The sequence below is a fragment of the Moschus berezovskii genome, chromosome 7 (genome assembly GCF_049115385.1).
Source record: "Moschus berezovskii isolate FMDL1 chromosome 7, NW_MosBer_1.0, whole genome shotgun sequence".
Classification (NCBI taxonomy): domain Eukaryota; kingdom Metazoa; phylum Chordata; class Mammalia; order Artiodactyla; family Moschidae; genus Moschus; species Moschus berezovskii.
Window position 1 is genome coordinate 76,661,158 of NC_142466.1, and position 108,341 is coordinate 76,769,498.

Sequence of the window (108,341 nt, forward strand, 5' to 3'; positions counted from 1 at the left end):
CACTGTGCCATGTGAACTGATGTTTGTTAAATGAGTGGCCCTCGTAGTCACTGTGCCCCATGGTGTATTGCTCACCAGCTGCGTCTGCTGTCCCCTTCCTCATTCCCACTCCTTCCTGGCCATGGGAGAAGTGAGCCTTTTGGTCTTTGGGGACCACAGCCCTGGGGCTCCGGCCATCTGGGCCTGGGGAGAGGCCCACACTTGGCGTGGAGGGAAAGGAAACAAACAAACAAAAAAGGCAAAGGAAGGGCGGACAAGGCTTTGCTTCCTACCGGGTGGCAAAGCGTCTCCACGGAGGGCGCGGGCGGGCTCCCGCAGCAGGCCGCAGTCACTCCCCGTTAGTCAGGGCCGCGGTTCTCACGGTGTGGTCCTAGACCCGCAGCGTCCACCTCACCTGGGCACCTGTTTAGAAATGCTGGTTTTCAGGATCCCTCCGTAGGAAACGGTGGAGGTAGGGCCTAGCGCTTGTTATTTTAACAAGCTCTCCAGGTGCTTCTGAGGCGCCAAGGGGAGGAACGAGTGGAAGAACGGGATGGGGGCTGATTAGACCCCTCCCGTGGGCCTCTTCCCAGGCTTCATAACGAGCCGCTGTGGGCGGCCGGGCCCGCAGGTAAGGCCGGAGTAAGGAAGCCCGAGAGGGAAGCGATCCGAGGAGGAGCCGATGAAGTGAGCGGACTTAGGGACGGTGAGGTGGAGAGGGTGCGAGAGGGCTGGTTCCCGGGGTAGGGTGGACCGGAGGCCGGGCACCGAGCCGCTGTCCCGCGGGTGCCGGGCGCTGCACCTCGGGGTGCTGGGAGGCCCGGCGGGGCAACCTTTCCGCTCGCGGCGCTCCGCGCTGGGGTCTCCAGCCAGGGGATTGTAATGGGCCTTTCCTCGGCAGCTGCTCGGACCCCGCCCGCATCATGAATCGCAGTTCCATTAGTAGCACCTCCGAAAAGGAGACACTAAGCCTGCTCTGGGGTGAGTGAGGCCCCAGGGTATCCTCGGAGTGGCGGGAGTCCTGGTGGCGGGGAACGTCTAGGGGGGAAGAGAGGGCTGGAGGGAGAGAGAGGACGCCTCTCTGGAGCCCGCCCTCCGCCGTCTGTCTCCGTCCCCCTTCGCAGGCTGTGAGCTAAACCAGGAGAGGCCTACTTGGACCTTCAAACCCCAAAAGGTGGGGAAGCAGGACTGTGTGCTGTTGCTCAGTACGGTGGGTACCGCTCTTCCGAGGAGGGGAGAAAGGATGGGGCAGGGAGGAACTTGGCAGACACGCAGGAGCCGGTGGCATTGCCAGGTCCCCACAGCTGGAGCCAGGCTTCCCTCCTCCGCCCTCGCCCTGGGGGTGAGGAGGTGCCCTGCCCCTTTTTCCACCCCCCTCAGATTTCCCTGGGGGAGAAAGCCAAAGAGGAGGTGAATGTCGTGGAGATCCTGCCCTCGGCAAGCCAGGACGACAGGAAGAGGAGGCCCCTCACCCTGGCCTCGCTTCGGGCCTCGGTCCTCCCCATGGTGAGCTTCCCCGAGGACCTAGGAAACCCTGGCTCCAGCCCCCGGAGGCCCTGCTCAGGCCTCACCCCTTGTGTGCAGACGGACACAAAGGTGGGGTGCAGGCTCCTGCGGACGTCCAGCCGGTGCCGGAGACAAATATTTTTTGTTGTTTAGTCGCTAAATCGTGTCCCACTCTGTGACCCCATGGACTGACTGTATGTAGCCCACCAGGATCCTTTGTCCAGGGAATTCCCAGGCAAGAATACTGGAGTGGTTGCCATTTCCTTCTCCAGGGCATCTTCCCAACCCAGGGAATCAAACCTGTGTCTCCTGCATTGGCAGGTGAATTCTATACCGATGAGCCACCTGGAAAGCCCTAGAAAGGCACATAGACCAGAATTAAAGCCTGGACTCAGGAGCAGGGAGCCAGGTTTCCATCCCAGTCCACTCCCTTTTTGGGGGGGAGAGGGGGGCGGTGCGCATTGAGTCCTAACCACTGGACAGCCAGGGAACACTAGTCCACTCTTCACTAGTTGTGTGACTTTGAGCAAGTTAAATAACTTTTCTTCAAATCCCATTTTTCAGCTGTTTACTGCTGGTGACCGTATACTGTTGGTAATTTACACACTGCTTGTGTATCCAGACTGTGTATCCAGAAATCCTCACTTCTAGTCATTTGAGTTTTCTGTGTAGATCTTTGTGAATAATGGCAGTTTTTGTATTTGTTTTTTCTTTTAAGCCGGTACACTGCCTAGGACCTCCAGTATAATAATGGATAAAATGATAATGGTAGATATCCTTGTTTCATTCCTTTAAAAAGGAATGCTTCTAACATTTCTCCATTCAGTATCAAGTATGTGGTAGATACCCTTTGTCAGGTTAAGGAAGTCTCCATCTAATCCTACTCTATTTTGAAAAATTGACTTTTCCTCTTTTTAATCATGATTGGTTATCGGAAGTGTTTCTATTCATATGATCAGGGGCACTCTCTCCTTTAATCTGTTAATGTGGTGAATTATAGTAATAGAATAATATTAAACCAACTTTGCATTCCTGAGATAAACATTACTGATTGTATTATAAACTTCTAGATTTGCTGTGTTAAGAAGAGTCTTTTTTAAAACTTACATACTCATAAGTGAGCTTGGCATGTAATAAATTATCTTATTTGGATGTCAAAGCATATTAGCCTTATGAACCAAGGCATGAAGTGTTCCCTTCTCCTCTGTGGACAAAAGTGATTTGAAGACCAGGATTATCTGCCCGTAAAGATCTGGGAGGCTGATGTGTAAAACTGCCCTTAAACCTATTTTTTTCTCTATCAACAAGATCTCCCTAGATCTATCCATTCCCATGGTTTTACAGACCACCTATACAAATGAAAACTTGGAAATTTATCCTGTAAACCCAACCTCTCTTGTGCTCAAGATACTGTGTCCCACTCAGTACCTTAATAGTTATCTAATAGTTATCCCTGGTGGCTCAACCGGTAAAGAATCTGCCTGCAATGCAGGAGACCCGGGTTCGATTCCTGAGTCAGGAAGATCCCCTCGAGAAGGAAATAGCCACCCACTCCAGTATGCTCTGCAGCATGTGGGATCTTCCTGGACCAGGGATCAAACCTGTGTCTCCTGCATTGTCAGGAAGGACTCTTTACCACTAAGCCCCCAGGGAAGCCCTCACCTAAGTTTTATAGTCACTATCCTAGCCAAGATACAGATATCATAGCCAAGTTTCAACAGCCCAGAGATCCCTCATGTTTTCCTTTTATAACCACACTCACCTGTCTCCTGTTTCCTCACCCACCCTCAATCCTGGCAACCACCAGTCTGTCTTCCATTTCTAAAATATGGTCATTGAAATATAATCAGACATATGTAACTTCTTTGGCACTGGGTTTGGTTCCCCCCCGCACCAGCATATTCCCTGGAGATTCATCCAAGTTGTGTGTGTATTTTTTCATTGCTGACTGGTATTCCATGGTACGGAAGTACCACAGCTCAAGCAGTTATCTGTGGAAAAAATAGTTTGATTCCAGTTTGGGGCTCTTAAAAATAAGCTTCTATGAACATTTGTGTATAGGTTCTTGTATAAGCCTAAGTTTCGATTTTTCCTGGGATAAATGTCCAGGAGTGCAGTTGCTGGGTCATATGGGGTGGTTGCACATTTAGTTTCTTAAAACTGCCTAACTGTTTTATAAAGTGACTGTGCCATTTTGCATTTCTACCAGCAGTGCACGAGTGACTGAGTGTCTCTGCATCCTTACTGACATTCGTGTTGTCACTATCTCTTATTTTACCTTCCAATATGTGGGCTTCCCAGGGGGCACTAGTGGTAAAGAACCTGCCTGCCAAAGCAGGAGACATAAGAGACGTGGGTTCAGATCCCTGGGTTGGGAAGATCCCCAGGAGGAGGGCATGGCAATCCACTTCAGTATTTTTGCCTGGAGAATCTCATGAATGGAGGAGCTTGGTGGGCTACAGTCCATAAGCTTGCACAGAGTCAGATACAACTGAAGCGACTTAACATGTGTGTAGTTATGTCTCATTGTGCTTTTTCCCTGATGGCTAATGACGTTGAACATCTTTTCATGCAGTTTTTGCCATCTGTATGTTCAGTTAAGTGTTCATGTCTTTTGTTCACTTTCTAATTGTATTGTTTTGTTACTGTTGAGTTTTGCTAATTCTTTACATATTGTAGACCCTAATCATTTGTCAAATACATGGCTTGGAAATATTTTCTCCCCAAGTTAGAACTTGTCTTTTCATCCTCTTCACGTGAACTTTTACAGGACAAAAGTTTTTAATTTTGATAGGGTCCGTTGTATTAATTTTTCCTTTTATGACATTTGACGTTAAGTCTAAGACTGCTTTACCTAGTTTGAGATCATGAAGGTTTTCTATGCTTTTTGTCCAAAAGTCTTACAGTTTTATGTTTTACACTAAAGTCCATGATCACTGTCACATGTGCCATGAGGTTTAGGTGAAAGTTTATTTCTTTGCCTGTGGGCGTTCAATTGCTCCAGCTCCATTTGTTGGAAAAGCTTCCTCCATTTCATTGATTTTGCACTTTTGTCAAAAAGGCTGCAAGTGTTTGTGTGGATCTGTTTCTAGGTCTTGTGCTCTCCTGCTCTGTGTCTGACTCTCTAATATCGCACTGTCTTCATTACTGTACTGTGGTTTTATGTGTGTCCAGACTATGTTGATGCATATAACTCACAGGTTTATCTTTCTTGTAAAATTGTTGCCTTCCTAGTATAATTGTAAATATCTTCCTTATCTAATTCTTTTATTTTTGTGGTGATCTTCTTTATACCTAAAATGCTTATTGAATTAAAGCCTGTATTGTTGTTCAGTTGCAAAATCATGTCCAATTCTGCCACTTCATGGACTTCCTTCACTATCTTCCTGACTCTGCTCAAACTCACGTCCATTGAGTCAGTGATGTTATCTAATCATCTCATCCTCTGCCGCCCCTTCTCCTCTTGTCCTGAATCTTTCCCAGCATCAAGGTCTTCTCCAAAGAGTCGGCTCTTTGCATCAGGTGGTCAAAGTATTGGAGTTTCAGTATCAGTCCTTCCAATCAATATTCAGGGTTGGTTTCCTTTAGGATTGACTGGTTTAATCTCCGTGCTGTGCACGGGAGTCTCAAGAGTCTCCTCCAACACCACAAAGTCTGTATTGTCTGATGATTATTTTGCTTCCCAGGTAGCATTAAAACATTGACAATGTTATTCCATTCTGATTTCTGATGTTGCTGTTGAAATCCTCAGTCTGTCTGATTGTTGTTTCTTTTTTGAAGATGTATCCTCTCTAGTTGATGTTAAGATCATCTCCTTTTTCTTGTCTGTCATGTCGCCATGGTATGTTCAGGTGTGGATTCATTTTTATTTGCCTGCTCATGGCTGAGGATCTGTCTTGGGTTGTTTCTGGAGAACTCTTGGCTGTCTTTCTTGGAACACTGCCTCCATCCTCTCCAGTCTCTAACTCTGATTGGATGTACAGTGGACCCTCTCATGTGTCCGTCATGTCCGGTTCTTCATATTTTATTCATCTCTCTCTCTCTGCTGCATACTGGGTAGCTTCAGCTTGTCAGTTCTTTCAGCTGGTTCACTCTGCTTTTTAACCATTTGTTCACTTGATTCCAGTGCCTATGTTTATTTAAATGTATTTTTAATTGGAGGATAATGACGTTATAGTATTGTGTTGGTTTCTGCCATACATTAACATGAATCAGCCATAGGTATACTTATGTCCCCTCCCTCTTGAACTTCCCTCCCACCTCCCTCCCATCCTAACCCTCTCAGTTGTCACAGAGCACCAGATTTGAGCTCCCTGTGTCATCCAGCAAATTCCCACTGGCTGTCTGTTTTGCATATGGTAACGTATTTGTGTCAACACTACTCTCTCAGTGCGCCCCACCCTCTCCTTCCCCCACTGTGTCCTCAAGTCTGTTCTCTACGTCTGCATCTGCACTGCTGCCCGGCAGTATTTCAGTGCTTATGTTTTTGATGTCTAGAAGCTGCTTTTGGTTCTTTTTATTTGTGTTAATATCTTGTTCTTATGGTTCTGATTCCTATTTTATATTTATAGGTTTTCATCAGACTTATTTCGTGTTGCTTAGGTTGTTATTCTCTTTTCTCAGATTCATGATTGTACTCGGCTGCATCATTTTGTTTCCGTCTGGTACCTTGAGCAGTGTTGTTCCTCGTGTGTTTTGTAATTTTAGATGGTGGACTCATCTCCCGGTTGGGTTTGGTTCTGTTTTCTGAAAGAATTCTGCATGAAAAGAACTCAGTCTCCCAAGAGACTGGTTTCATTTGCATCTGCCATTTGGCCCAGATATATCACAAGCCTGGGGTTTTTATAAAACTCTCTTAACTTGGCAGTCACCACCAAGTAAATTCAGACTTGCTGTAAGTGAGAGGTACACCCGCAGCTCTTAGCTTCTCACAAGAGACGCTGTTATCTCACACGGGAGTTCTCGCTTCCCTCCTTTGATGGTGGTCATTCCTGGTTGGATGGGTTGGGATCCTTCAGTCCAATCTCCTCAATCCTTTACTGAGATGTAGCCATTTGAGGGTCCCGGTCTGCATGAGGGGGCTCCATTACAGCTCCCCTCTTGAGCCCAAGCCCCTTGTCTCCTGTCCACATAAGTGTCACAGCCCAAGGACATTTTCTTCTTTTGGGGGACTGGGCTGGGTTATCTTTGCTGAGTGCAGGCTTTCTCTAGTTGTGGTGAATGGAGGCGGCTACTCTTTGCTGTGGCTTCTCTTGTTGCCACTCGTGGCCTCTACAGCGCAGACTCAGCATGGGCTTAGTTGCTCTGTGGCATGTGGGATCTTCCTGGACCAGGGATGGAACCAGTGCCCCTTGCATTGCAAGGTGGATTCTTGACCACTTCACCACCAAGGAAGACCTCTTCCCTTCTGCTGTGGCATCAGCCCCTACAAGGGCTGCTCTTCTTTCTGAGCATGGGGAGCCCCTTTTCTGTCTTATTGTTCAGGCAAGCAGTAAAAATATCAAATTACATTTTGTCCAGCATTTCTAGGTGTTTGTGGCTGCAGAGTTTGTTTTCACTTATCTGCTCCCTGTCTGAAATAGGAACTCTAATTTCTCTAAGCCTCAACTTCCTTCTCAGTAAAAGCACCTCCTTTGTGGGCTCCTTATGAAGGTTTAAATAAGATAAATGAGGTAAAATGCTTAGCACGGGGCCTGGCACATAGTAAGAACTCAAGGAATTTAAGTATCATTATTGTTATTCTAGAAAATTTGCAAAATTTGGAAAAGTAGAAAGAAAATCAATACAGTACTGTGCTGTGCTTAGTCGCTCAGTCGTGTCCGAGTCTTTGTGATCCCATGGACTATATAACCTGCCAGATTCCTCTGTTCATGGAATTCTCCAGACAAAAATACTGGTGGGTAGCCATTCCCTTCTCCAGAGGCTTTTCCCAGCCCAGGGATCGAACCCTGGTCTCCTGGAGGTGGATTCTTTACTGTATGAGCCATCAGGGAAGCCCTTTAAGACAACAGTAAAACTATAACTTAACTTTGCATCTACTTTTCTCATTCGATCAGTGCTTTAGTCAGCTTGGGTACCATCACAAAATACTAGAGTAAGTGGTTTAAACAGCAGACATTTCTTTCTCACATCTCTGGAAACTAGAAGTCTGAGCCTGGGGTGTTCACATGGTTGATTTTTGATCAGGGAACTCCTCCTGGCTTGCAGATAGCTACCTTCTTTCTGTGTCCTCACACAACCTAGGGAGAAAGTAAGCTCTCTGGTCTAGCCTTCTAAGGGCACTAATCTCATGACGAGCGAGGGCCCTGCCCTTATGACCTCATCCAACCTTGATTATGTCTCAAAGGCTTCATCCCCAGTTACCATCACATTGAGGGTTAGGGGGCTTCAGTGGGAGAATTTGAGGGGATGCAGTACAGTCCATGGCTGTAAGATTTCTCTGTTTAACAGCTGCCCTCCAGCTTGGAAGCCCATCTGTGATCTTGGCAGGAATAAAATGATCAGATCCATGTTCTCTGACAGAGTCCACCTCAGCAGGGAAGGCCAGGGGGCTGAGAGTGCAGAAGGGTTCAGGGAACCCCTGAAGTGTGTGGCGGAGGGGAGGGAATAAATTGAGTATTTCTGCCTGAGGCAAGCCCCCGCCCCCTGCCGGTCTCAGGTGCCAGGTCTCAGTGGCTTGTCCTGTCTCCCCCTCCTCCCCTCGCCCTGCCCCTCCTCCTCCCCCTTCTCTGCCTCTCTTTCCCTCCCCGTGCCCCTCCATCTCCCCCTGCAGGTCGTTCTGGGGTTGGAGTTTTCCCCTCCAGTCACGTTCCAGCTCCGGGCTGGCTCTGGACCCGTGTTCCTCTGTGGCCAGGAACATTACAGTAAGTCCAAGCTTGGACCCTAGTAAGGTCTTCGAGTACAGTGCCCAGCACAGGGACAAAGATGTAAGAGGTCCTCAAACACTTGATAGATTCCTGAATGGTTAGAAAAGATCACTAAGGGAACAGAATCACCAGCAGCCTGGACCAAGGCATGGGCACGGGTCCTAGACCCGGCTCTCCGCTTCCCCTCCACCACAGCCTCTGTGGAGCACAGACCCATCAGCTGTGACACCAGGGAGGGTGGGCGTATACTTGGTTTCATCTTCCAAGACTAGTTGTAAGGAATACATGCCGAATTCAGGAAAAGCACTTAACATAATTCCTGGTTCAGTTCAGGTCAGTTGCTTAGTCGTGACCGACTCTTTGAGACCCCATGAATAACAGCACACCAGGCCTCCCTGTCCATCACCAACTCCCGGAGTTCACTCAAACTCATGTCCATCGAGCTGGTGATGCCATCCAGCCATCTCATTCTCTGTCATCCCCTTCTCCTCCTGCCCCCAATCCTTCCCAGCATCAGAGTCTTTTCCAGTGAGTCAACTCTTCGCATGAGGTGACCACAGTATTGGAGTTTTAGCTTTAGCATCAGACCAGCACACATTTAAACATTACCTGCTATGAAGTATTGTTGTTTAGTCCCTGAGTCACGTCTGACTCTTGGTGACCCCATGGACAAAGTCTACCAGGCTCCTCTGTCCATGAGATTCTCCAGGCAAGAATACTGGAGTGGGTTGCCATTTCCTTCTCCAGGGGATCTTCCTGACCCAGGGAGCAAACTCACCTCTCCTGCATTGGCAGGCAGATTCTTTACCACTGAGCCACCTGGCAAGTACTGGATTGGCCAAAAGTTCCTTCAGGTTTTCTGTATGCTGTTATGGAAAAACCCAAACGAACATTTTGGCCAACGCAATATGGAGCAGCAGCAGTAACATGGGCCCTGGCAGATCGCTGTGCTTGTCACATCCCTTTAACTGCCTTCTTCTCTGTCCTGTGGTGCCTCTTTCATCAGGGTTCTCTCCTGCTCCAAATGCCAGGCAGGTTCCGCCTCCCCCAGGATGGGGCCTGAGCTCCTTGGCTGCTGTGTCCCCACCCTCCCCCTCTCACTTGCTCCTTCCCAGCATGCGGCCCCTTCCTGCCACCAGAGCTATACCTCACCCCGTTCCCCCACCCTCCTGCCACGGCCCCAGCCCTCACCCACTTGAGCTGCACTTTGTCAAGGAGGCCAGAGAGTGTCTACGGGAGGTGGGCAGGCAAACGCTTCCCACTCCAAACTGGGAGATATGGGAAGGGGAGCTGGGCAGAGGTCCCAGGGCCCCGAGTCTCTGCGCCATCTCCTATGCCATCGCTGACATTTCAGATCGACCCTGGGAGGAACTGGAAGAGGAGGAGGATGACCTGGAAGAGGAGGAAGATAATGATGATGACGACGACGATGAAGATGTTGATATGTTCCTGGAGGAGACGCCCGTCAAACAAGTGAAGAGGCTGGTGCCCCAGAAGCAGACAAGTGCTGCCAAGGTGAGGGAGGGGTGTCCCAGGGCTCCCCACAAACCTGGGCAGAGGCTCCAGGCAACCCCTACCAGGTGCTCAGCCCAAGTCTTCTCTGGCCCTGGCCCTGCCCAGACTCCCCCTAATGCTCGTGTTGGTTTCCAGGAAAAAAAGATGGAAAACAAAGAGGAGGCAGTAAGGTAACTCTTTCCATCTATTAAATTAGTGTCTCTTTTAACTGAGATACATAGTGCTTGAAAGAGAATGCTACACGTGTGTGCAGGTGTGTGGTACGTGGGGTACAGAGCCTTTTTGAGAAAGATTAAGCAGCTCTTCTTTTCTGATTTCATTCCACTTATGGCAGTTCCTTCCAAAGAACCCCATCTGAAATATGGGGGAAATTACTCCTGCCAATGCAGGAGGTGTGAGTTCGATCCTTGGCTCAGGAAGATCCCCTGGAGAAGGAAATAGCAATCCACTCCAGTATCCTTGCCTGGGAAATCTCATGGACAGAGGAGTCTGGAAGTCTACAGTCTATGGGGTCACAAAGAGTCCAACACGACTTAGCAACTAAACAACATATGCACTAAGAAACTTATCACTTCATTATTCTAATAATAGTATAAAATGGAACCATTCTAACATCCTTCCATGTAACAATTGGTTAAACTGTCACGTCTTCCCAATGGAGTGCAACATAATGCCCATGAAGAATATAGCAACCTGAAAAGTATTTATGGAATTCAGAGAACAGGACATTATTTTCATTTTCACATGTTTTCAGAACAAACAAAGTTCTGAAGGGAAACAAAATGTTAATATTGGTAGGAGGTAAAATTATAGGTAGCTATTCTCATCTCTATTTGCTGTATTTTGTGCAAGGTGGTTAACATCTTTTATGATGAGAAAGAAATATTTGTGTCTTATACACAAATAAAGCAGATAGAAGTTTAAGAAGAAAAAAAAAATCTTGTTTTGAAAAGAGTCAGGAACTTCCACTAGTGGTCCAGTGGTTTAGACTCCATTCTTCCACTGCAGGAAGCACAGGTTTGATCCCTGGTTGGGGAACTAAGATCCTGCATGCTTTGCGGCACAGCTGAGAAATAATTTAAAAAAAAAAATAGAGTTGGTCCCTGGCAGGTGACAGGTGGAAAAGTGAACCTCTCTAAATCACAGTCCCTGCTTCCTGGAAATGTCCAGGGCTCAACTCTGCGGCATGGGCTCTAGTATGAGGGCCTGGGGCTATTAGCATGAAGCTGAGTCTCGCTCTAATCCATATTCCCACTCCTTGTCCAACCCGACCCCATTCCAGACACCATCTTAAAGGGAGCCCTGCTGGAAAGTGAGTACTGCTAAGAGGCTGTCCTCCTGGGGAGGTGGGGATGGTCTCTGGGAAGGCGCTAGGATGGGGAGGGGTGGTACACTGGAGCCCCCCTTCTCTCATATGCCAAATCCACACCCAAATTCACACCCAGACCTAAAAAGCCAGGACGTTAAAAAGAGATGAGGAGCCAGGAGCGCCTGGCTGCTGTGACCGAGGGAGAACCCGTGAGACCGTGCTGAGTCTGAATGTGATGGACATGATGGGGGCAACACAAGAACCTCTCACCCCAACTCTCGGTTGCTGCAGGAAGAGCCCTGACTCACAGTCACAATAAAGTTTGCTTTGCTAGGACCTTGTTTCTGCGGTGTCTCCCTGTCCTAGCCGGCTGCAGTGAGCCCCCAGCTCCAGCAGAGGGAGGCCTTGTGCCAGCACACCCAGGCATGCCCCCACCAGCCAGCTGTGTTCTGCTCTTTACCTTCCTCTTTCCCTGGCATCACCCCCATCCCCACCTTTGGGGGGAAGAACCAAGTGTCTCAGCCCCTCCCCTAGCTTTGGGAGAAGGAGCTAGAGCTGGGGTGGGTCTTCCTGCGTCCACACTTCTGGCAGGGCCTGGCTGTCCAAGATACACAACTGGGGGTGATAGCTGCCCACCAGCCCCCACCAGGAAGGGGCCAGCCTGCATCTCAAGGGCCCGGCCTAGACCTGCTCTCCCAGGTCTGCGTCCTGTTTGCGGGGAGCTGCTCACAGGGTGAAGGTCTGTGTCAGTCTGTACCTTCAAGGGAACCTCCCAAGTGGGGAGACAGGCAGGCTTCCTGAAGCCTATAGAAGGTCTCTTCCAGAATGTGGGCAGTAAACACTTTCAACTCCCAGGCTAGCATTCCCTGAGGGCAGCAGCCAGAGCCACAGGAACAGGGCTCAGTAAATTGCTGGCTTGAGGCCAACAGAGGATTGGAAGGGGTGTGAATGACTCATTGCCTAGCTCTGGGCTTCTGCTCCCAGCAGCCTGCAGAGCCACTTTGAAGCCAGGTTCAACCATGGTGACATGGAGGTGGCTGTCCCATTGGGGTCTACTTGCACAACCTTTCTGAGCTGCTCCTTGCCTCTAATTAGCACTCCACTGGCCAGGCTGAAGTGGACCAATGGGGAACTGGCCCTGCCCTCCCTCCCTAGGACCCCCAAGTATGGGTCCCGGGAGGCTGGAGGTCTCTGAACACCTGCATCAGAAGGGCAGGCTTCAGTCTCCCTATTCGGCTTCTCTTGATGCCAGAAAGAGGTAGAGGTGGGCAGGGCTGGTGTCCTTTTTCCTTTTTTTGGCTGTGCTGGGTGGGTCTTCATTGCTGTACAGACTTTTCTCTGGTTGCCCTGCTCGGGCTTCTCACTGCAGTGGCTTCTCTTGCTGCAGAGCATGGGCTCTAAGGCACGTGTGCTTCAGTAGTTGCAGAGCACAGGCCCTAGAGCACAGGTTCAGTAGCTGTGACACATGGGCTTAGTTGCTCTGCAGCATGTGGGATCTTCCCGGACCAGGAATCAAACCCATGTCCCCTGCATTGGCAAGAAGATTCTTATTCACTGTACCACCAGGGAAGTCCGGGACTGGCGTTCTTGCTTCTGCTTTCTACATCCCATGAGGCAGATGTGAGTTTTGTCCTGCCTTCTAACAAGGGAGAACATGGTACTGACCTCAGTCACCCAGAGTGACAAGGGACATCAGGTCTGGCTTCAGGTAGGCAGCTGGCACTGACTGTGGCCTCATGCCACCAAGATATAGGGCGGGCAGGACAAATGCCTTCAAGTGGCCTAGGGTCCAGTGGAAACAAAGAGCCAACAACGTCATCTCGGTGCCATCAAGCAATGTGGAGGAAGTAGAACGGGCTAATTTCGATGGTCGGGGTGGGCTGTTTAGATCTGAGAAGGTGCCTCAAAGGAGACTGTGGACAGGAAAGGGATGATGGCTACGTGTGGAGCTGGCAGAAGGACATTGCTAGGAGCAGAGGGTGCAGAGGGCCAGCGGCGGAACAGGCACAGAGCTATGGGCAGAAAGAAGGCTGATGAGACTGCGGTGATGGCACTGTTCGCTGGGCACTGCTCCAGGTGCCTTCCGTGGATTCACGCCTTTAATCCTCATGACTCTGCCCAGACGAGGGTATTATTAGCCCCACTTCTCAGATGTGGAAAGTAAGGTACAGAGAGGTTAAGCAACTTGCCCCAAACTCACACTGCCAGGATTCAGGCTCAGATAGTCTGGCCCTGTTTTTAACCACCCTGTGGGTGAGAGGGAGTCATGAAAGTTGGAGGGCATTAGGAAGTCTCAAACTGAGAGCAGGGGTTAGAGTTGAGTCCGTGTGCAACTGGAGCCCAGGATGGGCAGCTCCAGAGCTCAGTTATAGCAAAGCCCATTGTCCCCCTCAGGGCCTTCTACCCTGCTCCAGCCTCAGGCAAGCGCCCCTGTTCTCCTTTCCTCTGACTCAGCCGCAGGCAGTCAACAGCTCGACGGCTGATATTTGATTTCCACGTGCTGGCTGGTGGTGGGGATCAAATAGCAAAGATGGGGGAATCCGCATTGCTGCAGAGGCCTTTGCCCTTCACCCTTCCCCAGCCCAAGCTCTTCTGTTTGTCAACAGGAAAGGGGTGGGCTGAGGTCGAGCAGGTGGTGACAAGTGGCAGGGCTGCAGGTGGCCGCCTGTCTGCACAAGCTGGGCTGCTAGAGGCAGGCGTGAGACGTCCCCGCTGGGGGGGTGTTGAACTTGGCACTAGGGGATGGGATTAACCACCAGGGCCCAGGCTACTTTTCACTCCCCTTAGCACCTCCTGCCACCCCCCATAAATGTTAATGAACTCTACCCTTCTGCCCGCTCCCAGCTCCCTCGCATCAGGGGAGAAAGTCAAAGTTTAGGTAAACTGAGGCTGCACTACATAAGAGGGTCTCTGCCTCTCTCTCCCTCATTCTTGTAGCACTTGACACTTCAGGAAGTGTCCTTCCTCTTAGCTGATGTGATGGATGGTAGTTTTGAGATCATCGCTTGTGGCCATTTCCTTTTGATAAATTAGGAAGCTGAGACCAGAGAGGTGAAGGAACTTGCCACAGGTCACACAGCCTTGAAGGACCTGGGCCAGGGAAGAGGGATAAAGTTCAGAGGCCGGGCCTGGAACGTTCCTCACTTGGGGCCCATCACTAGGGTTCCCACGGGGTGAAGAAGCAAACAGTCAGAAACCAGGCCTGCAGGTGCAGAGTAGGAAGGGACGAAGAGCACAAACAGGCTACCCAGCAGCGCCCGAGTCCCTGGCACCAGCCCCCTGGCTGAGCCCCAAGGCCAAGCTTGACAGCGGGCATTCGTTACCATGGAAACCCAGGCTGGGCTGGGGGCTGGCCAGTTAGAGCAGGCCCTTCCCCCACTGACAGGAACCAGGCTGTCTGGCTCAGAGACCTTGGACCTGGATGGAACTCCTCACACCTGCCTCTCCTCACTGCCTTCCATTCTCCGAGCTTACCCCAGACCCCAAGCTTAAGCCTCTCTTCTCTTACCTGTGAGTCCTAGGGATTGAGGTCAGAAGAAGGTAGCTCTTAATACTCTTCCAGGGAGTGAGAGCAGGTGAAGATGAGGGCGTGGCTTCCATAGAGGGAGCCAGCACCAATCACAGTGAAGAGTTAGAATCAGGATGTTGCCATGGAAGAGACAGAGTTTACATGGGGCCCCCAGTGATGGTGCCAATGTGGAAAATGGAAAAAAACATGGGGACCATTGGTACCTTGTCCCAACTGCGCTGCTAACTAGCTGTGAGACCCTCTCTGGACCTTGCTGGTGAATGAGGAGGTGGGACCAGATGGAGAATCTCTTAAGATCCCTTCCAGTTTTGACATTCTTTCTGATTGCTTCCAGGGCTTCCCAGATGGCACAAGTGGTAAAGAGCCCGCCTCCCAATGCAGGAGACATAAGAGACATGGGTTCCATCCCTGGGTCGGGGGAAGATCCCCTGGAGGAGAAATGGCAACCCTCTCCAGTAACCCTCTTCAGCCTGGAGAATCTCACGAACCGAGAAGATGGGTGGGCTGCAGTCCATATGGTCTCAAAGAGTTGGACACGATTGAGGTGACTGAGCACGCAAGCACACATGCTGACTGGTTCCAACCCGGGACACGTAGTTACAAAGATCAGCGCCAGGGCCAACACTGCACCCCCCCAGGCCAGCTCAGGCTCAACTTACCCTTGAGCCCCCAGCAGGGCGCCTGGGGTGGAGCTGGGAGCGAGCTTGGAGTTGGACCCGGAGGTGCCCCTGCTTGTCGATGGGTGGGGAGGGGTGGCAGACAACTTTGTGGATTGTTCCAGCTCAGGAAGGTGAGAAGGAGGCCTGAAGGTGAGAGTTTCTCCCTCTGCCTCATCTCTTTAGGTAAATAAATCTCCAGCCAGCACTTCCCCTTCTCTTCCCACCCTGGGGGCACTGTGACCTCCAGGGAGCCTAGAGCTGAAGTGTGAGCTTCCCCCAGAGTTGCCCCCTAAGCACTGGCCCCCTCCCACAGTCACCATCAGCCACCTTCTGCAGGGAAGGAACCGTGGTGTAGAGTCTTTGCTCATCAGCTTCCAGGACCGGGGATATTGGATCATCTTGAATGGGTGCTGTGCTGGGCCGGAAGGGTATGGACACAGGAGAAAGAATGCATGTGGAAGAGAAAGAGCAGGGACTTTGGAAACCTGACCACATCATTTGCTAGATGGGTATGTGGATGTGTGTTAGTCCTTCAGTCATGTCTGACTCTGAGACCCCATGACCTGTAGCCCATTGAGCTCCTCTGTCCATGGGATTTCCCAAGCAAGAATACTGGAGTGAGTTGCCATTTCCTTCTTCAGGGGATCTTCCCAACCCAGGGATTGAACATGGGTATCCTGCAGTTCGGGCAGATTCTTCACCGTCTGAGCCACCAGGGACTAGCTGGGTGATCCTGAACAAATGACCTATTGGTGTGCCTCAGTTTTCTCGCCTGCAGAATGGGGTGATACCTGGCATGGTACTGGGCAGTGTGGGACTACTGGGAGATTGCTGGGCACTTTATCCCAGACAGCTGCTGGGGGACAAGAGGAGGAGTCCCCAGGCTCCTCTCAGCTCCCAGAGGAACTAGAGATGGCTGTTGGCCTGGGGGGAATGCCAAGTGGAGCCCAGAAGATATATCTCTGACTTCTGCTTAAGCGTGACCATCTCCTGAGGCATCACTGTGCCCATCTCTCAGAGGAAACCATGGAGACCCAGAGGCAAGCGGCTGATGTCTGCTCTCCTCCAGGGGATCCACCCAGAGCCCCAGCTGCGCAGTCTCCCTGCCCCTGGCTCCCAAGCTGGAGCACCCCCTATTTGCTGCTAGTCGGGAGAGCCTTAACCCCTCCTTCCCAGTGACCAGACAGCAGATAGGGGGAGCAAGGGGCGACAGAGGCAGTGGAAGCGCCTAGCCAAGCCCACCTCCTGCCCCCTGGAGGGAGGTTCCTCCTTTTAAGGCTGCTCCTGGTAATTTCCACCGGGAGAGCCAGAATCAGCGACCCCAGGCCTGGACTAACTGATACCTGCGGCTCACCCTTGGGGAGGTGGACCAGGAGGAGGAGAGAGGAGGAGGGACCCTGCCGTTGAGGTCCTTGAGGGTCTGGAACAACGCAGGAGCCTGTCTTCCTGACCCAGGAGCCCCCAGCAGCTCCATCCTCTGCGCTTGGGTAGCCCCCGACAGAGGCTGGCAGTTCCCCCACCAGTGGCTGCTTTGCAGTCTCACTGGCCGGGAAGGTGGACTCCTCACACCTCAGTCTCCCAGTTATACCCTCCTCCCCCTCCCCCTCAGCCCCTCTCTCCTCCTCCCCCTCTCCTCTTCTCCACTGAAAACCTGTGGCTCGAAGAGACCTTGGCTTCTCTGGGACTCTGCCCCTGGGGACTGCCCACATCTGCTCCTGACTTTGGGGGCAGGAGGGCAAACGGCCCCAAGAAATCTCTCCGGCAATGGGAGCCGCCCGCTTGCTGCCCAACCTAACACTGTAAGTGCACTGCTCTCGGACCCTGCTGTCTTGTTGCCCTTTCCAGCCTCGGGGGCAGACTTAATGGTCCCGGGGCTGCCACAAGGACTGCGGGGCGGGCACCTGGTGGACCCTTGGGCTGGCTGTTTTGGCACCCACAACCAGGTCCACCTTGTCTCCCACACAGGTGCCTGCAGCTGCTGATTCTCTGCTGTCAAACTCAGGTAGGTAGGCATCCCCCCCCACCCCCACCTAGCTTTTCTGCATCTCTCTCACCCTACCAATGCGGGGGGAGGAGTTGCAGTCTCCTTTCAGTGGACAGAGGCATATCCTGGCCTCTTCCCCAGTGCAGAAGACTCTGAAGTTTGGGGGGCTGGGATGGCATGGGGTAGGAGATTTGGGGATTGATAGATGTTTTCATTTCAGCCCAGTTCCCCTGGTATCTCTTCTGCTCCCTCCAGCCCTCCACACTGGGTTCCCCCCAAGGCTAAATGCACAGGGGCAGCCAAGCCTGAGGGATGGAGCCCGGGAGTGGTCGGAAGAGGGCGGAGGTGATGGCTCAGTTGAGGCTTGTATCAATGCTTGCAAGTTCCAGAGAAAGGACAGGTTTCCATGCAAAACCACCTGTGTGTGCCACGCACCCCACCCCATTCCCACGAACACAGATGTCCTGCCAATCATAGTCCTTGGGGGGCATCTCGTGGGCACTCAGAATGCCCAGCCAGGGCGGGTGACTCCTTACCTATAGGGCAATGAGGTCAAGCCCAGAGGTTTGTATGGGACAAGATTCAAGGGTTTGCTTCTCCACACCCCCCAACCCCAAGTCAGCCTCCCCCCAGCCTCAGCCCCCTGTGCGAGGCTCGGTCCCTTTTTGTGATCCTCCATAAAAGTGCAGCTATTAAAATGCACTGGTCCAGAACCGCTCTGGGGAGACATCACTTGGCTTTCCCAGGCCAGAGGCCGGCTTCTCTTCATAGCCAGTGGGGACTTTTTTTGAAGGTAAATGCCTTTTCTCTGAGCGAGGGAAAGGGGCTGCCTTTGAAGCGGTGGGGGGGTGGGAGAGAGAGAGACACCCCCCTTTTCCTTCCCCCTTTTGCTCTAGCCCCCGTTCCAGGCCTTTTGCTTCACACATCCAGGGAGAGCAAGAAGAAAGCCCCCAGCCCGGCCAGGAGGGGGCTGGGGGTGGGCCCAACCTGTTCAGGAGGGGGAATTAGCACAATGGTGCCGCTGGCCAAGGCGTTTATGGCCTGGCTGAGGCCCCATTCAGGACTCCGGGAAGGTGGCAAAGCTGTCCTTTCCCCCTTGAAGTGCCCCCTCGCCCCCCTTGGTGGGGGGGCCAGCAGGCCGGACCACAGCCATGCTTGAGGAGCCGTCTGACAAGCAGCTGTCTGCGGCAGGGGAAGGGGAGGTCCCCCATACCCCCACCCCGCAGCGGGAACATGAAAGGGACAGGCCAGGTCCCGCGGGGAGAGTGACTTGTGGGCTGTGGGCTGTGGGGGGGCGTGGGGCTGCTTTTGTGCAGGGCTAGAAGGGGGATGGGGAGAGGGGGGGGTTTTGGCGAGGGGGCCCCCTCTCTGCTCCTGACCTGGAACAGACAGACAGGAGGAGGCTGCCCGCCAAGAGGGGCGGAGGGTCTGAACCTGGGCCAGGAGGCTGAGGCTGGGGACGGGCCGAACCCCCTCCCCCTGGCACAGAGGCAGGGCCCCCACCCCAAATGCTGGCCTCAGGTTTTCTCAGGGCTGTGGAGAGGTGGGATGGGCAGACCCTGCTCCCACGGGCTGGGGTCGTGGCAACACTCCCGGGCTCTGGGGAGCTGGGGTCCGCCCTGGGCAGTGACACACACAGGAAGGGTTAACCCTGTGCAGGTTCGGCAGGTTCCACAGTCAGCCTGGAGCTGCTCCCTCACCTCCCCCTTCCTCCAAGCTGATACTTCCCACCCCTCCCTCCAGGAGACACAGGCCCGTCACAGATGCTGGGGCTGGGGGGTCAAGCTCTGTCCAGGTGGTTGTGATTGAGCTGGGATCAAGGTGGACTCAGCAATCTGGGGCATGGAAAGGCTGTCCCAGCACAGGCCAGCAGGATCCAGGTGGAGAAACATTTTAGAGCCAGAACCAGAGCTGTCACCAGCAGCTGGGAAATGTCATCCAGGTGTGCACCTTGCCAGAGAGTGAGCAGGCAGGAAGTGGTCTGCTTCTTTCCCACTCAGCGCTGCAGAGGGATAAGGAGAGACCATGCTGGAGAAGGCACTTGTCCTGGCTTTGATGGAGCACAATGCATGGTGGCAACAGCGCCTTTCCCCACTGGGGAAGCAGTGGGAGGCAGCATCGCCCCACTGGCCATGAGCCTCTGTGGCTCGAGCAGACAGCCTCCCAGAACAGCCCCTGGGCCCCCACTGATAGTACCTCTCCATCTTCTTCCATGAAGGAGGCCTCATAACCCTAGAGCAGGGAGGAATGCTGGATGGGGCAGTCGCTTCTCCGAGGGCCCTGAGCACCCAGGGGGAGTGGCAGGGGAGATGGGTGTGAGCTCAGGAGTTCTTGGTTAGCAGTGTAAAGAGGTATAAAGAAATGCTGCCAGCAGCCCTGCAGGAGCTACAGAGAGAAGAGTCTTAGTGCCCCCACAATGGTCCATAGACCAGCTATTGCACGTGCATGCACATATGTGTGAGCGTGCACACATCTATGTGTAGGCATGTGCTGGGCATAGGCTACGCAGAGGACTGGGGAGGCATCTGGTCACCCTGGCTAACAGAACCAAGCCCCTGGCATTTTAGAGAAGGGACAAGCTCCCATCCTAGAGGCAGGGCAGGGGTCTGTCACTAACCAGCTGTGTGGCCCCATGCACCTCCTCCCTCTCCCATGGAGATGATATAGCACCAGCTTGAAGCTTTCTTCCAGCTCCCAGGGTCACCATTCCAGACCTGAACTGTGTCCCCAAGTGTCCCTCGAGCCTGGGCAGCTACTGGTCTTCTGCTCCAGGGCAGACGAGCAGCCAAGAGGTCATGACAACTGGCTCACACACTGGCCTGGGAAGGTCACGGCCAGGTGCCCCCTGCACCCTGCACCTCTACTTCACAGGGCAAATGACCTGCCCCCACCACACTCACCTCCGCACCCCTCCCCCGGATGGACCTGCGGTGGTGTCACCCAAAGCAAATTGACACTATTTTTCCCTTGGTAACCGCAAAGGGGGAGAATCACCCGTCTCCTAATTTTAACCAGTACGTGAGGGACCAGGGTGCCATGACTGACCAGCTGAGCCGGCGGCAGATCCGTGAGTACCAGCTCTACAGCCGGACCAGCGGCAAGCACGTGCAGGTCACCGGGCGTCGCATCTCCGCCACCGCCGAGGATGGCAACAAGTTTGGTGAGACCCAGCCCTCATGGGAGGCCACCCACACCCCTGTCTGGCCTCCTTGGTCCAAGGCCCTCCCCATACCCCTCATCCCCACCCAAATTCAGAGGTCAGGCCCCCTGCTGCACCCCTGGGCCGGCAGCCCCAATGGACGGAGGTTTCTCCCCCCTCCCCACAGCCAAGCTCATAGTGGAGACGGACACGTTCGGAAGTCGGGTGCGCATCAAGGGGGCTGAGAGTGAGAAATACATCTGTATGAATAAGAGGGGCAAGCTCATCGGAAAGGTGAGGCCTGGGGGACAGGGAGTCACAAATAAGTCCGTCTCCCTGGGGTGAGGGCAGGCCGGGTCCTGCAGCATCCCACCACCCTCTGCCGGGCCCCACCCAGGTCTGTGACTTCTGCTCTCACCCCACCATTCAGCCTCTCTCTCTCTGATCCCTTTAGTCCCTGTGGGTCTAGAAGCCCTCTGAGAACACTGGCTGATCCATAAGGATCCTTGGCTCTGGTTTATGGGGTAATTTCTCAGTATAGTGAGGAAGAATTTTAGTACCTACATCATGTGCCAACCCTCATGTTGAGGGCTAAGGGCTGATCAGTATTAAGAAGGCCAGAAGTTCCCCTCTTAACCCCCACCCAAGGTAAGTGGAGTCCACAGGCTCCAAGTGGCAAAATTCATACTAACCACCTACTAGTGTAACCGCTAGTCACTCTCTCTGCAATGGTGGGTCCAGGGTTGTGCAGGGAGAATTCCATTTCCTTTTGCATCAGCCCATCCTGCATTCTGATTCTGGCTGTTCTCAAATATTTGCTTATTTTTGTCAAGTCTCAGTCTTCTCATCTGTAAAATGGGCATAGTGTCAAGATTATCTACAGAGCCAGATGGGTGGATACCTGGTTCTTGACATGGTTGGTGTTCTACACACATTTACCCCTTCTTTCCATCACACTGTTGCTTACCCTCCCTCCACCCAGCAACACCATTCACCCAGATCGAGGACTGTTCTGCTTTATGAGTGCCCACTGGGTATGCACTGAACTGCATAGTTACCTTGATCATTACACCCAGCTGGATAAACCAAGGCTCAGTCTGGCTACATACTTTGCTCAAGGTGTGCAACTTAAAGGACAAGGTTGTATTTAAGTTCAGATCCAACTTCAGCAGTTTGTTCCTCCCTCAACCTTTGCCTCTCCATCAAGGGTGCCCACCTCACCAGGCAGACATTCTTGGGCTCGCAGTCTCTGTGGTTCCCTCCTTGGTCCTATAACACAGGCCCGTAAGGCAGACACGCCAGCCAGGGTGGGCAGACAAACTCCCCTTCTCTTCTTCCTCCCCACGGCAGCCCAGCGGGACGAGCAAAGATTGCGTGTTCACTGAGATCGTGCTGGAGAACAATTACACGGCCTTCCAGAATGCCCGGCACGAGGGCTGGTTCATGGCCTTCACGCGGCAGGGTCGGCCCCGTCAGGCCTCCCGCAGCCGCCAGAACCAGCGGGAAGCTCACTTCATCAAGCGCCTCTACCAGGGCCAGCTGCCCTTCCCCAACCACGCCGAGAGGCAGAAGCAGTTCGAGTTCGTGGGCTCGGCCCCCACCCGCCGGACCAAGCGCACGCGGAGGCCACAGCCCCTGACGTAGTCGGGGACCCGGGGGCCGCCGCCCCTCACTCTCGGGCTTTCCCATTCCCCTCCCTTCCTAATCCAAAGACTGGGCTCGGGGTGGGGGCCGGGGAGCCCGAGCCCCCAGCGGGGATGAGGAGGACCACCAAGCATCACAGCCACACCCCCCACCCCACCCCCCGCTGGAAAGGGGCAGGGCTGCCACTAACTAGGGCGGCTCCCCGGGGCCCCACGCTGGAGTCTCCCCTGAGGGTGGGGCGGGCCCCGGGCCCCGGGCGGGCCCCCAGGAAGGAAGGTAGAAAAGTCAGGCTTCCTGAACCGAATGGGAAAGTCAGCGGATTCAAGGCTCCTCAAATTCTCCTCCCCGCGTCTCCCTCAGTCTGTCCCCAGCCTCCGAATTCCTCCTGGCCAGACGGTAGGAAGGGACTTTTGTTTTGGTTTCAGAAAAAAAAAAAAGAGGGAGGAAAAAAAAAAAAAGAGGGCTGGCCATTCTTCACATTCCAGTACCCAGGCCTGCACCCCCTTCCCTCAACTCCCAGACCCGGAATAAAACCATTTTCTTGCAAACAGGTTATCTGAAGGGGCGCGGGGGGAACTGCAAAACTGAACTGGGGACAAACTGGGACAAACTCTCCGAGAGGAGAGGAGGCGAGCGCACAGGCCCGGGCGTGGCGCGACAGGTGGAGGCCAGGCTGGGCCCCGCACATCCCCGCAGGGGCAGGGGACACGGACAGGGGCAGCCAGGAGGGCGGGATGGCCCGGCAGGCCCCGCACCTCCACCCCGCGGGAGGCTGGCGGCCCACGGCGCGCCCCTCCTCCGCGGGCTCGGGTTTCCTGGCTGGCACCGCGCGTCCCGTGCGACCTGCTGGGGCGCAGAAGCCCCAATCCTGGGGCCGGCCGGAGCCACCGGGGCCAGGGCCGCTGGCCGGGCAGCCGCGGGCCCTGCAGCCTCCTCGCCGGGAGCCAGATTGCTTTTTTCCGGTGAGGAGGTGGCGGGGGGAGGGAGGGCGAGCCCGCGTCCCGAGCGCCCGGGTCCCCGCGGGGGGCGGGGCGGGGGCCACACCCGGGGGGAAACGTGATTAGAGGCCTCGGCGAGAGAAGGCGGGGTGTGCCGGACGGCAGGGGCAACCTCCCCCGCCTTCGTCCCAGCCCCGAGCGCCTCTGGTGGGCTTTCCAGACGCCTCCAGGTGTGCATTTGGGGAGTGGAACTAAGAGGCCATAAAACCCGCCCCTTTCCTCTTCTGCCACGGCTTTTAATCTTGTCAAGGGGGGAGGCCCTACCTAGCAATGGACCCTTCTCTGCTCTTCTCTCGGAACACTTCCCTGAGCCCTCTCTTCTGCTGATGGACTCCCCCGCTCAGTCCCCCCGCCCAGCCTCAATTTCCCTTCCCTTTCTAAGAAAATGTTAAGGGGAGGGGGGTGTGGATTTTGGAGAGAAAAGAAAAGATGAAAGACATCCCTTTTTCCCCTCGTCTCCCAACAGTGGCCTAAAAATAAGGAAAGAATGAAAAGTGCGGGGAGTGGGGGTGGGTGGGGGCTGGTTTAGTCAAAAGGGGAGGTGAGTGGAGTGTGGTCCAAGTAGATGGGGGTGGCGGGATCAGTCACCTCTCCCTGGGTGAGGACTGGAGCCCAGGCTGACACCCCCAACTCCTGCGGAATTTAGCTGGCCATAGCCAAGAAGGAGGTACCCAAGCCATTCTCCCTCCAGCTTGTCATAATTGCTTTTCACTAGGTTGCTTTTTCCTCTTCCCCCCAATCACAAAGAGTCTTAATCCTGGCGGGGACTGCGGGAAACGTGTAGGGGTCGTTTTCCGCGGGGGAGAGTAGGGAGGGTGGTCTGGAACCACTGCACATAACAGGCGAGTTCAATGGGATTTTCAGGGAAGGGGCAACGCCCCACAATTACCTGAGGACAAAGGGTTGGGGCCCCAGGTGTGGAAGACTGGACTTGGGCGGCTGAGGGAGGGGGCTGAAAAGGAGGTGTGCTGGGGAGGGGGAGTTCTTACAATCCCTCTGATTTCCGCAGGAATTTGAGACATTCTTTAAAACTCTGGACCATTTCCCCCCAGCTGGGCTCTCAGGCCCACCCCCACCCCTCCCTGGCTGGGGTTAGAGAGAGCTTCAAAGGTGCACGGGGCCCTTTGTCTTGCCTCCCCTTTCTTCTCTGCCTTTCTCCGGCCCCTCCCTCCCTCTCTGTGACCTCCCCAGCTCAGACAGGCCTCTGGGGGCCAGCTCCAGAAAGCCCTTACTGTTTCCTTTCTTGCTTTTTGAGGTGGTGAGACCTGGCGGGGAGGGACAGGGAACCGGGAAGGGTGAGAGAGGAAGGCAGCTGGGGAGGCCTGTGCCACCTCAGACAGTGCCCTAGCCCCACTCCCACCTCGAGCCTGGCAGGTCTCATGTCCCCACTTGTGGTCGTGGGTCCCCGGCTGGGCCCTCGGAGCCATCTCACCCCACCTTTTCGTGCCTCTGCGGAGTGCAGGCTCCGCACCTGGGGTGCCTCTTCATGCTCTGCGGAGACATGTGTAAGGCGAGTGCGGAGAAAAATAGAGTGTGCTCAGCTCACTCCCTCCTACCTGGGGGTGATTTCCAAGATGCTAAATGGAAGAAAGCAAAGGAATGGGTCTCTAATAATGGGACCTGGTGTGGGGGTTGCAGCGGTGGGATTGAAAGTATCTGTGACCGTGGCAGGAATTTGAAGGAGAATTCCCACAGACCTCCGATGGCTGCAGCAGCTCTGGTTGCTTCTGGGCACCCTAAGTCTCCAAGCCAGTGTGAGGGTTGGGAAGACACTTAGGGTGAGTTGAACACATCCGCTTCAGGGAGGGTGTGGCAGGAGAGGGGCGGTGGCTGCTGCTGCTAAGTCGCCTCAAATCCTGTGCTCCGTTTCAGATGCCCCAGAACTCTGGCTGAGAATAGCCTACCTATTGATCTCACCTTTTCTGTCCTGTCCTCCAAACAGCCGGCTGAGGCAAGAGGGCAGCGGAGGCAGGAAGTCGGGGCAGAGATCCTCTCAAGCTTCAGCCTCCGAGCTGGCTTCTAATTAACGTCTCTCTGTTCAGTCCCTCTGACTTCCCTGGCTGTGCCTTCCCTGTCACCCAGCCGCAGTCTCACTACCCTGGACACTTGGAAGGACCACCTGCCCTGGAAGCTCTTTCCTCCCTGGCCCACCCTAGACCGTGCTTTCTTCCTTCTCTCCGTCTCAGACTGTTTCTTTCCCCCTGCTTCGTAGAAACGTGCCCTGAGATTTGTGCCACTCTCTTATTACCCGGTCTCTTTCTGAGAAAACCAGCGTGTCAGCCTTGCCCCCAACTGCTTTCTCCACCAAACTCTGCACCTTGGCTGGACTTCCCAAGGTGCAGAGACACTGAGTTCTGTCTCAGTGACTGCAGTGGCTTTCCACATGGTCTGTCTCCTACACACTCACTCCTCAGGACATCACATAGTTTGTTCAACTCGCCTTGCTTTCTCTTAAACCACAGCTCTGCCTCTATCACACTATCTCTAGCAGACTCAGCATGGCTGGCAAGCCCCTGCCCAGTCCTGCCCAGGCCCCCCTTCAACCCTATCCTTCCAGCTTCCCTTCAAGAATGCTGGCAAAACTACAATCCTTGCCATCCAACAGGCACACTGGGCCCTTTTTTTTTGGCCATGCCACGCAGCTTGTGGGATCTTAGTTCTTTGACCAGGGATCAAACCCTTTCCCTCTGCAGTAGAAGCGCAGAGTCCCAACCACTGAATTGTCCAAGAATTCCCGCTGGACCCATCTTTGCTCATGAGTTTCCCATGCCAGCATGCTGGCATGGCCAGACCACAGCCATCTCCTCAGTTCCACAGATGCCCTTCACTCCCCCAGGGACAGTGGCCATCTCTGCTGGCCCTGGTTCCTCTGGTCATAAACTTGCCCTGGCTTTAGGGCACATATCACAGCTTTTCCAGAACTGTACTTACTTTGCTCTTGTCATGGTTCTGTGGGACAACGAGGGACTCCGATGTAGATTTAGTCAGTCTTTGGCTCCCCTGTAATACCTGGCACGGTATGTTACACAGAGTATTTATTGAAGAAATAAACCAACTGGAAACCCAGAAAGAAGTCCAGCACATTGTGCTCCCTAAAGGTGGCGGTAGGATGAAAAGTCAGAATCCTACTCTAAGCTCCATCCTTAGGTGGACTTGAGCAGGAGGGGTTCTAAGCAGGTAATCCAAATATTTATGTATTTCCTACAACATACAACCACTGTGCTAGTCCTTCAGTTACTAAAAAAGATGGACAGGATAGTGTGTCATCCTCTGTCAAACTCAAGATGCTTGAAATTTAATTGAGGCTGGGGTGGATAAACCTATGGGGCTTCCCAGGTGGCCGGAGTGGTAAAGAACCCACCTACCAATGCAGGAGATGCGGGTTCGATTCCCGGGTTGGAAACATCCCCTAGAGGAGGTCATGGCAACCCACTCCAGTATTCTTGCCTGAGAAATCCATGGACAGAGGAGGCTGGCGGGCTACAGTCTACAAGGTCATAGAGTCGGACTCAACTGAAACAACTTAGCACATAGGCTATACCTATAAAAAAGCAGTTCTTTTAAGGACTGTGGGAATCTGTCTCTTACCCCTAATGGATATACCAAAGACTGCAAAGCGGCACTTGGTACATTCATGGGAATTCCCTAATGGTTTAGTGATTAAGGATTCGGGCTTCCACTGCAGGGGCGTGGGTTTGATCCCTGGTCAGGGTACTAAGATCTCATATGCCACAGTGTGGCAAAAAAAAAAAGGTGGTACATCGCCAAAGAATGAAAGGGGAGGAAGTAAAGACCCTGATGTGTACTGAAGTCCAGAGATGTGCCGGGCAGCACACAAGGAGAGCTCAAACGGAGCCCCTCATTTGGTGGGTGAGAGTGTTCCCATGTCATGTGTGGGTGGGCTCAGACTCCGAGATGTCACCCACGCCCACGGCCAGGGAGGAGGACAGTCCAGATTCTCCCCTGTCTGTGACACCTGGAGTGTGATGTCCTCCACTCCTGAGCCAGGCACAGTGGGGCCTGGGATGTATACAGCAGGGTGGTGCTGGGAAGGGCTGGGGTTTGCACGATCTTGAAGAATGAACAGGATCTCTGTTAGCAAAGAAGACCCGCAAGGGGGAAATGTTGAGAGTGAAAACAGTAGAGGAAGAAGGGCTTCGAGACAGGGAAATGTTGAGATCTGTTACAGGGCAAGGAGGAGCTGTGAGCAGTGAATGGGTTTGGCTGGCACTGGAAGTTTGCATTCAGGAAGTGGCAGGAAAGGATTGAGCCACATTATGGCGATTAGGTCTCTGCTGCTGCGGCAGGAGAAAATGGTGAGGGGCTTTGAGAAGGGAGGTGCAATTGTGGGGTAAGGGACTGGAGGAGAGGGGCTGGTCTGGGGCAGCCACTGGGACTAAGGTTCTGGGGTCTGACAGTCAGAGAGTCCAGTGCTCAGAGACAGGGGATGTGTCTTCCAAACTGATAAGAAAGGCTCACTCGGAGGCCCTTGTCTTTCTTTTTGTTCCGCTGGCCCAGTTCTCTGGCACTGCCCCTTAGCCGCCCAGGGGCCCAGCCAGCCTCTCCAGGAGTTAATGTTTAGAACTCCTCGGGCAGGTCACGCAGGGGGCGGGGCAAGGGGTACTGGAGTGAGACCGGAGGAGGGCACAGGCCTCAGGGAGGGGTCAGGCTGCAGGGCCGGCATCCAGTCAGGACAGCTGGCACCAGTGACCTTGCTGGGGAAAGAACCAAGAACTAGGTATCTCGGGCCTGGGACGACCCTCCTGAGAGGGGCAGGAGCCCCGCCCCCTCCTGTGGACTCCAGCCCCTCCTCAAGGCCTCGAGGCGCTGCTGAGCCTAAAGGTAAGCGCTCTCCTCTTGTCAGCAGCCCAGCGGTGCCCAGGAAGCCTGCCCAGACCCAGCTCACAGGTAACCTGGTGTTCAGGGGTGCTTGCTTCTGGGATTGAAGCTTTTGCCTCCAGTCTCCTCCCAGCCTGATGGGGTGACCGGCAAGCAAGGGGAGAGACCTGGACCATTCCACTGGCCTTGAGGAGTCTGGGGCCTCCCCAAGGGGAGAGGGCTACAGGCAGAGCAAGTCTCCCCATAGGACAAGACCAGAGATGAAGGGAGGCAGGTGAGGGAAGGGCCTCTGGCCTGGCTGTGCCCTCCCAACACACACACACACACACACACACACACACATCAGGATCCCTCAGCAAGGAATGACCTTGACAGCTACCAAGCCTCAGGTCGACAGAGGGAGCCCTAACTCCGCAGTCCCCTCGGCTCCAGGGCTGGCTCTCGGGAGAGTTTCACCCAAGGTATTGGCCTGCCCTTGGACAGACATTCCTATGGACTGAGGGACAGTGGGAATGGGCCCTTCGGGAATGAAAGAGCTCTCTTCCGAGCTCCGTCCTTCCTCTCAGTCAGGGGAATGAGAGGGTCTGCGGCTGGGAGGAGGTGCTCAGAGACAGTGGAGGGGTGGCACCGGGAGACTTCTGAGCCCCGTGGCCTGAATGCCCAACCCCAGCCACACCCAGGGCTTCTCCATCCTGCCAGAAGCCGCCCTCTGACCCTTCAACGGAAGCCATCCCTCGCTTGTTCCTACCGTTCTGCCCAACTCCACACTGAGCTTTCTCCACTGGGGGATGTTGCCCAGTGTCATCTCCCTCCCCAAGACAGGCCTGTTATCTGGCCCTGAATTAAGGTTCCCCTGAGTCCGCCCCGAGCCAATCCCAGAGCCTTATGGAAGCAGAGGGAAGGAGAGAGTGGTGGGGCTCCTGAAGCTCCCCCACCCCCACCCCAGCACTGAGGCCCCCTCCCTCTATCACCGAAGAGGAGGCAATAGGAGTCACAGCCGCCTCCTCCCCCCTCCCTGCTGCCGCTGCCTCCTCGGCTGAGCTGGCAGGTTGTCTTGGCAACGGGAGGCGGAGAGGAGATGCGCCGAGGGATGGAGGTGTATGTCACCGAGGAAGCCGCTGTGCTCCTGCCCCACGCCCCAGGCCCTTGAAGGTACCAGAGACCCCCCATCCCTTCCCCCTCCCCCTGCCCTTTCCCCTCGGCCCGACTCTCTATCCAGCGTGCTCGTTTCCCTGGGGAATGCTCCACTCCTATCCATTCCTCCTGAGCCACCTCATTCCAGGCCGCTGTCCCCAGCTGTCTTTGCTGGCGACAGCTCATTCCAGCCCTACCTCTGGGGACCCTGGCACTGGAAGGCGGATCTCCTGGAATGGGGTCTGGGGGAGGGGGTGGCAAATGAAAACAGAGAAGGAGCCAAAGTAGTGGGCAAAAATGAGGAATTCCCAAGGGCTATCTGGCGTTTGGTCTCCTGGAGTGGGAGATGGAGGCTGTGCAGGACTAGGGTGGGGCCAGGGCAGTAAGGGTGGGGTTGCAGGGTCTGAAGGCTGAGAGGCCAGGCTGGCTATCTAGAAAGGCCTGGTTCCGCTCTTCTGGGTGTGTGGCCCGCTCCTGCCACGTCACGGGTACACCTCTTCCTGCAGCATCTCCTGGCCTTTTTCTCATGGTTCCATGGATTCTGTGTTTCTCCCTGTCTCCCCGTTCTGTGGTACATCCAACAGCTAAGCCCAGATTGCTTGCACTCTTCCTCAGCCGCTCAGCGACCTGTCCTGTTAATTTCTCTTTCTGGAGCCCATCCTTCAGGGGTCTCTCTCCTCTGTCTCCCACTAACCCAGACACATCTCTCCTTTCCCGTCCCTACCTGTCCTGTCCTGCCCTTCTCTCTCTGAGAAAGAAGTCCCAGAGCACACTCTCACCTGTCCCCTCAAGACCCTCCCCCTGTGATTTTTCCTTTCTGTTACCCCAGAGCCCCCTCCCCAGATTCTAGATTTCCCCAACGACTGCTGATAGCATCAGCTGAACGGCTGTGGGCACTGGTTACCGGGGCAACAGTAAGGACTGCCTAGGCAGGCAAGTGCACAGAGGTGGAGAGGGGGCAGGGCTGGGGCCAGGGTCAGCTGCTTCCGGGTGTCACACATGAACCAGACTCTGCGCTGAGCCCAGAGGGATCCAAAAGGCCAATGAGAGGGTCCTGGAGTGGGGGGTAGTTTTCCCAGTGTCTCTGTTCCCACAGTTCTACGCAGGGGCCTGGGCATGCCCTGGCAAGAACTTCTCTTTTGAAGACCCTGCCCTGGAAAGAGAATTGCGTCCTTCCCTTTAACCACCGCTGTGTTCTGTCCCCCAGAGATTTGGGTTACAGAAGGGCCAACCTGATCTCTTGTCCTGAGGACCTGGTCTCCTGAATCCTCCCATTCTGTCCTCCTCAGGAGAGGGTTAATCCTTGGGTAACCAATTCTGGCATCCAGCCCACACACCCCTCCCCTTTGCCATCTATGGGCTTTCACACCCTGGGGGGTGGGGGCGTGGAGGAGGAGGCAGGGACCCCAGAGGCCTGGCTGGTGGTGGGTGATGAGTGGGAGAGACAGGTGCTTGGAGAAACCAAGTGTTGTCACCCCTTCTGTGATCAGCAGAGCCCCCTCCCCCATCCCCCACGCAAACGCTGGCTGTTGGCTGTTTAGGAGGCTCGAGGGGCTGTGTGTGTGAGCATGAGTGTTTCTGGGCAGGGGGAAAGGGAAAAAGGCCAGCGGCTGGCCGAGTCTGCTTCCGATTCTGCTTCATCATGATGCCCGGTTAATGCTCCTCTTGTTTGAAATGGATTGAGCTGCAGCAAGCAAGCGAGGTGGAAGAGCCGACACACAAACACACACCCGCAGGCCAGCGGCCACACGCTATCAGCTGGAGGTGGGGAGGGTGCAGGAGTGCGGAGCTGCGGCCCGCCCTGCCGCTGCCGTCTGCCTGGCCTGCCCACCCGCGAACACACCCTCCCGCCTGGCCAGGGATCGAGATCCGGGATCAGAGGAGGAGTAGGGTGGGGGCGAGGGAGTGGGGGCCCAGAGGGTAGGTCCCCTCCTTCGCCAGCTCCCCACCCACTCGCCCACCCCAAGCTGGCTTTTATCTGGTTATTTGTGCTCCGGGAAAGCACGCTGGGTTTCTGGAAGAGTCTCCTACTACCTGGACTCTGAGCAAAAGCTGCAGCCCGGATCTGCGTCTGCCCCTGCCGGCTTGGGGCCTCAGAGCATCTGGGCCTCAGTGTCTGGGAAGAGGTAGGTGGCAGGACCCCCAACACCCCCGCTCCATTTCCCTCCCCGCCTCTCTGTGGGCATTTTGGCCACAGCACCTGCCTGGAAGTGAGGTTCTGAGTCGGGGCAGGAGTCCCTGGGGAGGGGTCAGCTGTGGCCCCTTGTTCAATGGGAGAATGGGCTGGACCCTGAGGCTAGCGGGGTTTGGTCTGATCCACCTCCTTCTGATTTGGGGGCTGGGGTGAGCCACGGTATCACCGAGTAGCCCCCTTCCCCTAGCTATGCTGGCCAGAAGTCCCAGTGATGGTGGGTTGTAGGGGGTGGGATGAGTCGCCTGGGTGGGTTGGAGAGCTTTCTGTCTTTGCTGAATGACGGGCAGGGAGTGGGGGCTGCCGGTCTGCCAGTCTCCTGCCACCTTGCCACAGATGCTCTTGAGAGAGGAGTAGTTCACTTGGAGGCCTGAGTGCCATTGGTGTAGGGCCTGCTCCTTGGGGGAGGGGCCCAAGGAGCCCCCTTCCAGCCCTGAGCTGGCCAGGCTAGGTGGCAGGGCGTGGCCCCAGGCCTGACTGTGGTTTTCTCCCGGTGTGGGCCATAGAAATGCTGGAAGGGGCAGTATGAGGGGAGCTGAGCAGATGCAAAGGCACCCAAGGAGGATCAGAAGTACCCCCTTGCTAGCTCTGCCCCTCCCTCTGCCTGGCAGACCAGGCTCCCTGCCCTTTGGGGGGCAGAGTGTTTCCTTCCCGGGGGACTGGGTTGCCAGGATTCGAGAGTCAGGGGAGCAAGGACAGGTATGGGAAAGGGCGGGCAGTCTTGCTTTGGGAAGGAGGGGACACGGGGAGTGCCCACGGGATGGGTGAGTGGGGGCTCTGTGTGCCTTGCCATGCACGTGCTTGGGGAGGGGGTGTCAACCCATGGGGCAGGGGGCTGTGATCGTGGAGAACAGGAGACAAGGTGGGGGTGTGAATGGGTGTCAGAGGCATCACATGGCAGCGTAGGGGGGCCTTGCTGGGAAAGTGGGGGCGTGATCTTGCAAGCACCGTGCAACTGTGTTTCAGCGGGGGCTGCCTGTGTAGGTGAAGTGCCTGTGCCCCTAAGGGGGAGTCTGCCCTCCGTGCTGCCAGCCTTGCCAAGGCCACACGTCCAACACCTGAGCCAAACTGTCCACCTGGGGGTTTGGGTCTGAGGAATTCCTCCTTCGGAGCTTATGCGTGTATGTAAAGACCAGAATAGGGATGCCCCCAGGATTCAGGAAACTCAATTTGGTAGGCCGTCCCCCTTGCATCTCCCCCAGCCCTATCCATCCAGCTGGTTAAAGTGACACCACCACCTGCCAACAGGACCAGCTATAAATAGAGGCCAGAGCAGGAACAAGCTGAGGACCAAGCAAACCTGAGGGGCTGGGGGACGTAGAAAAAGGAGCCTCTTCAGAGCTGGGGGTGTACATTGAGGATACAGAAACCCCAGAGAGAGCTAAAAGAACCCGGAAGTTGAGATACACGTTTAGGGGAGCGGGGAGGAAGCCGGAGCCTAGGGCCGGGCCTTGCTGTCATCAGAAGTAAGCAGGACCTTGAGCAGGTGGGTTCCCAAGAAGGCTGGGCCCTCCTGCCCCTGAGTGATGATGCTTTGCCAGAGTGTGAGAGGGTGCTGTTGGGGGTTGGCTTTAGAGGAACCTCAACCCTATTCCTCAGGGATAGAGCAGGCCTCGAAACGGGGGTGGGGAAGAAGGATAAAATGAGCGGAGGGGAGTGGGTACTCCAACAGTCTTAAAAAGGTGCAGGCGCAGGCTTGGCACAGGACATTCCCATGAGCCACCAGTCCAGGGTAGGGGGATCAGAGGAGTGACCGTGGGTGTCCCCCCACTACCCAAACACAGACACAGACCCCACCCTCAGGGCCTCCCCTGTAGGGCCAGGCTGCTCTGGCCCACTCTTCCCCTCTCCACCCTGGGATGCTGTTTTGGAAACTGGTGACCTAGCTGGATCCTGCCTTTATTTCTGGCATTGAGTTGTTGCCACAGTAACTGCGGGGGTGGGGCCAGGAGGGGGAGAGGGTGAAAGGGAAACAGAGCCAAGGGAAGAAAGATGAAGAAAGGAAAGAAAAAGGGGATGGAAAGCAGAAAGTGCAGGATGGGACTCAGAGATGGGGTGAAGCAGGTAGGAACACCGTAAATGAAACTGGCAAAGGAGAGGAGTAGAATCGTGCCCACCTGACCCCCAACCTACGGGGACAGCCTGCCCATTGCGTAACCCGTTTACTGTCTGCACAGCCAGCCTCCAGCCTGGCTTGTCCCTGCCCCAGGGCACAGAGCCCGTATGCCACCCCCCCCAACCCCCAGCCTCTCTGCTCCTTGTCCACAGGCCAGTTCAGCGAGCAGGATTTTGGTGGCTCTGCAGTATAAGGTTAGCGCACGGGACCCCAAATCCCAAGTCCATTTTAAAGTGGGATCTTTGGGGACCCGCGGAAAAGAACATTCATTGACTTTGATCCGAGATAGACCTGGGTAGAAATTCCAGCTTGACTTGGGGGGAGGGGCGGGGGGAGTTGGCAAGTCAATCTCTCAAGCCATGTATACTCATCGCCTAATGGGGAGACGTAAGCTTGTGTGTAGCTAGAGAGGATGCGTGCAAGTCCCCGGCCCAGAGCAAGTGGTGGTTGGTTTAGGACGCGGGCGGGGGAAAGCTTACTAGAGGATCCAGACCGCGTATCTGTCGCTCGAGCCTCCATTTCTCAAAGTCCAGGGAGCCGAGGCAGGTTCAGCTCCTACCTGGAACCGGGGGGATGGGTGGGCGGGCCTTATCGCCCAGGCCAAGCGGCTCTAGTTGCTATGGAGACGGGGCGGGCGGCGTGAGTTGGGGCAGGGCTGGGGGCTCAGATAAGGCGCAGCTGCACAGCTGGGTCAGGGTGGGGCGGAGATGGAAGGACTGGGAGGCGCGGCGCAGCTGAGATGGCCCTTCCGCCACCTGAGCTGGCCTTCCTCCGCGGCGCTTTCCCTTTCCTCCCATTGCGCCCTCCCTTCCTGCTGCAGCCTGCCCTCTTGGTCTGTACACCGGGGGCAGCCGGGACCTGGGAGTGCACGTCCAGAGGCGAGGGGTGTGCACGGGTTGGGAGCAGGCGCGGACCGAGGAGGGGCAGCTAGTGCGGACGCACGAGGAAACTGGCTTTGGGAGGGGCTTCGCGTGGGTGGAGTAAGCGGTTCGCGGGCGTAAGACGTGATTTGAGAGAAGCTACGAAAACACTCCCTCGGTCCCTCCCTTCCCCTTCGTCCTTCCCTCCCCCCACGCCCCTACTCCACCCCGAAACATTTTCTCTGCTGGCTTAATATTTCACTAGTAAGACCTTCACTCTTTAAGGTTAGTCCCGAATTAACATGCCAGGTCCCCGAAAGGGTAAGATATTAACAATTGCAGCAGGGCGCTTTCCAACACGCCAGGCGCTGTAGAGAAAGAAGGTGGCTCAGGGCAGAAGGCGAGGAGACCCAACCCAAGGGATGAGCCCGGCGCTGTGGAGAAGGGGCCGGGGCCAGAGTGGGGACATCGTTATTCTGAATCATTTGAGTGGCTGCGCCTGTAGGACCGTGTTCGTGCAGGGGAGAGTGGGAGGGGTCTCAGTTCAAGACCTTATAACCTGTGACCTGGTTCACGGTGGCCCCCTCCCCTCCCTCTCTGGGCAATGACCACTCTGATGGGCAGTCACTGCCCCACGCTGTAGCCACCTGCAAATGGTGTTCAAGGGAAGGTTGCCTGGGCCACCCCCAGGTTCAGCCTGAGGCTCCAGGACACGTAGAAGCTCTGTTCTTCCAGCTGCTCAGCTGTCCACAGGCCTCACCATGACCCTTACAGTCCTTTCTACTCTCTTCAGCCTCTGCCTAACCCACCTGGGCTTCCCCGATGGCTCAGATGGTAAAGAATTTTCCTGCAGTGCAGGAGCCCAGGGTTGCATCCCTGGGTGGGGAAGATCCCCTGGAGGAGGAAATGACAACCTACTCCAGTATTCTTGCCTGGAGAATCCCACAGAGAAGCCTGGCAGGCTACTGTCCATGGGGTCACAAAGAGTATGACACAACTGAGAGACTATCCCTTTTCACTTTCAAACCACGTGTTGGGTCTGCATATGCCCTTTTCTCTCAATTTTCCTGCGAAAATAGAAGCCTCCTGATTGAGAGCGGCTCCCTCTAAATGCCCCTAGGTTGCAGTTACCAACTTCCCTTTCTTCTCCTTTCAGAGGAGCCATAATTTCTTTCTCTGTACTCTTCACTCTCCACTGAGAGCCTTTACTCCTCACTCCCCACTGCTTACAAACCTGTTCGAGTCTCCCTTTTCCTGAAAAACCTTCAGCCAGGCTCAGCTCCTCCATAGTTACTCTCCTGCCTCCTGCCTGCCTATCACACTTCTCAGAACTGCCCCTCCCTGGCCTATGCATCCTGGCCACCTGCACCCCTCCACCCTGAAGCCCATTCCTAACAAGGGGGCTTCACGCTTCCTTTGCAGATGCTCTCAGAGGCTGCCAGGCCTTGAGAGCCAAACTGGTGAGCTGTCTCTCCTGTACACACATCTTCCCTTCTCTGGGCAATGGACTCTGGGCTTCTTGACATTCTCTCTCTCTCTTTAAAAAAAAAAAAAAAAATATATATATATATGGCTGCACTAGGTTTTAGTTGCAGCATGCAGGATCTTTAGCTGTGGAATGTTCTCTGACCAGGAACCCAGCTTTGGGAATGTAGAGTCTTAGCCACCAGACCACTTGGGAAGTTCCTTCATGACGTTCTTTCTCAACCCCTCTTACCCTCCCCAAATGCCCATCTTTCCAGGTGGCACAGTGATAAAGCATCAGTCGGCAATTCAGGCAACTTGGGAGTCAGGGCTTCCATCCCTGGGTCGGGAAGATCCCCTGGAAAAGGAAATGGCAACCCACTCCAGTATTCTTGCCTGGAAAATTCCACGGACAGAGGAGCCTGTTGGGCTACAGCCCATGGGGTTGGACACGAATGAGCATGAGCACGCACCACCCTTTCTCTCAGTATTTATTGCACCTTCACTGTTTATTAGGTCCTTTACTGAAAATACAAAGAATCACTAGGTATACCCCCAGCCCTCAGGGAGCTGGTTGTCCAGTCTTTGCCCTCCCTTTCAGGCCATCTCCAGCTCCTTTTTTATTCTAGTCCTCTAGGTACTTCCCAGAATGCTATTTTTTATCTTCTTTCTCCATTGGCAACCTCATGTGCAGTCTACCACCTCTAGCTCAAATGGCTCCCAAATTTGTGTTTCCCGCTACGGCCCCCACCTCCATATCAGCCTGGCAAGAAGTGAACTCATTGCCTCCCCTTCTCCTGTCACTACCTGCTCCCAGATCAAGTTCTGTTTTGCACATTCTGCCTCTTCAGCCCCAGGCCCAAGTCTAGCGCCTCACCATCCTCTGCCTGGACTACTGCCATAACTTCCTGGCTGGTCTCTCTGTGGACCTGTCTAATCCATCTCCCAGTCTGCAGCCAGATTCATTTCCCCAAAGCCCTGCTTAGATTTATCACTTCTTCATTTTGAAAAAAGCTCCTAAGCATTCCATAGCCCCAGATGCCCACAGAATATATTCGGAATCCTCTAGTCTAAACTCGAGGAATCTACAATCTGGTCCCCAGCCTTCTGCCCTAAAACTGTCTCAAACTCTTGAGCTCCACAGTTCAGCCATGTTTGCTGTCCCCAGACAGACATAGTGCTTCCCCGTGTCTCCAGTTTCCATCATGCTGCTATCTCTTCCAAAGATCCCTCTTTAGTTTTTGCAGGATCTCCAATTAGGCACCTTTCAAGGCCTGCCTTAAATATCTCCTCTTCAAAGAAAGCATTTTCTTTGCAACTCAGTCAGCAAAGAATCTGCCTGCAATGTATGAGATGCAGGTTCGATCCCTGGGGAAGGAAGATCCCCTGGAGAAGGAAATGGCAACTGACTCCAGTATTCTTGCCTGGAAAATCCCATGGACAGAGGAGCCTGGTGGGCTCCAGTCCATGGGGTAGCAAGAGTCAGACTTGACTTAGCAACTAAAACCAACAACACCTCTAAGAAATTTTTTTTATCCCCCGCTCTTGAAACTCCATTAGGAGTGATTCCTCTCTCCTGTGACCTCTCACAGCTCCCTATACCATCTTTTTTTTGTTTTGGCTGCACCCCATAGTTTGTGGGATCCTAGTCCCTCAACCAGGGATTGAACCCTGGCCCTCAGCAGTGGGAGTGCAGAACTCTAACCACTGCATCACCCCTTATACTATCTTATCTGGCATATGTAACTGCTTGTTTGCATGGGTGTTTTCTACACACATGGCCTCATTTCTGGAGGGGCAGCTTAGCTTCTTTGACTCATCGTTCTGTTCTCCATAAGACCACAATGGTCTGTGGTCATTGCAGAATAGGTGCTCAGAAAGTATTTGGTGAATGGATGGATAAAACAATACACAACCGGGTGGGTAGGTGGATGTATGTATGTATGGGTAGGTGGATGGATGGATGGATGGATGGGTAGGTGGATGGGTGGATGGATGAGTGCTTGCCTCTAGGACTAAGTCAAGTGTATGGCTATTTTGATACTGACAGTTAACAAGGTAAAGATGAAGAGGAGTGAAAGGGAGCTAATAGCTCTTTGAATATATACTAGAGTTTATTCTGGTCCTCAGACACCTAGTTTAAAGCATTACAAAGTAAGTGTTAAGAAAGCTAGAGAAAGATGAAGCTCTGGAATGGAGTCTTTCCATGGGCACCAAATACCTAGTGTAACCTTGATGGTCAGAGTCTCATCTTAGAAATGCTTTACTCTAAAATTCCAAAAAGACTTAGGAAATGTGGCAAATGCTAGTCTGTCCACACCGTGAACCTGACACAGTCCTGGGAAGGCACTATGAATCATGCCTGTGCTGAAGACACAGTCATTTTCACCTCCATGATTTTCTCACCTGTAAAACAGGTCTACCTTATAGGGTTGTTAGGGGGATGAAACGAAATAATCCTTGTAAAGCGCTTGTCAAAATACCCAGCTTGATTATTCAAAAAAATAATAGCTATTATTATTGTATAAATTAGCAGTCATTCTAGTTAGCAAAAATACATGTCAGGCAACATATAATCGAGGACTGAGTTACATGGTCTCTTTTTAAGTTCCACTGGAATTCAGAGTAGAGTTTATCAGTGAGGACTAGAATAACTGGGAAGGTCTCCTAGAGGAGAAGTGTTAAGGATGACCCTTGAAGGATGGGTGGGATCTGGGAGAGGAGAATAGTTCAAGTGCAAGCAGGGGAGTGGGAGTGAGCTGCCTATGCTCAAGTAGGCAGTTTGGTGGTGGAGAGACAGTGAGAAATGCAATGGCCTGATATAGAGTAACAGATAAAGACTGGGAGCACCAATGACCTGTCTTTCCTGACCTTCTGTGCCAGAGTGGCTATGAGAAAGCCATCTAAATTCATCAGTCCTCAGGGAGACAGACATCATAATAGTTAACTTTACATAGAATTTATATTTCAAACACTTCACATGTTATAACTTGCCTAATAATCAGAACAACCCTGCTGCTGCTGCTAAGTCACTTCAGCCGTGTCCGACTCTGTGCGACCCTACAGACGGCAGCCCATCAGGCTCTGCCATCCCTGGGATTCTCCAGGCAAGAACACTGGAGTGGGTTGCCATTTCCTTCTCCGACGTGTGAAAGTGAAGTTTCTCAGTCGTGTCCTACTAGTAGCGACCCCATGGACTGTAGCCCACCAGGCTCTTCTGTCCGTGGGATTTTCTAGGCAAGAGTACTGGAGTGGCTTGCCATTGCCTTCTCCGAGAACAACCCTATAACACAGATATTGTGATCATCTTCCAGTTTACAGATGAGAATGTGAGTCACCACGAGGGTAAGTAACTTGCTCAAGGTCACACAGCTTCTGAGTAGCCGAGTCTCCTCTCCCCAGGCACTCCAGTCCAGAGCCCACACTCTTAACCACTACATGATTGCTGCCTCTTCCCTGTACATCAGCTTTCTTCATTCTGTGGCTTACTGCCAGCAGCTGGAAGACAGTCCCACTGTCACCATCACATTGGAAACTCAGCCAGGCATTAAATGAATGGTTATTATGTGTTCGGGCCAGGGGTGTGTGGGGAGGATGGGAGGATTGCTAAGGGAGTTTACTGAGGAAGCAGACCTGGGCTGTGCCCCTAAGGGAACTCCTAATTTTTGCAGCAGACAGGACCCAGCTCCCCAGGATCTAGCCTGGAGGCATTCCTGCTGAACCAGGGGGCTCTGGCTTGCAGCAAAGTAGTACCTCAGAGGGCAGCCTCAGCTCAGGCATTCAAAGATGGTAGGGAACTGGGATGTGGCCTTGGTCCCCAGGGCGCTTTACCAAATGCCTGCAAGTGAGATTGCCTGCTGTACGGGGACAGGCACGGGGGCAGGCACGGGGGCTGTGGCTCCCCTCCCTTCTCCACTGGGCAGGGATCCTACTCAGGGCAGAGAGACAGTTCCCAGTCAGTGACCTGACTGTTTCCCACCAAGTTGCCTTTGCTCTATCCTTCCCTCCTGCTGTAGCCACCTCATAGTATTGCTAAGATCTGTGTTAAAGCTTTCTGGGGTGGCAGGGGACTTCCCTGCCAGTCCAGGGAAAGTTAAGCCTCTATGCTTCCAATGCCCAGGGCATGGGTTCCATCCCCTGGTGGGGGAACTAAGATATTATATGCCATAATGTGGGGCAAAAAAATAAAAACAAACAAAAAAACCACCACAACTTTCCGGGCTATGAGAGGGTGTGGTACCTTGGACAGTAGGTTAAGCGGGAGAGGGGTGACGGCCCAAGAACAGAGCCAAGAAAAGGCCACGGCAAGGGAGTGAGAACCTTGGCCTGAAACTGACCACTGGCCGGGCAGGGCAGGTGTGAGGAAGCAGGGATGTGGAGACTGCCTTGGGAACGGCTGACCCCTGCCGTCATTTCCTTTCCAACCAGAGAACAATGGCTTAAAAACAAGTGCAGCCCGTCAGCTTTCCCGTCTCGCCGAGGGCCACAGGCGGCTCGCGGGGAGCGGGCTGAGCAAATGAGAAAGCCGAAGCCCTGCTCCCCGGAGACACGCTGGGCCAGAGGGGGCTGTCCTCGCCCCCGCCCTCGGCTGGCACGTTCTCCCTCCCCTTCCAGGCCCTGCACTCGGCCAGCAGCCTGGACAGTCACCGAGGGATGAGGGCGCCACAGCCTGGGGGAGCGCCCTCTCTGCTCTCGCGGCCCCGAGCGCGCAGCGCCCAGGAGCCGGACAGAGCCTGACGCCCGCGTCGTCTCCCCTCGCGCACAGGATCCCGAGAGTGATCCGACCGTCCACATCCTTGCTGCATGGAACGGCTGCCGAAGGTGCGCGGGGCTGCACCCACGCCGGGGAAGTGGGATGCTGGAGACAGAGGGGCACGCGGTGGGGGCCCGGCTCCCTGCAGAGGGTCAGGTCCGGGAGTCAAGGGTGCCACCTCGTGGTTGCCCGTGGCACCGCACCCCGGGGCCCCGGAGGCCTAGGGAAGCCCTCCCCTACCCCAACCCGCTTGCTCCAGCCCGGCCCTGGCACCCACGCACATTCCCACCTGCCTGCCTTCTCGCTCTCCCCAGCAACCACTTACCTCCCCTGGGAGCGTCAGCTCCTCCCGAGACTCCAGTGTTCCCGGCTCTCCCTCCAGCATCGTGGTGAGTACCCGTTGGCCACCAGAGTCCTCAGGCTGGGAGGAGGGAGGAGTCGGAGACAGGCTGTGTGCTGGGCAGCTTCACTCAGACGACGATGGTCCTGCAAGGGCTGGCAAGCAGAGAAAGCCCCAGATTCAGAGAAGATTCCGTGTACCCCCTCCTACTGGTCTGGTCCTGTCTCCTTGTACCCAAAGTGCTAGGTGAAGGACTATTATTGTTTTAAGATCACTCTAGCATCACCAACTGAATGGACATGAGTTTGAGTAAACTCTGGGAGCTGGTGATGGACCGGGAGGCCTGTCGTGCTGCAGTCCATGGAGTCGCAAAGAGTCCGACACGACTGAGCGACTGAACTGACTGAACTGAAAACCCCTTAGGGGCTGCCCTTGTGGCCCAGTCGGTAAAGAATTCGCCTGCAATGCAGGAGACCCAGGTTTGATTCTTGGGTTAGGAAGATCCCCTGGAGAAGGGAATAGCAACTCACTCCAGTATTCTTGCCTGGAGAATCCGGCAGACAGAGGAGCCTGAAGGGCTTCAATCCATGGGATCACAAAGAGTCGGACACGATTGAGTGACTAACACTTTCGCTTTAAACCCTTGGAATGAAAACAATAGAAATGTTAACTTATAGGAGCTGATCTCTATCATGGCTGCCCATGTTCTTTCTAATAAATTGCAAATCAGGTTCGTAAGGTCAGTATTCTAGATGAGGCTTTTGGCCCCTCTGTTCCATGGGTACCATTTCCCTTCAGGCCAAGATGGACAATCAAGTGCTGGGCTATAAGGACTTGGCTGCCATCCCCAAGGACAAGGCCATCCTGGACATCGAGAGGCCTGACCTCATGATCTACGAGCCCCACTTTACCTATTCTCTGCTGGAACATGTGGAGCTGCCCAGAAGCCGGGAGGTAAAGGGTGGGAGGGTCCTCTTGGACGGGACCTGGGGCAAGGGCTCCCCCAGCCGCACTGGGTGGGGGACAGAATCCCTCTCACACTTTCTTTCCTGGAGGCCAGATGCCAAAACAAGAAAGAGAACCTGTGCACGGGAATCACCAGTCAGCTGGTGACTGAGTGTTTGTACTACAGAGCAGTCAGAGATAGACTGGCCTCCGGCCGGTTCCAGGTGGAGAGCAGGAGAGGCCATGTTTGAGTGGTAGCAGTACAGAGTGGGGTCATGTAGGAGTGGGGTGTGAGTGGGCAGAAAGTGAGCAAATTTGTGGAAAGCATGCAGAAGCCAGCAGCTCAGAGGCCGAATTTAGCAGCCTGAATTCGGAGGTCGGAAGTCCTAGCTGAGTGTGACCTGTGTGATGGTGTGGTGTCAGTTTCCCCTCCTCCAAAATAGAAGTGATACCCTTGCCGGTCCACCTCACCAGGTAGTCAAATGCACAAGATAACTCGGGACAGGTACTTACTTTGTAAACTGTATTGGAGAAGGGGGCCGTGTCATGGCTGAGCGGAGAGAGAGGGCCAGGCTATGGGGAGACTTAAATGCCTGGTGAGGGGCCCCGACTCTATCCTGGATACTGAGGGTCTTGTCCCTTCCCGTCGTTGCTCGGCTCTGGGATCAGGGCCAGAGCTACCTTCATCTGGCCTTCAGAGCACACGGACACTGCTTCAGAATCCTCAGCTTCTTCCGCTTCTTCGTGGATCCTCGGGAAAGTTTCGGAACCCTCTTCAGGAAAGAGAGGGTGGAGGGCCAGCCCTGAGAGCTGGCAAGGACTGAGAGAAGAGGTGGCCCAGAAAGCAGCTGAGCAATTGCAGGATTGGGCGCGGGGGAAGAAGTGGCCCACCTGGGGTCCTAGGGACGAGGGTTTAATCCCACCCTTGTGGCTCTGACCAGCCTCCTCTCCATTCACAGCGCTCGCTGTCACCCAAATCCACATCCCCCCCACCATCCCCAGAGGTGAGTCTGCCCCGCACCTGACACTGGTCCAGCCCTGCTCTGATGGGGCTAACCCCTGCCCCACACACATCCAGGCTGGGCTCGGCAGAACCTAGGGGGTGATGGAATCAGTGGACCTTGTCCTGTCACTGGCCAGCTCTGGGTCCTTCTGTGTCTGACCCAACATCTCACTTAATCATTTCTTCTGGATCAGGCATCATTAGTAGATCAAGTCCTTGGACAGCCCTCCTCTGCCCAGGGGTTGGGGGCTTGTGGGCTGCTAGGGTGGGAGCACCAAGATAGTGGAAGGGTTGGGGTGGGGGACCTGGGAGCTGCAGTGAACTACACTCTGCTCTGCAGGTGTGGGCAGACAGCCGGTCTCCTGGAACCATCTCTCAGGCTTCAGCCCCCAGAACTGCTGGGACCCCCCGGACCAGCCTGCCCCATTTCCACCATCCTGGTAGGTTTTACTGTCAGCATGGCTACATCCTTGCCCTAAGACCTCTTTTTTTCCTTCAGGAACCCAACTGCCTTACTCTCAGTCCCCTATTCTCTGGAGTATATGCACACCACCAGAACTGGCTAGTGCTGGAACCTGGGCAGAGCTCCCAGAGTGGGTGGACCTGTTGCATTTTCCCTCCCACCTGGACAGAAAAGTGTAAAACGTCCCAGTCCCTGAGGGAGGGACAGTTCTAGGATCTCCAGTTCTGTCTGGGCTCTTGGCAGGCCCCTGAGAACTTCCTGCCTCCTCCCGATCTATGTCTCCATTCCCTTCTCTGACCCAGCCTTCCTGTCATCATAACTGTCATCCCTCCCCATCATCATCACCTCCTTTTCATCCACTGTTGCTCCCTCTCCGCAGAGACCACTCGCCCAGATTCCAATATCTACAAGAAGCCCCCCATCTACAAGCAGAGAGGTGAGGGTTCCCCTGACAGACCAGAACCCCCTTTCCCACCACCTGCTGGGAGGCTGCTCTGAGGGTGGGAGGGCCATGGGAGCAGAGATGCTCATGACGTGCCCCGTGCTCTTCCTCATGTATTGCTGTTGTATCCACGAGCTTACCGGTGTGAAGAGGGAGACGTGAGCGAGTGGGGAGCTGGGGTGGGAGGTGGCCTGCTGGGCGGGGTATGCCTGGGCTGACCTTGACTCCCCCCCCACCCCTGCAGAGTCCACGGGAGGCAGCCCTCAGAGCAAGCACCCCATTGAGGACCTCATCATCGAGTCCTCCAAGTTCCCCGCAGCCCAGCCTCCCGACCCCAACCAGCCAGCCAAGATCGAAACGGACTACTGGCCATGCCCCCCATCATTGGCTGTTGTGGGTAGGAGAAACTGCTGGAGAGGGGAGAGGGAGGCCCGGACACTGCCTTGTAGGCCTGGTTGAAGCCCCAGGAACCCACCCCTGCATGAACCCTCCAGGCTCCTGCTCCCCGATCCCCAGCATTCCCATCCCTCTTGGTGTAAATGACCCTGCTTGTTAGTCATTCATTCACTTTCCATTCGTTTCTTTCACTGCTTAACAGACATTTGTTGAATTTCTACTGCATCCCAGGCTCTGTGATGAGAGCTCTGGAAAAAGAAAGAGAAATGAGACGAGGTCTTGGTCCCCAGTGACTTTAAGTCTTGTGAGCATGTGTGGCCTACCCAGCTTCACTGCAAGACTAGAAAACACTGCTTTTATTTTAATGATTTGCAGTGTTCCCTTCAAGGCGCAGCCCTAGAGAGATGCGAGTTGAGCGCATGGTTGGTTGACTGGTGTGCCCGCTTTTGCCTGTGTTCCCCAGAGACGGAATGGAGGAAGCGGAAAGCATCGAGGAGGGCTGCCGAGGAGGAGGAGGAGGAGGAGGATGACGACTCCGGGGAGGAGATGAAGGCTCTCAGGGAGCGGCAGAGAGAGGAACTCAGTAAGGTAGTGTCTGGAGGCCCCCAGCGGCCTCCCTGTGTCACCTTGGGCTTCCTTCCAACATGGCAGCTGGAGGGGAGCGAGGCAATCTGAGAACCCCAAACTGGAAGCTACCAGCCCTCTCAGAGCCTGGCCTCAGAAGCCAGAGGGCATCCTTTCAGTGTCTACCATTCTGATCTGAGTGACTTCATGTCTGAAGAGCATGCTGCTCAGAACATGTGAGGAATTCCCCTTCTCTGCCAGGATGTCAGGCTATGCTTTGCAAGGGACATGGGGATTGCATGTCACTGTGGTGGACACCACTTATGATTAGGATCAAAAGCACAGAAAAGGGTGACGTGGACAGTGCTAGGCTTCAGCAGCCACAGTAGCTCATGGGACGAGGAGAAAGGAGTGAACAGACCGCTGGCCTCCAAGCAAAGAGAGGGCATCCAGGGAGTCACAGAAAGGCCACTGTTGCTGACATGGGCTTGTGCTCTGGGCATTGTGGCCTGGGATGCAGAGGCCCCTGGGGCAGAGTTAACACCAAGCAGCTCTGACTCCTTGCTCTCAAGGGTGATCAGACCCAATGTGGCAGAGCTTCCCACAAGAAGGACAGGCTCCGTGGGCTCCGGGCTACCACCCAGCCCCTCAGGAACTCTATCCCCACTCCTGCCTATGCTATACCCAACTCCAAACCTTTTGGAGATGAGAAACAAGTATCAGGACTTCCCTGGCAGTCCGTTGGTTAAGACTCCATGCTTCCAATGCAGGGAACACGGGTTCAATCCTTGGTCAGTGAACTAAGATCCCAGATGCCATGCAATGCAGTCATAAAAGTTAAAAACAAAAAGAAACAAGTACTGATGCTGCCTTGGATCCATCTTCCTTTCTCCTTCCCCAGGTTACTTCCAACTTGGGAAAGATGATCTTGAAAGAAGAGATGGAAAAGTCATTGCCTATTCGGAGGAAAACCCGCTCTCTGCCCGACCGGACACCCTTCCAAACCTGTGAGTGTCACCGAGGGGGCTCAGAATCGCCTGGCTAGACCCTGAATCAAATGCTCTGCTGAGTTTGTCACATGCCCAGCCCTGTGCTGCTGTGGGTGTACGAGATGGAGAAGATTCCGGTGCTGGCCCGGGTGCTCACACTCTCCTTAGGGCAAGAGCACCAGCTGTGGAACAAAATGAGATGACAAAAAATGGCATCAGTTAAAACAGAATTAGCACATTTTATTTAATTCAATGAGCATTTATTGGGTGTCTACCATGTTCTTAGGGCTTCCCTGGTGGCTCAGAATGTAACGAATCTGCTTGTAATACAGGAGACGCAGGAGATGCAGGTTCTCTCTTGGGGTTGGGAAGATCCCCTGGAGAAAGGAATGGCAACCCACTCCAGTATTCTTGCCTGGGAAGTCCCATGGACAGAGGAGCCTTGTAGTCCATGGGGTCACAAAGCATTGGACATGACTGAGTGAGCAACTCACACTTCACCATATTCTTGATCCCCGGGGATATAAAGAGTAAAACACTGTAGTGCAGCCTTCTGGTAACTTCAGGGCATGGGGAGAAGTGACAGGGAAACTGGGGTTTTAGCACAGCATAGCAGGTGCTGGGAGATGACAGCTACATTTGGAGTGCTTTGAAGGGATGCTGACAGGGCCTGGGTTCCATAGTTGGAGTCTTGCAGAATGAGACCCAGTGAGTGGGGGAGAAGGGCAGTGACGATCCCAGGGGTGGTGTGGGAGCACAGGCCAGGAGCAGCGAACATCCAGCCAGCGGAGAGGGCCTCTGGAAATCTGGAATTACAGAACGCAGAGCCTGTGGTAGAGTGGCCAGGGCTTTGGTGCCACAGTGCTCATCACCAAGGCCAGCCCGGGCTTCCTTCCAACATGGTGGCTGAAGAGGAGGGCAGATCTGAGAACCCCAGACTGGAAGCTTGAGGCCTCTCACTGCCTGGCCTTGGAAGCTGTAGGGCGTCCTTCCAGTGCCTTCTTCTGGTCAGAGCAGGTCATCAGCCCCCAGACACAAGGGAGAGGAGAGAGATTCTGCTTCTTGATGAGAGGAGCCACCCAAAGGCACACAGGCTCAGAGATGATGTTGCAAGCGATCTTTGGAGACAGTCTGCCACCCTTTTCAGTTGTCTGGGTAAAGGCTAAGATATTCATAGGCCAGGGAAGGGGGAATGAGTTTGAGAATTATACAGACACAGTCGTATAGTAATAACCCAGAACTTAAATTTTTTCACTTTTACAATGGTGCGAAAGAAATATGCATTCAGGACGTTCAGTTTTGAATGTTGACTTTTTCCCAGGCTAGCGATGTGCAGTATGATGCTCTCTTGACTTTATTTTTGACCACATTGTGTGGCATAGGAGATCAAACCCCTGCCCGCGCCCTCAGAAGCCCAGAATCTTAGCCACTGGACCACCAGGGAAGTCCCACTGTGCTTTCCTGAGATGCTGGGCAGCATCAGTGAGCCATAGCTCCAGTCAGCCACACCATCAAGACAGCAAACAACCCGCACACTTAACAACTATTCTGGACCCAGACAGCTGTTCTGCTTCTCACTTTCAGTACAGGATACAGTAAACTACATGAGAGATTCAACAGTTTATTGTCAAATAGACTTTGTGTTAGAGGATTTTGCCCAGCAGTAGGCTCCTGTAAGTGTTCTGAGCACGTTTAAGGTTGACTGGGCTAAGCTCTGATGTTCGGTGGGTTCAGTGTATTAAATGCATTTTTAAAAATGTTATTTAATTTACCTTTGACTGTGATGGGTCTTCATTGCCATGCAGGCTTTCTCTAGTTGCAACGAGCTTGGGCTAATCTACTTGCAGTGGAAGGGCCTCTCATTGCAGTGGTTTTTCTTACTGTGGAGCACAGGCTCTAAGGTGTGCGGGCTTCAGTAGTTGAGGCTCACGGGCTCATTAGTTGTGGCCCATGAGCTCAGTTGCCCCATAGCATGTGGGAATCTTCCCGGACCAGGGATCGAACCGGAATACCTTGCATTGCAAAGTGTATTCCTAACCACTGGCCCGCCAGTGAAGCCCTGTTAAATGCATTTTGACTTACGATGGTTTATGGGCTCGTGACTCCATCATAAGCCGAGGAAGATCTGTAGAGGAGTTGGAATCAACAGGATTGAGTGGCGGATTGGATTTGGGCAGTGAGGGAGAGGGCGGGGTTTTGCCTTGGGTTCTGGGTAACGCCAGACCTGGGGCAGGTGTCGGGGAAAGGTGGAGACACTGTTTGGGATATGTTGGGTCTTAAGTGCATGTAGGTGGGATGCTAAGTTTGACTGAGTTGGAAGGTTGAGGGGTGAGTCAGGGCTCAGGTAGAATCTTCAGCTTATATGTGGTAATGGGACCATGAGAAAAAATCCCATTGTGTAGAGAGCGGAGAGAGGGACAAGGTTCACCGAGGGCTTAAGGGCTTGTGGAGCACTTAACTATGATCCCCTGGGGGCACTGGCTGGGAGGAAGTGGGGAGAGAGACCCAGTCTTGGGATGCGGGAGGCTGACCTTGAAAGCGTCTGGGACTTGGACCTGGGAACAGGCCACATGAGAAACTGGGCAAAGAATCCACCTGCAATGTGGAAGACCCAGGTTTGATCCCTGGGTTGGGAAGATCCCCTGGAGAAAGGAATGGCAGACCACTCCGGTGTTCCTGCCTGGAGAATCCCCATGGACTGAGGAGCCTGGCAGGCTGCGGTCCATTGGGTCACAAAGAGTCAGACACGACTGACACGACTTAGCCCACATGCACGCTGAGCTCAGGGTGAGGCTCAGTGAGAGTGGTGAAGGTTCAGAACAGTTTCTGCTGGGAATGGGGACTGGGTAGAGGGTTTGGGGTCTGTAGTGATACTCATCCGCACGGGGTGGTCTTCCCTGATGGCTCTGAGCGCCACACAGGGTGGTGCTTCCCATAGCCTGTGGGCTGAAGGGGAGCGCAAGGTTGTTACAGATTAGAGTTTTTTGTTTGTTTGTGTTTTAACAGGAGGAGTTTTTTCTTCATATTAAATGTTTAAAGTATTTATTTATTTGGCTGTGCTGGGTTTTAGCAGCAGCAGGCAGGATCTTCAATTTTCATTGTGGCATGCAGGATCCTTAGTTGCAGCATGTGGGATCTAGTTCCTTGACCAGGGATTGAACCCAGGACCCCTGCATTCAGAGCATGAAGTCTTAGCCACTGGGCCACCAGGGAAGTCCCAGGGTTAGAGTTTTGTAAGGCAGGTGCTGAGGGACTAAGTGGCCAGATGAGCTGCTAAGTGTGGATGGAAGTGTGAAAGTAAAAGTGTTAGTCGCTCAAAAAGTGTTAGTCGCTCAATCGTATCCGACTCTTTGGGACCCCATGCACTGTAGTCTACCAGGCTCCTCTGTCCATGGGATTCTTTAAGCAAGAATACTGGAGTGGGTTGCCATTCCCTTCTATAGGGGATCTTCCCAACCCAGGGATCGAACCTGGGTCTCCTGCATTGCAGGCAGAGTCTCTACCGTCTGAGCCAGCAGGGAAATCCAAAATACTCAAGGTTATATGTCCAGTCACAGGTTGAAGGTCAGGGGAAAGTGGGGGATACAGATGCTGGAGGCCCCTGAGACTGACCAGCAGATGTGCCAGGAATGTGGCTGATGGAAAACTTCAAAGAAGGGTGCTGTGACCCCAAAGTGGGATAGCCAGGCTTCAGTGTCAAGGTGAAGCCACTGTGGACAACAGGATCCAGGAGCTGACCATTGGAAGAGGTTGCCTGCTGTGGAGCAGAAGTGAAGGTCACTGGGTTGGGGGACTCAAGGAACTGTTAAGGCTCATATATGGCTGGGACATCCACCTGGTCATCAAAGTGATATTTCAACCGGATGATATTTCAGTGTGGGTGGGAAGAGTTATGGTAGGCTTTTTTAGAGAATGTAGAATAAATAGTTAAGGCCTGAAGAATGAAGCAGAAAGAGAGAAATGTCCCGGAGGTTGGATTCAGCCCTCATGCTCCACCAGGATTAACTAGTCAGGCAAAATTAGCTCTTTAATGTGCATTTGGCCTTGCAGAGTTGAGTAGCGAAACGCCTGTGTCAGCATCATTGTTGGCATCCCTGAACTTGTATGGGACCAATGGTCACATGATCCAGTAGGTTACGAGCATAGCTGATCAGCCTTGACAATTGCAGAATTACGAACAGGCTTGTCATTCTGATTTAATGGTGACATTGAAATTAATGGTCACTTTCAAACATAAATAATCTATCTAGAAGTAATTAGGAGTGAAAATCTTATAGTTGAAATTCTACTAGTCCGTTGAAGGAGAAGTGCATACTTATTATCACAAAGGTGAAGTACTTCAGTAATGAATGAAGGACTTCTCTGGTGGTCCCTGGCTAGGACTCCACACTCCCAATATAGGGGCCCCAGGTTCTATCGCTGCTCAGGGAACCAGATCCCACAGGCCATAACTAAAGCCTGGCACAGCTAAATAAATAAATATTATTTTAAAATAATTAATGAGGGTTGTGAAAACAGACAATTCTCTATATAAAAGTAAGAAGTATCAAGAGGAAAAAAACCAGGTTGCCCTAAATGCGTTTTATTCTCACAAATTTCCAAATAACATATCCTATAAGAATGTTTGAAGAAAACAATTATTCCTCACAGTTTTGAGTCTATCCAGGCTAAACTTTCACACACAAAAAAAAATGCTGGTCAAAACAATTGCTATAGAATGCCAGCAATGTCTAGCCTCTGGAGATGAAGGAATTTTGAGATTAGCCCAAACAAAGAAGCTTTCTAGGAGACCGGTTACTGAAAACCAATTTTTCTGAATTATAAGCTGTAGTTCTTGAAAGCTTAGTGATATTGAAAGTGAAAGTTGCTCAGTCATGTCCCACTCTTTGTGACCCCATAGACTGTAGCCTGCCAGGCTTCTCTGTCCATAGCATTTTCCAGGCAAGAATACTGGAGTGGGTAGCCGTTCCCTTCTTCAGGGCATCTTCCCAACCCAGGGATCAAACCCAGGTCTCTGGCATTGCAGGCGGATTCTTTACCATTTGAACCAACAGGAAAGCCCTTAGTGATATTAGAGGTCTAATTGCAAGTGACATCTGATCTGGGAATGTCAAGTCTAAGCGACTGTGATGCCATCTAGCAGCTGACAGTGCTGGGAAAATGACTGCTTCTGTTTTATGACATCAGGCATTTGAAATTTGATTACTAACATTGCTAAACATAAAACTGTAATAATTTGATTCTTTTGACTTATTTTAGACTTATTTTTGTATCCCAGAGGTTCATTGTATGATGGTGAGCCTTATCACCTGGGGCTTACCTGGTGGCACTAGTGGTAAAGAACCTGTCTGCCAATGCAGGAGAGATATGGGTTTGATCCCAGAATTGGGAAAATCCCCTGGAGAAGGGAATGGGAATCCATTCCAGTATTCTTGCCTGGAGAATCCCATGAACAGAGGAGCCTGGCAGGCTATGGTTCACAGGGTCGCAAAGAGTCAGGCATGACTTAGCTCATCATCTGACTCTGAATTTGAACACTTGGGCCTTTGGCCCAAATGTCTATTTTGCGCACATCCATTAAAGAGAGGGAAGGCATTGGGGCAGTTAAGAACTGCAGCATGCTGTCACCTGCTGCAGGTAACAGGCAGGAGCTGGAAACCGAAAGAGGTCCACTGGGTTCCCCAAAGTCCCCTCTCCATGGCCCTGCCCCTGGCAGGGGAGGCCAAGGAATGACAGTCAGGCCAAAGGGACTGAATCGGGGCCTCCTGCTCTCTTCCAGCCTTGCACACGGGAACGTCTAAATCTTCTTCCCTCCCCGCCTATGGCAGGACCACCCTGAGCCGGGTAAGGTCCCAGCACCGAGCTCACAGATTGCTGGGGAAGAGTGGTCATGTGGGGCCTGTGAGGGACGGGGTACTCGGGCACGTGGGGCAGCGGGCAGGAGGTGAAGGAGAACGATGCAATACATTCCCATCTCCCCTGATCCTTTTCTGTCCTTTCCAGCTCCAGTCTACAGACTTCAGCCCGTCTGGGAGTGAGGCTGAAAGCCCAGGTGAGAGACAGGGCTGACTGGGCAAGGGGCTTGAGCGGGCCCCAGGGGCAGCCTGTGTGTGCAATGTGGGCAGGACTCTGTGGCCAGAGGTGGGGGAGGCTGAACTGGCAGGTTGGAGGCCTGCTGGCCTCAGAGCCACCTCTGAACAATGACTCTTGTCTCCCGCAGGCCTGCAGGTGAGTGCCCTCCGGAGGGGAACACGTGGACCACGGAAGCCATGGATGGATGGGGAGACTGGCAGTGCTGGGGGAGGGGGTTGTGGGGCCACAGAGTCACCTGGTGAGGCCGTAAGAAGCACATGAAAAGGCTGGGGAGGTCTCCTTGCCGCACCCTGGCTCACTGCGGCTTTGGTCTCCCCAGAATGGAGAGGGCCAGAGGGGGAGGATGGACCGGGGGAACTCCCTGCCCTGTGTGCTGGAGCAGAAGGTGAGGGGCAGGGGCAGAGGCAGGGGGTGGCGGGCAGGGGACAGAACCGTCTCTAGCGGGGGAGGGCCAGCTTGGGGAGAAGCCAGAGAAGTGAATGCACTGAGGGGTCGTCTGGGCTGATGTTGGGAGGGGCAGCGCGGAAAGTGAATGGCAAGATGGCACGGCCCCTGCAGGCTGATAGGGGGGCCTGGGGAATGGCAGGGGTAAGGTTGACAGGCACCTCTATGAGTCTAATACTGCCCCCCTCTCCTCCCCAACCCCCAGATCTATCCTTATGAAATGCTGGTGGTGACCAATAGGGGGCGAACCAAGTTGCCTCCAGGTGTGGATCGTATGAGGCTGGAGGTACGCAGGGACAATGTGCAGGGTGGGTGAGGGGCTTCCTGCTGGGGAGGACCACCTCCTGGTCACTCGGCCCAGCCCCACCTGTGCCTCCTTCCCCTAAACTGCCACCGTGTGTCCCCTTACAGAGGCACCTGTCAGCGGAAGATTTCTCTAGGGTCTTCTCCATGTCTCCTGAAGAGTTTGGCAAGCTGGCTCTGTGGAAGCGGAACGAACTCAAGAAAAAGGCCTCTCTCTTCTGATGGCCCCCACCCACTCCATGACTGACACTCACCCCTGCCGCTTCAGGGCCCTGGGGCTGGGGTCCCAAGACCCCAAAGCATCATCTCTTGGTGGGGGGAGCAGGGAGGTGGCGCAGGGGTGGGGTTGGCTCCGTCATCCAACCTGAGGGGAAGCAAGAAAGACCTCTGCCGTGTTGGGGTTGTGGGATATGGACTTTCTTTTCCATAATGAGCCGGGATGGGGGAGGGGGGGTCTCCTTCTCTCATCCCTGGTCCTCACAGTACAGGGCAAACCCAGTGTGGACTCCAGCACACACAGAGTTAATGTTTGCATCCTCTCCCTGCCCCACCCCCACACGAATGTCCCCAGAAGAGAGTGATGAGAAATGAACATGGCACTTAGTAGTCAGGCCTGTCTGCTGGGTGGGGAGATCTCTTGGGCCTGGTAGGAGGTCCCGTGAGGGTGGGGAGCAGCCAGGTAGGCAGAGAGCACCCCAGTACCCCATGTGTACCCAAGCACTCCTCTGCAGCTCACCTGAGACAGGTTCTCCTGCACCTGGGCCTCCCGCCTCTCAGCCTCTAGCAGGGAGGCCACCTGGTCCTCCAGCTCGCGCCCTACCCTGCCCTTGCGACCCCCAAGCTTCAAAGCCTCTTGCTCCAGCCCCGTGGCTTCCCCAGAAGCCTGCGGCATAGAGTGGAGATGTTGCCTATACAGACCCCCAGCCCACCATCAGCCTGCAGGCGGGGTTGGCTAGAATGCTGCCTTCTAGCATCCAGGTATTGGGCGGAACCCATCTCCTTGGATGGGATGAGGAGCCAGGCTGAGAGTCCTGGCCACCGGTCCCGCTCATGCCCATGCACCCCCCACTATGCTCTCTAAAGAATGTAATTTATTGGGGCACCCCCAGCTGCTTTCCTCACCTTACTCTCCGCCCTACCCTAATCACGCTCCCAGCTTTTCTCCTCTCCAAATACACATGTGTATATAATTATATATATATTTTTGCCCGGGTCTGGGTTTTGTTCCTGCCCAGACCCTGAGATCCCTTTCTGCCGTGTGTGTGTCTGTGTGTGTGTGTGATCATGCTGGGGGAGGGGGACTCTGCTTGGAATTAAAAGGTTGCATTGGGGCCCCAAATCTATTTGTTCTTTATGAGCTTCCAGATCGGGGTAGGAGGGACAAGTGATGCCAGGCTGAGAAAAGCCATGGAGCAAGGGTTCAAATGGGGGAAGCGGGGAGGCAGAGTTGGAGGAGGGAGAGAGATGGCACACATACTACCGCGCCCTATCCTGCCCCGGGGAAGCCGGGGCCAGCTAGCAGTTCCTGTCTGCCTCCTCTCCTTCAGGGGCTGAGCGATGGTGGCATGGACAAGGGGACAGAAAGTCACACTCTGGAGGCTGATATAGAACAGCTGGGAAAAAAGGCTCTGTCCTCCACTGAAGCTCTAAGTGTAGCCTTTGGCAGTCAAGCTCATCAATAGTCAACATGGTTGTACCCTTCTGGGCCTGTGATACCCACAGTTTATTGGAAAGGCCAAACACCCAGGAAAGGTCATCGGTGTGTGAGTGGGCAGTGAGCTGATTGTCAAGGGTCAGGAGGGAAAAACTGGGGGGTGTTGTGTTTAGTTGTGTCAGACTCTTTGTGGCTCCATGGATGCAGCCCACCAGGCTCTTCTGTCTTGCCACCAGGCAAGAATACTGGAGTGGATTGCCATTTCCTCCTCTAGGAGATCTTCTCGACCCAGGGATTGAACCCACAATTCTTGCATCTCCTGCATTGGCAGGCAGATTCTTTACCACTAGCGCCACCTGGGAAGCTGGGTGAAGAAATGATGGGTGAAATCTAGCAGGAACAAGGGTCAAGCGGAGGCTGAAGGAGCAGGGGTAACTTGGTTGACTTGGCAGGACCGCCCAAGGCAACTGGACAGGGAACAGGCTTGTTTGAGTGGGTGAAGGGGGTGAAGGCTGCACTGGAAAATCAGAAAAAGGACTTTGGTTGTGGGTGCTGGTGGGGGCGGGCCCGGATCACCCAGCAGGATCAGAACCTGGGTTTGGGCACCTGAAGAGGTATGGAGTCTAGAGGACCCAGTGAGTTGGAGGAGGGCCCGAGTGTGAACCCAAGACTGTACCTGATACCTGAATCAACTCTCCTGCCCCCACTGAGTTTCTAGGCTCATCAGCTGAAAAAAATCAAAGTGGATAACAGTCGCTCAAATGGGAATGATTACTTTTTTTTAACTTTTATTTTGTAGAGTATTTATTTATATTTATTTCTTTTTAGCTGCACCATGCGGCATCAAGATCTTGGTACCCAGACCAGGATGACCAGGGATCAAACCCCAGCCCCCTGCATTGGGGATGTGGAGTTTTAACAACTAGACCACCAGGGAAGTCCATGAGTGCTTCCTTTAAATGGTAGGAGTTCTGTGAAATCCAAAACGTTGTTTGATCCTCTTAACAAACTCGTGAGGTCAACAACACACACAGGTTGTTTTCGTCCTTTTCCAGAATGAGAAAATTGTGGAATAGAGACATTTCACGTGAAGTTTTCGCTAGAGGCTACAAGCAACTAATGAATGCAGACTGGAGACACACATCCCAGTTTCTTCACCACTAAGCTGGGACTTTCCCAGGACAGACAGTTGTCTCTCCAAGGGCAGCAGAGAGAGGAATGGGTATTTAGTGAATGTTTGGAAGGCTTACCGTGTTCTAGCATGATGGACAGGAGCTCCCAGGATGCTCTGCACCAAGGGGTGGGAGGAATGTTTGATCCCAGGGCACTCTGGGAAATGTTTACGGTAGGGGCTCAACTGGACTTGAGGTCCGAAAGGATTTGAAGTTGCTGAGAAATTTAGAGCAGCTCAAAGTGGAGTGTGTGAGCTCAGACCCTCAGTCATTTCCAGCTCTTTGAAACCCCACTGACTATAACCCACCAGGCTCTTCTGTCCATGGGATTCTCCAGGCAAGAATACTGGAGTGTGGTGCCATGCCCTCCTCCAAGGGTCTTCCCAACCCAGGGATTGAACCCAAGTCTCTTACACCTTCTGCATTGGCAGGCTGATTCTTTACCACCAGCACCACTTGGGAAGCCCTCAAAGTAAGGATCTATCCTAAAATAAAACCTTGGTGATTATACAGTCCAGTGGTTTCCAAACATTTTTAGTATCCAGTCTTTTTTTTTTTAATTAGATCTTACTATTAGTAATTAGAATACATTTATAAGTGAATTTTACAGTCAATTATTATGAAATCAATCAATGAGAATAAGGAAGCTATTTGATGAGTATAAAAATTTTAAGCCAGGGATTATATATGACCACTGCCCTTTCAACAAGTGCAGGACCTAAATTACTCTTGTTTTTGGTTGCAAAGTATCAACAAAATCCTGATTCACATAGCTTCAGATAAGGAGCTCAGTCGTATCCAACTTGTTTGAGACCCTGTGGACTGTAGCCTGCCAGGTTCCTCTGTCCATGGGATTTCCCAGGCAAGAATACTACTGGAGTGGGTTCCTTCTGCAGTTTACATAGATAAGTAGTTACAAAATTTCAGTGGTTTAAAAATGCACACAAGAGACTTCCCTGGTGGTCCAGTGGTTAAGAATCTGCCTTGCAATGCAGGGGACTCCTAGTTGGGGAATTAGGATCACACATGCCCCGGGCGACTAAGCCTGTGTACCCCAGTGAAAGATCCTGCATGACGCAAGGAATATCCATCATGCCACAACCAAGACCCAATGCAGCAAAATAAATATTTTAAAATAATAACACACACAAATGCGAACAGCCACATTCCTAGTGTTGAGAGACAGCAGCTAAGTCCCGTCTCTTTGAATCTGGGCTTAGTGACTTGCTCTTTCAAGCTGTTTCTTCTTCAACAGCCTTCTACCTTCATTTACATTGACAGAAGGGGAGATTTATTCAAACCTCTTCTCAATAAGGTAAACTGGCAGCAGAATTTAGCTGCATCAGGAGGCTCTAGCACATACACAAGTGTGTCCACTGACTTTTATTAGGGCTTTTAAAATTAAAAATTTTTAATTAAACCAAATAAAATATTATGAATTTCTTATACACTTCCCCTACATCTATATTTCCATGAAATATCTTGAAGGAAAAAAAGTGGATTTAATCTATCCAGCCTGCTTCCTTTACCTACGAGGAAGGAGACCCAGAGAACAGTGTTGGACTACACTCGAGATTACTTCTGTTTTGTTTTAATTTTTTTTTTTAATTTACTTATTTTGGTGGGATCCAAATACTAGCTCAGCCCAGGCTTGGCCGAACTCTAGCCTCTGCTTTGCTGCGCAGGCTTTTCTCTAGTTGTGGCGAGGGGAGGCTACTCTCTAGTCCTAATGTACGGGCTTCTCGCTCCGGTGGCTTCTCTTATTGCTCCAGAGCCCAGGCTCTAGGGTGCATGGGCTGCAGCAGTGTCACTCCCTGGGCTCTAGAGCACAGGCTCAGTAGTTACGGTGCCTGGCCTTAGTTACTCTGACATATGTGGTGTCTTCCTGGACCAGGGATCGAACCCTGCTCCGAAAATGCTAAAGATAATCTTATTTGCAAAGCAGAAATAGAGACACAGAGAACAAATGAATGGATACCAAGGGGGGAAAACGAGGGTGGATGATTTGGGAGGTGTGACTGACATCTATACAATACTGTGTATGAAACAGATAACTAATGAGAACCTACTGTATTTAGCATAGAACTCTCCTCAGTGCTCTGTGGTGACCTAAATGGGAAGGACATTCCAAAAATGTTTCATGCATTGTTGTTGTTGTTCAGTCACCAAGTTGTGTCCGACTCTTCGTGACCCCAAGGACTGCAACACGCCAGGCTTCCCTGTCCCTCACCATCTCCCAGAGTTTGCCCAAGTTCATGTCCATTGAAGTGGTGATGCCATCCAACCATCTCATCCTCTCCTGCATTGGGAGGCGGATTCTTTACCAGTGAGCCACCAGGGAAGCCCTAGATTGCTTCTTAATACACAATACAGGCTTGTTTCTTGTCTTTGTTCTTATATTTTATACTTTTTAGCTTAAAAAGCCTCCTCTCATTTCCCATAGGCTTCTCACCATTGACCAATTGTAGATGAACTGTTTGAAACATCTATTTTCCCCAAGCAGCTGCTGGAGAACTGAGATCCAAATACTAGCGCAGCCTGGTCTCAGGGGAATCCCGGCCTCCCCGTGACTTAGCCTGGACTTCAGGCTCCACTCCACGGTACACAGCCACCTCTGGGCAGGTGCTGCCTCTGGGGCCTCAGTTCCACTGGTGAATGGGGACCCCAGGGCAGGGCTGGAACAGTGAAGCCCCAGAACCCCACAGCTCCAGGTCCTCAGATCTGTGACAGGGGCTACCCCCTTCCTTCACAGAACCCCTGGTGCCTTACCCTCTCATCAAATGGTGTCAGGGGTCAGCAGGAATACATTCTGAACAGACATCAGCCCTGTAGTCGTGAAGAATATCTTTCCATTCTGGGGAGGTGGAGGGGTGAGGTAGGGAATGGGCTTTGATCTGGCATAGCTGGCTGCTAGAAAGCCTCCTTCTTAAGGGCCCAGCTTTGGACATTATGGGAAAGTCTGCTCCTGTTGAAGGTTCCACCTGTGTGACTATGGGGTGTACTTTTCCAGTATGACCCCCACACAGGAGACCCACCATCTGTATCTTTCCTTGGTGTGTCTACAAGGGCAAAATGGGGCCAGTGTGACTTCCTTGACAGGAACTATGGACCAGTACTGTAGCCACTTAAAGTAACAAGCAACAATGAAATTAATTTTTATAATATACTTTGGTTAACTCAGTTTACCTAACTGATTGCATTTGAACTTGCAATCAACCTAAAACATCATTGTGTGTGTGTGTATGCCAAGTCACTTCAGTTGTGTCCGAATTTTTGCAATCCTATGAACTAACTGTAGCCCTCCAGGCTCCTCTGTCCATGGGATTCTCCAGACAAGAATACTGGAGTGGGTTGCCATGCCCTCCACCAGGGGGTCTTCCCCACCCAGGGATAGAACCTGTGCCTCGTATGTCTCCTAATTGGCAAGCAGGTTTTTTACCACTAGTGTCACCCGGGAAGCCCAAAATATCCTGTGACAATTTATTTTTTAATTAAAAAAAGTATTTATTTATTTATGGCTGCTCGAGGCCTGGCGTGCTGTGATTCATGGGGTCACGAAGAGTCGGACATGACTGAGCAACTGAACTGAATTGAACTGAACTGAAATCTTCGATGCTGAGAGGGCATTTCTCCAGTTGCAGCAAGCAGGGGCAACTCTGTAGTTGCAGTGTGAGGGCTTCTCATTGCAGTGGCTTCGGTGTTGCAGAGCACGGGCTCCAGGGCATGCAGCCTTCAGTAGTTGCAGCAGGTGGGCACAGCAGTTGTGGCTCCTCGGCTCTAGAGTACAGGCTCAGTAGTTGTGGCACATGGGCTTAGCTGCTCTGTGGCATGTGGGATCTTCCCATACCAGGCATCAAACCCACGTCTCCTGCATTGGCAGGCAGATTCTTTACCCCGCGCCACCAGGGAAGCCCCATTAGTGACTATTTTACATTCTTTCCTTTGTCTGACATCTCTTCAGTATGTGTCAGTTAGGAGTAACATTTTTCAGCTCCATAGACACAAGTGGCCAGTGGCTACTGTGCTGGACCAGGATGGGGGAAGAAGTCACACTGGCCTGGTTCTGCCCTTCTGGACTCAACAGGGGAAGAAACAGTGTCTAACTTGGGAAAGGGGAGAGCACACTGGGAAAATCAAGGCCAAGCATTACATAGGCAGAACCCTCAACCAAGCAGGGCTTCCCGGAATGTCCAAAGTTGGGCCCTTTGGCAGGGTGCTTTCTAGCAGCCAACTCTGCCAGTTCAAAGCCCATTCCCCATCTCCCCCCCCAGCACCCCCCCCAGCCCCCCAGGAATGGAAAGAGATTCTTCATCACAAGGCAGTCAGCCGTTCAAAATGTATGTCTGCTGATCCCTGACATCGTTAAGATGGTGGGGCAGGGTACGTTTAGGCATAATAGGATCCCATGAGGGACGTCTAGAGACTTCCAGACCCACGGACCTTCTCATCCCTCATGGGAGAAACGTGGTTGGTCCCACCCGCCCTTCTCTAAGGGTCCTTCGCTCGCTGCATCCTGGCTTCCCCGGGGCCCCGGCGGACTTGACCTTGTCTCTCCGCTGCCGCGGCGGGCAGCGGGCACCCCAGCCTCTGGGCCCCGCCTCGCGGCCCAGCCGGGCCACGTCCGCTGCCGGCCTCCTCTCCGGCCCCGCGCCGGGCCGGGCGGGGGCTGCGGGGCGGGGCGGCCGGGGCCCCGCCTCCCTCGCTGCGCCTCCGGGTCGCCGCCTGCGCCCGGGAGCTGCGCCGCCGCCCGGAACCGGGAAGCGGGAAGCGGGCCGCCGTCATGCTGAGCCGGCTCGGGGCGCTGCTGCAGGAGGCCGTGGGGGCGGTGAGGCCGGAGCGGGGCCGGAAGGGCGGGCGCGGGGCCGGGAGAGGAGCCGGCGGGCGCGCGGGCGGGCGGAGGGCGCAGGCCGCCTCGGGGAAGGGACCCCCACCCAGGCCGCGCGAAGCCCCGTGCCGGGCCTCTTGGCTCCCCCGCCGCGCCCCGTCCCGGACCCCTCTTCCCGTTTCCAGTGGCTTCTTTCTAGATCGTCCCTCTTCCCAGCTTTTCTCCAGGTCGCTCCAGCCCCTAACCCTTCTCCCCAAATTGCTTCCTGTTTATTTTCCCTGCTCCTGGAGTCTCCCAATTCCCAAACTCCTCCGTGCCGAGTGCTCCCCTGTCACCCAATAATTTCTTCCCAAAATTCCCCCCAAGTCCCCTCCCCCAGCCAGTGGGCCTTACTCCTCCCCCGCGCTCCTCCCTCCCTGGTCACCTGACCTTAAAAAATAGCTGCCCCTTCCTCTGGTTCCTTGCCCTCGGTCGCCTCCAAGACCTCACTCGCGCGGTCGGCCCTCTCACCCTCGACTTGGGAAGTGCAGGCCCCAACTGCCCAAGTACCCAGGAAGGGTACAGATATAGTCCAAGTGTGTGCGTGGGGGGCGCCTAGCCCAGGAAACAGTCTTATCCTGGGTACAAGTGCCGTTTCCAGAATGTTATCTCAATCCCAGGCCACCCCAAGCCCCGTTGACCTTGAGTCCGGAGAGGCCAGCTCTGGTGGCATCTGGGGTGGCCAGGGGGCCAAGGAATTTGAGTTTCTGCCATTTTCTGTTGGGTTTGAAGCCTGGTCAGAGGCACCCACAGTTCACTCAGTAAGATAAAAGTGCCGGTTTAGATAGGGTAGGCAGGATGTCTTCCAGTTAAAGTAACCCTGCCAAGAATCTGCCTGTGAAGTTAACAATTCTTTTGTCTCATAGTCTAAACTCTCCTAATTGATCAGCTGAGTGTATTAAATGTTCTCAGGAGAAACAGCCTTGGGTTCTATCCCTCAGTGCATGCCTGAGTGCTCAAGCTCTCAGTCCAGTCATTTCCTACTCTTTGTGACACCATGGACTGTAGCCAGCCAGGCTCCTCTGTCTATGGCATTTTCCAGGCAAGAATATTGGAGCGGGTTGCTGTTTCCTTCTCCGAGGGATCTTCCCGGACCAGGGATCGAACCCACATCTCCTGCATTGGCAGGGGATTTCTTTACTGATGAGCCACCAGGGAAGCCCTACCTCCCCAACACACAGCCCAGATCAGGGCTTATGAATGAGAACAGTCTCAGCCTTAAGCAAACTTGTAAAGAAAGGGAAAAGTTCCTGCTTTCTCAACTCTTTCACCTGCCCCAGCCCTGCCCTTGCAGGCACCTCGGGCGGTCCTGCCTCCGGAGGGGGTTCCAGAATGATCTCTCCTCCCCTCCTCTCTGTCCCCAGTCAAAATAGCTGTCCTCTTAGAACATAATCTGATACTCCTTCACACCTGTGTAGGAAAGCTCCAGACACAAGGTGGGTGGACAGGACAGACAGGACCCTAGCCCTGAGGAGTGAATTTTTAATGCTTTCTCTGTAGAAATTCAGTGTCTGGCTGGAGGCGAGTTGGTGGTCATGGGAGATATTTTTAGGCAGGTGTCCTTAGGCCCCTCAGTATACAACATATAGTCGATGCCCTGGAAATTTGACTGGTCCCATGTGACCACCAGGGGAGATGGTTCTCTATCCCTCCTCAATTCCAAGCTTGAGCACAGAGCTTCCCAGGGCTGGGTCACCAGATTAAAACCCCCAGCAAGTTGCTTGACTCAACTTCACCCAGCAAGTGTTAAGGAGAAAGAGTGCTCTTTCCTGCCCTCTTCTGACAAAATAGCAATCTTTACAGTTATTTGTAAAAAAATATTTAAATCATTTGGTGCAGTTTCTTTTTTCTGCAGTTACAGTAGCTAACAATATATTCAGGTAAAGATTATCTAATGGGTTTTTTAAGCTCTAATGGTCTGTTTTGGCTAACTTTTGTTCTGTTTTTCCTTTTTTTTTTTTTTCCCCCTGGGTTGTTCTGTTTTGGTTTAAATCCAGCTTAAGGCTTTAGGAGACTATAAGTGTATTTTAAGTTTAGAGGAAACCCCAACACAGGCTTGTGAGATGATCATAGTGTGGTTAAGAGTCAGAGGGTTTTCCCAGAACCAGGAACTGTGGGAAGGGCTTAAGGAGTTTTTTTTTTTAAGATGTATTTACTTGTTATTTATTTATTTTTATTTTGGGCCGCACTGTGTCTTCGTCGCTGCTTGCGGGCTTTCTCTAGCATCGGCAAGTGGGCCTATTCTTTGTTGCAGTGCTCGGGCTTCTCATTGCCATGGCTTCTCTTGTGGAGCACTGGCCCTAGGTGCCCGTGCTTTAGTACCTGCAGCACTTGGCTCAATAGTTGCAGCTCTCGGGCTCTAAGTGCATGGGCTCAGTAGTTGTGACTCTATGGGTTTAGTTGCTCCACGGTATGGGATCTTCTTGGACCAGGGATAGCAGCCGTGTCCCCTGCATTGGCAGGCAAATTCTCAACCACTAGACCACCAGGGAAGTCCAGGTTTAAGGAGTTTGCTGAGATATTGTAGTAAGTATCAATGAGTAGTCACTCTGTGCAGAGCCCTTTAGGGACTCTCAGAAACACAGAGCTCACAGTCTCCTACAGAGATGATTGCTCACGCAACAATAGTAGTGTCATGTAGACCGTGATAAGATACAGTCACTCCATATGGTCCGTGTGTTTGGAATGACTGTGGGAGGTGCCACTTCCATAAGCGTCGTGGCCCCCACAGCTAACTCTGAAAGAAGACTGCCCAGGCCGCCAGGGCAAGGGGCAGTATCTCTGATTCAGTGTCATTTCTTCCTCCTCTTGTCATAATGGCCTGCTAAACCTTCGTTCTGCATTTGTCTCCTACACACCCACCAGATGACTCTTCCTCAGGATCTCAGAAGATGTCACTGACCTGCACCCAACTGCCTACAAAGAAAAAAAAAAAGGGGACTTCTTGGTTTTGCCAAGAAGTTCAGTGCCCCACACACTCATCCATCCATCCTTGTGCTGGACACACTTTGCAAAGATCCTTCTGCAGGAAATGTCTCTCCTGTGTCTCTTATTGTTGAAATCAGACCCAGCTCTTCGAGTTTTAGTTCCCGCATGACCTCAGCATAGTCTCTTCATTTCACTTGTTGGAACTGACCCTTCTTCGCCCAATGGTCACTGTCCACCTCTCCTGTGTTCTCACACTACTACTACTTCTCTTCGTTTCTTTGACCGCCCTGGGTCTTAGTTGCCACACACAGGATCTTTGATTTTCATTGTTGCATGTGGCATCTTTTATTTGTGACATGGGGCATCTATTTCTGGACCAGGGATCAAACCCAGGCCCCATGCATTAGGAGCATGGAGTCTTAGCCGCTGTACCAGCCACTATCTCGCACTGTAGTTGAGTCATTCAGTGCATTTTATATTCTCTTCTCCTCCACGGCACATTTCTGGAGGACTGGCTCTTAGACATCCTTGTGTGGCTCATAGCATCAGGTGTGGTGTTTCGTACATGGTAGGCATCAACAGATACCTGCTGAGGGAGTTATGGAAGGAGGAGACACCCCATCCTGTGGTGCAGTAAAGCATGAAGTCCAGGGACCCTGGAGACAGCTTTGTGGAGGTGGTGGCTTTGAGCTGGACCTCACTGGGGACCGCTAGAACCTAAACGGGTGTAGGGGGATATACAGAGTCTCCTAGGGAGAAGCAGCTGGAGGAAAGACCATAAGGTAGGGATGTGGGTAGGGACTACTGGAATGTGCGTTTTTCCCCTGAGAACATTTACTCTGCAAGAAAAGAGAAGAAATGCCCGTTTTGGAGAAGTTTTCAGAGGTAGTGGTTGTTACCAGATCAAGGTTAGTTCCAGCTGGGGCATGGGAATGGAGAGGTTGCTTTAGGAGAAGAGGGAGGATCGAGGGCGGCTCATGGAAGGTCAGAGTTCCCTGGAGTGATCGAAGGAGCCGGAGGTGTGGTCAGGAGCAGAACTGAGAGAAGATCGGGGTGCACACTCTGCACTGTGAACAAAAGATGCAACATGTTATAAGCAAGGCGGGCCTCCCAGGTGGCACAGAGGTGAAGAACCTGCCTGCCAACGCGGGAGACCCAGCTTCAATCCTGGATCGGGAAGATCCCCTGGAGAAGGAAATGGAAACCCACTCCAGTATGCTGGCCTGGGAAATACCATGGACAGAGGAGCCTGTCGGGCTATGGTCCATGGGGTCACCAGAGTCAGACATGACTTAGTAACTAAACCACCACCATAAGTTAGGCACTTTGGGTGGGTGCAGGCCACATGACATGTGGGATCCTAGTTCCTGATCAGGGATCCAACTGGCACCCCCTGCACAGGAAGCAGAGTCTTAACCACTGGACCCCCAGGGAAATCCCACTTGCTTCATATTCTAACATTACCCACCTGGCTGAACTGAGCTGTGGTGGCCTTCAACCCAAATTTTCAGACTGTCTCAGAGTGAAACGGACCTGAATGCTTTGTCTCTGCCACATTTTCCATGTAAATTTTGTTGTTTTGGGGGTGCTTTCCTGTTTTCCTCTAATACCTCTATTGTAGCATAACCACGTTGTGCGGAAATGATCTGTTTCTATGTCTGTTTTCCCCACCAACAGTTTTAGCCACTCTGGGACAGGGGACATCATGACATGTTTCAGGACCACAACATCTCAATGAGGGAGGGTGTGTCTGGGGAGAGGACACAGGAGATTATTGGCAGATATGAAGACAATGTGCAGATGCCCTGGAGAAAATGTGTTAACTGATTCAGTTTGAGAACCCAGGATCCCAAGTGCCTCCTCCAGGGCCCAGCAGCCATCCAACACTTAGCAGATGGTGGAATGTCCTAGTGGCCACCACTTAGGTTGTGTCTGCTCTCTCCACAGCGGGAGCCCAGCATTGACCTGCTGGAGGCCTTCGTGGAACACTGGAAGGGCATCACGAACTACTACATCGAAAGCACAGGTAGGGCCTGGTCTCCTTCCGTGCAGGGATCCCTGGAGGGTTTGGGGAGTGAGAGGTGGGTGGAGTTCACCCCACAGCTCAGAGGTGCAGGTGTCCTGGGGAAGGTGACATCCACTGCCCACTTCAGAGTGGAGGCTGCCCCACCCTGACCTTCCAGGAAGGGACCTTTGTAAGTAGAAGTAGGAAAAAGGAGGCTGGGTCTCACTGGCCTGACTCCGCATCCCAGAAGTTGAACTCCACTTGCCCTTAGCTGGGCAGAGTGTCCAGGCCTTCAGTCCCCAGGTACCTGTGCCCAGGGCTTATTGACTAAAGAAAAGAAGTGGAATAAATTCCTCTTTTCATGGAGCCAACTTAGAGGGCATTTCCCTTGTAGAGACCTGGCATAGGGGGAGAAAAAACCAAGGCATGTAGCGTGCCTGGTCCTTCTCTCCCAGCTGACACTCTAGCTCTGGTTCGTCTGGGCCCATCAGGATCTCTCACTGAGGGGGCAGAGTCTCATTGGCTGCTTGGTAATCAGTATGCTGGGCTTGGTGGAGATGCACTGGTTACTAGGTAACCTTCCCTGCATTCCTAGCCTTCCACCTCCTAGAGTTCAGACTGGGAACTGCCTCCAGTTTTGTTTGTCTTTCAGTTGCTCAGTCCTGTCCTGTCTGGCTCAGTCCTGTCTGACTCTTTGTGACCCCATAGACTGTAGCCCGCCAGGCTCCTCTAGAATTTGCTCAAATTCATGTCCATTGAGTCAGTGATGCTGTCTAACCATCTCATCTACTATTGCACCTGCCATCTGCCCACAACTTTCCTAAAGGCTTTACTTCCAGCCTGAGCCAGCCCAAAAAATTAAAAGTGGAATGGCAAGCCACTCCAGTACTATTGCCTAGAAAATCCCATGGATGGAGGAGCCTGGTAGGCTGCAGTCCATGGGGTCGCTAAGGGTCGGACACAACTGAGCGACTTCACTTTCACTTTTCACTTTCCACTTTCACACATTGGAGAAGGAAATGGCAACCCACTCCAGTGTTCTTGCCTGGAGAATCCCAGGGTCGGGGGAGCCTGGTGGGCTTCCGTCTATGGGGTCACACAGAGTCGGATACGACTGAAGTGACTTAGCAGCAGCAGCAGCAGGACACTCTGAGGGACCTTCTGAGTGTTCTGTTAGACCAAGGTCCTCAGTCTTGGCACTGGTGATACCTGGACTGGATCGTTCTCTGTTGTAGGGGGTTGGGGGGGGGTACACCGTATGTTTAGCAGCAACTCTGACCTCTACCCACTAGATGCCAGTAGCACCCCCTCCCCATTGTGGGGACATAAATGTCTCTCCAAACATTGCCAGATATCCTGGGGAGCAGGGGCAAAATTGCTCCCAATTAAGAATGATTGCTTTAGGTGGTGCAGTGGTTAAAAGTCCTTGCTTCCATAGCAGGGGGCACGTGTTCAATCCCTGGTTAGGTAGATAAGATCCTTATGCTGCACAGCAGCAAAAAATAGGTCATTTTATGGGATTAATATAAATGTAAAATATATAATATTTTATATAATCTAAAATAACAAGCAATATTTTAAAAAAAGAATGCTTTAGACTGATATCTCTTTTTTTTAATTGAGATATAATTGACGTATAACATTATGTTAGTTTCAGGTGTACAACATACTGATTCGATACATGGATATGCTGTGAAATGATCATCACAATAGGTCTAGTTAACATCTGTCACCACCCATAGCTACAATTTTTTTTTCCTGTGATGAGAAATTTTAAGATCTTCTCTGTTAGCAACTTTCAAATATACAATAGTATTAACTCTAGTCTCCATGCTGTACATTACATCCCCAAGACTCATTTTACATCTTAAATTTTGCACCTTTTAGACTGAAGATCTCTTATCATGGAGTCACAAGCAGAAAACTAGGAAAAGTTCTAGAACCGTCCACCTGGGGCTTCACTTGGCCCAACCCATTAATTACCAGATGGTCCCTGGACCAGAGGTTCCGGGCTGGGTGAGGTGAGCTGCCTTGCTCAAGAACCTATGCTTTCAAAAAAAGCTAGGGGGTGCTGCAAGGCCAGTCCCAAAGTATCAGAACTTTTTTTATAAAAATCCTCCACCCTCTGAGACTAAGAGAACTCCACTAACCAGCAGGACCTGGGCATCAGGCAGTGAGTTTGAGTCTGAACCCGTGGTCATAAATGGATTTTTTTTCAGCTTTTTTTTTTTTTTAAAAGAAAATAGAGTACTGCCTTCCGTGAGTATAAAAGAGACACAAATAGGCCCCTGGAGGTTATCTGTTAGGAAGCTGAAGACAGCTTCTAAATTATAACAGAGACCCCTGAGCCCATAGCTTCTCACTTAGGCCCAGAGCTGGCCGGCAACCCACCAACTGTCCTTCCCCAGGGTTCAGAGAAAAAAGTGCTGCTTGCTTTTCTCTAATGAAGTGCTGGGACCTGCACACATGCCCTGTCAGATAACTATATCCTGGTCTTCATCTAAAAGGTCTTTTGTCTTTTTAGCTAGCACGTGCTAAGTCAGTGCAGTCATGTCTGCCTCTTTTGCAACCCCATGGACTATAGCCAGGCAAGCTCCTCTGTCCATGGGATTTTTCAGGCAAGAATACTGGAGTGGGTTGCTATGCCCTCCTCCAGGGGGTCTTCCCCACCCAGGGATCCAACCCATGTCCCTTAGTCTCCTACATTGGCAGGCAGGTTCTTTACCACTGGGGCCACCTGGGAAGCCCTTTTTAGGGTTAGCTAGAGAGGCATCAACTATAAACTTCCCTTTGCTCTGGTCTTTGAAGAAAACTGTTAACCTGGCCTTCTCCAGGTTGATTCTCTGTCTACCCCCCCACCTCCCCTAGAACCTGTGGGTTGACCCTTTAAGCCACTGTGTCCCTGGACTTCACCCCATTCACCTTGTTTCCTGGATCTCTGTTAGATGAAAACACCCCCGCCAAGAAAACAGATATTCCCTGGCGGCTGAAGCAGATGCTGGATATCCTGGTGTACGAGGAGAAGCAGCAGGCAGCAGCTGGTGAGACAGGGCCGTGCCTGGAGTACCTGTTGCAGCACAAGATCCTGGAGACCCTGTGCACCCTGGGCAAGGCCGAGGTGGGCCGGGCCTCGGGGGCCTTTGGAACCTTCCGCCTGAGCCGGGGCCCCGGGGATCCAGGTCTTTCCACCTGTGCTCCTCCTGGTGCCCACCCTGAGGCAGGGGGCGAGGGGTTGGGAGGGATTGGGGCAGGGTGGGGTGCGGTGTGAGCTCGGTGGGGATGGGATCACTTGGCATGGTCAGAACAGCCACCGCCTTCCCCAGGCTTCAGGCCCTCGCTGCTTTGCTCTGGTGGCGTATTCTCGCTGTCGTTGGGTTGAGGACATGCTCCCTTTCGTTCAGTCCGCATTCGTTCATCAGTGATGTACTGAGGACCAACCATGTACCGGCCGTGGCCTAGGCGCTGGGGACCTGACAGTGATTGAAACAGGCGGAAATTCTAGTCGGGCGCATCAAAGGAGCCCATGGATAGTATGTTCAATAACGATAAGGTTAGGGACAAAAATTAAGCGAGAAAGGGGCTGGGCAGCAGCAGGAGGCCAGTTTCCTAGAGTGAGAGGAGGCGGCGCTGGTGGAGAAGGCACCAGCCCTCCCGCGCAGTGAGGGGCGGAGCGGTCCAGGCGGGGGCGTTGCCTCGCCGACTGATTGACAGGCGCTCTGTCCCCGCCCTGCAGTACCCACCCGGCATGCGGCAGCAGGTGCTCCAGTTCTTCAGCAAGGTTCTGGCCCAAGTGCAACACCCGCTCCTGCATTACCTCAACGTCCACAGACCCGTACAGGTGAGGGGCCCAGAAGTTAGTGTACGGAGGTGAGGCCTGTGCTTTCAAGCAAAGCTGGTGGGGGTGGGGGTAGGGTCGCTCCAAGGCCAGGCCCAAAGCACCAAAACTTCCTTGACAAAACGCTCCACTTTCTGAGACTCTAAAAGAGCCCCCCCACTTCCCCCAGCTTCTCCATCAGGCCCTGTGCACCGTCCCGCAGGACTTAAGTTTGAACCCATGGTCGTGCACAGATTCTGTTCCCTGCTGCCCCATTCTTCCATCTTTTCCCCACCACCCCATCCCCCTCTTGTCTCTGTCCTGCTCCCCTTCTAGAAACTTCTCCGACTTGGTGGGACAGTTCCTGGATCCCTCACAGAAAAGGAAGAGGTGCAGTTCACCACTGTCCTCTGCTCCAAGATCCAGCAGGACCCAGCCCTGCTCACCTACATCCTAGAAGTGAGTGCCTCTGAGGAGCAGAAGGGAGAGGGCCCGGGGCAAGCCCCCCATGGCCCTGCTGAGGGGGCAGAAGGATGGAGCAGGTACTGGGGAGGCACTTGGCAGGTTCCCCTCCAGCTCTACACTGAGGCCCCCTTTGGACTCCCAAGGGGCTGTCATGGAGAATGGTCTGCACCACGGCCTGGCCTTACCCATCCTCCCTTGCAGGGTAAAAAGACTATTGGTAGGAAGAAGGCATCCAGAGAAGCCACCGCCCCTCTGAGAGAGGCAGCCAGTGTCAGGGACAAGGACCGCCCACACAGCAAGGCTCCCGACAGTGGTACCTGCGGGGCCTGGGCCTCAAGCACCCAGCTGCCTGCTGAGACCGAAGAGCCAGATGGAACGATTGGGGAGAGCAGCCTCATTACCACCCTGATTGGCTTGTGCAAGAGCAAGGTGCTGGCAGCCTCTAAGACGCAGGGGGCGAGGACGGAGTGGGTGAGTTGCTGGGAGGGCACTTGTGAGGATCAGCCACAGGTCTCTGAAATCCTACCCTTATCCCCTAGAAAGGTCGGGTGGCCCTGAAGGCCCGGGAGAACCTGCTGCTCCTGGTAAGCGTGGCGTCCCAGGCGGCCGCCACTTACCTGGTGCAGAGCAGCCCTTGTTGTCCTGCCGTCGTCGAGCACCTCTGCCAGCTGTACCAGTCCCTGCCCAGCTCCCTGGACCCTGCAGACATTGCTGCTTTAGAGGGCATCAGCTGGAGGTAGGCGCTTAGCCAGGGAAGGCAAGTCTACGTTTTCAGCGGCTGGAAGCCCTGCTTGGCATCTTCCTGGTAGCCTCTCTTGTTTTCCAAGGGGGATGGGGACCCCTGCTGGCCACCCTCCTCCTGAGGTTATAGCCCATGCCAGGGGCCTTCTCACCCTCCAGGAAAGCATCACTCTGGTTTCTGCCTGCAGGGAAAGTAAAAGTATTAAGTCACTTCAGTTGTGTCCAACTCTTTGCAACCCCATGGACTATAGCCTGCCAGGCTCCTCTGTCCATGGGATTCTCCAGGCAAGAATATTGGAATGGGTTGCCATTTCCTTCTCTAGGAGGTCTTTCCCACCCGGGGATTGAACCCAGATCTTCTGCACTGCAGGCCGATTCTTTACCTGCTGGTCTGAGCCACCTGCCTGCCCACAGAGCCCCCAGTAGAATGGCCCTCCAACAATGGAGGTTCCAAGGCAAAGGGTGAAAGAGCCCACTTCCCGGCTATACCTAAAGCAGGCCTCACACACCTCCCTTGCTCTTGTGCAGGTTACCCAGCGCCCCGTCTGATGAGGCTTCCTTCCCCGGCAAGGAGGCCTTGGCTGCCTTTTTGGGTTGGTTTGACTACTGTGACCACCTCATCACAGAGGCACACACGGTGAGCAGAGTGGGTGCTCCTTCCCCGCTCCTAGCTTCACGCTGCTCTGTTCTGTCTCTACCTGGAGGACCCAAGGGGTCTCTTGGGAGCTGGGCGGGTCCCAGGATCAGCAGACCCCCTCTACTTGTTATGTTAGGCTCTGTGCAAGGACACAGCTATTTCTCAGTGGAAAATTGTCGGTGGTTGGTAAAACGCATTTTAAGACGTGCTCTTTGGCACCCAGGTGGTTTCGGATGCCTTGGCAAAGGCTGTGGCTGAGAAGTTATTTGTGGAAATTCTGCAGCCCCAGCTCCTACACGTGTAAGTTCTATCTAGTTCCCTCCAGGGTGGGTATGCTCCGGGCGAAACACCCACCCCACCAAGCCCCTTCCTGTGCTTGAGGCCAGGGACCTCCTTGGCCAGAGTCATGGGAGTCAGTGGGCTCCATTGGTCGATGTTCCCCTTCACACACTTGTGGCCCAGAGCCATGTGGGCTAACCAGGGCCTCCCACCCTCGGACTCTAGCACCTCAGGTGGAACAGGAAATGAACAGAGAAATACCAGCAGAAGATGCAAGAGAACCAGGAAGGGGTTCTGCGCCTCTACACCCTGTCCCTCCCTGCTTCTCCTCTGCTGTCCCCTGCCTGGCGTGGCTTAGTGCACTCTCCCCATAGGTCCGAACAGAGCGTCCTGACCTCCACTGCCCTGCTTACAGTCATGCTGCGCCAGCTCTGCTCCCCGGCGCTGCTGCGAGAGGCTGTGGCCTTCCTCCTGGGCATGGACCAGCAGCCTGCAGCCCCTGAGGACAGCCCCCGCACCCTGTGCGCCCACCTCATCAGGCACTGTGACCACCTCTCTGATGAGGTGAGGCGGGCGGCCCTCCTCTCTATTCACCTGCACTCCACCTTGCCCACGGGATTTCCAGAAACTTCTTCCCATTTTCATTAGCTATCAAGGTGGTTCTACCTTTGAGGCATCGAAACCCAGCTCCCTTTCCCATCCAAACAAAGAAAAAGACAGTGACCCAGTGACTGGTGGCCAAACTCTTTTGTCCTGCAGTAATTTTCTGTGATTACGTACTTTCGATGACACTTTGTTTTTACAAAGTGCTTTTTTTTATATTCACTTGGCTTGTTGAAGGCTGATGGCCACTCTGTGAGGCAGGTGAGGCCGGTATTCCATTTTTCAGACATGGAAACTTAAGGTGCAGAGGAGCCAACTGGCTTGCTGAATACCACACCTCAAATTAGTTAATGGAACTGAGACCAGCCAGCCTTCTGGTTCTCGGGCCAGCACCCACTTGCTCCCCTTGAAACCTGCCACCTGAGCCCCCAGCCAGAGGAGGCAAACCCCCATCCTAGGGGACCTCTTCTCACCTGGGTGAGCAGTTTCCAGGCACCCCTGGAGGCCTGCATGGGGAATGGGTGTCGCGCTGATTCCTTCTTGCCCCAGATCAGCATCGCCACCCTGCGGCTGTTTGAGGAGCTACTGCAGAAGCCCCATGAGCAGATTGTCCGGAGCCTGATCCTGTGCCACCTGGAGGGCCGTCCCTACGTGGCCCGTGGCTCACCTGAGCCTGAGAGCTATGAGGACACCCTGTAAGTGAAACCTGGTACCTTGGAGGAGGCCTTGGGCCACTTGGAACCCTCTCCCCTGGCCCCCTGCTGGTTCCTGTGTTCACTGGTGCTGCGCTTTTCTGCCCGGCACAGAGATCTAGAGGAAGATCCCTATTTCACTGACAGCTTCCTCGACTCTGGCTTTCAGCCCTCCGCGAAGCCTCCCCCGGCCCCTACCACCAACCCCGATGGCAAGACAGCGGTGACCGAGATTGTCAACAGGTAGGGGCCCATCAGGAAGTCAAGCCACCTGAGCTTTGTTCTGTCTTCGGCCAGAGCCCTGATGGGGCACAGACTGGGACGGAGTGCTCCCGGGGGCTAGAAATGGAGCAGGGCAGCCCAGGCTGGGCCCTCCTCCCCACATCTAGGATCCTGTCTCTCAGTTTCCTTTGCCTCGTTCCTGAGGAAGCCAAGACGTCGGCCTTCCTGGAGGAGACTGGATACGACACGTACGTTCACGATGCTTATGGGCTGGTGAGTGTCGAGGCCTCTGCCAGTGCTCGGTCCTTGCCATTCAGAGTGTGGGGTTAATGCACTCTGCCCCTGTGATCTCCAGCCCAGTGCTCCCAGCTCTGGCCAAGCGCCCAAGCCCCGTCTGCCTGTGTGGCTCTCCCAGTCTGCTGGCACCCCCGACCGCTGGCGTGTGTTAGTCCCTCAGTCGTGTCTGCCTTTTTGTGACCCCATGGACTGGAGCCCGCCAGACTCCACTGTTCGTGGGACTCTCCGGGCAAGAGCACTGGAGCGGGTCACCACTTCCTGCTCGGCCCGTGTCCTTAATTCTCCCGCCTCTTTTAGTTCCAGGAGTGCAGCTCCCGAGTGACACCCTGGGGCTGGCCACTGGCTCCCCCACCCCTGGACCCCCATGAGCCCGAACGGCCTTTCTTTGAGGGTCCCTTCCTCCAAATGCTGTTTGACCGCATGTCCCGGATTTTAGAACAGGTAGACAGCAGGGCTGGGCCCTGGCCATGGGGTGAGGTCTCTGGAGTCCTTCGGGAGAGCAGGGCCCAGCCCTGGGGGTCCAGTCATCTTCCCTTTTCTGGCACCACGACCCCCCTCAATCCCCACCTTTCTCCAGCCGGGAAGCCCCGTCTCGCCTCTTGCTTCACACGCCCTAACACGTCCTGGCCCTCAGCCCCAGGGAACCCATGACACACACATCACGTGCGTCTCCAACCCCCGCACACGTTCACACTGGGCAGGCACAATGCTGGGGTGGAGGGGGGCAGGGGGTAGAAACGCTCAGCACCCCTGCCAACCCTTGCTTGTCCACTGCGCTCCCCGCAGCCATACAGCCTGAACCTGCAGGTGACCTCAGTCCTGTCCCGGCTCGCCCTCTTCCCCCACCCCCTTATCCACGAGTACCTCCTGGATCCCTACACCAACCTGGCCCCTGGCTGCCGAAGCCTGTTCTCTGTGCTCGTCAGGGTAAGGGCACCTGGGCCGGGCCAGAGGAAGCATGCCAGTGCTGGGGGCAGGAAGGGAGGGCAGTGGGACGAGGGCAGGCTGGGGGCTGCAGGTGTGGCACCCTTGCCAGTGCCAAGGGAGAACACGGGTACCACCCACCCTCCCATGGTATGACCAGGCCAGGGACCCCAAGGCAGGATCCCTGGTCTCCTTGTCAGTCCCCTCCTGTTCCCACTCCAGGTGATTGGGGACTTGATGCAGAGAATTCAGAGGGTGCCCCAGTTCCCAGGCAAACTGCTCCTGGTGCGCAGGCAGCTGATGGGCCAAGTCCCCGGAGAGCAGTAAGTACCCGAGGGAAGCGGGTACCCAAGGAAGAGCCCTGGGGTGGCATGGTGAGGGCTTCCGGGTGGGGGAGGCACCAGGCCAGGGGCAGAGGAGGGCCCGTTGCTGAGGCCTGTGGTCCCTCATAGACCCTCAGAGGTGGCTGTCCCTGGGTAGTCCCTCACAGACACTGGGATGTCCCGCTGGGCACGCTCCTCACACTTCCCAGCTGTGACCCCTGTGCTGTCTCCCTCAGGCTGGACCACCAGACCTTCCTCCAGGGCGTGGTCGTCCTGGAGGAATTCTGCAAGGAGCTGGCTGCCATTGCTTTCGTCAAGTTCCCCCCACACGGTCCTCACCTGCACCTCTCCAAACCCCCAGAAGGGCATGTCTGAGTCAGGAGGGGAGACTCCCGTCCATGCCTCTGCCCAAGAGCTGCCCCCTGCCTGGCAGTGGTGCTGCCACTGTGCTGGAGCAGGGGGCCCGGGGGCTGGCCTTGGCTCCATCTCCTTTATATCCCAGGGGCTTCTGCCTGTGTGGAGATCTGGCCTTCCACTCTTGGGTTGACTCAAGACCACCGTGGCCTGTTGGCTGCACCAGACTGGATTTCAAGGAGTGGGTCTCTGAGGTACCAGGAACCAAGGACTTAAGGAGGTGGCTTCCTGGGCAGCATGGTGTCCTTGGGGCCCTCTCTGGGGAGTTGGGTGACAGCCAGGTGAGCCCCCAGACCCAGAGGCTTGTTTGCTCTGTGCCTGTCACCTGTGTCCACGGGTTTTCTATGGCCAGAGCCAAGACCCGAGACTCAATTATAGGGGCACAACGGGGAGTAAGTCAGTGGCTCTGAGGCTGGTCAGGCCCCTAGGCCAGAGAGATGGGGGCACAGCCCTGTCTCGGTACCACAGATGCTGCTGATACTTGATGTTTTTTCTCCTGCCTTCTCGGTTTAACCCTTGGGGAAGGGGCTGTGGATGGCAGGCGAAGCCCCTCTTCCAGCTCGCCCTCTTAGAGACTGTTGCAAAATTCCCAACAGCCTCGTGGCAAATGCCCAAAGCATGTTCCGCGCCCAGGCGGGGGCAGCTGCTAATGAGAAGCTTGATGCAACTGCAGCCAGGGCGGGAGAGGGCCTGGGGAGCCGGGGGGCTGGATGCCAGGCTCTGGCTCCAGCTGGTTTCTCGCTGGCGCCTTCTGAACCCGTCTCGGCAGGTCCACAGCACCTGGGCAGAGGGGCTCAGAGACCCAGGGAGGCCAGGCCTCACCCCAAGCATTCGGCTGGGGTTCTCCACAGAATACTGTTCCCAGCAGAGCCAGAAGGTCCAGGTCCAGGTGAGGCCAGGGTGCCCACCGGACCACAGCCTGCCCCTGCGCCCCTCCCGCCCCCGCCCCGACCCCAAGGCCTGGCAGGGTGGGGCTGGGGCACAGGCAGTCCTTTGCGGTGCCATTCTCCCAGCGTGCCCTCTGCGGCTGGGGCTGCCACCCCACCCGGCCCAAATCTGTCTCGACCTGCAGGAACACACAGGCGGCGCCAGGCATTACCTCACAGCAAACTTCAGTTGCTGGCTTGACTCCTGGGCAAGGAGGAGCAGGCCAGAGCCCCTTTCGCTTCCTTTTCCTGCCCATGCCGCTTCTAGAAGCCGGCCACAGGTTGCCAGGAGGTGACATGAAAGCAGAGGAAACTCAGTGACCTCTACCTCTCCTGCATTCCTCCAAGCTGGGGAGGATTTAACTGCTGTTCCTGAGGACACCGTGCAAGTCCTCGCATGTGCGTGTGCCCACGCAAGGGTGTTAGCATGGGACGAAGGGGTGAACTGGGTCTGGACTCTTTGATTCAGAAAGAACGTTCGAGCATCCGGGAGTCAGACCCTCCTCTCCTCGATGCACTTGGGCATTCACACAGCGTCTCCCCAGACAGCATGGCAATAAATGGTGTGGTTGCGTGGTCACAGCTGCCCCGTTCTTCTCTGCCCTCCCCGTGTCCTGCCCACGGCTCCACTGCTCATTCAGGCACATCTTCCTCCCTAAGGAAGATGAATTCAGTTCCTCTCCCAGCACAGGAACAGAGGGAGGGCAGCGTGTGTGTGTGTGTGTGGTGGGGGCGGGTGGTAAACAGGGACAGGCTCTGGCAGTGCAAATGTGATGTTCCCCCAGTGCCTGCCAGGAACTGGGAAACCAGCCTCTCTTGGGCAGGGAGCTCTATTTCTGCTCGGCCTGCCTACAGCTGAGAGCCGGCAGCTCCAGAGATACTCTAGGGAATGGGCCACCTGGGGCGTCTGTGCACAAGTCTCCTTTGCAGGGTTTGTGTTGTAAAAAGTATGACTGCTTTAGTGGTGAATAGTGGGCCTGATTTTTATTTTTTGAAGCACTGTGCAGTGTGTGGGATCTAGTTCCCCAACCAGGGATGAAACCCATGCCCCCTGCATTGGGTGTGGCCCACCAAGGAAGTCCTGGGCCTCATATTTAAAAGAACTTTGTCCCTGAGTGCATGGAAATCCTCTGGGGAGAAGGGTCACCAAGAGTCCTCCAGGGAAGGCAAGAGGGAGGGCTGATCAGTGGCTTTCACCTCCTGGCACCTTCCAGTCACTTGGTTTGCTTTTCAAAATACCGATGCCCCAGTCCCACCCTCCACCAGTTAATCAGATCTCTGAGGGTGCACCCACAGTTGTTCTTTTGAGGCTCTCCAGGTGACTCTAGTGGGCACCCGGGGTTGAAAGTGCAAGAGTTAGGTGCTCAGTCGTGTCCGACTGTTTACGACCCCGTGGACTGTAGCCCGCCAGGCTCCTCTGTCCATGGAATTCTCCAGGCAAGAATACTGCAGTGGGTTGCCATTCCTTTCTCCAAGAGATCTTCCCGACTCAGGGATTGAATCCAGGTTTCCTGCATTGCAGGTGGATTCTTTACCTTCTGAGCCACCAGGGAAGGGTTGAAAACTACTATTAATAATAGGCTAAATAATGGAAGTAAAGGTCACTGTCCAGTGTGCTTACAGACCAGTGGGTCCCTCAGACACTAAGAGAAGGGATCCAGAATAAAAGGGTTTGATTCCTTCATGTGGAAAATAGTCTTTAGAGGGAACAAGAGGATTCCTAGCACAGCTCCAGAGGTCAGAAAAACAAGATGGCAGCCCAGAGAGGCAGGGCAGGGGGCCTCTGAGGTTGTCCTGGTCCTTGGGTGTCAGAGTAGAGTTACTTCAGAGGGGAAACCCAGCCAAGTATTTTCCCTGCTCAGAACCAAAACTATATCAGTGATGCGTGTATAGCAGTCAGTACATATTTCTTCATTTCCTTTGGTTTTCTCTTAAACTTCAGTAAAGTTCTTTTTTAAAAAAATAATTCCTACCACAATTCAGCTGAGCTAAGGGGAATGAAGAGAGGGTTTTGGTCTGGCTTTGGGCTGGAGTTGTACCAGGGCAGAGGCAGGAATGAGCCTGGGGGCGGAGTGATGCTGATCCCTCAGAGAAGCTCAAGGAGAAAAGAGACGGGCAGCTCTCACAGCTTCTCGCCCACCTGAAGCTTCTGGGTGTCTCGCTGCTCAGACCTTGGAGGGGATGTGCCCACATCCCACCCGGCAGGCCTGAGCCAAGCTGTGGTGGACAAAGGAAGCCTGCCAGCCAGTCACCTACTGTCTGGGAAGGCCTGTGTGGTTTCCATGGGATGAGCGGAAGAGCTTCTCTTGATAGCAGCTCCCCTTTCCAGCTCAAATCCGACCCACAGAAACATATAGAGGGGAATGCAAAGTCAGTAACACCTATTTACTCAGCCAGGAACCCACTCCCTTGGAATGACCTCCCCCTCACCCGTTCCATGTTCTTAAGTGCCTAGCATCTGGCAAGGGCACAGAAAATGAGATGCCACCGAAGGTCCTCACGTCCCCTTAGGGAGTCCTGCCCTCACCGGAACTTCTGGGCAACTGGGTCCCCGAGCTCTGGGCTCCTTGTTCAGTTGAAGGCATTGTCCCTTTGGGTGCTGTGCAGGGACCTGCTCCATGGTGACAAGAGAGAGCAGTCCCCATGGGAACCAGGAGAACTGCCCAAGTCCCCATGCAAGAAGATCTCTGACTGCCACACCCCTGCCCCGCTCCAAAGCAAAAACTTCCTCCAAAGCACGAATGCCCCGCTCCGGCCCACTGAGAGCCGCCGCCTATCTGTTGATTGGGACAACAGACGAGTCCCGAAGCCGCTGTAAAAGCTGATTTTGCAGGTCTTCCTCCACCACCTTCCACCAAAAGAAGTTCTCACCCTGAACCTTTGGGGGCTCGTTTTGGAGTCCCGGATTCCGAAAAGCCACGGTGACCAGCACATTCATGCAGATGCCATCCGTTAGGTCTTTGCCCAGGTGTTGCAGTCCAAGCAACCCCTTGGTCTCTACTGCCAAGTGGTGCAGGCTCAGACACTCCTGCAGCAGCCGCAGGACAGCCATCTTGATGCCGCCCCTCTGCTCTATGGGAGTGAAGCCACAGGCGGTGACGGGCAAGTGAGGCGTTCCCACTGTGCCCGCCAACACCCACACTGTCTGGACACTGGTGAAGGTGGCCACGAGCCGCTGGCAGACCAGACTGCAGGGAAGCTCTTGGGGAAGGAGGAGAGGGTGCCTGGCTCGCTGGCGATACTGGGCAGCGAGGTCAACCAGATGAAGAATGTCCTGGGCCCGCAGTGGAGTGGGCAGTGAGGTTCGTGGGTACCAGCCAGCCTGTAGGGACTCTGCATCTGCTTCCTTGGGAGTCTTGAGAATTCCACCTGGGGGAGATGCAGGGGATGTGCTCAGTTGTGTCCAACTCTGCAACCCCACAGACTGTAGCCCACCAGACTCCTCTGTCCATGGGATTTCCCAAACAAGAATACTGGATTGGGTTGCCATTTCCTTCTCCAGGGGACAGGGAGGGAGAAAAGGTCTATGTTGAATGAAGTGCTGGGCCTGGTAGAATAAAGGGCCACCCAGGGCTCCAGCTGTGACCCAGGCGGGGAGGCCCAGGATCAGGTGTTCAGTCTGGAATCTGGAGATGCCAGGGTTATACTAGCCAGAATAGGGGCTCATCTCAACTGAGGACCAGGCGGGGGACCGGTGTCTACTGCCCTCAGCCCACGCTGTCACCTGCTGGGCCATACCTGTGGGGCGGGTGAGGAATGCGAAGCGGATCCAGGAGGGGCCCCGCTCCTCCACAGACAGCAACGTCAGAGGCTCACACTGCAGCCCGGCCTCCTCCTTCACCTCCCGCTGCAGCGCCTCCACAATGGTCTCCCCAGGCTCCATCCGCCCCGCAGGAAGGTACCACGACCCACGGCACTCCTTCTTGGCCTCCTGGACCAGTAGCACCTCATCCTGAGGGGGAGAGAGAGGGTCCTCGCCCACCACAGCTGGGATGTGAGCTCCAGGGGGGGCAGCAGAGCCAGTAGCCTTCACTTGCTCTGGGTCCAGCTCCAATCTCAGATAAAGTTCCTCAATACCCACATCCCAGGGGCCACCCTGAAATTAATTTTTCCAGGGAACTGGCCCTGGGTCTGGGGACTGCAGCGGTCTCTGCAGCTTATCTTTCTCTGCATTCAGGTTTCCATTTCAGAAAGGGGTTAAGAATCCTGGGAGCTGCTTCAGGGGCTGGAGATTAGGCCTTCAGGGAGGGTTGCCATGCGTCCTGCACTAATTCGCGTCTGCACAAGTCACAACATATCTCTCACCTCCCCTCATGGTTTATAAACTCCCTGTGGCCTGTCTAGGCTTTGAAACACGCCCCAAACCCTCACCCCAAACAACTCCTACCTATGGCTCTGACCCCTTCTAGCTGTTGTTACCGCACCATGTACAGGGATCCACACCAAACAGAGCATCAAACAGGGGGTCAGAGGCCTGGGTGTAAGCAAAAGTTGTGCACTTACTGTCCATGGGGCCCAGGGGAGGCCTCTGAAGCACTGGAAAGGTTTTTAAGCCCACTCCGTGGCGGGCACCGCGCTAGCTTCTGGGGAGAATGGAAGAGGAGTAAGACAGCCTCCCCTCAAGGAACTGAGGCCTGGTGGGATTAAACAGGCTCGTGAACCTCAGTTTCCTCCCTTGTACGTTGGGAGGATCTCAGGGCTGCGCTGCGCTGCGCAAGGCTCAGATGTAAGTGTGAAAGTGCTTTGCAAAACTGGGAAGAGCCACACACCAGAAGGCTGTGGCTGTTGCCGGTATGTCCTGTGTTCCCTACCGGGGCTGGCTGCGAGCCCCAGAGACCTGGGCGGTGGGCCCGACGGGCGGCCGCTCACCTGCTCGTTGAGGAACACGGCCAGCACCACGTAGCAGACATTCTTCCGCAGCCGCACCGGCGCCGGCGGCTCCCCAGCCGGCCCCGAATCATAGTTCTGCACGAGCAGCCCCCGGCCCCCCAGCACGGCCGTCAGCGCCCCTCTCAGGCCTTCCGAAGCCATAAGGTCCCCCGAGAGGCGGCGGCCCGGGAACTGCAGATCGGCCGAGACGGGTGGGACGTACGTGGGTGACGGTGGGGCCCGTCGGCCTCGCCCCCTCCCCCTGAGGGCTCGGGTCTGGTGCGCTCGCGAACACGGAAGCGCCCGGCGTGCTCTGGGCGCTGATAGGCTGAGCGTCACCGCGGCCGGCTCGGATTGGCTGGCGCGGAAAGGTCACGGCGGGGGCGGAGCCAGTCCGTAAGGGGGCTAGGCGCCCCGCCCGGGCGGTGCGGACGCCACACCGCATCTGCCGTTGCATCGGTTCCTCCTCTTTCCCGGCATCTCAGGCCGCCAGCATCGCTAATTCCTCCAGCGCGCACTTGTCTGCACGGGTTCCGACGGTGACGTCACCTGCCCGCAGGCTGCGGAGCAGCGCAGCAGCCAGCGAAGGTAGCATCACAAACCCGATGACGTCACCGGGCCCGCGGCGTGGGCCCAGTGTCCAGCCCTTGTAAACAAACCACGGCATTGCCCTAAATGACACTTCCCAAATAACCTTATTTCTCTACTGAGAATGTACTGGTTGTCACGTGGCAGGGAGGACAAGATCTCCTGCCCTGGAGGAGATTCTGATCTAGTTGGAAAGGTGGACGTAGAGAAATAATGGAAAGCCAGCTGACTTATAAGGCGAGTGCTACAAGATTGGTTCAAAAAATCGGTTCGGGCAGGAGATGCTGCAGGCGCTCAGAGGAGGGAGATTGCAGAACTGGGATGGTCAAGGTGTGCCTGGCCATGGGAGGCAGAACTTCGGGCAGAGATCAGTGCATGTAGCCGTCATCAATCTTGTCCCGGCCGCCAGTCCGCCGCATTTCCTACGCAGGGTCAGGGCCCTCTCCCCTTCAGGGGATATGTACTGCTCCTTCAACTTTGTTGTTACCGCCCCCTCACCACCACCATGTTGGTGGTGTTCTGGTCTATTGAGAGCAGGGTGTGGGTTGATTTCAGGAGCTCCTTCTTCTCCCCCAGCCTGACCTTTTCTCCTTCCTTAACCTCTTCTCAGGACAGGAAGGCAAAAGCTGAAACCAGACAAGTCTGAGCTCCTCAGTCCCAGTGAGCGCTCCCTTTTCCTTCTTCCTGGCTTTGGTCATGTCCCTTTAGGGGGGACAGTAGCTTGGTGGAGCTAAGCATTGGACTTGGAGCTGGATGCCCAGCCATTGCTCCCTGACTGACTCTGCCCTAATAGAGTCAGGGGCTTGTTTGTGGGTTTGTTTTGTGGGCCTGTTTCCTTGTCTTTCTTGTCATTCAGTCGCTCAGTCATGTCCGACTCTTTGTGAGACACGGACGGCAGCACACCAGGCTTCCCTGTCCTTCCCCATCTCCCAGAGTTTGCTCAAACTCATGTCCATTGAGTTGGTGATGCCATCCAACCATCTCATCCTGTCGTGCCCTCCTCCTGCCCTCAATCTTTCCTAGAATCAGGGTCTTTTCCAGTGAGTTGTCTCTTCACATCAGGTGGCCAAAGTATTGGAGCTTCAGCTTTAGCATCAGTCCTTCCAATAAATGTTCAGGGTTGATTTCCTTCAGGATTGACTGGTTTGATCTCCTTGCTGTCCAAGGGACTTTCAGAAGTCCTCCAGCACCACAATTTCAAAGCATCAGTTCTTTGGCATTCAGCTTTCTTTATGGTCTAAGTCTCACATCCATACATGACTACTGGAAAAACCATAGATTTGACTATATGGACCTTTGTTGGCAAAGTGATGTCTCTGCTTTTTCTACAATAAGCTGCTAACAGCTCTTCCTTCCCAGGACTGCCAGGAAGGTGAGCCACCATGAGAGGGACTCTGTGGACTGTCCAGCATGGATGACCACCACCAAGCAGCCCAGCAACGCTCCAGGCTGGGCTGTCCTGGCTTCAGCATTTGTGGCTACCGAACAAAGGCTCACTTTTATGACATGTGCCTACAGGGCCACCATGAACTAGACCTTAGTCTAGGGAATTCCAGCCACACCAGATAAACCTCCTTAGGCCCTTATCAAATACTAAACTGACTGCAAGGTCTTCGGAGGCAGGGCACTGGATTAAGCTGTGGGTTATCCCTGGGGGAGCTGCAATCACGTGAGGCACTTGTGAACGCTGCCGCCCCCACCCCATCCAAGACCTCGAACGTTCCAAACAACTGAATTTCCAGGGCCAAAATCAGGCTCCCAGGACTGCAAAGCAACTTTTCCACATGTTTGCCGGGCACACACACATGTATGTGCGTGTGTTTAGACCTTTATTTTCACATCTGTGAAATGGGGACAGCATTCGTCCCAGACTCCCTTCTGCCTCCCAGGGATGATTTGAGAGAGAGTGAGATCATGTCTGGGCAGGGCTCTGAAAGCCTCAGAGGCAGCCTAAGATAAACACCAGACGGCCTAACTGCCTGGAAGAGCAAAGGCTGTGGCAAACCGCGGCTCCACTCTCCCCATTATCACTGGGCAAAGCGTTCCTCGCCATTTGAGTGGACCTAATCACCCCTGTGATGAGAGAAACTTGAAAACCAGTTGTAAACTGTGAAAGGCCCCATGGGTGGAAGGTCCTAGAGGGAGTTGTACTGTGCCATGCTAAGCCACTTCAGTCATGTCCAACTTTTTTTGAGACTCCATGGACTGTAGCCCGCCAGTCTCCTCTGTCCATGGGATTCTCCAGATAAGAATACTGAAGTGGGTTGCCATGTCCTCCGGCACAGGATCTTCCTGACCCAAGGATAGAACCCGCCTCTCTTATGTTGGCAGGAGGTTCTTTACCACGTCTTCAGAGATGCTGAGAAGGACAACAGAAAGTGACTGTCTCCAGGTGTCAGAGGGCACACACCAGATGGAGACAGGAGAGGCCCCAAGCCAGAACTGGAAAAGCTGAGGGAGGGAGAGGGGCTGAGATAGAAACCTCTAGAACCTGAAACCAAGGTGGGGCTCCATCAAGTGTGCTCTGCGCCCTCCATTCCCACAGAGGCTAGGGCACTGGCTTGTGTGGGTGGCTGCATGCAGGCCAGTGGACAGAAGTGGCTGAACTGGTTGGCCCTGTGGTGCAGTGCTTCCAGCGCCCACAGGAACCAGGCTTGGGCCAGCCATTTCAGGGCCTGTGGACACGCATGTGCACGGGAGCATGTGTGCAGAAAGACAGCGGAGGCAACCTCAGAATTGGGCAGGGCAAGCAAGGTGGGGTAAGGGTGTCTGTGAAGCTAGAGTTCTTTTAAGGAGCAGCAGCCCTGGCCCTAGACAAAGCAGGAAGGGTGAGAAGGGCAGCAGGCCAGGGCACTGGGAGGAGGAGGCCCGACTTCAACCTGTGCCCTGCCACTAGCTTCCTGAGTGGCCTCAAGGAAGCCACATCTACCCTCCCGGCCACCTGTAAAGAAGATGGGTGGATCCTCAAACAGAAAATCGGTGAAAGCCCAATAAAGTCTGTTGCTTAGTTAATAGAGTTGTATCAGTATCAGTTCTTACATTTTGATCACTGTGCCCTGGTTATATGGGCTTCCCAGGTGGTGCTAGTGGTGAAGAACCCACCTGCCAATGTAGGAGATGTTAAGAGACAAGGGTTCAATCCCTTGGTCGATCCCCAAAGGAGGACGTGGCAACCCACTCCAGTATTGTGCCTGGAGAGAGGAGCCTGGTGGGCTACCATTTGTAGGGTTGTAAAGAGGTGGACATGACTAAAGCGATTTAGTACCACCACCACCATGGTTATTTAAGATGTTACCACGAGAGGAAGCTAGATGAAGGCTAACTGGGAACTTTCTGTAGTATCTCTGTGACTCAACTGGAAACCTCAAGTCATTTCAAAATTAAAAGTCTAAAAGAAAGAAAAAGAAGAGACTTATCACCTTCACCGCCTAGGGCTTGGCTTCAGTCCTTGTTGGGGAACTAAGATCCCACAAGCCACAGAGTACAGCCCCCCCTCCAAAAAAAAGCCTAAAAAATGTATTTGATAAGAAGAAAGAGAAAGGTAGAGTTGGATATGTACATTCTGACGTCACTTCCAGCTCTGAGGTTGTGAAATCTGGGCCAGTGAGCAGGACTAGAGCAGGTAGACCACAGGATGCTGGGAGAAACAAAGGCCCAAAGGACAGGGCTGGACTGGGGGTGGCCCGCTGAGCCTCCACCAAGGGCCCCGAGTTGTTTCAGCATCAGTCCCCACCTGGACTGGCTTCATTCACAGGTGAGTCCTGGAACATTTGATCCACCTTCTGTTCGCTAGGAGCCCGACCCAATATGCCCTCAAGGATGCTACAACCCGCCACGAAAAGGGAGGTGGCAGAGGTCTGGAGGGGGGATAGACCCTGTCACAAGGCCGTCCCCGTCTTCCCACAGGAAGGACCCCGTGTAGGGGGTTCTGGGGTGACATTAGGACACGGCATTACAAGGTGAGATACAGGTAAGGACAGCTCACTCTGTGCCACTTGGAACATGGTCAGCTGTGAAGTGCCTGTCTGTACTGGAAGGAAGAGGACAGAGGAGACAGCAGCACGGCCATCTGCAAAGTCCATTAAGTGTGAAGACTGTAATATAAATGAGGTGGCTCGAGTCAGGAAACTTGGCTCCAGTCCCAGTGCTGCCAATAAAATTGCTCTGTGACCTTGGGTGATGCTGTGTGACCTTGGGTGATGCTGTGTGACCTTGGATGTGACTTAACCCCGGCCTGCCTGTTTCCTCTTCTGTAAAATAGAATTAAATAATATCGACCCCAAAGTTATGATAAAGGGCTTCAATGAGATCAGTAAAAACACTGACACATCAAAGGCAGTATTTCCTTAATTTTCTTTTTCCTATCCCAAAGAAAAAAATGAAAATAGCCTAGCTTTGCATACAAGGAAGAAATCTAATTTTTTTTTAAATGGGCAATGTTTATGTAAATTATTGCCAAGCCTAAGACAGTATAAGCGACCATTTAAAATAAATTGGCTTCCCTGGTGGCTCAGATGGTAAAGAACCTGGAAGCAATGCAGGAGACTGGAGTTCTATCCCTGGGTCAGAAAGATCTGCTGGAGAAGGGAATGGCAACTCACTCCAGTATTCTTGCTTGGAGAATCCTATGGACAGAGGAGCCTGTGGGCTACAGTCCATACTTGGAGACTAACGCTTTCTTAAAATAAAGGTTAGAGGGCAACCCAGAAAATGATGATGATCAGTGTTAAAGAAAGAAACCTAATGCAAAACACCCCGCATTCAGCCATGTGTGAAAGAGCCCTGGAGAAAAAAAACTAAAGGAAATACACCAACACAATAAGAGTGGTTGGATTGAAGGTAGTGGAGGTAAATAGTATATAGGTTTCTGTTTCTTATTTTCTAAAAGTTCTGAAAATATATTAAATTTATAATAAAAAATTTTATTTCATAAAAAAAAAAATAACATTCCCAGAACCACTGCAAGAACAATTGTAACAAGAGTCAGAGCGTGTTGGGGGTGAGAAATACAAGGAAGGGGCGAGGGGTGGGGCCACACCAGAGGGCCCTGTGGGTGGGGAGGGGCTGTCAGCTATCTCCAGCACCAGCCAGTGGGCACCGGGCTGGCCACGGGCACCGACGGCAAAAGGCTGGTCAAGGGCTTTCTGGGGCCAGACTCCCAGAGCTCCAGTTCAGACAGGAGAGATGGGGTGGCCTGAAGTTTGCACGGAGAGTTAGGGCTTCTGGGTCTCCAGTGTCACACAGGGAGATGCCATGCTGTTGTGATTGAGACCTCCGCCTTGCCTGCTGTCAGCAGCATCCTCAAGGTCAGCCCCTCTTTGCTCCTCTGTGGGAGGGAGGGACACAGCGCCCCCCCCCAACTCTAAGAGGAGCAGGCAGGGGTGTCTGAGGTCCCTGTCACCACTGCTTCAGCCCCCTCCCACCCTGCTCCAGTTCCAGGTTTCCCCCTCCCTCCCCATCCATGTGGCCTGCAGGAGCACGGCCAACCACAAGGCAGCATTCACAAAACAACAGGCTTTAATGGAAATCCAGAAGGAAGGAGGTGAGAGGAGGGAGCAGGGATGGGGTCTCGCCCATATCGCCCCCTCCGGCCAAACCTGGATGGTGACCTGAGGCTGTCCCCTCCCCACACATCACAGCTCTCTGGCAGGAAGGCGGGATGTCAGTGACCCCTTGTCTAGCACGCCTGCAGGGCGAAGGGCCTCTGGGAGCCCGGGAGGATGTGGGTGGTATGAGTAGAGCTCAGGCACAGGAGACAGCAGGAGGTGAAGCAGCAACAGGAGGTGTCGCTTAAGCCAGAATGATGCCTGAGGTCCCCCAGGGAAGGGCTGTTTGTCTGCTGGGTTGGGGGGCAGGGGTTAGAAGGAGACAATCACCCCCCAGTCTGGGTCTGGTACCTTGGAGAAGGGCTCAGGGGCAGACCAGGTGCCAGTATGCAAAGGGCAGGTGTAAGCTTCAGTGCACTGTGGTTGTTGGCATCAGGGCTCAGGTCAGGGGCAGGGAACATGGTGCCTGCTTGTGTCCAGAGTATGGAATTGACCCAAAGTCCCCAAGTTCCCCAGTGCCATCTCTGCTGAAGCCGTGCCTGCTCCTGACCTCCACCCCAGACACCTGGGACCTCCCACCCCTATTTAGCCTCTTGCAATGTTCCCACAGCCACCTTCACTGCTCGGAACACAGCCCAGTCCATCTAGGAGAAAGAGAGAGGACAAGAAGTTTACAGTCATGCCCCTGGGCTCTCCCTGCCAAGAAGGCCCTCCCTGGACCCAGCTCTGCTTGATGGGGAAATCGGGCAGCACACCCAGGCTTCTGGCCAGTGTCCCACTCACCTGGGCATAAAGCAGGCGGTGGTCAGTGGGCAAGCTTGGCCCCTGGTGGCAGAGCTGAGCAGAGAGGGCAGAGGTTTCAGGGGACAGGAAGTGCTGAGTGACGCTCACTGTGCTTACCAGGCCCTGCACCTGTGCCGAGGAGACAAGTTGGGGGGGTCAATGGAGACTCAGGGTGACGCATCCTTCCCCTCTGATCCCTGAGCTCTACTTCTCGTTAATGAGCCCCACCCAACCGGCTCTCAGAGAGTGGATGCCCTGGATCCAGCAAGGAGCACCACAAAGGGCATGGCCAAAAGCAGGCCAAAGGGATGCCAGAGATGGCGCAGGCAGACCAGACATCGAGGGACAAGCTTGATGCCCAGTAAGCTTGATGACTTCAAGACCACAGGATTCTCCTCTTCCCTCCAATGGAGGCGTGACTTCCTGTTCTGCCTAGCTCCACAGGAGGAATAGAGGGTGTAACAGCCTGGGGACTGCTTCTGATACTCTGAGCTCTTTGCAGAGCCCCCACTGGCACGCGCTGGGGAAGCACCTGGTGGGGAGCCCCCGCGGGCACCAGCACGGCTTCTCCGGGGGCCTGCAGCAGGGTCCAGCAGCTCACACCCCACTCCTCCCGCAGGCGCCGCCGCAGCCCTGCGTCCAGGTAGCACCTGCCAGGGGTTCCAGGCTCCAAGTTTCCTGCCCCAGTGGGGCACACCTCAAAGAAGAGAAGGAGGGATGAGCAAGTGGAGTGTGGGAAGAGGCTAGGGTAGGGCTGCAGGAAGATGGGGCGTGGGCTTCCCAAAGGCCAGAGACACAGGTAGGAGCTGTAGAGTCTTGAAGGGCAGGTTGGGAAGGATGTAGGGGTGGGTGGGACAGGACCCGGATACTGGGGGCTGGGGTCGCTTAAGCTGGCAAAACAGAGATCTGGCTGGAAGAAGATTAGAAGGAAGGCTTAAGAGTTTGAGGCAGAGGGTCCAAATCCCCGCTTTTCCTGGGGCTAGATGGCTTGAATAGCCTGTGTCTCTGGCCCTGGGCTCTCTGCTCCCTCCTCCAAAGGTACTCCTTTCTCCAAAACCTAGGAAGACATCCCGCAGAATCGCAACTCATAAACCATCTATGCCAGGAGCTCTTAACTTGGTGGCGTCCTGGGACATCCTGAACTGCATGCTAAATTGTGGGTGAGTAGGTAGCCATATGTCCCTAGGGAGACAATTTGAAGGTTTCGTCAGATTCTCCTAAAATCCCAGATCCAGACTCGGAAGTTCTGACTCTCAGTGGATGGAACTAGACTGTCTAGGCTGAGGCCTCTGAAGCAGGCAAAGCTTTGGGGGGCCTTCACCACCCTTCCCCTCTCCAACCAGAGCGGGGTGCTCCTTGTGCAGATGGGGGTTCATAGAAGCCAGCAGGGGAACCCAGCCTTGTGCTCCAGGTGCCCACTAGCTCCATCCAAGCCCTTCAGTTAGGACTTCAGCCATTATCCCTGGGCTCAGGGTTCAGGCCTCCAAGACCAGGCTGATGAGTCAGGCTGGACCGTAGGGTAACCCCAGGCAGGTGCCAAGGAAGTCCAACCTGGAATCTGAGCAGTGTTTCCCAGGCCTCTCAGTGAGGCTATTCCCCTCAGACCCTCCCCATGAATCATCAGCTTTGGCCATGCAGGACTGCCCACATCCGGCCACACCCAGCCCAGACAAGGCCATGCGTGTGTGAAGGCGTAGTGTGGTCTGCTCCGCTCTGTGTATTCCAGCCCATGTGAGCCCACCCACCTTTCTGCATGTATGGGTAGAGGGGTGGTGATGGACAGCTGCGCTGACACTTGATGTCTGTGTGTGCGCATGTGCCTGAGCGGGGGTGACTCTGGGTGGGTATCCCTTCCCTAGGACAATCAGGGCTCCACTGGACTTTGGAAGCACAGGGCCTCTTCCAGCTCCTGCTCAACCCTCCTCTTCTCCTTCCCTGCCCATCCTCTAGGTCCCATCTTTCCCTTTGCCTACTGTGGCTGCCCCCCTCAGCTGTTCCTTGCTAGCACCCCAAAGGGCATCTCCTCATAAAGTGTGTGGGTTAGTTGCTCAGTCCTGTCTGACTCTTTGCAATCCCATGGACTGTAGCCTGCCAGGCTCCTCTGTCCAGGTAATTCTCCAGGCAAGAATACTGGAGTGGGTTGCCATTCCCTTCTCCACGGGATCTTCCTGACCCAGGGATTGAACTCCAGGTTTCCTGCATTGCAGGCGGACTCTTTACCGTCCTGAGCCACCAGGGAAGCCCGACCAAATGTGGTATCTGTGACAGTTAACGAAGATGATAGACCCAGGGCCCAGCCTGTGGCAGCTCTTGCCTCATTTCATCACTAGGCCCTGCCTCAGCCCCCCACTTTCTGTGCACCCCACCACACACCTCTCCTAAGGGCCCAGGCTGGCTTCTCTGCACCTGTCGAGTCCAGCTCACCTGAGGCGAGCGAGCGAGCACACGGGGTACACGGGCAGAGGGAGAGCTCCTGGGGCTGGGAGGGGAAGGGGAGGGGTCCCCGGCTCCCCCCTCACCATCTGGAGAAAGCGGCGGATGCGCTGGGCGTCCTGTGCCCGGAACACATGCCACACGGTGCTGACCTGGCTGCCCGGGGACCACAGCCCCTCCCCGTCCAGGCCTGAGAGGAAATCTGGGAAAGAAAGACAGCTCAGGAGGACCCTGGGCCCAGCAGAGACACCACTTCGCCTCAGAAGCTCGCACCCACCCCTGCTTCCAGCTGAGGACGCACCTTTCTGTGTCCGGCGCCACGTGGGCAGGGGGGCTTCAGCACGTACCAGGACACTGACCAGGTCGGTCACCTCCACACAGAGGTTCTTGGTCCCCAGGTGCCCACGGTGTGGGCTCACACCTGTATGGAGGTGGAGAAAGGCTAGTTGGGAATGGGCCCCAAGACTTGGCACAGTGTTATGGGTTCTTGGGGACTATAGGTAGAGGGGTAGGGACTGGACAGGAGTAAAGTGGACACTCACCATAGGCTGCCCACAGCTGGGGCTCCAGTGGACGCAGGAAAGGGCCCGGAGGGAGGTAGGAAGCCAGGTTGAGTTTCCCATGGCGGCCACAGTACTCTGGGAGTGGCAGGCTGGCAGCCAGGTTCTCTACCCTATGTGTGTGTGTGAGGGGCAAGGGGAAGGGTAATGTCATGTCCAACAGACTCAACTCAGGCACTAGGGACCCCATCACAGCCCCCGAGACTATGGTAACCCCCCCAAGGCAAGCACAGGGCACTGAGTATCCCAAGGCTAAACAGGAGATGCAGGGAGGCCCAGGCAGCCCTTGGCACCAACATACCTGCTGGTGTCCTCGTCCCCCAGAGCTCTGTGCAGTAGGAACACCGGGCCCTCATCTGACTTCGGGCGACCTAGCAGGGAGACAGAACAGCTATTGGCCCAGGGAGAAACCTCATTGGCCCAGAGGGCCCTGCTCCCGTGGTGGTGACAGAGTCTAGCTTCTGCAGGGGGCTCTGCTTCTAGCTGCCCCCAGGTCCACTCTGAGACTCCACGGCCTTGCCCACTGCCACGCCCCAGGCTCAGACTCCCGCCTCCTCCTTCCCATCTGGGATACTCACTCTCAGGCCGGGAGAATCCCTCCCAGAATGTTGCGCTGCCCAGGCTGGTGGGCTGGGGAGGCCCAAGGGGGGTCAATGCCTGCACCTGGCCTCCGAGCACCCCGAGAGCTTCTGACGCCCACAGGTGGCCCTGAAGTGTCCTCTGAATTCCTGACACCAGCACAGGCTGCAGTGGGAAAAGAAAGGGGACATGAGGAGAATGGAGGGTGTGCCCAATGGGGCCAGACTGCAGCGTGTTGTTGGGCACCAGGACGGCATGGGGACCAGCCGTGTTCCCTCTGAGTGACTGACCAGGTCTGCCTTGGCCTCAAGATCAAAGGCCCTGTGTGTATTGGGAGGGAGGTGGCACGCCCAACAGACTCAACCCAAACACCAGGGACCCCATCACAGCCTCCAAGACTAGGGTAACCCCTCAAGGCAAGCACAGAGCACTGGGGATCGCGGGGCCAAAGAGCAGAGGCAGGGAGCCCTCAGCAGCCTCCCTCAGGCCCCTCAGGCAAGGCCGTGAGAGCTAGGAGCCTCACCTGGCCCTGCCTCCAGTGCTCCTGGAAGAGGTGGAAGCCTCGCTGAGGCCTGGGCTCCTGCAGCCACAGCAGAGCTCCAGGCGGAGGCAGCCGGGGCCGAACGGGGGAGAGGGGCAGGCCCAGGCCCTTGCGTAGGCCCGACCCGGCCCGCAGCCCCGGCCCCAGGGCTTTCTCCTGGATCTTCCGCTCTACGACCTGCGCGATGATGCTGTCCAGGATGTTGGTGATGCGGTCGTCCTGCAAGGAGGGAGGGACAGAGGGGAGGGAGTACTCAGGACCCACCTGAGCCCACAGGGGAGGCCAGCCCAGCTCAGGTCCTGGGCCCCCAGCCCTCCCTTCATGCCCTTGCTCACGCTGGGCAGGGCCGGAGTGACAGGGGCAAAGGCCATGTGTATCCGTTCATGCCCCAGGCAGAGTTTGACAGCAGTGGAGGCAAGCAGTTCACACAGAGAGGGACAAGGCAAGGGCCCTCGGCTGGCACGGTCTTCTGCCGGGGTCTCGGTGGAGTCTGGGGTCTCTGTGAAGGAGGAGAGGGGTGCAGGGCTTCACCTCTCTGTTGAGGTTCCATTGCCCACACACGCGCTTCCCTCGTCTCCTGGCTATGCCTGCTCAGCCTCCGCTGGCCTTGCCCATCTCAGCTCTGCCCTAGATGCACTCACCTCCCACCAGCTTTCCTGCCAGGGTCTCTAGGACATCTCCAAATGAGGGACTCAGGTCAGGGGTCTGGACGGAGAGGAGCTAGAGGTCTTGTCCTAGATTTTATTGAGACTGATTTTCTTTAGATGGAGAAAGGCATGGCAACCCACTGCAGTATTCTTGCGTGGAGAATCCCATGGACAGAGGAGCCTAGTGGGCTACAGTCTATGGGGTCTCAAAGAGTCAGACACAACTGAAGTGACTTCACACACACACACACACCACACTTTGTTTAGGATGACTTGAGGAGAGAAATGGTGATGGGGGTGGGGATGGCTAAAACAATTCCAATCTCTCCTGGGGATTCCAACCTGACTCAGCTTCCCCACACAGCCTGAGTGAGGGGCAGGGGGCTGCTCACCCTCTTTAATGTCCTTGGTCCTGTTGGTATCCCCGTTGCAGGAAGGTTGTGGAGTTGGGGGAGTTTTCTCCGTCGACTCCTTCTGTTAAACCCAGTCACCACCACCCCCAATCCAATCAGAGATGTAAAAACAGCAAATGCAACTCAATCCAATTCAACCCCCAACCCCCAAGTATTCACAGTGGACCCCTGAAAGTCCTAAAATGGTGTTTACAAGGAGCAAAATGTCATATGATAGAGCATTAGGTGGAGAAAAGTTGCCCATGGACTCATGCATGTAGCCGGATCTAAAGTCTATATAAAAGAGGCTGGAATAAACATGGAGGCAAATGATTGAAAAGAAATATGTCAAAACGACAATGGTGACATTATAAGCCATTGCTGTTTTCTTATCTATATTTTCCACATTTTCCACAGCTGAAATGTATACAGTATCTGACACACAAAAACCATTCTCTAAACTATTTATTGAATATATGACTTTTATAGTAAGTACATGAACTTAATTTTAAAAACAACAAAAAAACTGTGAAATGCATACTGAGCACCTGCTCTGTATTAGGTGCAGGGAATACTAAGAAGAGGACTTCCCAGGTGGCGCTAGTGGTAAAGAACCCATCTGTCAATGCAGGAGACATAAGAGATGTGGGTTCGATCCCTGGGTCGGGAAGATCCCCTGGAGGAGGGTGGCAACCCACTCCAGTAATCTTGCCTGGAGAATCCCATGGACAGAGGAGCCTGGCAGATTACAGTCCATGGAGTCGCGAAGAGTCAGACACGCCTGAAACAAGTGAATACGCATGCGCATACTGAGAAGCTGGGCGGACACTCTGCCCGCAGGCGTGCGCTCCCAGGAGGAGAAAGAAGAAACTCTGGCAGTTATAGCAAGAACACGAACAGAGAAAGCGGGAGTTCTAGGGCCTGGGTAGGAGAAGATGCTCGAGCTCATTCCAGGGATCCTGGTCCCCAGGGGAAGAATAGAAGTGTCCCGACTTCACCCAGCTTCCATGTCCCTCTTCATTCCCACCGAAGAAAAGGACCAAACCTTGCCGAAGTCAGGGATTTGAAGACACACTGCCTTATCCTGGGCGCCACAGGCTAGCGCCCTGTCCCATGCCCTGCTTTCTTACCTGCGGGTCTCCATCCCCAGCGGTCCACACTCGGGCATCAGCTTGGCAGGGGCAGTGCCCCCGGATGTCAAACTTGACCCAGACCTGGTGCATTGCAGCGCTTAATTCTGCCAAAGCTGTAAGGGGCAGAGGGGAGATGGAATTTGCCAGTGACGGCAGACGGGGGCCACTCCCACACTGCTTGGCCTCACTCACCAGAGGACATGGGATAGGGCTGAGGGACATCCACACAGGAAGCTGGTCTCCCCCTGGACCTGACCTCTGTCCAGCCTGCCCCTCCAAGAGAACTCACCCTGACTGGAGACAAACTGGGTGAGCATCAGGGAACCAGCTCTGTGCCCAACCTCCTGGCCACACTTCTCCATGGACTGTCCCTGAGAGCCTGTTGGGGTGGGAAGGCAGAAGCTGTGGGTCAGGAAATCAAGGTAACCCCAGGTTAAGGTCAGGGAAGAAGGGCAAGGGCGTGATATTTCAATCGGGGACCTTGACAATCTATAAAACACGGGCCTTCTGGGAAACTTGGGTTCCATAGTGACATAAGATCCTCTGCTTGCAGAACACAGAGCCTTTAATATGCTGAGTGCATTGCAAGATGATCATGTAGAATACGGTGTTCCGAAAGGTTTCTGACCCTGGAACTTTTTTTGGCCATGTCTATTGGAACACTGGGAAACTTCAAGTGTTGAGGTGGCCGAGTTGAGCCAAGGGAGAGAAAGCTGAGAACCACGAAGACAGCAGGACTTGGAATCAGAAGACCTGAGTTTAAATCCTGGACCTAACACTTACTTGTTGTGTGATCTTGGGCAAGTCACTTAACATGAGTTTTTCTTACTATCTGGAAAATGGAGGCAATGATACCCACCTCACAGTGTTGTAAGGTTTAAAACAGTACAAGGTGAGCAAAGTGAGGGGCAGAGAATAGGCATGTGACTTCTTTCAAGGGTGGGCTAGAACACAGGCATGGCCCTCTGATCTGGAGAGGAAACTGTCTGCTCCAAGAGGCATTGAGCAGGCTGGGGAGGGAGACTCTCTTGGGGAGACTCAACCAAGAAATGGCCTTGAACTTTTTTTTTTTTGGTCCATGCCTTGAGGCATGTAGGATCTTAGTTCCCTGACTGGGGATCAAACCCGTGCTCCCTGTAATGGATGCACAGAGTCTTAACCACTGGACCACCAGGGAAGTCCCTGACCATGAGCCGTAAAGCAGCCCTTCTGAGGCCCCCAGCTCCTTTCCTACCTGCTTTCTCCCTGGTCCTCCCAGCACCTGCCATGCGACCACAGGCCACACATAGCCGGTGGCTGCAGCGAGGGCATCGCCAGTGGGTATTGAACAGTCCGTGGTGGCAGTGGCTGCAGCAGCGTGGAAGGCTTGGGTCGTCCTCAGTCCCGACTGGCGCCTGGCCTGCTAACCACAGGAGAGAACAAGGTCGGAGGGGCCTCAATCCAGTGGCCCCTTTGAGGACCTCATGTGGGAGGGATGCATAGACAGGGGCAGTTTCCACTGAGGGGCTACCCCAAAAGGGAGACAGGCCTGTTGCAGTCACCCTGGATTACTCAACAGCCCCTCCACCGCACCACCATCTGCAACCAACCCGCCCAGGACAGCTCAGTCAGTGTGTCCCTCCAACGCCTGTCCCAGGGCTTCCAGATCCACCCAACACAACTCTTCATCCCCTCATCCTCCAGAGCAGTGGGGTCTTCTCAGGGGCATGCATGCTAAGTCACTCAGTCATGTCCGACTCTGCGACCTCATGGACTGTGGCCCACCAGGCTCCTCTGTCCACGGGATTCTGGAGTGGGTTTGCAAGGATACTGGAGTGGGTTGCCATGCCCTACTCCAGGGGATCTTCCCAACCCAGGGATTGAACCTGCGTCCACTCCATCTCCTGCATTGGCAGGCAGGTTCTTTACCACTAGTGCCACCTGGGAAGCCCATTTCCTCAGGGACTCCTCTGTATCTCAGAAGAGGAAACCTTACTCCCTCTCTCACCCAGAGGTTCAGATTAAGCACTAGCTGGCAGGTGGGAGGTCGCTGGTGAGCAGACGCTCATTTACTCATTAGACACACGCTTGTCCCATCTCAGACTGGGTGCTGGTAGTTCAAAGCTGGTCAGAACCTGGTGCTTGCCCTCCCAGCGCTCACATCACAAGGCGAGGGATGAGCGCACAAACACTGCAGTGCATCACGGGGTGGCTGCTAGATTATGAGCGGGACGGAAGGATGAGGGTGGGGACAGCTGCCCAAACGGGCCCCAAGTGATGAGTAAGTTTTCATTCACCAGGTAGGAAGGGAGGAGAAGGGCATTCCAGACGAGGGAACTGAGGGTGCCAAGACCCGAGGGAGCAGACAAGCTCGAGTGAGCCAGGCAGACGGTGATGCGGTGTGCTGGGAATCCAGGCGGAGGGAGTGGTAGGGTGGACAGGAGCTGGCTATGAGAGGGGAAGGGGCTGGACTTTCTAGGACAGAGGGAGTCACCACTGCCTGGATGGGAGAATGGATACATGTGTATGTATGGCTGAGTCCCTTTGCTGTCCACCTGAAACTATCACAACATTGTTACTTGGCTATACCCCGACACAAAATTAAAAAATGAGGGAACCACCTGTGGGTCTCATTCAGGGAGTGACAAGACCGAGGGTGTGTGTTTTCCAGGCTCCCATGGAAGGGAGCCTGGAAAAGACCCTGATGCTGGGGACGACTGAGGGCAGGAGAAGGGCGACAGAGGATGAGATGGCTGGATGACGTCACTGACTCAATGGACATGAGTTTGCGCGAACTCTGGGAGATGGTGAAGGACAGGGAGGCCTGGCGTGCTGCGGTCCACGGGGTCGCAAAGAGTCAGCCAGGATTTGGTGACTGAACAACAACAAACCAGAGGGAAAGGCTGGAGCCAGAGGCACTAGCTGACACCTCGCACTCTGTTCACCTCTAACCTTGGCCCCAATCCTACCAGCCTCCCAGGGCCTGACAGCGGGCCACCCCGGAAGCCTTCCCTCCCGTGCAAAGCCACAGGGAGCTCTGCCGCCACCTCCCAGAGCTCTTACAGACACCTGGCATTCAATCTTGTTTCCCTAGCAAGCCCAAAGCTCTAGAAGGGTTAGGCCAGACCAGGTTTTACACCTTTCCAACATCCCCCGCCCAAGCCAGAAACTTCAGAATACAAGTTGACTCAGAGCCTGAGCTGGAAATATGGGCACAGCAAGGCAGGAGCTCCCGAGCTGAGCTGGAGGCAGGACAGGCAGGCAATGCTGGCAGGGAAGGAGGCCCCATGAGAAAGCACTGACCCCAGGATCAGGCCTTGCAGGATGAATGCCCCGTGGGCGCACTCACCTTCCTGGTGGGCCCAGGCCAGGGCCTCCCGCTCCCTCCTCAGAACACGGCACAGTCGGTCTCCCAGTGCACTGAGCAGGTGCTTGGCGAGGCCCACGCTGAGCCCAGCCTCCGGGCCAGACCCGCCTCCCTCCTCCGAGCTGGCTGCTGAGTCTTCCTCCTGTGGCTGCTCCCCTCCCAGCGGCAATCTGGAGACAGGGTGGAGGCAGGTGAGCAGGGAGCCCCCACTGGGAAGGTGCTGGGGGCAGCCAGGGGCAACAGGCTCACCTGGACACTGGCTGGGAGTAGCGGGCCGGCCCTCCCATCTCGTCAGCTGCCTGGGCACAGCCTTGGCACTGAGTGATGCCTGCCACAGGAGCCATGCAAGGTGTATCCTGAAGCCCCGGGGCCTGCAGGCTGGCCCCGTCATCCCGGGGTCCTGAGGAGACAGTGCAGCAAGTCAGGCATCCAGGCCTCCTGGGCTTTGGTGAGCCCCAGGCCCTGCCTTAGAACCCAGCCTGCCCCCATGTGGAGCCAGCGCAGCTCCTAGGCCCAGGCCTATGAGGCCTGATTTGGAACAAGGGAAGCAGGCCTCCAAAAACTTCAAAAGAGCTGAGCCCTGACACGGACTCATGGGCCATGAGGTGGGCTCTATGATACTAGGGCGGCTGGGGCTCCGGCTACAGTTGGTATAGACTTAGGATGGCTCTGCCTCAGGCTCCGTGATGCCACTGGCTGTGTGACAGCGTGAAGAGGCAATCCCAACGTGGACAGAGGGCGTTGGAAGGTGAGAAGGCTGCAGAGTTTCAACACAGGCCACAGGTGCAGTAACCCAAGAAGGCGGTGGAGGGGCCGAGAGCTTCCCACCCCAGGCAGAGGCCTGGGAGAGTGCAGACAGACCCGTGCCAGGTGCAGGGGTGTAAGGCCAGCGAAAGAATCCTGATCCAGGCCCAGCTTCCAGGAGGCCGAGTAACTGAGGTGATCCCGAGGAACCGAGGCTGGGTCGGCAGTGCCAGACGCCTCTGTGAAGGGCACTGTGTGACACAGAGGTCCGAGACATGCCCAAGTCCTAACACCAGCAATGTTCAAACTGACTTTCCATGATCCAGCTGGCCTAGAGAGTTGTCATTTGTTCCTGGGGCAGGACAAAGGGTCCTTCAGGAGAGGCAATTCCTCCAGTGGGGTTTGTGGCCCAGATAATCACAGAGATGCCTGTTCATGGGGTGCTTACTTAGTGCCCTTCATGTGAATGATATGGTTTCACCTTTGTAGCAGTCTTTACAAGGTAGGTGCTGTCTTTATCCTCATTTTATAGATGAAGAAACTGAGGTCCAGAGAGGTGAAGTAACTAGCCCAAGGTCACACAGCACCGATCAGTCAAGTCAGGACCCAGGTCCTTTGACTCCACGCGTTGAACCCTGTCATTATATTCTCACTAGTATGCCATGACTTGGGAGGAGGCACATGAAAATAGGAGCCATTTGCTGGAAGGCTCTGGCCTGTAGATGCTAAGGTACTCCCAGTGAGCTATCCCATCGAGGTGGACAATGGGGCAGCTGGGTGTAACCCACTCATAAAGGACTACGGACCCCACCTCCCTGGAAAGCCCTTGTCCCGGCGGCACCCTCCCAAGTAAGGCCCCCAGCAGCCCCCGCTTCCACCCCACCTCGGTCCCCTTACCTCTGTGGTCATCACGCTGTTCTGTCTCCACCTTGTTCCCAAATAATGAGTCCAGCACTTCCTGCCGGCCTCTGGCCCTGTGCCCCACACTGCCCGGGAAAGGACCAGTCGGGCGCTTGGCAGCTGGGCTGCTCGCTGTTCCCTGGACCTCGGGGCTGCTTGACCTCTTGAGGGCTCGCAGCTGGGCTGTTGGGCTCTCCTCCTCCCCAGGGCAGCTGTCTGGGCACCCAAACTGCTCAGAATGTCGAGTGAGCCATGTCTTCTTCAGCTTGGTGTGATGGCTGGGCAGGCAGGCCCTGGGACCCGGGGTCTTGTGGGCTTCCTCGCTGGATTCACTGGGCTCACTGGTGGCCCTCTCTAGGTCCTCCTGGCATTGCCCACAAGGGTCATCTCTAGCTGGTGGACGAGATGAGCAATAGCCTGCCTGGGTGGTAGGAGGTCCAGGAGACGGGCACCTTGTTGTTGCTGATGGCCCCAGCTGGTACCCAAGGCTCCCACCTCCAGGGACAGCCCAGACATTGCCAAGAGTATGAACCAGGCCTGGGGAACAAGTGGGCCACGGGGTCCGGGGCACAGTGTCTGGATGTCCCAGGAGAAGGGGGCAAAGGTTCGGATGCCTGCCAACTCCTATCTCTCCATCCCTCTGGTGGAAAGAAGGGTGTTCCACCTCCCCAGTTCTCTGGAGATGCCCACCAGGGGCTGAGCCCAGCAACCCAGGTTCCACAGTTGCCAATGGGTCCTTTGCCAGCCTGAGTATGCTTGGATCCTTGTGGTAAAAGCCCTAAAGAGAGGAGAAGGGATTAAGCTAGTGCTGACTTTGCTTCCCAGTGCTTAAAAGGACAAGAACAGGTGTGTGCCCGTGTGGCTTTAAGAGCTGTGAAAATATGGAAGAGTGTACTGGTTAATAGGCACTGGATCTCTAAACGCCTGCTCCACAGCCTCATAGCCTTGGATATCCCAGATCATTCCCCAGGATTTCTCAGGTCTCCCCATAATCCAGCAACTAAAGGGTTAATGCCACGCATAGTCAAAGAGCCTCCAGGATCTATTCAGATGGTGTGATGCCCTGTACCATACTGGATTCAAAATATTTTACATCTCATCCCTGAGATGACCCTGGAGGCCACTTGGAGGAGAGGTGCCATAGGTACAGGCCATAGGACCACCAGTACATCCCAGAGGACCTTGTCTGCCCCTCCTCCCGGAACAAGACCACACATTCTGAGGCCCCAGTTCCCAGAGTCTCCTTCTGGGTGGACAATGGGTGAGTCAATTCCTGAAATGGCCCAAAGGCCACAGGGTCACTCTTGGGATGGCCACCCTTATGCTCATGAATCAGGGGGCTGTAGCGAGGTGGGCAGAATGCCAGCAGATGGGTAAACATCACCTAATGAGAAGGCTATGCCCAGAAAAGGAATTGCTTGGGGTTGACTCTGTCTAAGCTGATAGCTTCCTCCCCCACCTGGGTACCAACTTATCTTTTCATCAGAATGGATTGGCAGAGTGGTTTGGCCCTGCCAGTGTTGTCCCCGGGGCCTGCTGAGCCCCCTTGTGTGACCTGAGCCCCAGGTACCCTTTCTGCTCCAACACTCACCTTGCTGCCTAAGCTGAAGGCAGAGGGCACTTTGGGCTGGCCCCCGGAGTACACCCAGGGGTGTGGGGCCAAGGGCCAGTCACATGGATGCTCTGGCGGCAGGCTGGACACTAGGTAGGGTGGCAAGCAGGTGGGCATCCAGAAAGGAGCTCGCTCCAGGATCTTGGTCTCCAGAAGGAAGGGGCAATGCAAAGGCCGGAAGGCCACAGGGTCACTCTTGGGATGGCCACCATTATGCTCAGGAACCAGGGGGCTGTAGCGAGGCGGGCATGGTGACCCACAGAATGCCAGTGGATGGGTAAGCATCGCCTCCTTCCAGCGCAGCCCATCCTTGCTGCCTGGCCAGCCAGCCTTCCTCTCTCCATTCCGGGGACCTTCACCCTCCACCAGTGGAAGCGTGTCCTTGGGGCTCTGCGGGAAGCCAGGGGGCAGCCAGGAGCCTGGGGTGCTCAGGACACCCCTCCAGAAGGGAGTGGGCTCTCCCAGGCACAGTGCCGCAGGGCGCAGGCCATCTCGTGGTGGGGTGTCTAGCTCCGGTCCTGCGATGCCGTTCTCAGGGGCTGTCTTCTCCCAGGCTGGGCTGTCCTTCAGGAAGCTGGGCGTACCCTCCATCACTATCCTGCCCTCATGGGGCTCTCCCAGAGGGGGTCCCTGGAGCAGAAGCATAAAGGCATGAGTTGCTTAGAAACACGCTTCAAGCACCCTAGTTCCTGGCACCGCCCTGGCAGCACCAAGGCACCCCAAACCAGTAAGGCAAGTGCCAACATACAGCTAGGTTCCACGCTACCTGCCCACATGAGACTCGAAGGACCTGCCTGGGTGGGATGCCCCAGTAGGGGGGAGGTTACTCTTCCCCCAAGTGCCTGGAACCTGACAGCACACCTGGGCCAGAGCCCCTCGTCAGAGACTACCATTTCTAGGATGACATGTCCTGGCCTCATTGAGCCTGGAATCAGTCATGAGCCATGGGGAAGGACAGAGGGTGAGAACCCAAAAGATGAGCTCTGTAGAAGGCGCTGCCCTGAAAGACAAGAAGGTTGGATCCTGGCCCTGATCCAGTCCCCTGCTGTGTGACCTCGGGCAAGTCAGTTCACTCCTCTGGGCCTCGGTGTGCCCTTGTGTCAAACATGGTTGGGAGATGCACAGTTTCGGAAGCCTCTCCCTGCACTGCATCTGTGGTTCCCAGGGTGCTGCCAGGCCACCCCCAGCCCCATCTGGGCTTGTTTGGGTGGGCAGTGCAGGCAGGGCAGGCTGGAGTCATCGGAAAGAACAGAGATGCTGGCCCAAATCTGTCTCTACACAGGAGCAGCCTCTTAGCGGTGCTTTACAGTTTCTTGGCTCCTGAGGTAGAGCTCAGGACAACTGCTGGGGGCTGGGGTCCCCACCGCTGCCCCAAGGGAAGGAGTGAGCCAGTCTGGGAGAGGGGAGATAGAGGCCTCAGGCCAGATGGGTCTAGATACCCCAGTCTAGCCCGCAGTGCGAGGGTGGCTGTGGACGCTGGTAACTGCAGCCTGGCCGGGGGGAGGGAAGGAGGCGGGGAAAGCAGGCTGGGCCCCAGAGAGAGGCAAAGGAGGGAAAATTGAACGTGGTGCAAAGAACCAGGATGACAGGTGGCACCGGAGCTGTTGCACTCTCCCAGCAAGGCGTCATGGCCCACTGGGGGAAGCCCCAGGAAGGAGGCCAGGGAACCCAGGGGAGCCGTGACATAGGGCGCTTGGGTTTTCTGGGGCCACTGCTCCGACACGGTCCAGCGCTGTCGGGCATCCTAACTTTCAGAGGTGTGTGGCCCAGCCCAGAGGAGCAAGCAGAGCTCACTCCCTGCTTGTGGCCGGCTCGGTTCGGAAATGCCCGGCTATGGGCGTCCCGAGAAGGCGCGGGTCTGGCGCCCGTCTCTGCGCTTACCTGGGCTTCACGGGCCCGGCGCGGCGCGGGCGGCGGCGGTCGTGGTGGCCGACGCCGGGCGTCCTCTCCCCATGGGCCGGCTCCGGGGCCTCCTGGCCGGCGGGCGAGGACTCTTTCTCCCGCTCTCTGCTCAGCGCGCTCGCGCTCTCTTTCCCCCGGGGCGGCGGGGGCGCTCTAGGGCCGCAGGTTGGAGGGGTCGGACTCCGGGATCTGCAGGATGCGGCACACGGCGCGAATCGGCCGCACCAGCTTCTGGGCCGAGGCCGTGGGTTGCGCCATGGGACGCCGAGACTCCGTGCTGCGCCGCGGGGAGGGCCGGGCCGGGGCTAGGGAGCGGGTGCCCCCGGAGGGAGAGAGGGAGCCGGGCCGGGGGGAACGCGCGCCCCGGGTCGGAGATGCCGGAGCTGGGGGGAAAGGCCGGGGGACCAGGGGGAGGGAGTCGTGCCTGGAAGGGGGGCCGATCCCGCGACCCGGGAGAGAGGCACCAGCGAGGGCGCAGCGCGGAGTGGCGCGGCTAATGGAGGGAGAGCCCAGCGGAGAGGGCAGCAGGACCTCTGATCGCCATCGCCAGACGCGCAACTGAGAGTGGGGAAGCTGCTCCGCCGGTTTCCTCCTCCAGCACCCTGCGGGAAACAGGAGCCCGTGATTCGGCGGCCCCGCCTGGGCCTGCCCCCTCCCGGGCCCCGGGGGCTTCCGCCAACGCCCCGGCGATGCCACCGGCTGCGCACGGGGAGAATGAGCCCTTTGTTCCCCCCTCCCCCCCGCGGCACCCGGGCGCCTGCCGAGAGAGGCTCCCCCGGGGCAGCGTGCCAGCTTCCCAGCCGCCCCACCCTCCCGTGGGCCCGGCCCCGGAGCCTGGCAGGCGGGCAGCACCCCCACTATAGGTGCCAAGCCCGGGAACTGGAGCAAAGGGCGGGAGGGGCCGGACCAGGCCACCGATGGGGCGGGGTGCCCCCAGGGGTGCCAGGGCAGGGCGGCTGGGAGGGGTCAGTGCCAGAGCTGGCAGGGGCAGTCGAGTTCTCACGGGTCAGTGATGGGCGCTCTGACCCACGCCAGCCACCCTGTGCCTGCTGGACCACTGGCACCTGGTCGTCTCCAGCTCTGGCACACGGGCACACTCGCTGGCCCCACTGTGCCCAGCCTGGTTCTCATCTGGCCAAGCTGCTGTCCACCGTTCCAGACCTAAGCCCCCTTCCAAGGCGGTGTCCTGCACTAGCCGTGCTAGAAGGGTCTAGACTCTGTTCTGTTCTTGGTCTAAGGGTCCCGGTTTCACTAATTGCCCAGAGAAGAAGTGGGACCAGATGCCCTCCCACCCTGTGCTCTGGGGGTCAGCCCCTGGCCTGGGATCCCAGTGTCTCCAGGCCCAGCCCTGGAGAGGAGCCCATGGGAGTGGCTCCTGGGAGGGAGCAGAGAGGAGGAGAGGAAATGGGAACGCAAGGCACCCTCCACCCGAGGAAGCATCCCAGCTCCTCTGCGGGGGTGGTTCCAGAGCACAGACACAAACAGACAGATTCAAACACACACAGACAGATTCAGACACACACAGAAACCCACACGCCCAACGGGCGCTTCCCTTCCCCTGGGGCACCCACCACCCACCCCGCACAACTCCCCTGCCTCCTTGTGGAAGCCGTCCTTGGCCTGCCTTTACCCAGCCTGGGACATGGGCAGTGCCACCCCAGCCACCCCCATTCCATCGAAGGGATGAGTTCACGGATGTGGCCAGCCTTGTCCCGGGTCACCGTACCATTCCTGGAGAAGGGCGCCATGAAAGGCCTGAAGGGAGCCTTCCTCGAGAGGCCAGAGGGGAGGCAGGGACCCTTGGACCAGCTGAGAAGAGGAGGGGTCCTGAGGAGAGGAGGCTTGAAGGGGTCAGCACCGGGCATGACTTAGGTCATGTTGGCATAGATTCTCCGGCCTTTTGCCTCCCCCCAGAGGCTGGCTCTGTAGCAGGGCAGGCTGGCAGGGGTTGTTTACATGACTGAGTTGTTAACACTCCCTTCCTCCCCTGGCTCCCCTGAGGGGTGGCCTGGACCTGAGTGTGCCCGGGGAAGTGATCATGGAGGGTCTAACCCAGATTGCAGTCCCGAGGCCCCTGAGCCCCATCCTCCCATTCCTAGGCTGGTTCCGGGATGAGGATGGGGGCTGGGGTGTGCCCGTGGTCCCCCATTTGTGTCCTCTGGCAGCTGAAGCTTGTGGGAGAGTCCAGGGGGAGATTCCTGCAGCTTGAGGCCTAGAAGAGGCTGGGCAGGCCAGGGTGGGAGTCTGGGCTGTCCGGGGCCCCAAGGGCCGGTCACTATCATGCCCCAAGGGGATGGGGACTGTCCCAGGGGGATGGAACAGACACCCATCCCACCCCATTTGCCAGTCTCTCAGGTCACCGGACTAGACCAGGACTCTCAGCACAGGCTCCTAAAAAATGCCCAGGGGGTCGTGGTGGGGGGGAGGCGGGGCGGGGAGAAGGAGCCCCTTTCCACCCCCACCAATTTTCCATCCTGCTCCACAGCCCATGCCACAGGCCCAGAGCCCTTGTAGCCGGCTGTTCTGTGCCTGAGGACAGAGCAGGTCTGAGGAGACACACAAAGACACAAACACAGAAGGAAAGCCACGCAACGTGGGGACACAACGCCGGCTCCGGCTCCGTGGACAAAGGCAAGCTGACCAACACCCTCCCCCCCACGCGCAGGCCACTCGGGCCGCGGCGACCCCTGGAGAGCACTTACACACACACACACACACACACACACACACACACTGAGACACACGTTCCCGCTGACACGCGCAGCAGCACTCACAAGCCAGCTGACCTCATGCTGTCCCCAGAGCCCCTTACCTGGGCAAGCACAAGTGCCCCTCGGGCGGAGCAGCCCCCTGCCCAGGGCAGGGCAGCAGGCGGGGGTGGGGGAAGGAGCCCCGGAGAGTCAGGCCAAGCTGCCACTAATCCGGGCGGGGAGGGGGGGGCACCCACGTCAGAGCGGGGACTGCCGGGTGGAGGGCATCTCAGGACATCCCCTCCCACACACGCGGCCGTCTGGGCACCTAGCCCTGCTTCCCCAGCCCCTCCATCCTTCAGACAGCTGAGGCCGGCCTCCCCCCACACACCCCCCACCCTTGTGGCAACGCCTGGGGCGGGGGCAGGGGGGAGGGGGAATACCGGGGAGATTTCTCCCAGGACACTGGGGGAGGGGCGGAGGAAGGGAAGTGTGGAGATGCTTTGGGAGTCAGGAGGAAGCTCTGCGGCCGAGGCCCCCTCCCTTCTGACCCCCCCACCCACCCACATCTCTACCTATTTCCTCTTCTACCTTCCCAATACCCCTCCCCCCACCTTCCCTCCCCTGCAGCCTAGCCGCCCCTTCGAGAGAGCCACCTCATGCTGCCCCAGACTCACTCAGGACCTTCTGCCTAGCAACCCAGCTCTGGTCCCCCACCCTGGGATTTCCCCAGCAGGGCATCATCCTCTTGCCCAGGCTTCTGCCCCTACCCAGCTACGGGGCATCCCTGATACTGGGCGGGGTTGGGGGGTGGTGGGGACAAGGGATGAGTGCCTGAGGGTTGTCTCCTCAACCCTCTCAAGGGTGGGGCCGTGTCAGCCAGGACTCCCCAACTCAGCCTGGGCCCGGGCTGTGTTGAAACAAGAGGCTAACCACGCTGCCGCCGCCCAGAGTAGCACTGCAAAATGCAACAGTGAGGCCAGGGCACCCGGAGGACAGAGGCAGGGGAGGGGACCAGGATCCGGAGGGGCCGAAGAGGCAGGGAGAGTGAGGAGCTGCCCGAAAGGCCCGAGGGACTGGGGGGGGGGCGCTGCAGGGAGGAGGGAGCAGGGAGACCTGAGGATGAAGGACCACCTGCACGCGGGAACTTGGAAACGTCGGGGGGCATCCCTCAGAAGCAGGCAAGGTGGACGGGGAGGGAGGCCAGAGGGAGCTCAAGCCAAGCAGGGCTGGTACCTGGGCCAAGCAGAGGTGTGTGCTTCCAAGGGGACTGGCCTAGGCTCTTTATCTCCCTACCGATGCCCACGGCGGCGGCGGAACCTGGCCCATCTGTGCTCCAGGCCAGTTGGAACTCTGCCAGCTCTGATTCTGCCTGGGGAGGCAGTGGGCACACTGGTGGGGAATGGGGAGGGGAGTGTGGGCGGGCCAGGGCACAGCCCAACCTTGCCCCAGGGGCCAGGCCAGAGAGGTGGCAGGTTGGGCCAGGAACCCCTCGCCGAGGGGGAGGGCGCGGGCAGGTGTCTCAATGCTCCTCAGAGGGAGCCAGGCTGCATCCAGTGCTGCAGTCTGGGTATCACAAGTGCCGGTCCAGAGCTTGGATGTCTCCTTGCCCCTTCCCCTCTGGCTCCAGGAGGTCTTGGACCCCATACACCTGCAGCAGACATTCACCAGACATGTATTACAGAGCCTCGGGCATTTTCAAGGCTCTGTGATAGGCACCCAGGAGATTCATGATACAAAAATGATCATACAAGGTCATCCCCGGCGTCAAGGAGCTTCTGCTCCCTTGATGCGTGTTCCTTTACCAGCAAACATTTGCTGAAGCCTCTTAGGTGTCAGGCCCTATGCTGGGTTCTATGGATGAAGACTGGGGCCAGGCATGTTAACAGACTAATAAGGTGCTTCTGGTCCCAGGCTGGGAAAGTCAGGGGAATGTCACAGAGTGGGCGATGCTGAGCTCAGAAATGAGAGAACAAGTACTTCACCATGAACCACGATATGTCACCTGCTCTAGCCACTATTTGCTCCAGGCCAGGATACAAAAGTAAGATGCAGATCTGTTCATTATGAAGCAACAGTGCAGTATGGGAGGTGGTCTGGATGAGCAATCAACCCCAAGGGGGCATGGGGAAAACTCACAGAGGGCTTCCTGGAGGAGGTGATGTTTGAGTAAATTTCAAAGGGTAAATAGGAATAGGACAGAGCACGGGGGGTGGGGGTGGAGAGGTGGACAGGAAAAGAGCCTGGAGTCATGAATCCAGATTGATAAGGTGAGGAGCAAGAAGCTATTGGCATCTAGATGGGCAGGAAGCAGAGGGGGCGATGAGCACGCAAGCACAGCCCAGAACAGGGTGAACTGGCCACAGATCAGGAGCTTTACAAGAGGTTAGAAGGCAATGGCAACCCACTCCAGTACTCTTGCCTGGAGAATCCCATGGACAGAGGAGCCTGGTAGGCTACAGTCCATGGGGTTGCTAAGAGCTGGACATGACTGAGCGACTGCACTTTCACTTTTCACTTTCATGCATTGGAGAAGGAAATGGCAACCCACTCCAGTGTTCTTGTCTGGAGAATCCCAGGGACAGAGGAGCCTGTTGGGTTGCCATCTATGGGGTCGCACAGAGTTGGACACAACTGACGTGACTTAGCAGCAGCAGCAGAGTCAAGGAAGGCTTTTAGGTGACATCTGATCATGAAGAAATGCTGTGACAGCCTGGAAGGAAGACTGTAGGAAGCACAGGAGATTCATACTGCGGAGCAAAGGCCTACAGGCTGATGCTGGAATGAAAGAGATGCTTCCGGAGACAGAAATAGGAGCAGCGGGGGCAGCCAGGCTAATGGGAAGGCTGGGACTAAGGTGGCCATCAGGGACCATCTCTAATTCAGCCCCGGGGCCCTAGTGACCCTGCCACTCACTGTAAGTTACCATCCGAGGAATGAGGGCAGGCGAAGCCCCACAGCTCCCAGGAAAGCTCCCTTACTGGCACACACTGTCAGCCTCCTGCAGCTGCTCCCTGCTTTGAGTTTTTATTTCATTTTGCCCATTTATCACATGCGCCTCTGTTTTGTTCTTTCGGTACAGGGGTGTGGATCCGGACATTCCACCCCTACCAAAGCAACCTCTGGCCAGACTTGCCTCAGGAGACAGTGCTGTGACCCCAGGGGCAGCACAATCGTGGAAAATTGCTTAATTTCTCAAAGTCTCATCTTTCCGTCTGTAAAATGGCTATAACTCCCACCTGACAGTCTTGTCAGGAGGATTTAAGGAAATCACCTCTTTACAGTGCACAGGGTCAAGGACACAATCACTGTTTCATCTCTGCTAGTTTCCTTCCCCTTTTCTCCCTGGCAAGAAACTTTCTCGTTTACTCTAGCTCTGCACAGTGGCTAAGCATCCTGACTCTGGAGTCAGACTACCTGGTTTCCAAGCCCAACTCTGCCACTTACTAGTTGTGTGACCTCAGGCAAATAACTTGCCCTCTCGGTCCCTGTTTTCCTTTTTGTGAAATGGAGATTATAGTAAGTGCTTTGTAAAGATTGTTGTGAGGAATAAATTTATACACGTTGGGGGCTCAGAGCAGCCCCTGCTGGGGCAGCCACAGTCTAGATGGTAGCTATCACTAGACTTTGCACCTCAAGTTTCTTGAAA

The 108,341-nt window shown here is 54.9% G+C and overlaps 7 protein-coding genes across 14 annotated transcripts; 4 read left to right on the plus strand and 3 right to left on the minus strand.

Moving 5' to 3' along the window:
- The first annotated feature begins 768 nt into the window (after positions 1-768).
- On the plus strand, positions 769-11,333 carry NPM2 (nucleophosmin/nucleoplasmin 2). The gene is made up of 8 exons (XM_088837709.1): positions 769-960; positions 1,104-1,189; positions 1,360-1,485; positions 8,258-8,348; positions 9,706-9,866; positions 10,002-10,036; positions 11,149-11,178; positions 11,312-11,333. Exons 1-8 carry the CDS (start codon positions 903-905, stop codon positions 11,331-11,333), a joined length of 609 nt encoding a protein of 202 aa, XP_088693835.1. The 5' UTR covers positions 769-902.
- A 5,794-nt stretch (positions 11,334-17,127) lies between these two features.
- FGF17 (fibroblast growth factor 17) lies at positions 17,128-22,192 on the plus strand. Of its 2 annotated transcripts, none has more exons than XM_088837710.1 (5): positions 17,128-17,162; positions 17,329-17,365; positions 20,330-20,507; positions 20,674-20,780; positions 21,837-22,192. In XM_088837710.1, the coding sequence occupies exons 1-5, from the start codon at positions 17,128-17,130 to the stop codon at positions 22,128-22,130; spliced, it is 651 nt and encodes a 216-aa protein (XP_088693836.1). In that variant the 3' UTR covers positions 22,131-22,192. The 2 variants fall into 2 exon arrangements, with proteins under 2 accessions (XP_088693836.1, XP_055283875.1); XM_055427900.2 differs by having other exon boundaries at positions 20,363-20,507.
- Positions 22,193-30,903: 8,711 nt separating this feature from the next.
- On the plus strand, positions 30,904-56,680 carry DMTN (dematin actin binding protein). Its single transcript, XM_088838010.1, is given in 18 exon segments — positions 30,904-31,227; positions 40,347-40,553; positions 40,800-40,874; positions 41,624-41,779; positions 42,730-42,774; positions 43,114-43,213; positions 43,616-43,672; positions 43,923-44,075; positions 44,538-44,662; positions 45,540-45,645; positions 51,407-51,471; positions 51,631-51,679; positions 51,848-51,904; positions 51,907-51,929; positions 51,932-52,105; positions 52,370-52,450; positions 52,576-55,083; positions 55,177-56,680. Coding segments are annotated over 16 exon segments (1,398 nt in total). The 5' UTR covers positions 30,904-31,227; positions 40,347-40,535; the 3' UTR covers positions 52,690-55,083; positions 55,177-56,680.
- A 3,282-nt stretch (positions 56,681-59,962) lies between these two features.
- FHIP2B (FHF complex subunit HOOK interacting protein 2B) lies at positions 59,963-76,009 on the plus strand. Of its 6 annotated transcripts, XR_016037862.1 has the most exons (19): positions 59,963-60,118; positions 65,033-65,111; positions 68,036-68,208; positions 68,824-68,928; positions 69,241-69,363; positions 69,571-69,798; positions 69,909-70,105; positions 70,639-70,747; positions 70,971-71,047; positions 71,401-71,590; positions 72,179-72,324; positions 72,436-72,564; positions 72,726-72,816; positions 73,138-73,281; positions 73,627-73,767; positions 73,987-74,087; positions 74,324-74,695; positions 75,271-75,390; positions 75,574-76,009. XR_016037862.1 is itself a non-coding variant. In XM_055427167.2 (17 exons), exons 1-17 carry the CDS (start codon positions 60,074-60,076, stop codon positions 74,460-74,462), a joined length of 2,217 nt encoding a protein of 738 aa, XP_055283142.1. In that variant the 5' UTR covers positions 59,963-60,073; the 3' UTR covers positions 74,463-76,009. The 6 variants fall into 6 exon arrangements, 3 of the variants coding, with proteins under 3 accessions (XP_055283142.1, XP_088694137.1, XP_088694138.1); XR_008686112.2 differs by having other exon boundaries at positions 74,324-75,390; XR_016037861.1 differs by having other exon boundaries at positions 75,271-76,009.
- Positions 76,010-76,094: 85 nt separating this feature from the next.
- NUDT18 (nudix hydrolase 18) lies at positions 76,095-80,609 on the minus strand. The gene is made up of 3 exons (XM_055427169.2): positions 80,297-80,609; positions 79,166-79,379; positions 76,095-78,796 (listed from the first exon to the last, which is right to left on the minus strand). Exons 1-3 carry the CDS (start codon positions 80,456-80,458, stop codon positions 78,201-78,203), a joined length of 972 nt encoding a protein of 323 aa, XP_055283144.1. The 5' UTR covers positions 80,459-80,609; the 3' UTR covers positions 76,095-78,200.
- A 5,176-nt stretch (positions 80,610-85,785) lies between these two features.
- On the minus strand, positions 85,786-102,133 carry HR (HR lysine demethylase and nuclear receptor corepressor). Of its 2 annotated transcripts, none has more exons than XM_055427170.2 (19): positions 101,982-102,133; positions 100,080-100,730; positions 98,486-99,266; positions 97,094-97,244; positions 96,827-97,014; positions 94,733-94,900; positions 93,788-93,877; positions 93,496-93,611; positions 92,366-92,447; positions 91,662-91,825; positions 91,309-91,545; positions 90,785-90,950; positions 90,508-90,577; positions 90,189-90,319; positions 89,948-90,067; positions 89,733-89,848; positions 87,746-87,910; positions 87,214-87,342; positions 85,786-87,074 (listed from the first exon to the last, which is right to left on the minus strand). In XM_055427170.2, exons 2-19 carry the CDS (start codon positions 100,689-100,691, stop codon positions 87,012-87,014), a joined length of 3,549 nt encoding a protein of 1,182 aa, XP_055283145.2. In that variant the 5' UTR covers positions 100,692-100,730; positions 101,982-102,133; the 3' UTR covers positions 85,786-87,011. The 2 variants fall into 2 exon arrangements, with proteins under 2 accessions (XP_055283145.2, XP_055283146.2); XM_055427171.2 differs by having other exon boundaries at positions 94,733-94,897; positions 101,982-102,113.
- Positions 102,134-102,137: 4 nt separating this feature from the next.
- On the minus strand, positions 102,138-102,841 carry HRURF (HR upstream open reading frame). Its single transcript, XM_088838016.1, has one exon. The coding sequence runs from the start codon at positions 102,258-102,260 to the stop codon at positions 102,156-102,158; it is 105 nt and encodes a 34-aa protein (XP_088694142.1). The 5' UTR covers positions 102,261-102,841; the 3' UTR covers positions 102,138-102,155.
- Between the last annotated feature and the right edge of the window lie 5,500 nt (positions 102,842-108,341).

Bases quoted from the DNA above. Each gene is read 5' to 3' on its own strand.
- FGF17 (XM_088837710.1), top strand. From the start codon at position 17,128: ATGGGAGCCGCCCGCTTGCTGCCCAACCTAACACT. The intron at 20,508-20,673 runs GTGAGACCCAGC...CCCTCCCCACAG, and splicing joins CGAGGATGGCAACAAGTTTG to CCAAGCTCATAGTGGAGACG. The intron at 20,781-21,836 runs GTGAGGCCTGGG...TCCCCACGGCAG, and splicing joins GGGGCAAGCTCATCGGAAAG to CCCAGCGGGACGAGCAAAGA.
- HR (XM_055427170.2), bottom strand. From the start codon at position 100,691: ATGGAGGGTACGCCCAGCTTCCTGAAGGACAGCCCAGCCTGGGAGAAG. The intron at 99,267-100,079 runs GTGAGTGTTGGA...TCCTCTCTTTAG, and splicing joins CCTTCAGCTTAGGCAGCAAG to GGCTTTTACCACAAGGATCC. The intron at 90,951-91,308 runs GTGAGGCTCCTA...TTCCCACTGCAG, and splicing joins AGCACTGGAGGCAGGGCCAG to CCTGTGCTGGTGTCAGGAAT.
- NPM2 (XM_088837709.1), top strand. From the start codon at position 903: ATGAATCGCAGTTCCATTAGTAGCACCTCCGAAAAGGAGACACTAAGC. The intron at 1,190-1,359 runs GTGGGTACCGCT...CACCCCCCTCAG, and splicing joins GTGTGCTGTTGCTCAGTACG to ATTTCCCTGGGGGAGAAAGC. The intron at 1,486-8,257 runs GTGAGCTTCCCC...CTCCCCCTGCAG, and splicing joins GGGCCTCGGTCCTCCCCATG to GTCGTTCTGGGGTTGGAGTT.
- FHIP2B (XM_055427167.2), top strand. From the start codon at position 60,074: ATGCTGAGCCGGCTCGGGGCGCTGCTGCAGGAGGCCGTGGGGGCG. The intron at 65,112-68,035 runs GTAGGGCCTGGT...GATCTCTGTTAG, and splicing joins CTACTACATCGAAAGCACAG to ATGAAAACACCCCCGCCAAG. The intron at 70,106-70,638 runs GTAGGCGCTTAG...GCTCTTGTGCAG, and splicing joins TTAGAGGGCATCAGCTGGAG to GTTACCCAGCGCCCCGTCTG.
- HRURF (XM_088838016.1), bottom strand. From the start codon at position 102,260: ATGGCGCAACCCACGGCCTCGGCCCAGAAGCTGGTGCGGCCGATTCGC.
- NUDT18 (XM_055427169.2), bottom strand. From the start codon at position 80,458: ATGGCTTCGGAAGGCCTGAGAGGGGCGCTGACGGCCGTGCTGGGGGGC. The intron at 79,380-80,296 runs GTGAGCGGCCGC...TCTCCCCCTCAG, and splicing joins CCGTGTTCCTCAACGAGCAG to GATGAGGTGCTACTGGTCCA. The intron at 78,797-79,165 runs GTATGGCCCAGC...CATCTCCCCCAG, and splicing joins ATTCCTCACCCGCCCCACAG to GTGGAATTCTCAAGACTCCC.